At 46.9% G+C, this 119425-nt stretch overlaps 5 protein-coding genes and 1 pseudogene across 7 annotated transcripts; 4 read left to right on the top strand and 2 right to left on the bottom strand.

Annotated features, from left to right (window-relative positions):
- The first annotated feature begins 37415 nt into the window (after positions 1–37415).
- On the top strand, positions 37416–40262 carry LOC123050306 (G-type lectin S-receptor-like serine/threonine-protein kinase SD2-5). Its single transcript, XM_044473119.1, has 3 exons — positions 37416–37732; positions 38453–38514; positions 38618–40262. The coding sequence occupies exons 2-3, from the start codon at positions 38481–38483 to the stop codon at positions 39964–39966; spliced, it is 1383 nt and encodes a 460-aa protein (XP_044329054.1). The 5' UTR covers positions 37416–37732; positions 38453–38480; the 3' UTR covers positions 39967–40262.
- Positions 40263–54157: 13895 nt separating this feature from the next.
- On the top strand, positions 54158–55685 carry LOC123050305 (UDP-glycosyltransferase 87A2-like; annotated as a pseudogene).
- A 53-nt stretch (positions 55686–55738) lies between these two features.
- Positions 55739–57112, bottom strand: LOC123054867 (G-type lectin S-receptor-like serine/threonine-protein kinase At1g34300). The gene is made up of 3 exons (XM_044478736.1): positions 57073–57112; positions 56570–56982; positions 55739–56494 (listed from the first exon to the last, which is right to left on the bottom strand). Exons 1-3 carry the CDS (start codon positions 57110–57112, stop codon positions 55739–55741), a joined length of 1209 nt encoding a protein of 402 aa, XP_044334671.1.
- A 2104-nt stretch (positions 57113–59216) lies between these two features.
- LOC123054866 (flavonoid 3',5'-hydroxylase 2) lies at positions 59217–61098 on the top strand. The gene is made up of 3 exons (XM_044478735.1): positions 59217–59833; positions 59938–60229; positions 60325–61098. The coding sequence occupies exons 1-3, from the start codon at positions 59217–59219 to the stop codon at positions 60949–60951; spliced, it is 1536 nt and encodes a 511-aa protein (XP_044334670.1). The 3' UTR covers positions 60952–61098.
- Positions 61099–69044: 7946 nt separating this feature from the next.
- On the top strand, positions 69045–75107 carry LOC123054865 (protein KAKU4). Of its 3 annotated transcripts, none has more exons than XM_044478732.1 (11): positions 69045–69410; positions 70331–70430; positions 71388–71736; positions 71862–72029; positions 72467–72671; positions 72793–72869; positions 73036–73117; positions 73259–73319; positions 73416–73507; positions 74192–74351; positions 74450–75107. In XM_044478732.1, the coding sequence occupies exons 1-11, from the start codon at positions 69134–69136 to the stop codon at positions 74745–74747; spliced, it is 1869 nt and encodes a 622-aa protein (XP_044334667.1). In that variant the 5' UTR covers positions 69045–69133; the 3' UTR covers positions 74748–75107. The 3 variants fall into 3 exon arrangements, with proteins under 3 accessions (XP_044334667.1, XP_044334666.1, XP_044334668.1); XM_044478733.1 differs by having other exon boundaries at positions 69046–69410; positions 74243–74351; XM_044478731.1 differs by having other exon boundaries at positions 73259–73507; positions 74243–74351.
- A 636-nt stretch (positions 75108–75743) lies between these two features.
- LOC123054868 (ethylene-responsive transcription factor ERF003) lies at positions 75744–76702 on the bottom strand. Its single transcript, XM_044478737.1, has 2 exons — positions 76561–76702; positions 75744–76417 (listed from the first exon to the last, which is right to left on the bottom strand). Exons 1-2 carry the CDS (start codon positions 76638–76640, stop codon positions 76027–76029), a joined length of 471 nt encoding a protein of 156 aa, XP_044334672.1. The 5' UTR covers positions 76641–76702; the 3' UTR covers positions 75744–76026.
- Between the last annotated feature and the right edge of the window lie 42723 nt (positions 76703–119425).

Raw genomic sequence — 119425 nt, 5'->3', positions numbered from 1 at the left:
GGCTTCTCTCAAGAGCATAAGTATTTACGGTGGGTGAACAAATTACTGTTGAGCAATTGACAGAATTGAGCATAGTTATGAGAATATCTAGGTATGATCATGTATATAGGCATCACGTCCGAGACAAGTAGACCGACTCCTGCCTGCATCTACTACTATTACTCCACACATCGACCGCTATCCAGCATGCATCTAGAGTATTAAGTTCATAAAACAGAGTAACGCTTTAAGCAAGATGACATGATGTAGAGGGATAAACTCATGCAATATGATATAAACCCCATCTTGTTATCCTCGATGGCAACAATACAATACGTGCCTTGCTGCCCCTACTGTCACTGGGAAAGGACACCGCAAGATTGAACCCAAAGCTAAGCACTTCTCCCATTGCAAGAAAGATCAATCTAGTAGGCCAAACCAAACTGATAATTCGAAGAGACTTGCAAAGATAACCAATCATACATAAAAGAATTCAGAAGATTCAAATATTGTTCATAGATAAACTTGATCATAAACCCACAATTCATCAGTCTCAACAAACACACCGCAAAAGAAGATTACATTGAATAGATCTCCACGAGAGAGGGGGAGAACATTGTATTGAGATCCAAAAAGAGAGAAGAAGCCATCTAGCTAATAACTATGGACCCGAAGGTCTGAGGTAAACTACTCACACATCATCGGAGAGGCTATGGTGTTGATGTAGAAGCGCTCCGTGATCGATGCCCCCTCCAGCGGAGCTCCGGAACAGGCCCCAAGATGGGATCTCACGGGTACAGAAGGTTGTCGCGGTGGAATTAGGTTTTTGGCTACGTATTTGGTAGTTTGGGGGTACGTAGGTATATATAGGAGGAAGGAGTACATCGGTGGAGCAACAGGGGGCCCACGAGGGTGGAGGGCGAGCCTAGGGGGTAGGCGCGCCCCCTACCTCGTGGCCTCCTGTTTGATGTCTTGATGTAGGGTCCAAGTCCTCTAGATCACGTTTGTTCTGAAAATCACGTTCCCAAAGGTTTCATTCCGTTTGGACTTCGTTTGATATTCTTTTTCTACGAAACTCTGAAATAGGCAAAAAACAGCAATTCTGGGCTGGGCCTCCGGTTAATAGGTTAGTCCCAAAAATAATATAAAAGTGTATAATAAAGCCCAATAATGTCCAAAACAGAAGATAATATAGCATGGAGCAATCAAAAATTATAGATACGTTGGAGACGTATCAGTATGCCTCTATTTGACTAGCTCGTTACTCAAAGATGGTTATGTTTCCTAGCCATAGACAAAGAGTTGTCATTTGATTAACGGGATCACATCATTAGGAGAATGATGTGATTGACTTGACCCATTCCGTTAGCTTAGCACTTGATCGTTTAGTATGTTGCTATTGCTTTCTTCATGACTTATACATGTTCCTATGACTATGAGATTATGCAACTCCCGTTTACCGAGGAACAATTTGTGTGCTACCAAACGTCACAACGTAACTGGGTGATTATAAAGGTGCTCTACAGGTGTCTCCGAAGGTACTTGTTGGGTTGGCGTATTTCGAGATTAGGATTTGTCACTCCGATTGTCGGAGAGGTATCTCTGGGCCCACTTGGTAATGCACATCACTTAAGCCTTGCAAGCATTGCAACTAATGAGTTAGTTGCGGGATGATGTATTATGGAACGAGTAAAGAGACTTGCCGGTAACGAGATTGAACTAGGTATTGAGATACCGACGATCGAATCTCGGGCAAATAACATACCGATGACAAAGGGAACAACGTATGTTGTTATGCGGTTTGACCGATAAAGATCTTCGTAGAATATGTGGGAGCCAATATGAGCATCCAGGTTCCTCTATTGGTTATTGACCGGAGATGTGTCTCGGTCATGTCTACATAGTTCTCGAACCCGTAGGGTCCGCACGCTTAAAGTTCGATGACGGTTATATTATGAGTTTATGTGTTTTGATGTACCGAAGATAGTTCGGAGTCCCGGATGTGATCACGGACATGACGAGGAGTCTTGAAATGGTCGAGACATGAAGATTGATATATTGGACGACTATATTCGGACACCGGAATGGTTCCGGGGGTTATCGGATATATACCGGAGTACCGGGGGGTTACCGGAACCCCCCGGAGGTTATTGGGCCTCATGGGCCCAAGTGGTGGAAGAGGAGAGGCTGCCAAGGGGCAGCCGCCCCCCCCCCAAGTCCGAATTGGACAAGGAGGGGGGCGGCGCCCCCCCTTTCCTTTCCCCCTCTCTCTCCTTCCCTCTCCTCTCCTACTCCAACATGGAAGGGGGGAGTCCTACTCCCGGTGGGAGTAGGACTCCTCATGGGGCGCGCCAAGGGTGGCGGGCCCCCTCCCCCTCCTTCACTCCTTTATATACGAGGAGGGAGGCACCCCTAGAGACACAACAATTGATCCCTTGGATCTCTTAGCCGTGTGCGGTGCCCCCCTCCACCATAATCCACCTCGGTCATATCGTGCTTAGGCGAAGCCCTGCGTCGGTAGAACATCATCATCGTCACCACGCCGTCGTGCTGACGGAACTCTCCCTCAAAGCTCGGCTGGATCAGAGTTCGAGGGACGTCATCGAGTTGAACGTGTGCTGAACTCGGAGGTGCCATGCGTTGGGTACTTGATCGGTCGGATCGTGAAGACGTACGACTACATCAACCGCGTTGTGCTAATGCTTCCGCTTTCGGTCTATGAGTTTACGTGGACACACTCTCCCCTCTCGTTGCTATGCATCACCATGATCTTGCGTGTGCGTAGGAATTTTTTTGAAATTACTACGTTCCCCAACACATAGATCGTCACAAGGTTGTAGACATGGTGTTCTAAGAATAGGTGGCTAAGAATATGAAGTTTCCAAGACTGGTGGTTTACCGCTTTGTTTCTCCCCCGAAGAGAAGTTCCTGCACCAGTTGCCCTCTTTTAGTAGCCTTCTTGTTTCCGCTTGTCGTAGATCGGCTATTTGCTTGGTTGTGGTGGCGTTGTGCTAGTTTTTTAAGTTTGGTTTCGTGTGGCTCTTTCATGTTGAGCTGGTTGGGTCTGGTTTTGTTGGAATGTTGGTGTAGTTATGGCGGCGTTGAAGCCTGCTTTTATGCATCTATCGATGTAGAGGCCGGGGTGGTTTCAACCTCTTTTTTTAAGAAAAAAAACGTACGTAGCTCCTCTTTTGGATGTTTTTTAAACGGAGGCAAAAGATTTGCCTCATCCATTAGTTAAGCGGATAATAGAGTTGATTACATATGAACCCTTACACCCATGTACGACATGGTAATTACTCGCAGGTGATAATTGACCCTATTTTTTTGCACCGATGGTGACCCAAAGATTTGCCTCACAAATGATGGCGGCGAGCAATATTGGTGGAGGAGCACTCTTGCTGCGGAACTCCCTTGCATTCCTCTCATTCAAAATGGTCCATGTGACTAGCATAGTTAGTGATGTCATGGCCTTTCTATTGGATGCGCCGGCGCCGATTCTACTAGCCTACCACCCGTTGACGGTGTCCTCCAAGTGCCATGTGGTGCTTTCCATGTGGCCGAGTCGAAATTTCTGGATGACCAACTTCCAAAGCCTTATGGTGTAGCGGCATTTGTAGAAAAGGTGAGGCCCACTTTCCTGCACTCCCTTACAAAGTGAGCAAAGGCCACAATTTGTCCCCCCCCCCCATGTTTCTCAAGCCTATCCGCAGTCCAAATTCTATCTTGGATAGCCAACCAAGCTAAGAACTTGACTTTAAGGAAGAGCCCAATTCTTCTAAACCATTTGATCCATGGGGGAAAACACTAGACCAAGGAATTGTGCCTTGTAGGAGGAGGCCGCGGAGTAGAGGCAGCTATTGTGTGCTTCCAAATGATGGTGTCCTCCGTGAGGTCGTCAAGCTGGACCTCATGAAGGAGCGCCCACAAAGTGAAGAATTGGCGGTGGGAGCGTGAATCTTGAGGATCCATGCGTTGTTATTGAGAGCTTCACGCACCTTCCAATTTTTTTCTCGAGGAGGCCTCAAAGATGAGAGGAGCAATCACCCTTGGCTTGCGCCCAAGAAGCCACGGAGAGCCCCCAAAAGTGGTTCTAGTACCATTCCCTATAGTGATGGTTGTAGAAGTATAGAAAAAGTTGAGGTCTTCTGTTGGGGATCGTAGCAGAATTTAAAAAAATTTCTACGCATCACCAAGATCCATCTATGGAGTATACTAGCAACGAGGGGAAAGGAGTGCATCTACATACCCTTGTAGATCGCGAGCGGAAGCGTTCCAATGAACGGGGTTGATGGAGTCGTACTCGTCGTGATCCAAATCACCGATGACCGAGTGCCGAACGGACGGCACCTCCGCATTCAACACACGTACGGAGCAGCGACGTCTCCTCCTTCTTGATCCAGCAAGGGGGAAGGAGAGGTTGATGGAGATCCAGTAGCACGACGGCGTGGTGGTGGAAGTAGCGGGGATCCCGGCAGGGCTTCGCCAAGCGCAAGCGGGAGGGAGAGGTGTTGCAGGGGGGAGAGGGAGGCGCCAGAGGCTGTGGTGCTGCTGCCCTCCCTCCCCCCACTATATATAGGCCCCCTGGAGGGGGGGCGCCGGCCCTGGAACCCATTTACAAGGGGGGCGGCGGCCAGGGGGGGAAACTTCCCCCCAAGTCAAGTGGGGCGCCCCCCACCCCCAGGGTTTCCAACCCTAGGCGCAGGGGGAGGCCCATGGGGGCGCCCTAGCCCACTAAGGGCTGGTTCCCTTCCCACTTCAGCCCATGGGGCCCTCCGGGATAGGTGGCCCCACCCGGTGGACCCCCGGGACCCTTCCGGTGGTCCCGGTACAATACCGATAACCCCCGAAACTTTTCCGGTGGCCGAAACTGGACTTCCTATATATAATTCTTCACCTCCGGACCATTCCGGAACTCCTCGTGACGTCCGGGATCTCATACAGGACTCCGAACAACTTTCGGGTTTCCGCATACTAATATCTCTACAACCCTAGCGTCACTGAACCTTATGTGTGTAGACCCTACGGGTTCGGGAGACATGCAGACATGACCGAGACGCCTCTCCGGTCAATAACCAACAGCGGGATCTGGATACCCATGTTGGCTCCCACATGTTCCACGATGATCTCATCGGATGAACCACGATGTCGAGGATTCAATCAATCCCGTATACAATTCCCTTTGCCAATCGGTACGTTACTTGCCCGAGATTCGATCGTCGGTATCCCAATACCTTGTTCAATCTCGTTACCGGCAAGTCACTTTACTCGTACCGTAATGCATGATCCCATGGCTAACTCCTTAGTCACATTGAGCTCATTATGATGATGCATTACCGAGTGGGCCCAGAGATACCTCTCCGTCATACGGAGTGACAAATCCCAGTCTCGATCCGTGCCAACTCAACAGACACTTTCGGAGATACCCGTAGTGTACCTTTATAGTCACCCAGTTACGTTGTGACGTTTGGCACACCCAAAGCACTCCTACGGCATCCGGGAGTTGCACGATCTCATGGTCTAAGGAAATGATACTTGACATTGGAAAAGCTCTAGCAAACGAACTACACGATCTTTTGTGCTATGCTTAGGATTGGGTCTTGTCCATCACATCATTCTCCTAATGATGTGATCCCGTTATCAATGACATCCAATGTCCATAGTCAGTAAACCATGACTATCTGTTGATCAACGAGCTAGTCAACTAGAGGCTCACTAGGGACACGTTGTGGTCTATCTATTCACACATGTATTACGATTTCCGGATAACACAATTATAGCATGAACAGTAGACAATTATCATGAACAAGGAAATATAATAATAACCATTTATTATTGCCTCTAGGGCATATTTCCAATAGCCTCCCACTTGCACTAGAGTCAATAATCTAGTTACATTGTGATGAATCGAACACCCATAGAGTTCTGGTGTTGATCATGTTTTGCTCTAGGGAGAGGTTTAGTCAACGGATCTGCTACATTCAGGTCCGTATGTACTTTACAAATATCTATGTCTCCATTTTGAACACTTTCACGAATGGAGTTGAGGCGACGCTTGATATGCCTGGTCTTCCTGTGAAACCTAGGCTCCTTGGCAAGGGCAATTGCTCCAGTGTTGTCACAGAAGAGAGTCATCGGGCCCGACGCATTGGGAATCACCCCTAGGTCGGTAATGAACTCCTTCATCCAGATTGCTTCTTGCGCTGCCTCCGAGGCTGCCATGTACTCTGCTTCACATGTAGATCCCGCCACGACGCTTTGCTTGCAACTGCACCAGCTTACTGCCCCTCCATTCAAAATATACACGTATCCGGTTTGTGACTTCGAGTCATCCAGATCTGTGTCGAAGCTAGCATCGACGTAACCCTTTACGACGAGCTCTTCGTCACCTCCATAAACGAGAAACATATCCTTAGTCCTCTTCAGGTACTTCAGGATATTCTTGACCGCTGTCCAGTGTTCCATGCCGGGATTACTTTGGTACCTTCCTACCAAACTTACGGCAAGGTTTACATCAGGTCTGGTACACAGCATGGCATACATAATAGACCCTATGGCCGAGGCATAGGGGATGACACTCATCTTTTCTCTATCTTCTGCCGTGGTCGGGCATTGAGCCGTGCTCAATTGCACACCTTGCAATACAGGCAAGAACCCCTTCTTGGACTGATCCATATTGAACTTCTTCAATATCTTGTCAAGGTACGTACTCTGTGAAAGACCAATGAGGCGTCTTGATCTATCTCTATAGATCTTGATGCCTAATATATAAGCAGCTTCTCCAAGGTCCTTCATTGAAAAACACTTATTCAAATAGGCCTTTATACTTTCCAAGAATTCTATATCATTTCCCATCAATAGTATGTCATCCACATATAATAAGAGAAATGCTACATAGCTCCCACTCACTTTCTTGTAAACACAGGCTTCTCCATAAGTCTGTGTAAACCCAAACGCTTTGATCATCTCATCAAAACGAATGTTCCAACTCCGAGATGCCTGCACCAGCCCATAGATGGAGCGCTGGAGCTTGCATACCTTGTTAGCATTCTTAGGATCGACAAAACCTTCCGGCTGCATCATATAAAATTCTTCCTTAAGAAAGCCGTTAAGGAATGCCGTTTTGACGTCCATCTGCCATATCTCATAATCATAGTATGCGGCAATTGCTAACATGATTCGGACAGACTTCAGCTTCGCTACAGGTGAGAAAGTCTCATCGTAGTCAACCCCTTGAACTTGTCGATAACCCTTAGCGACAAGTCGAGCCTTATAGATGGTCACATTACCATCCGCGTCTGTCTTCTTCTTAAAGATCCATTTATTTTCTATGGCTCGCCGATCATCGGGCAAGTCAGTCAAAGTCCATACTTCGTTTTCATACATGGATCCTATCTCGGATTTCATGGCTTCTAGCCATTTGTCGAAATCCGGGCCCGCCATCGCTTCTTCATAGTTCGAAGGTTCACCGTTGTCTAACAACATGATTTCCAGGACAGGGTTGCCGTACCACTCTGGTGCGGAACGTGTCCTTGTGGACCTACGAAGTTCAGCAGTAACTTGATCCGAAGCTCCATGATCATCATCATTAACTTCCTCCCCAGTCGGTGTAGGCACCACAGGAACATCTTCCCGCGCTGCGCTACTTTCCGGTTCGGAAGGGGTGACTATCACCTCATCAAGTTCCACTTTCCTCCCACTCAATTCTTTCGAGAGAAACTCTTTCTCTAGAAAGGACCCGTTCTTGGCAACAAAGATCTTGCCTTCGGATCTGAGGTAGAAGGTATACCCAATGGTTTCCTTAGGGTATCCTATGAAGACGCATTTTTCCGACTTGGGTTCGAGCTTTTCAGGTTGAAGTTTCTTGACATAAGCATCGCATCCCCAAACTTTTAGAAACGACAGCTTAGGTTTCTTCCCAAACCATAATTCATATGGTGTCGTCTCAACGGATTTCGACGGAGCCCTATTTAAAGTGAATGCGGCAGTCTCTAAAGCATAGCCCCAAAATGAGAGCGGTAGATCGGTAAGAGACATCATAGATCGCACCATATCCAATAGAGTGCGATTACGACGTTCGGACACACCGTTTCGCTGAGGTGTTCCAGGCGGCGTGAGTTGTGAAACGATTCCACATTTCCTTAAGTGCGTACCAAATTCGTGACTTAAATATTCTCCACCACGATCTGATCGTAAGAACTTTATTTTCCCGTCACGTTGATTCTCAACCTCACTCTGAAATTCCTTGAACTTTTCAAAGGTTTCAGACTTGTGTTTCATTAGGTAGACATACCCATATCTACTTAAGTCATCAGTGAGAGTGAGAACATAACGATATCCTCCGCGAGCCTCAACACTCATTGGACCGCACACATCGGTATGTATGATTTCCAATAAGTTGGTTGCTCGCTCCATTGTTCCGGAGAACGGAGTCTTGGTCATCTTACCCATGAGGCATGGTTCGCATGTATCAAATGATTCATAATCAAGAGACTCCAAAAGTCCATCTGCATGGAGCTTCTTCATGCATTTGACACCAATGTGACCAAGGCGGCAGTGCCACAAGTATGTGGGACTATCGTTATCAACTTTACATCTTTTGGTATTCACACTACGAATATGTGCAACATCACGTTCGAGATTCATTAAGAATAAACCATTGACCAGCGGGGCATGACAATAAAACATATCTCTCATATAAATAGAACAACCATTATTCTCGGATTTAAATGAGTAGCCATCTCGAATTAAACGAGATCCAGATACAATGTTCATGCTCAAAGCTGGCACTAAATAACAATTATTGAGGTTTAAAACTAATCCCGTAGGTAAATGTAGAGGCAGCGTGCCGACGGCGATCACATCGACCTTGGAACCATTCCCGACGCGCATCGTCACCTCGTCCTTTGCCAGTCTCTGGTTATTCCGCAGTTCCTGTTTTGAGTTACAAATATGAGCAACCGCACCGGTATCAAATACCCAGGAGCTACTACGAGTACTGGTAAGGTACACATCAATTACATGTATATCACATATACCTTTGGTGCTGCCGGCCTTCTTGTCCGCTAAGTATTTGGGGCAGTTCCGCTTCCAGTGACCACTTCCCTTGCAATAAAAGCACTCAGTCTCAGGCTTGGGTCCATTCTTTGACTTCTTCCTGGCAACTGGCTTACCAGGCGCGGCAACTCCCTTGCCGTCCTTCTTGAAGTTCTTCTTACCCTTGCCTTTCTTGAACTTAGTGGTTTTATTCACCATCAACACTTGATGTTCCTTTTTGATCTCCACCTCCGCTGATTTCAGCATTGAATATACCTCAGGAATGGTCTTTTCCATCCCCTGCATATTGAAGTTCATCACAAAGCTCTTGTAGCTTGGTGGAAGCGACTGAAGGATTCTGTCAATGACCGCGTCATCCGGGAGATTAACTCCCAGCTGAGACAAGCGGTTGTGTAACCCAGACATTCTGAGTATGTGCTCACTGACAGAACTATTTTCCTCCATTTTACAGCTGAAGAACTTGTCGGAGACTTCATATCTCTCGACCCGGGCATGAGCTTGGAAAACTATTTTCAGCTCTTCGAACATCTCATATGCTCCATGTTTCTCAAAACGCTTTTGGAGCCCCGGTTCTAAGCTGTAAAGCATGCCGCACTGAACGAGGGAGTAATCATCGGCACGTGATTGCCAAGCGTTCATAACGTCTTGGTTCTCTGGGATGGGTGCTTCACCTAGCGTTGCTTTAGGACATAATCTTTCTTGGCAGCTATGAGGATGATCTTCAGGTTCTGGACCCAGTCCGTATAGTTGCTGCCATCATCTTTCAGCTTGGTTTTCTCTAGGAACGCGTTGAAGTTGAGGACAACGTGGGCCATTTGATCTACAAGACATATTGTAAAGATTTTTAGACTAAGTTCATGATAATTAAGTTCATCTAATCAAATTATTCAATGAACTCCCACTCAGATAGACATCCCTCCAGTCATCTAAGTGAAACATGATTCGAGTTAACTAGCCCGTGTCCGATCATCACGTGAGACGGACTAGTCAAGATCGGTGAACATCTCCATGTTGATCGTATCTTCTATACGACTCATGCTCGACCTTTCGGTCCTCCGTGTTCCGAGGCCATGTCTGTACATGCTAGGCTCGTCAAGTCAACCTAAGTGTATTGCGTGTGTTCCGAGGCCATGTCTGTACATGCTAGGCTCGTCAACACCCGTTGTATGCGAACGTTAGAATCTATCACACCCGATCATCACGTGGTGCTTCGAAACAACGAACCTTCGCAATGGTGCACAGTTAGGGGGAACACTTTCTTGAAATTATTATAAGGGATCATCTTACTTACTACCGTCGTTCTAAGCAAATAAGATGCAAAACATGATAAACATCACATGCAATCAAATAGTGACATGATATGGCCAATATCATTTTGCTCCTTTGATCTCCATCTTCGGGGCGCCATGATCATCTTTGTCACCGGCATGACACCATGATCTCCATCATCGTGTCTTCATGAAGTTGTCACGCCAACTATTACTTCTACTTCTATGGCTAACGCGTTTAGCAATAAAGTAAAGTAATTTACATGGCGTTATTCAATGACACGCAGGTCATACAAAAAATAAAGACAACTCCTATGGCTCCTGCCGGTTGTCATACTCATCGACATGCAAGTCGTGATTCCTATTACAAGAATGATCAATCTCATACATCACATATATCATTCATCACATCTTCTGCCATATCACATCACAAGGCACATGCTGCAAAAACAAGTTAGACGTCCTCTAATTGTTGTTGCCAAGTTTTTACGTGGCTTCCTATAGGTTTCTAGCAAGACACGTTTCTTACCTACGTAAAACCACAACGTGATATGCCAATTTCTATTTCCCTTCATAAGGGACCCTTTTCATCGAATCCGTTCCGACTAAAGTGGGAGAGGACAGACACCCGCTAGCCACCTTATGCATTGCCATTTATCATAGGTGCAAAACTTTAACGTGCAAGGATAAAGGAGTTTTCATGAAAGTTATGCACGATACAAAAGAGATGACAGCAAACTAATATGAGATGAGGCCTTGGCCCGTACCAACCATGAGAGAAAAGCTTATTCAATGTAGTCCCATAAGAGATGATAAAGCCACTCACTGGAATCACACAATAGTAAATATTTTTGTGCCATTCAAATGTATGGTTGAAATCACTCTTGTTTACCAGTGCTGAGATTATATCGAAAGATTATCAAGAACTTCCAGCAGAGTTAAAGCACTGGCTGGGATACAGTTCATTGTATTGTCTTGTGTAGTTCCACTAAAATGTATGATTGGCACAACATGATCCCTGTTTGCACAAGTAGGAACAAGGTGAAACCTTCATTAGCTTAGTGAGAAAGGATAGGAAGACATTAGCATATTACTCAAACAGTAGCATCAAATTCATGATGGACAATACGCAAAACATTGCCTCATTGAACCAATGGCAATAAATTGACATGCAAAACAATAGCACTATTATGTCATGACACTAATAATATTCCCTCCCTGCTCCACCACATGATTCACCTCCATAGACAAACATACACACGTACATGATTCAGCATAGGGTCCTACTAAAGATTTGTTTAACTCCAACAGGAAAATTAGGCAGTAATAAATTAGTGGTACTTAAGTACTCCTAATTAATTAAGTGAGACAGCAGAAGTGGAAGGGCTCCCTGGAGGATCGTCTCACATGTAAGGTAGTCGTTGCCGGAGCCCTTGAATGGCCTCGACTGAGGCCTCTGGCTTCAGCAAGATCGCCTTGGCACTGTTTATTCTTCTTCTTCTTCCTCTTCATGCTCTGTTTCTCTTTCTCCTCACCAGTTGGTGAAACCAAGTACATGATTGGCCTTCTAATTCAGAATTGGTTTTGTCAGTGAGGGAGTACAAGTGTACTAGTAAAAAACAGCATTATTTTCTCATGGCAGTCGGAAAATAGAGATGAACACATGCATTAAATATCATTCTTACCTAAAGGAAGGTTATGGCGCCAATATGGATGATGAGGATTGGAACACAGATCTCCCTTTGTGCAGTTCCACCAAAATGAACCAACTGTTCCATTCTGACATTCCAGTTAAACAGCACAAAAGTCACTTCTTTTAAGAAGAGTTTTGTGCAGTGCACCAAAAGGTCACAACAGCAACCAGGTGAATTGGATATCCCTGTTTGCACAAAAAGGCACAGAGGAAACAGTCAGAGTCTCAAACAATTACAGGCAAAAACATTTGGCTAAACTTGTCATGGCTTATAACAGTGGCATGGCTTCATTTTTACCAGGGACATTAGATTAAGAACAGCTAAGGCTGCGTTCGGTTCACAGGTTTGGTGCAGGATTTTCGTAGGAACACAATTCCTACGGTATTCTTTCCCTTCCAACCGTTCGGAACACGGGAAAGGTGAATAGTGTTTCATAGGAAAGCTGGTCTGGTAGTACTGATTCCATAGGATTAGAAACATCCACGCGCTGCTCATTTTTTGGGCGGAAGCCCGAGGCAGGCGCTCGCTGCCATGCGTTAGACAGGTTGCTGTGCTGTGTTGCCGGAATAAAAAATCAACCTATGTGTGGTACGTGAGGTGAGGACAAGAGTAGTCACTGTGCAGCTGAATAAACAAATAGCATCTCATACTGCCAAGCATGCTACTCTAAAAAAACAAATCTGTACATTTCGTAGTCCATCCGAACACATTCTCTTGAGAGTTTCCTCCGGTTCGCTGTTCCATAGTTTTATACCTACATTCCTTTCCTATTCCTCTATTTTCATCAAGACCTATGTTTTCTGCCCCTTTATTCCGAACGGAGCCTAAATATTTGGTATAAGGGCATGGGACAGTGGGTGCACCAGCAGTCCAGCACCATGTACGTAAACAGGGGCATAAAGTGGTGATTCATAGTTTGTTGCCCCGAGAAACAAACATCCAAGAAACATATCTGGGTTGGTCCCATTTTTGTTCACTCTAGCCACCTACTCCTATGTGTGGATAGCAAATCTAGTCCTGGTCATACCACTGTGTACAGCGTTACCCCTATATTTCCCTTTTCGACCAAGAGACCGGTTGGATGACCAGTCTGTACTACTTTCACTCCCTTTCCTTCCTGTTTGTACCAAGTCCGATGTACATACTAAATTCCCCCACCCCCACTTTATTTCTTGTTTGAACCAAGTACTCCCTCCGTCCGGAATTACTTGTCATCAAAATGGATGTGTCTAGAACTAAAATACATCTAGATACATCCATTTCAATGACAAGTATTTTCGGACGGAGGGAGTACAAGATTCGACTCCATGAAGTAGCTTTACCTCTAACAATAGAAGAAAAAAATATGTGACGTTGGACCATCCGATCGAGAGGGGCTGAGAGGTAGAAAATGATGCACATGCAGCGACGTAGTGAGCTGGGGAAGTAGAGCTAAGGCGGTTTCGAACGAAGATATACCTGAAGGTCGTCGGGATGTGGATAGGTGGGCGGCGGGAGGCCGGATCCGCCCACAGGCAACGACGAAGGGATCGGAGGACCTCCCGCGCCGGCGCTCGGCCAGAGATAACGGTGCGGCCGGCAGTGGGTCTCCTCCCTCGCTGTCGACGACGGCCTAAACGCTGCCCCTCCTCCCCTTCACCGGCGGAGGGGGATACGTCCGGATCTGTAACCAGCGGTGAGGATAGAAAGCCAGTGTTTTTTGAAGGGAGAAAGACAGTGTTACTACCCCTATCTTGTTTAGATCTGGAGAGGATGAGAGTGTGTGAATAGAGCAACCCTAGCAAGCAAGCGCGGAGGCTCCGGCCTATATATACGTAGTGGGGTAGTTTTCCTTTTTCACTCCATCAAAACAATCGTTTAAAATTGTGTACTACTACATGCCAGGTCGCGGTTTTTTTAGTTGTTGATTGTTTTTTGAGATAGCTACCCGCTTGTTCCAAGTGGTGTTACGGTGTGCCAGGTCGCACTTTGTATCGTTCAAGTCTGGTACTACAAGTCCCTCCATTAAATGAACAACCAACCCCTCGTAAAAATTGTGAACAAGCCCACGGCTAAAATTAGCGGAAACGTGGGTTGCCCCAACATGCATTATTATTTATATTTTCTACTCCCTCCGTTCCTAAATATAAGTCTTTTTTATAAGCCACACCTAAGACAAGAATTTTTTTATTAGCAGTGAACCCCACATGTCATAGACACAAAAATTGTGGCAAGATTCCCTTAGGCAAGCCAAAGTGTGTCTAACAATTTGAGCAACTCAGGTTAGGCAAGTGTGGCAAGTGTGGGAAAAATAATGTGGCAACATAAGACAAACATAGTCACAATCCAAACAGCCCCGTAATTTTTTGTGACATGCATGAAAATTTGGTTAGTTAAATTTATAGTCAAAATTTGGCAAGGTGCATCAAATCAACACATGCAAGTATCAAAAGGAAAGTCACGGCATGCATGCATGCGTTGTACTCCCTCCGTTTCCAAATATAAGTCTTTTTAGAGATTGCAACAAGTGACTACATACGAAGCAGAATATGTCTACTCCTACATACGAAGTAGCCCATTTTAAATGTGTAAAAAGACTTATATCGAGTGCAGTGCTTTGATGTGTCGCGTCAACTCGTACAAGACCGAGAAATTTGATTACTACAACGCCCTCTCCCTCGCGGACTGAGCTCCGGTGCCTTAACTGCACCTGCCTTTGGCTGCATGACAGGAGGGCCAACCACCTGTTGGGCCCACCTGTCATAGACGCAAAGGCAGGAGCAGTAAGTAGAAGCTTTCGCTACACGCTATCCCTCCCGCACGAGGTGGACGGACATGCAGCAGTGGATTCGATACTGTAGAAGTAGGAGTAACATCATTGTTCGTCTTCTCGAAGAGGCGAAGAGCCAAGCGCAACCCGAACGTGGCAGTTGCGAACGCTCGCGTGGTGCGGTTCCTTGGAGTACTAGCCAGGCTCTTGCATGAGACAAAATTGCTATTGTTTAACAATTAAACTCCATTATCCATTGGTTGATACTCATTCTGCATAGGTCCACGCGCTTAGCACCGTTTCCTCCTGGGGTCACCAATGTTTATTTGCTAATTAATAGCATTGCATGCAATGAACTAGCCATTGCAAGTCATTAAAAGCATGCACACCTCTCATCTCTTATTGGTTGATATGTCAAGAAACAAGAAACAAGGTAGAAGTTAATGCACCGCGCCTAAGTGTTTTGGGACTATTTGGTTTTCGTAAGATGACTTACACACCTAGACGGAGGGAGTAGTATAGCCCTGTAAACCGGAAAGGAGTATTTGCCTTTCTAGAGATTTCAACAAGTGACTAGACTACACCGTGTGCAGTACTCCCTCCCTTCCGGTTTATAGGGCTCAAATCTCAAATCTCATGAACCAAGGCATTTTGCGATTGGAGGAATGTATCTCGTACTTTACAAAACTACCCTAATTAAACTCATGCATTAATTACGTAGTTCTCTCGTTTTCCTCTCCGCCTTGGTCGCGGTGCACAATATTGAGCACTCCTATATGACTAGCCGCTCTATCTACATGCGGGACATTTCAAAGCATCCGGGCCCGCGTGCCATCCACCAAATCACAGCGAGGTGCTACAGTCGAGACTCACCTGTCACCCCGGTGTGGCCGTCATGACCCGTCATATCACAAAACCCACACCTTTACCAGCAGTGGTAAGGTGGCCTCCAAGTTGGACTGGACGAAGCAACCATCATTTCACTGGAACGCTCGTTCAAGCCCTTTCTTCCCTTTCTTGAAGAAAACCTCACTCCAGGCTACTCACTTCTGCCATTTTTCTTCTGTACCGACGAAGGAAAGGTGGGCGAATCAGTTATGCTGCTATATTTTCATTCCAAGAATCTTCTTTTTGCGAAGCACCGACCGATTCTCACATCCTATTCTTTTCCCGTTTTCATTGCGATTGTGGTTTCCTTTCGATTGCTTTTTGTTTGTCAGTTCATTGATGGATCCTGGAGCACTAGGCAAAGAGTTGCCGGCGGACAACCCACTGGAGACAGCGATCTCCAGGAAGCGAGCACCGACCAACGAGTTGACCATGTTGGCGGGCCAACCCATGGAGACGAAGAACTCCAAGAAACAAGCACTGGCCAAAGAGTTGAGGACGTTGGCGGACGAACTCCTCAAAGAAAGTTGGAAGAACAGCAAGGGCCCCACCGTGCCTACCCCAGGAACTCTGATTGCCACCTATGTGAGGCTCAAGACCGAGTTTGAGGAGATAGTCGCCGTTGAGAAGCAGTATTCCCCTGGCAAGGTGATGGCCCCCATCGAGGACGAGGAGATGGCCCCCGGAGGGATGAGATCCCCCGGTGAGCTGCACAAGGTAAAAAATAATGGCTTATTACCATAGTTGTGGTTTTTGATTATTTGCAATGTGCTTGCTAATATGTTAGGGTTGTGCAGGTGCCGGTGGACGTCCTTGATGATTCCGATGTCGTGGCCCGTCCTGTTGGCATCGCCCCGGAGATCGATTCCGATGCCGCTGTCCATCCTGTGGACATCGCCCCAGAGATCGATTCCGATGTCGCGGTCAGTCCTGTGGACATCGCCCCAGAAATCGATTCCCATGCCGCTGTCCGTGCTGTGGTCATTGCCCGAGAGATCGATGACAAGAAATAGTTGGTCGCGCTAATCCTTCAGGGTAGTTTGCATTGCCCTGTGTTTAATTACCAGAACGATGCGTGTTATCAAACCATCTTAGGGCTAGTGCACTGTCTTGTGTGGGCGGATCTTGCTACTTTTGTTTGATAGTGAATCATGCGATGAATCATGCGAACCCTCTCCGAGTTATGGAAACAGATGTATCCTCACCAGCTTTTGATGTAATATATGGCATGCTTAGATGTAAGTTTGAACTGTTTATCATATCAGCAGGGCTTGTTTGATGATTCTTGGTGTTAGTAGGCTAGCTACTGTGCGAGCTATAGTACTTGCAAAACACTCACCGAAGAGAAACGTTGGGGCTGATGAGCTCGTGGTACGCTTATACTTATCCCTCGTCGATCGACCAATAGCCCTAGCTCCTAAAATTGTAGGCTTAGCGATCGATCAGACAATAGTCGACATACATTCAGGCCTCATTTGGTTCATAGGGTAGGAAAATCGTAGCAAAAGTACAGAGAACGTGCAACACAAAATCATAGCAGTGCAGAGACGTACTCCCTCCGTTCCAAAATAGATGACCTAGGCGGGCTAGTTTGGCCTAGTGGGTTTCAGTGATATGACGTGGTACAGTGCCGTCCAGTCTTCGCGTGTGGTAGCAGTATTGCGGGTACAGTAAGTTTTCTTGAAGAAGCGGAATTCAACGAAGTCATGATGGTTCCTTCGTCCGAACAACTTACAGTGGGAAAGGTTGGGCCTGCGATACGACCGGGGTAGACCAGGATAATTTTGTGCATGGCAGGTGGACCAGGATGGTCGACGTCCCACATGTCGGCGAATGAAAGTATTCTTTCCGATATAGAGGACGAGCAACGAGTATTCATTGTTTATTTTTGATGAAAGCTATTGTCTCCACTGTTACGACGGAGGAGTGTGAAACACGGCAGCCCAGTGAACTTGGCATGTGCACCACTCCCTCCTTCCTCATGTAATGCCCAGGTTACAGCTTTTTCTCACTTTCTCTCTATCTATTTCCTCTCAAATGTTTTTTACCTTTCTTTTTTTAAGACACAATTGTTTTTATGCCTTTTTTAGAATTATTTTTTTATACCTAGGAGCACGTGTAGAGACGGGCTCTTGCAGAGCCCACTCCTTGACTTTGTCAATGCCTCTCTCTCCTCCACATAAGGAGTACTACTTGCTATGCATGCATGCGGCGGGCAGCTGGCGTCTTGAGGGGCCAGGGCGGTGAGAGCGGGCTCCGGAAGCGGTCCGGACTCCAGCATGGCCCACCTCACATTATCACCATATATTTCTTGGAGTCCGTGCGCGGCGGGCGGGCGATCTCTTCTCCCTCCCCCGTTTCTCTCTTCTCAGCCGACGCCCGCCGAGCGATTAGATTTCGGCTATCGACGGTTTATTCAATTACGGTCCCACATGTCAGTGAAATTGCAAGACAACGCGTGTCCCCTCTGGTGAGCGGCGTGCGAGCCGGACTGTCGGGGTTGCGACGCGTACGAGTCGTAAGTGTGCCGCCTTTTCCTTTAGAACTTGCGAAGCGTAACATTTTCGCGCGATCGATCGATAGAAATCCAGAACAAAATGACGAGGGCGGTGCTTTCCCGCTCGTTAGGCGGGCTAGTTCGAGTGATATGACGTGCTACAGTGCCGTCCACTTGCTCCATTTTTATGTAAGCAAGAGTTTACACTCTTACGCGGGAGGAGTGCGAAACACCGCGGATCTGATTTTGATCGAGGGATAACTGTTCCCTGCCAAATAATGGAGGATTGTTAGCGATTATAGCATGATAGTTAGGGCATCTCCAGCGCTGGCCCACAAATTTACACCGGCATCTGTCCGAGGACACTGATGGATGCCATCCGATGCTGCCCGCATACCTTTCGACAACTATATGAACTAACCGGACGAAATTCGTGCAAACAAAGCAAATTTCAAATTAACCGGATGAAATTCATTACATTTCGAAAACTTTTCCTACAAACTGGACGAAATTCATTACATATTTCGCACAAACCGTACTAAAACCTACTGTAAACCTAATCTAAACGATCGCCGGCGCCCGACCACCATGTCCGGCCATGAACCCGAGAAAGCCGGCCATTGCCTTTGCCTCCTCCTCATCCGCCTCGATAACCTCCTCCTCCAGAGCGGCGGCGACCTACCGTGTACTACTCTTCCTCGCTGCCGGCTGCGCCCGCGCACGCGCGCCGGCTTCGTGGTCGTGGCGGCGGAGGGCGGCCGGGGGGGTGCCGGCGATCTCCTTCGTTTGCTCCTGCGACAGTACGTCGAAGAGAGCTTTGGAGCGCGCCCGGAGCGGAGCCGCCGATGTCCCTCGTCTGCTCCTGCGACAGTACGTCCAAGAGAGCTTCGGAGCGCCAGGAGGCCATGGTTGAAGTGGTGCCGACAGAAGGAAGGGACCGGAGGAGAATAAGTGTGGGTCTTTGGCTATGGCTGGGAGCTGGGGCTCAAGTTAATATAGCGGGCGAATGGCAATGAGCCGCGGCAGACGGATGGACAACTGGCGCCGGAGTAGGTTCGTCGGGCGTGAATGCGGACGCTGCTTCAGTGACTTAACTGCAGATGCGTTTGGGTTACTGACATGTGGGCCCAACGGGCATCTGGCCCGCATGTCAGTGACACACCAATTGCACCTGCAGTTAAGTCCGGTGAATGCGGCATTGACATTCTGGAGAGACGGTGACCGTTTCAGGCGGGAAGCGCGCGCTAGCGATGGAAGGGGTTTCGGTGTGCAGTGGCACTAAGATCGGTCGCTCACGATAGTACATACTCCGTACCATACTACCATAGTACCCTCTCTAGCTTAGGCTGTTTTATAGATTGTCGTTGTGATGGACGATATACATGAGCAAGGCGGTCCGAGTATGACCGTTGGTGTTGAGCCAGGTGAATACATGCTCGGCGTTCGCGTAGGCCTCCATCAAACGTCTAAACAGTAATGTCAGGCACCGCCGGGGCGCGCAGGTGATGGGCTCGCCGTTTGCGTTGCGCCATGAGCAGGACTTTGATTTAGAGGGCGACGTGCATGCATTAGCATGCTTTGACAGCGTGAGCGTGAGTGTCTGACGCGAAGTATTTCATTTTCATTTGGCTGACGAGGGTGCGTTGCAGCGACGAGTCCGTGGTTTGATTCCCCACATACGCATAATTTTGGTTTTTACAGTATTTCTTTCTCCATTGACAGGTAGGCCCGCGTAGATAGATAAAGAACACGAGCTGATGAGGCGCATGCGGACTGTTTGACTGGTCAACCAGACAAATACGGAGCTATACGCTGAGCCAGTGACCGTATAATCACCATATCTCGTATACAATGATCAAAGTGAGCTATCAAGACAAGTTCGATGACCGCCAATGCATTTTACTCGGTAATAAATGACCAGGATTGAAGGGGAATCCAAATTTGCTTCGTCTTCTGTCCTTGAGCTCTTGACAAACCAATGCACTATACGGTTGTCCGGCCACTCCACCCCAGAGCTCTCACCAAGCGTCGTTCATGCCACCGCGCCGCACACTAACCGGTAAGGCAGCGATGGCATCCCGCCGCGCCGAGTTCCTCGCCGCCCACGACCGCACACAAAATGGTAGGGAAGCGATGGCATCCCGCCGTGCCGAGTTCATCGCCGCTCGCGACCTCACAACTATGTGGGAGGAATTTGAAGATGCCAAGGCCGAATGGGCGGTAGAGCAAGAGGCGGCCAAAGCCGCACAGAGGGAGCGGAAAAGTCAGAAAGCACTCAAGAAAAGAGAGGCCCGCCGCCGCAAGAAAGAAAAGGACGCACGCGCTGCTGCGGAGAGGTCGGCGGAGATCCAAGCACGGTGGGGTGTCGCCGACAAAGCCGGGAAGGAGAACGACGGCGTCTGGCCAGCATGTGAGAAGTAGTAGTACTAGTAGTTAGTGTGTGTGTCTGTGTCTGAGTACGAGCATGTACCAATACTACTAGTTACTACTGTAGTTTTTAGAGCAAATTACCAGTACATTAGCCTAGACTAAATGGAAAAATTCCTATCCTAAGCATCAAATGGCATCTCTTTCTCTATAGGAATTGAGATGCATGTCATCTCACTTCCTATGATTTTCATATTCCTATCCTATGAACGAAAGGAGGCCTCTGTTGGAGTAACTACTGTAGCTAGCAGTACTGCTGGTACAGTAGTTTTCTTCAAGAAGCGGAATTCAACGAAGTCATGATGGTTCCTTCGTCCGAGCAACTTCAAAGTGGGAAGTGGGCCTGTGATTTGACGGCTCATTAGTCATTGTTACTGCGGCGCGACGACCTGGGTGACTCTCCCTTGGAGTTCTGCGTGCATGGCAAGTGGACCAGGATGGTCGACGTCCCACATGTTGGCGAACGGAAGTATTCTTTCCGATATCGAGGAGCAAGGAAACCGCGTGGTATAGTATCACTGCTGATTGGTTCGCAAAAAAATAGTATCACTGCCGATTTATAATTATTTTTTATTTCTGATGAATGCTAGCGTTTCAACTCTTACGACGAAGGGTGCCAAACACGGCACGTGCTGGATGTCCCACACGTCAGCGAAAGGAGTGGGACATGAACAGCGTGGTAGAGCCCAGCGTAAAAAAACAGCGTGGTAGAGCGTCTCCACTTCTTCCACTTCTGGGTCGGAGACCACACGTAGTAGTACTTAGTGGTATGAACGATACAAAGTGCGACCTGGAGAGAAAGACACGTCTAGTTGGAAGGTCTCGGGGCATACACGTAAACAAATATAAAAGTTAATATGTGCCTCCAACTAATATAGTAGTAGTAGAGTACTTAGGCACGTACTCCATAACATCACCGTGCATTGCACGTACAACATTTAGTGGTAGTACGTAGTAAGAGACAAATGCCGCCCAAGAGTTCCCTTCTCGACCTACTTTTGGGTGTTTGGTAGAGTGTATGGAGGGTGCATGAGTCCACACTAGTTTAGCACAAATACACTAGAAGCATGCATGAAGAGAGCATGCATGAAGAGGGGTGTTGAGTTGAGCATGCATGAAGAGGGAACAACTATGCTGAGACGAGAACGCAACCAAACACACCCTATATGCCACGCATGTTCATACCATTTGTGCCTTTCTACTTCACTTACTGCGCTACATTACTCAGGTTCGTACGTCCACTCCTGGGTACATGTCCGTCTCGTAGTTCCAGTCCCACGTGTTCTTCATATAGATGGAACGATCCTTGCATAACACGTGCACCTTGATGCTAGATGTCTCGCGTGTTGGCAAAAGGATGAACAAAGCTCACGTAAAAAAATAGAGTGGAGGAACATAGATTCCGGACGACCGAGAAGGAGCAAGGAACCTCGTGGTGGAGCGTCTGCACTCATAATATTTAATATTATTCAGCGATATAAAATTAACCAATCATCTCCACAGTGGACTGGAAGAGTACGAAACACGGCAGCCCAGTGTAGTTACATCATACTAGTACATGGCTAACAAACGCTATCACCATATTTCTTGGCTTCCGTGCGACACCTATCTCTAGTAATCCAGCAGCCTGTATCACTTCTCCCTCCTCGTCTCTATCAAAGTGCGGTGGGCTGGCGTTTCTGCCGTCTATTGAGGTCGGTTAACTATCACATGTTAGCGACATGCCAAGAGCATTCTAAAAAAATTCTTTTCACGTTCCGTTTTCAAAAAGAAAAAAATCCTTTCACGTACGAATTTGCCTGTATGCTTTGAGCAACTTGCATGTCCTATACTGCTCCGGTTTGATACTCTAACTTAGCTAGTTTAAACCCTCATGTTAGCACCTCTTGGGTGGGATAGTTTTTTTCTGGTGGGTTCGGTGAACCTTGCTCCAATTTAAACCCTCATGCTTGGATACTTTTGGGCTATTTGAGCCCCAACTAGCTCAAACTAACTCTAACCCATGGATCCAAACAGGGCCTATGGCCAGTCTCGACGCGGAGCAGTCGCGTGCACCGGGAAGCGGCGCTCTCTCGGCCGTCGCGCCACTTCAAAGCCGGCGCCAGTGAGAGGTCGCCTCCGCTCTGGCCGGGCATTAATGCGGCACTGACGCTCCAGGACGACGCTGACCATTTCACGCGGGAAGCGCGCGCTGGCAAGGGAGTATAGGTTTTGAACCGTTTCAGGTGTAGTACTGGTAGTTTGCAAAACTACTCAATTATTGCACTCAGTTTCCTAAGAAATTGTGGTAAAAAACGTTACTCCACAGCCCGCTTCCCTTCTCCTTCCTCTTCCACCGCCCGCGCACGTCCGCGGGAAGCGACCGGTCAACCCTTATATAGGAGTGCTAGCACAAAAAGATGCATGCATGACCACTAAAATTTCCATATTAAAGCGCCGCTCCGGCGGGAGTATGGCGTATGTTGTTACCTTCGGCCGGCCCATGGCTACCGGGCGACGGCGACCAGAGAAGAGGCGGCGGGAGGGGAATGAATGCAGCTACTGTTTGGGTTCGCCTTCCGGCTTAAATAAATGCGCAGCATCACGTGTACCCGCGGGTGCACAAATTGTAACATACGTGTCTGCTTAAGTGGGCGTCACGTAACTGGTGTGTGTGTGAGAGAGATTCTGAGAGACAGAGTGCGTGTGTGCGACTCTACTCTTCGGACATGTACTCAACCTTTTGCATCGGGATATAAGTATAATGGTATTTACTTTAGCTAGTGATTTACGTGGCCATGTTAACGTGGTTGTGTCAAAAAAATGTCACTTCCTGCTCGTGATTTGCGTTATATAATTACAAGCAAGATTCTCGTGCATTGCACGGAACATCAATATGCATTTTTTTACAGAACACCTGTTGTGATTGACCCATGCAGGAGTAATCCCATGTGTAAAAACTAATGATATCTCGAGAATTTTATCGGAAAACTGGTATCTCGAGAATGTCATCGAAAAAATGAAAGATGAGAGATAAGGCGAGGAGGAGTGGAGCGTGGTGGTGACTGGTGGTCGGAATGGGCGGAGGCATGGGGATGGACGGCGCCGGCAGGCGGCAGCGGCCACCATGCATGCTAGATTGTTCCAGAGACTTATTCCTTTTTTAATTGCTGAGCAATGAGGTTGCGGGAGATAATGATGTGGAGAGAGGTGCGGGTATCTTTTGTAAAATTATCATAGTTTGCTTTCTATCCTCAGATATAGATCATACGGTCTGTATTACAAGATGGCAGGCACACCATCACCGCCAACTCGTTTTTTATAAGGGTACAGATGATAAGTTTGCTGACTACTAAAGTAAAGTGGAATTTGTCCATGTTATGCAAGTAAATAAAGGTGATTGTTTATCATACGGGTAAGGTTGGATGAAGGGTGGTAGGAACAAATGCTCCGCCTAGAGCATGTGTGTGTGAGATGGAGTCTTAGTGTGTGTGTGGGGTGTGTGTGTGTGAGAGAGAGAGAGAGAGAGAGAGAGATGGAGTCTTAGTTTGTGTGTGTGTGTGAGAGAGAGAGAGAGATGGAGTCTTAGTGTGTGTGTGGGGGGGTGTGCGTGCGTGTGTGTGTGTGTGTTGTGTGTGTGTGTGAGAGAGAGAGATGGAGTCTTAGTGTGTGTGGGGGGGTGGTGCGTGCGTGTGTGTGTGTGTGCGTGTGTGTGTGTGTCGCGGGGTCCTCTGTGGCGGATGTAATTTAAGTGTGCATGGCTTCATCATAGAGAGGTGATGTGTATGGCAGAGGCCACCAACGATGGGGTGCGAGAGAGAAAATGCCCGTAGAGAGGGAAGAGAAGGTGTGTGCGCGTGAGAGGAGTCGACATCGAGAGAACGTGTTTGTTCGAGAGACACCGAGGAAGACTACTATATATCGATGGTGCATGTAGGCGGGAATTAAACAAAGGGATGGTCTTATTGGTTTCGGGGATATAGGGGAAGAGTGAGAGGCGGGGGGGGGGTAGCTAGAAGGAGATTGTTAAGTGTGAGTGTGTGTTTTACCCATCCAGGCGGAAGTTATGTGCACAAAAGAGGAGAACGATTCGATGTGGCGTTAGGATTGAGGGTAATTAACTACGTATGGAGACATAGAGACCTTGAACGTGCATGTGTGAGAGGTATACATGTATACGTGGGATGTGTGTGTGTGCGCGCGCGCATGATCGAGATAAAAGAAAGAAGACATAAGTCATAAGATCAACGACATGGGAGAGACGGATCGGTATGACAATATGCATGCATGTGAGAATGCAGGGAAGAAGGCCCGACAATTGAGCATGTGTTTTTGTCTTTAAGAGATAGTGGCGTGGGCTGGAGCATGCATCTATGGCGAGCAGAGGGAGTGAGGCGCAACGATTGTGCAAAAGAGACCAACCTATAAATGCATATGTATGGAGAGACATATATAGTGTGGGTGATAGGAAGCAAGACTCCGTGCGAGAAAGAAATGTTGACGGAGAAACTACAGATAGATACAGAGATGGAGATGCTAGCTAGAGGGACATCCGCTAGTTTGGGTGTTGGAGATGACCGTCGGGTGGTTCAAAGGGTGAAGTTATATATGTGTGTGAGAGGGCACTTGACTGCATGTAGAGAGAAACATATGTAGTGTGCGTGATAGGAATCAAGAGTGAGGGCGAGAAAGAAGGTTGATGGAGAAACAGATAAATAGAAAGATAAAGATGCTAGCTAGTGTGCGTTAGAGATAGGAGTCGAGTGGATCAGAAGGCTGGGTTATGTGTGTGGGTGTGAGAGAGATAGAGAGAGGGTGCATGTGAGTCACATACAAACAGATATCAGAGAGAAATGAGATCCAGAGAGACGGAGTTTTGTGTCTGCGAGAGAGAAAGATATTTCACAACGAGAGTGATAGCTAGAGAGACATACGAGGGAACGCAAGATATCTCTAGGGAGAGAGGGTGTGTGTGAGCGACATACAAGAGAACAATGGAGAAATATGAGACCCTGGGAGACAGAGTTTGTGTTTGTGTGTGAGAAAGAGACATTGAAGAGGAAGAGTCGTAGGTTCTCATATCTAAGGAGCGAAAGACATCTCTGTATGAGGGGTGTGCGAGTGGCACACATGGGAATAGTAGAGAGAAATGAGACCCCGGGAGACAAAGTTTTGTGTTTGTGTGAGAGAAAGAGATTCCACATGGAGAATCATAGTTAGAGACACATAGCAGGGAGCGAGATATACTTAGAGAGAGATAGAGTGATGAAGGTCGAGGGAGAGAGTACCGTCAGTGTGTTACGAAGATAAAAGATCATTGTCGACATACAGGTAGCACGAGAGATACCTGAGAGACGATGAACGCGTATAGGTCCAGAGAGATAGTCCTATATAAGCATGAGTGATAGCTATATGAGACGAATATCTGGATTAAAGGGGATTCAAATATTTAAACTGGAGATCACGACATCGATAATATCATAACGCAAATTGGTGTATCAAACATGCATATTCATTTGAATTTGGGCACACGTGTAATGTTATATAGTTTATCAATATTGGTGATCCATAGATTCTTCAATTACAAACAATGCATGGTTTATATGCAATTAATGTCTAAACGGGATTACACTATATGTTGCGTGTGTGAAACACATTATACATGTTTGAGAAGTAAAAAAACCCGCATGAAACACACATTAATTGGAGACAGTTAGCGAGGAATGCATACATTGGATTTCAACATAAAGTGGTTTCAAATATTTGAAAATCCAAATTGATGGATACAACCTTATGAATCTGAGATCATGCCATTTGTAAACCATATTTATGTATAAATGGTGTTGTGCTTTTGAAAGTATATATAAAAAATGATGTATATAGAATGTAATTCCAATTGAAAATGGATCCCGCCCGAAAAAAATAGAATACAAACGGGATTCGAATTGAGTTGGCACGGTAAACGTGCACTCTGCAAAATTTGAACGAAGCGGGGAAAGTCGCAGTAACCGCCCGAAACCAAAATCTGCGAGATGGAAATCACTACTGCCTATCCCTGCCACGCAAAGCCTATCTGCTGGATTTCTATAGGTTTCGATAGGGGTAGGTTTGTAATTTCACCCAAACGTGACGTAACCGCCTCTCACCCGGATTCATACACGGTGGGCGCCAAAACACAGTGTGTCCTCGGCCGAAATCGACTCCCTCCCCGATTCATATTCATACACGGTGGGCGCCAAAAACAAACTCTCGTCGGCAAATATTCGGTGTATGCGAGATTACCGTCCTATCCCCAACCGACTAATGTTGCTGTGATGTAGTAGAAATTTGAAACGGGGGCTAAGTTTGTAAATTTCCTCGCATTTGAGACAAGCGCGCCCTGAATACATGGTTCCCCCTTCCTCTCTACCTCCCTTTTCCCCATTCGTACTCCGTGGGCGCCAAAACACCCTCTCCACCCCACCCTCCTCCGTCCGCCGCCGTCCGCCACCCCATCCACCGCCGTCCTCCTCCACCATGCCGGAGCTGATACCCCGACGCCGCCGTCCATTACAAGAGATCGACCTCTCTCATCCACGGCTTCGGACCGGGATCCTTGCATCCCGTCCTCTCGCTTCATCCCCGCCGTCGTCCACCTTGCCGGCGCCGCTCCTACGACCGTCTCGTCCACCGCGCCCCGCCGCCACCGTCTACCCTCCTAGATCTGCTTCCACGCCGCCGACAGCCATCGCTACCGCAGCACCGTCAAATTCTCAGCAGATGCGTACACGGCGCCGCACCAGAGGCGGTACTCTTTCGTATCTGCTCAACTTATTTATCGCAGCAAGAAAATAGATCGCCACTGCTTTACTCTGATTTCTTGTCTTGGTTGCGAAGTTGCCTTTGTCCGGTTTGCACCTTCAGATCCGCCATGGCACGCTCAACACTATACTCCCAATGCTTATGGTTTTCCCCTTTTATATTCCACCCTAGTTAAATCACAGTAGACTAAATTTCAAAATTGGGTCAGTCGATTTTTCAGAGCTCGCCGGAGTTCGCCGGTGCGAACGAAGGGGCTCGGGTGGTTGTGGGCCCTCGCCGAACGAAGAAAACTCGACGCGGTGGGGGTTGGGGCGAGGGTGGGGGTGGGGATGGCGGAGGAACACAGGCGGCGGGGGCCGGTGGTCCGGCCGGCAGCCCGTGCGGTGTTCTGCATGGGAAGAATCAGAGACGAGGAAGAAGATGGGTTAGGAGACGTAGGATCTTCATCCAACCGCCTGAAATGGTCGAGAGACAGCTGGGAGTTGCATTCTTAATGCCCTCTGGTTCATCATGTGTGGGCACTGCGCAACCAACATTTTATTATCCAAAATCTGCTTGCTCTTCTTTACCATGTTCCTCTTTCGTTCTTCTTTAATATGTACTCTCTCCGTTCCTAAATACAAGTCTTTGTATAGATTCCACCATGGACTACATATGGAGCGAAATGAGTGAATCTACACTCTAAAATGTACTCCCTCCGTTCGGAATTACTTGTCGCATAAATGGATGTATCTAGACGTATTTTAGTTCTAGATACATCCATTTCCGAGACAAGTAATTCCGAACGGAGGGAGTATCTGGATACATCTGCATGTGATCCATAGTGGAAATCTCTACCAAGACTTATATTTTGGAACGGAGGGAGTATGATAGTGGTACAGTATGTTCCTTGTACGGAAGATGAGCAGGGAGTTTTGTAGTGTAGAGGTCTATACGGTCGGTTGTGATGGACACTTTGAGCCTCTTTGATTCGTAGGATCTTGTAAACATAGGAATAGGATTTGTAGTCACCTGCCCACTTGAATCCTATAGGAATATCAAGGAAATGCGGGGAGCTGTGTTGCCTTTGAGAGTAACACTGATATTAACAGTACCGCACCTTCACATGAAGAGAGCTGGTATTCGAAGCCTTTCTAGCCGTACCGGCAATACTAGCACATATATTGCAGCAAGTTCCACTTTGCTGATTTTACTCTGATGCTTACGGTTTTCCCCGTTATATCTACACTATGATCTGTGTAGCTGCTTTGTGTCGCACTAGCAGCAGTCCACTCTTGAAGCTAAACACTGCAATGACTTACAAAATTGGCACCAAGGCATGGAGTGCCATTCTGGATGCAATGAAACTCATACGCTCCCCACCTGTTGATTCTTGTTCAGAATATGATCCTAATGACTTGTTCAAAATTGCCACATATAGAGAGACAGCATGGAATTGCATTTCTTTGGGCGCTGTGATTCATCATGAGTGGGCAACCAACATTGTATGCAATGAAGCGGAACCTCAAGAATATGCTTCCTCTTCTGTTCTTTAATATGTTCCTCTTTGTTTATTCTGTATTTAGTACGTACAGTATGTTCCTTGTCAGGAAGGGGCGCAGGGACATCTGCAGTCAACAGCTGATAGAGCTGGCCTGTACGTGATCGATAGGCTTTCAATTACTAGCGGCAATACAACACCGTATTTTCAAGCCAGTTCCACTTTCCCGATTTATATATCGTGGTTATGGTGTACCCCTGTTATGTACACTATGATCTGCCTAGTTGTTGTGTGCTCTTGTTATCATGGTTTGGCAATAAACTCTCTATATAGTATATTATGAACCTATCATCTGCCAGCTATCCTTACTTCTGGAGCCTATTTTTTGTGTACTTGTGCCAGATTATATAAATGCACGCACCATATTACAGCACACATGAGCTCTCTCATCAGAATCCAGTGATAGCACACAAGTGTTTACAGGGGCGCCCCTATATTAGAATATCATCTGCATTACAAAGATAATCTCACAACTATTTATGTTTTCATGGTTCTCAGATATTATACGCAATTACAGTGAATATCAGAATCCGCGCATCAGAAGAATATTGTGGAACACTGCAATGACTTACAAAATTAGCACCAAGGCATTGAGTGCCATTCTGGAAGCAATGAAACTCATACGCTCCCCACCTGTTGATTCTTGTTCAGAATATCATCCTAATGACTATTCTAACCTCGAGGAGTCAAAGGCAGATGGCCTGTCCTGTTCACCCATCAAGGTGCCTGTTCTAATTTGGCAAGGTTTTATTGATTGCGCGTATCTTGCATATGTTGTCTTGCATTTCTTCTACTTTGTTGCACCGCCATCTGCTTAGTTTACTCATCATATAACTCGAGATGCCATGCCCATCCATTATCAATACATATTCCATCTGTCATCATACCATGTTTTTCCACTCAAATGTTGTTCTTGTGCATCAGACATCAAAAAGGAAGAGGGTGATTGCCGAACCTGAAGGAGCACCAGCAAAGTCCTTGAAAAACGTGGTGGTGCCGGAGAAATCAGACAGCGCCCCACTTATATTGGCTGTACAACCAGTGACACTAAACGTAGGACCGACTCCAGCAGACTGTACCCATACTTCACTGGCCACACCACTAGCCCCACCACACAGGACCTGCACTCCAGCAAAAGGTATACCGATTTCATTTGCCATAGCACCAGCTGTACCACAGAAAAATCCCACTCCAGCAAAAAGTACAGCAAGTCCACCGGCCGAAGACCTATCCCAACTGCAGAGACGGCCAATTCCTGCAGATTGGAACCCCATTCCATTTATTCCCAGTTTAAAAGACAATGCTTTCAATGTTGTTAGGGACTACGTGCATATATTCCCATCATGGGAAGATTATAGTGAAGACAAACACCATTTTCACATCTTCCTGTCCAACTTACGTGTAAGTGCTATTATTCATGGTTATTATTTTCCTGTTTTCTGCTGATCGAACACATCAATGATTTACATTACATTGTTGTAACTAGGCGAGGGTCAATCTGGATAGTCATGACGAGCAAAGCTTGCTTGTGCTTTTCAAGGAAGCATTGCAGCAGTATCGGTGTTACCTGAGGAAATCACACTTTGATGGCAAGTCTATAAACGAATTTCCGGTGAAGTCTCCTGTGCTAAATTTAGAAGACATTGAATGGAAAAACCTTGTTATGCACTGGTCTCGTTCCCAGGATGAGGTACTGTCTATGAAATCAAATGACAATTTGAACTTCTACTTTTCCGCATGTGCCTTACGGATCTTTTTTGCAGGAAATCTGCTCGAAGAAGAATTCCGGTTTGAAAAGAACGACAGGATATCGCAAATATGCTGCCCGCTGCTTTGCTCTTGTTAGTACCTGTTGTCCTGTATCACTGTACTTGCATACATACCTTGTTCATTATGTGACAGCAGTATGCATGATAGCTTGCTTATCAATTGTTCGCTCCAAATTATCTGATCTGTATGAATGGTTACATTAGTGTAGAATATATCCAATGCCAATGATTTTTTTAGCTCTGCATTGTTCTTGTAAGTACATGCTGTCCTTTATCAGTGTACTTATATTGACAGGTAGTTGTTCATGTACCATCACTCTGCAGCTTATTTTCCTTTGCCCTCCATTTTCTACACATCAGATCTATATTTACTCTTACCATAAGGTTGGTACTGAAGAAGTTTAGCTGTGCATTGCTCTTGGCTGTGCCTTTTGCCTGTATCGCTGCACATACATTTATAGCTACTTGGTTATGTAGCATCACTCTTCATCTTATCTTAAATATTCTCCATTTTTTCGTATATTATCACATCTATATTTACTCTTAACAAAATGTAGAATAAAGGCAATGCTTATGAAGAAGATTCTGTGGTAAACTTCTTGAATTGCCCCCCCCATCAGCATGGACAAGGGCTTTATAGAGCCTGTCTTCACCAGTAATGTAAGTTTGTCCTTCTCAAGCCTTCAAACTTTGTTGTGTATATTTGGTTAGGCATGACTGCAACAGCTGTTTATTTTTGGTGTTTGCATCAAATTGCATGTTTAAAGTTTATTATGTAGTTCATAAACAAAAGTTTGTCCTTCTCAATTTAAGTTTTCAGTTGTACAACCAAGTTCCTTCTTCATACCATGTAAATTAAACTATACAGAGCAAGTGATCTTCTTTTGCACTGCATGTATGCTTCTGTTCTTCATCCGTAATCCAGTGGTGTGGTGAACCTACCCACTACAACACAATGTCATATTCTGCAATGTCTTAACTATGAACAATGTCATATCATTCTACTATTATTTAAACCGTCTCTTTATTTGCCAATCTGAAATGGGATAAATTGACAGCACACTAACCATTGATACTTATGAGTTCTTGATCTGTAATCCAGTGGTGTCGTGAAGCTGCCAACTCCTTCACAATGTCATTTCCTGCCATGTCTTGACCTGAACAATACCATATTGTGTTAATGCAATTTTAAACTGTGTCACTTTATTCGTCAGTAAGAAATGTGATGAATTGTCAGCACTGATACTTTTATGTGCAAAACCTGTCATCTGTCTGCTTGTTTATCTTTCAGAGTGAGGAAGATATAAGTGTTGAACAAGCGCAGTCTCATCATCTTGCTCAGGTGCTTGCGCTGCAGCTCGCCAGCAGGGCTAACCTTTCTTGAACTCTATTGAAGTGCTGTCGGTTTTGTATATTATTTTGTCGGCGTGTTTATTTGCACTGGTGGCGATCTTTGATGCCCAGTGTATGTAATCTGCTGTCTGCTTGTGCTTTATTATCATAGTGGCGAACTTTGATGCCCAGTGGATGTAATATGCCGTAATTTCTTTATTGTATAGTCTAGGTTTTTTCTTATTCACGATGCTGCAGTTATTTTACTGTATATATATCCTGTCTTCGCAGTAAACCGGCCAAACCGTAAAATTACGGTACATAATCGGGCCGTCATGCAATCACGATGTATGATCCGCATCATGGGCCTCGTCAAACTGGCCCACTAGTAGATTCGGGCCTTTAATAGGCCGAGTAACCCCCGGCCCTCTTTTCGCAAGAAAACTCAATGGGCTTTTAGGAGGCTGAGAAGTAGGTTGGGCCTGAAACGTGCCGAACAGCTCACGGGCCGGCAGCAGCCCGAAATGGACCCCGGCCCATGATTGTGCGAATCAAATCACGGGCTTTTAACAGGCCAAAATTGTCTCGGTCCTTGTTTGGCCCAATCAGATATCGGCTGCGAGCAGGCCGGATGCAAACCGGGCCGTAGTTAGGCCCAACTATATGACGGGCTTTTAACAGGCCGAAATTAATATAGGGCCGAAATGTTAAACGGGCCCTTAACAGGCCGAAACTAATATCAGGCCGAATTACTAAATGGGCCTTTAGCAAGTGGGCCCAAAAGCATAGCGTCCAGTTAACGGGCCCAATCTGATATGGGCCATAATTGAGGCCAAAGCCTCTTAAAGGGCCGGACCTGATCTGGGCCGTGATTTGGCCCAGAACGTGGGAGGCTTTTAACGGGCCGGATCTCATATGGGCCATTATTAGGCCCGGAACGTGGCAGGCCATTAATGGACCGGATCAAATATGGGCCGGCATTTGGCCCAAAACATGGCAGCCAGTTAATGGGCCGGCCTACTAGGGTCCTCAAAATCTTGTGGGCCTACAGCTAGGCCGGCCCATTAGTGTCGGCGAAATCTCGTGGGCCTTTAGCTGGGCCGGCCCATTATGATCCGCAAGAATTTTGTGGGCCTTTACCTGGGCCGGCCCATTATGGCACACAAAAATCTTGTGGGCCTTTACCTGGGCCGGCCCATTATGGCCCGCGAAATCTTGTGGGCCTTTAGCTGGGCCAGCCCATTATGGTCCGCAAAATCTCGTGGGCCTTTAGCTGGGCCGGCCCATTATGGTCCGCAAAATCTTGTGGGCCTTTAGTTGGGCCGGCCCATTTAAACTTGATGGGCCGTGCCACGTGTCGACGTATCATAGGCGCCTTCTGTCCAATGAGTGGATGACATCTGTCCCAACGATGAGCCGACACGTGTTTCCTCCAGCCAATGATGATTTTACACGTGGAAAATCCCCATTGGTCGCGGCTGTTAACGGGTTATCGGATCCAAAACCCAACCCGATAGCTTAACGGCGTTCCGTTACGGTGGATGCCACGTGTCGGTCACCCTTGACGAAAGCACTTCTGTGACGCGCGATTTATCGTCATGGAAGTGGACACTTCCGTGATGATAATTTTGGTAATGTCATGGAACACTTCTACGACAGCACAGGTATGACTATCTTGATTCTGTCATAAATTTGTCATGGATGTACATGCATGACAAAAAACGCGACCTACTGTGACAAACACGTATCATCACGGAAGTGTATTTTTTTTGTAGTGCCACACATGGCAACCAGCTTCTTTCAGCATTAGAACTTGCAGCACATAGCAATGGCAGATACAATCCAGCATACATGGCAACTACTGTTGCCAACACATGGCAACCAGTATACTCTAGCATCAAAACTTTGTATTCTAGGCTTGAGCTCAATATGCAAATGTGAACAATCATGAATGTTGCACACACTCTTATAGCAATTGGCAAATCCCGAAGACAATATACGTCTCTTTTGCACATGACCACTTGGTAGCATTTTTTTTTGTTTTTTCCACCATCACCGTTACAAATCTACTTTTCTTCACATGCTATTTCCCACAAAAGCAAATGCAGTACTGTTTTCTGTTTTCACTTTTTTTTACCTTGTTGTGCCGCATGTGCCGATCTTGTGTGGTCTGTCATTCCAATTTGATGTGCTCTATCTGCAATAGCGCTTTCTTGCAACTGTGAAGCTTGCCATGAGATGTTTGCCGATGTGGTTCCACCGTAACAACCTGCGATCATGGTAGCAGTTGGTCATTGCATGGCAATTGTAGTTTGTTCAACATGGCACATGTAGTGGTCCAACCATGCCACACAGATTTGTTCACACTTGTCATCCACGGTTGTTTAGACATTGCAGTCACATTTGATTATACATGGCAACTGCAGTTGTCCAGGCATGGCAACTGCAGTTGTCCAGGCATCGCAACTGCAGTTTGTCCAGCCATGGCAACCGAAGCTGTCCAGGCATGGCAACTGCAGTTGTCATATATGTTCCTTTCTCCTAACTCACTTTCCACAACTTCACTTTCATGCGCTCACCTGTGTACGACGTTGATGGCAGGTACATGGTTGCTGCCTGATGCCACGTGCTGCATGAAGGTCCTACATTTTTTCTGATATAACTCGTGAATCTTTTGCCATCCTTGCAAGTTTAATTTCATGTCCACAACAATAAGTTCCTTTTTCGTATGCGTTACCTTGATTTGCCACATTAGCTAGCTGAAGTTGGTTGCCCGTACATTTGTCAGCGTTAGCGCCCTGTGACGAAACTTGCCATGCTGCCCCCCTGATTGTGGTTTGGTCATAAGAACCTGCTAAAAATAGATTGTAGGACATAAGTAGAATGACATCTTCATCGTCACGAACATGGCAACTGTTTCTTCTTTGTTTATCATGCATCGTACCGATGCCCGCGTAGTGCTCTAGTAGTGGCAGCAATGGCCCTGAAGAAATGAGTTGATTGTACTCTGCTGTATCCCAAGGTGGCGTTTCCGGCCTTTGAGAAAGCCAAGGATCAGTGTCATCTTCGTGATTCATTCTTCTGCTTTTTCTTTTCTGCCACTGTGCTTTTAGTCACTGCATGTACAAGAACGCATCAACAATCCGCAAAAGGCGTTCTTGTTGTTTGCACGTAGAAGATAACACGGCAATCTCATAACATTTCTTGCGTAGGCAACCAACACCTCATGGCAAGTAGGACATGCACATCCATTTTTCTTTTCTGAATTCTGGATGCCATCTATCATTTTGAAGCGATGGCAACAGAAAATAAAATAGGATGGCAAGCAATAATATAACATGGTGGCAACTACGGACAACGATAGATGGCAACTGACGTTAGATACAAGTGGCAATTATTTTTCCTCCCTCCCCATGCCAAATTCCTCCTTTCTCTCCCTATTTTATAGTGATTACTACGCTACCAACTACTCGCATCAAGCCAACCCAGAAGCTTGGCACAAGTCTAGCATAGTATATGGCAGATCTGGCGTATGTTGGTGGGCAAATGCAAAGACACACAAATTCGTGGGGTGTTTTCCCTGATAGCGTGGATCCAGTCGCCATCTTCGTGGGCAAATTTTGCAAATTCAGATTTCTGGACAAAAGAAGGTCGAGAAACAGAAGAAGATCGGGGATCCACCTGTTTTAGCTCGTCGTCTTGGGAGGGCAGGGGTGGGGTGGGAGGGGGTAGGGGGGTGGGTGGGTGGTTAGCTGTGGGAAAGGCGCTAGGGATCTGCTCTGGTTGCCATGGCAACCAGAGAAGGAAGGCGACGGAGGTAGGGGATCGAGAGGTGCGAGACAATGGCGGCAGGGCGGACTGGGGTTCGGAAAAAGCACGGGACGGCTGGCGTGCTGGGTCGTGCGGGCAGCGCGGTCGTTTGGCCCGGACGTGTGGGCGGTTTTGCCACACACGGACGTGCGGGCTGTGGCTGCGCGTGCCCGGACGCGGTCGTGCGGGCGGGTTCTTCTCCATGCCACACGAGGCGTGCGGCACAACCACCCGATACACCACACGTGTGGCAGTTATCGGTGTTCAATATAAAATATTTATGGAAAAGAATTTTGTGAGTCTTGGACGTAGCTGTGGAATCGCCTGGCTGAGGAATGAAGGATGATTGATCAAGAAACTGTTTATGCTGAAGACCAATCCAGTACCTTTCTCAATCCTGATCTATGCTCAGTTTCGGCTACTTGCCTTATACGTATATGTCTGGTGAGTTTTCTTCTCAGCATGTGTCACGTGGTACAAACGACAAGTAATACTAGTACTAATGGTTGGGGCGCTAATACTAGTACTAATGGTTGGGGCGCTACCCTGTGACGCCTTTTAAGACGAAGTTGTGCGCACATTTTCATTTAAAGAAAACACATAGAGTCCTCGTTTCTGTCTAAAAAAACAGTTTTGCTAGAACTCATCTACATGAGATATAATTTGGTCTCATTCATCTTTTATAGCCATTGGATGTGATGCTATAAGATGCGTGCGTGCTGATGTGGGCTGTATCTGTTCTTGTTTTTAAAGTGAATGAGACCAAATTATATCTCATCTAGATGAGTTCTAGGTACTCCCCTAAAAAAAAACTTCAGAAAAAAAACTCCACCCTCATGTAAAAAGAAAAAAAAAATCACCAACACAGCCTACCAGTGAGTGCCACTTTGCATAACCCTCCATTTAAAAAGTACCAGAGGTCCTCACCTCCATTTAAAAAGATTTCTCACCGCGGCCAACCAACTTGCGCCATGTGGCATAGCTGGTTGGCCGTCCTCCACGCGTAGCTTAATGGGTTTAAGGTGCCACAGACAAATAGACGGCTGGCCGGATGAACTCTGTATCTTTCCCTACTTCTCCCCAAGTTGTATCAAGTTCTGAACTCTGTGTGTTCCTGAGTAATATCTCTGGGTTCCTATCAGGAACTCATCCTGCCATTCCCATCAGTCCATTACACGCAAACGATGAATGAAGTTCTTCCGTCTTCTGGCGTTGACTAACTTGTAGGTGAAAGGATTTTGTATCTGAATCCACTCTCTTTCTGCGTGTGTGTGAGAGAGAGAACCCCGTCAGCCTCTGTTCATAGGTCAACGTGCACGAGGAGACGAGAGGAAAAATCTACGCCTCTAGTGTCCCTCCCTGAGGACTTTGTCAAACTGTATAATTCACCACACTGGGCCAGGGCCATGCCAACATAGCAGAGCACAAGTCGCCAGCACGACCGGAGACGGAAGCGGAAGCTACACAGGACGCGCGGGCCGGGCGTCGCCGTCACAACGTGCAAGATGAGATGATGATTCAGACGAGAGATGCCACAAAGCCGCAAACACCTGCAGGCAACTGAGCGACCTCCGCTCGCCTGGTCCAACGCCTCTGGTTAGCTAGCTAGCTACTCTACTTAGCTGGAGCAGTCAAGCACGGCTGCACGCGCTTACTCATCTCCTTCCTTCCTCCCACCTGCATCTGATCTGCACACACATTGACACCTACCCCGACTCACCCGGCCGGTCGGACGCACCCCACATAACAGACCACTCTCCTCTCTGATCGTCTTATTATATATCAGAGCCATGCTTCGCTGCGCTCAGTGAGATTCGTCCGTGCTAATTAAGCGCGCGGGCGGGCGGGGTGCACTTTACCCTCATTTTTAGAAGCGGAAGCAGCAGCAGCAGCAGCGCTGGGTGCACTAAGAAGATCGAGCGGAAAGAAGACGCTGACGCAAGTAAGTTGCTCTGTCTTCATGCCACTATCTTGCCACTGCAACTGCTGTCCTACGGTCAGTTTCTGTTACCCAATCGAGTTGATCTATGGCTCTCTGAATGTGCAACCGCTGAGTTTCTGAAGCTTGATCGTCTGATCCGGTCAGTTGTCCTAGCAACCGCTATCGTTTTCTGAATTTGCAACCGCGGATCATCCATCCTTGGTATCTAGAATAGATTCCTTTCTGTTTGAGCAGTTTATGGAATGGGTGCTGGGTGGTGGGTGCTAGTAACTTTGATCGATTCAGGAGATGCTGTGCAACGAAATTATTGGATCTCTCTCCCGGTCTCCCGTTTTATTTCTGGGCATAATAAGTAAGTGAAATAAAAAGAGTAGCTACAGTCCACCTGTCCTCGCTAAGGCTAAACTAGGGCAAGTAAAACCTGCTCTAGTCAAATGATGGAATCGTCAAACCGACTATGCAAGCGGAGAGCAATGGTTGGTTGGTTGCATATGCCCTGCTGCCTTCTTTCTTAATCGTCTGACATATGCCATGACGCAGATACCGTTTACAAGTCCAAGCACGCTCCACAACAATCAGTTTCGTCAACTTTACCTGTCGAATCAATCAGTCTCTTGCCAGCATTATCACTATCTTCACGCTGAGCCATTTAACTAGGAGTAATGGAGAGTAGAATGATTATTACGCTTGTCTGACTAATATCATAAACTCGTAATGCAGGAAGCAAGAAGGCGTTGAGAGCTTGGGCATGTCAGGCATGTCGGCGGCTGTCACTGCAACTGGTAAGATACATACACCTGCACCTGACAGAATGAGTAGACTTTAACTGTATGGTCCTTGATCAGTTTTTCATCAGCTAACTCGTTCTTGTCTCGGTTCATCCAGTATCGGCGGTATGTGCGACCGTGGCGGTGTTCATAACGATGGCTGTGATCAGGCGATGCCGTCATGTGAGGAAGAAAATGCACAAGAAGATCGTGACAAAGATCATGGAGGAGATCAGCAGAAGGAACCGGGACCGGCGAGCAGCCCCGGACGACGGCGGCGCCGTGGACGACGTGGTCATCGAGATCGGCCCGGTGGAGAAGTTCCTACACGAGATACTCAACGAGAAGCCGATGCGGTTCAGCTCCGAGCAGCTGGTGTCGTGCACCGGGAACTACTCCACCGAGCTCGGCTCGGGCGGCTTCGGGGTGGTCTACAAAGGGGAGCTCCCCAACGGGCTGCCCGTGGCGGTGAAGGTGCTCAAGGTGTCCATGAACAAGAAGGTGCAGGAAGGGTTCATGGCGGAGATCGGCACCATCGGCCGGACCTACCACGTGCACCTCGTGAGGCTCTACGGCTTCTGCTTCGACCCGGACACCAAGGCGCTGGTCTATGAGTACGTGGAGAACGGCTCCTTGGAGAAGTACCTCTACCGAGACGGGGAAGGCGATGGTGACGGCGGGGAGGAGAGGAGGGAGAAGCTTGAGTGGCGGACGCTGCACAGCATCGCCGTCGGCACGGCGAAGGGGATCAGGTACCTGCACGAGGAGTGCCAGCACAGGATCGTGCACTACGACATCAAGCCGCCCAACATCCTCCTCACCGCCGACTTCACGCCCAAGGTGGCCGACTTCGGGCTGGCCCGGCTGGGCGAGCGCGAGAACACGCACATGTCGTCGCTCACGGGCGGCGGGCGCGGGACGCCGGGGTACGCCGCGCCGGAGTTGTGGATGGCGCTGCCGACGACGGAGAAGTGCGACGTGTACAGCTTCGGGATGGTCTTGTTCGAGATCCTGGGGCGACGCCGGAACTACGACGCCCGGCTGGAAGACGAGAGCCGAGAGTGGTTCCCCAAGTGGGTGTGGGACAAGTACGAGCAAGGGGACATGGAGTGCATCGTGTCCGCGGCCGCCGGCATCGAGGAGGCTGACCGGGAGAAGGCGGAGACCATGTGTAAGGTGGCCCTGTGGTGCGTCCAGTTCCAGCCGTCGGCGCGGCCGACGATGAGCAGCGTGGTGCGGATGCTGGAGGGGGAGATGGCCATCGTGCCGCCGGTGAACCCGTTCCACTACGTGTCGAGCGGCGGCAGCTCCAGCGGTTGGGCGTTGTCGAGCGGCACCGGCACGTACACGAGCAGCAGCCGGGACACGGGGAGGGACAGCGAGGTCTCGGCAGCAAGCGCTCCTGCTCCTAAGCCGAGCGATGCAATGGTGAAGGATGCCAAGTCCATTGATCCAGTGACGGCATAGGGTGAAGCTCCACACGGAGTCTTGCTCTGTTTCCAGTTTACACAAGTAGGAAATGTTTTTTCTCGCAAAAAAAGTAAGAAATGTTTTGTAAATTAGCATTATTGACTTATGATTTTTGGGGAATGTTTTTTTAAGAAAAGAAAGGCTTCCCCTTCCTATTTCCATTAGACTGCTCACAATGGGGAGTAACACAGAGTAGTAACTTGCCGATGTTACTAGTCTATGTTACTACCTCCATAATGGGTAGTAAGATATGAGTGGTATCATGAAAGAGTTCATTTATTAGGCTATAGACTCATTATGCCTTGAAATGTGTGATGTTACAGTAACTACCTAAGTTATCACAGACCCCTCTCTCCTCATTAATTAGCTGCCACATAAGCAATTTTGTATTGAAATGTGTGATGTTACTAGTTAAGTACTCCCATTGTGACTAGTCTTAAGGGAAACCAATAATACGAGCTACAAGCAGAACAATAGCAAAATAAGCAGGAACATAACCAAACAAAGGCACTCGAGGCCACTTAGACCACTATTACTACTACTCTCTCCGTCCCAACATAAGTGTCTTGAGCTTAGACACTTATTTTGGGACGTAGAAAGTACTAGAGAAGAAGCACTCCGTCTCCAACAGCTAGCATCAAGGAGGCGTTCTAGATATTCATCCTCCCAGCCTTGGCACGTTGTACCACTACCCTTGCGAAGCTTTATACACATCACTTGCTACATGTTCTAGTAGCCTTGTTCCCAAATCCAACACCTTTTTGTTTTGTTCCTTTGTCTGCAAAATAGACCAAGCCATTATTCAATAGTTCACCAGTTGAATCAATGTCATTGGATCATTTTAAATTTTGTTATAAAAAGAATCTCATTTCTACATTTCCAAATAGTTTAAAACATAGCAGCCACCCCAATCAGAACTAATTTTCTGTCCACCTTTCTAAAGGTTTTAATCCAGCTCCCTAAGCAATCTTCAATAGAAGAGGGGGTAGATCTTAAACCAAAGGTAAATGTAGGCAAGCTCCAGATCAGTGAAGCGGCAAAACAGGTGAAAAGTAAATGATTGCTAGTTTCATATTTACCACACATCACACATTCTTTGGGACCTTTCCAGCTCCTTTTCTAAAGTGAATCTTTAGATAGTATACTTGTTCTATTAACCAACCACAAAAACACTTTGATTTTGGCAAGTACTTTCACCTTTCAAAGGATTGTTTGTGGGAAATTACAGTCCTCAGCGATCATTTTCCTATATAAGGATTTTACTGAAAATTTTCTATATCCAGTTAAAACCCACTCCACCTTATCTTTACCACTCCATTTCAATTTCTTCACATCTGATTTTTAGACTATTCCAAACCTCCAGGGTTCCCCCCTACAAAGTTCTTCTAAATCTGAAACCTGGCTACCCTTTCTGGATAGCCTCAGCTATTGTAATGTCATCATCAAAACACAGATCATATATCCTAGGATAATCATCTTTCAATGTCTTATCATCCACCCAAACATCTTCCCATAAAATAGTGTTTTTCCATCACCCAGGTTTTTCTTAGCATAATTTATAAAATATATCCTTCACTTTCAACAGACTGGACCAAAATTGGGAATCTCCGATCTTTTTTTAACTCAAGAAATGCAGCCATGAGGTACATATTTCCCTTATAAGACAGATTGCCAAAGCCCTTCTTCAGTTTTCAGTTTCCAATACCATTTAACTAACAGAGCTTTGTTCATGATATCTAGATTAAAAATCCCGAAACCATTTAACTAAGAGAGCTTCGAATTAACTAAATGGTATTTCTTATTGTCTTCATCCTCTTGCCAAACAAGTCTAGACCTAAAAAATCTGCTTTTTTCATTATGCCCACTCGCATGGGATAGAAAGACATCATAAAAAGAGGTATGTTGGTTAAGCAAGATTGCAGCAAAGTTATCCTCCCTGCAATGGAACCCAAAAGTCTTCCCTACCGTCAGCTACATCTTTTTTCAATTTTCTTCACCATCCCTTTCCGGTGCTTATTTCTGATATTAATGTCAGAAACATGCACCAAATATTTTATGGGCAACTCTCCCATTTTACATGTGAAAATTTCCTGATATACCTCCTTTTTCTCAATAGCTCTCCCAAAAAGGAGCTCACTTTTATGAAAATTAATTTTCAGCCCTGACATTTGTTCAAAAGCACAAAGAATGAGTTTTAGGTTTTTTACACTCTCAACATCTTGCAACAAAAAAATGGTATCATTGCACTAGTGCAGAACCGGCCTTTATCACTGGTTCGTAAGGGCCTTTAGTGCCGGTTCTGCAACCGGCAGTATGGAGTGGAGACTAAAGGCCCCCCCCTTTAGTACCGGTTTGGCACGAACCGGCGCTAACGTGCCACCACGTGGCACGAGCCAGGCCCGGGTGCGTGTAGGACATTAGTACCGGTTGGTAACACCAACCGGTACTAAATGTTTGGGTGTGTTTTGGTTTTAATTTTTATTTTTCCTTTAGTTTTGTGTTTTCAATTTAATTTAGTGATTGTTTTACATTATAATGAGTTGTTAAATCATTAGGTGAAAGTACCGCAGATTAGTTTCGACTAGATGCATGTGGATCCTAGCTAAGTGATCAAGTATATGCCATATCCATATTACTTGATCACTTAGTGATCTAAGTAATATGGATATGGCATATACTTGATCACTTAGTGATCTAAGTAATATGGATATGGCATATACTTGATCACTTAGCTAGGATCCATCCAGTTGAAACTAATATGCGGTTTCTTTCATAAATGATATAATAACTCATCATCATCATCATCATCATCATCATCATCATATTATAAGCGTTCATAACACCACAAAAGCAAATCACTCTTTGAGATTAAGTTCAGGACGAAGAACACGGACACGCATGAGAGGACAACAAGTACTAAGAGCGTGATAACTAGCTAAATCACTCCTGCTGCTCTCTCTCAGGTAAAATAGCATAGAACATTTATAGCTCTCCTGATTCATCATATTGGAGCATGCAGATGAACCTGTCTCCTAATCGTGGGCTGCGCTTCTGATTGCTGCCCCCTAGTACTTCTCTGCGATCGTTAACAATTTTGCTCCAATCTTTCACTATTAAGCATTCATCGCTTTCAGAAATCCTGAATGCACTCATGTGCACTGTAGGATATCTTGGCCGTAAGCTAAAAATTGACATGCGACCTTTAGTCTCGATCCACTGAGGCACAACTGTCATCCGGAGTCCCTGTTGAGGAACATCGTATAGTAATTAATATACTTAGCAATGAAAGTTTAGCTTGAAAAATAATGTATGCAAAAGATGCACTGAGGACTAATAGTAAAAATATTACCATCTTTCCTAAATACATGTGACCGTAGTTCAATACGATCACTATTGGTCGCACGTTTTGAGTACTAAGATTTTTAAATTCAGGAAAATGATTTCTCTTAACAGCATCAAGATCCTCAAGCCATGAAACATAATGACTTATCTCCTCGCAGTTTAGTTCAGCTCCGGGACAGCAGTAGGTCCTGTCTACCAAGCCGGACATGTTTGCTTGAATGGAAATAAGCTGTCAATAGAAATTAGTTGTCAACTATTTTTGAATAAACAATATCAAAGACATAAATATGGTTGAGAAACTCACATAATGGTAGAACTGGAGGCGTCTGCACATCGACCCAGATGTCTCTATTACCTTCAATATCATCTTCCGGACGAATATCAAAGGTGATAACCATATCAGGCTCAAATGCATAAGCCTTCCATAGTGCTTGCCAAGTTTTGCATTCAAAATAGGTGTACGTGTCTGCATTGTATAATTTGACGTTGAAAGTATAACCAGCATGCTCGGTCTTCAGGTAAACTCTCTTTACCTCCATAGTTTCCATAGCACTGAAACCTATCTTATTCAAGACAAAAATTCTTGCATGGCAAGGGATGCGCTAGTAGAATAGTGAAAATTTAAAATTATAAGTTGAAGCAAATGAAGCATATATAAGTCATGCTTAATTACGAAAAAAGACTTGTCGTTGTGATTTACTGTATCCACTTCGAAGGTCTCATCCAGCTTGATGCTGAAGCGCCTATCATCAACAAGGAAATTTCTGTCGCACAGGCCGCGCTGGTCTTCACAGAATTCGCACTTAATGAAATCTTTTTCGTCGTCAGACGACATTTCCTATGTTCATATAGGTGAAACATTAAACACTTACTAGTTCTATTAATTCAACTAATTCAACTAAGCATTTAATAAAAATAAACGTGTTCTATTAATTTTCTTACTAAAATAAAGTAGCTAGTTCCATATAGTAATATTTTAATTAGATCATCAAATCTCAGATATCTAAATTTTCTTACTAAAAATAAACTAGTTCTACTAATTCAACTAGTTCAACTAAGCATTTACTAAAAATAAACTACTTATATTAATTCAACTAGTTTAAATAATCTCATATACCTAAATTTTCTTACTAAAAATAAACTTGTTCTATTAATTTTCATACTAAAAATAAACTAGGTATATTAATTCAACTAGTTCAAATCTCATATATATACCTAATTAATATCTAGCTAATTCATCTAAAATTGACATTAATATTTAACATCTTTTCCATATAATTCATCTAACATTAACATTCTAACATTCTTATCTACGTAATTTATCTAACCTTAATCTAAACAACAGAAAACAGAAAATAAGTAAAAACAATATGTGTGTGTGTGTCGTCTGTGTGTGTGTATGTGTGTGTGTGTACGAGCGGGGGGCGGCGGCGGCGAGAGACGGAGATGCGACGGGGACGGCGCGACGATGAGCGGCAGGCCAAGGGCGACGGCGCAATCGAGACGGCGACGTGGTACGGGGCGGCGGCGACGGGCGGCGGGGGCGACGGCGGGCGGTGAGGGCGACGGCGGTGACGGCGACGACGGGCGGTGAGGGCGACGGCGGTGACGGCGACGACGGGCAGCGGGGGCGACGGCGGGGGCGGCGAGGGCGGCGGCGATGTCGCGCGAAGTAGTTGGAGAAGAAGTGGTGGTCGATGAAACTGAATATTTCGTAAGTGCCATATATATAGGAGGGGCCTTTAGTACCGGTTGGAGCCACCAACCGGTACTAAGGGCCAATTTTCGCCAGGCCAAGGGGCGGGAAACTGCCCCTTTAGTACCGGTTCGTGGCTCCAACCAGTACTAAAGGCCCCCCTTTAGTACCGGTTGGAGCCACGACCCGGTACTAAAGGTGTGCGCTGGCGCAGGAGCGGTGCGGGACAGTTTAGTCCCACCTCGCTAGCCGAGGGGCGCCCGCACCAGTTTAAAACCCCCGGCGCGGCTGCTGTCTCGAACTCCTCTCTATAACAGGCTTCTGGGCCTAACTTTGGCGCGCTGCCCGTTGAGCCTGTCGGCCCTTCTGGGCCTGTATTTGCAAACGCTAGGGTTGGCAGGTCCAGCGGGCAACGCCCCAACAATTTTTTATATAATTTTCTTCTATTTATTTCCGAGTAATTTTTTTGCTGTATTTATTTCTTTGTGAATTAAAAAAAATTATATAGTTTTTTTTCTTTTCTGCATTATTTATTTTCTGCTATTCATTTTGTAGTGATTTTCAATTTCACCGTCATTTAGCTCTCTAAACAAATCGGTAAATGACTGAAAAACAGCAAATGATGTCAGAACGTGTTGGAAATTGATGACGTCGCTTTGAATAATGCATACTGAACGCAAAAATAGGCTGGAGTTCAAATAAGTTTAAAAAACATTGAAGTGCCCGTGTAACAGATGAGTTCTCGTCCGAAACCCTGATACTCCGAAAGAGATTGTCCAGTTTGTACACGAGGTGCGTCCAGTTTTCGCCGTGACCCTCTCTACTCTTTTGCACATGTTATGCGGGCGAAATGATGATGCCATGCCAAGTTCCAACATTTTCAGAGTTCATTTTGTAGTGATTTTCAATTTCACCGTCATTTAGCTCCCTAAACAAATCGGTAAATGACTGAAAAACAGCAAATGATGTCAGAACGTGTTGGAAATTGATGACGTCGCTTTGAATGATGCATACTAAACGCAAAAATAGGCTGGAGTTCAAACAAGTTTAAAAAACATTGAAGTGCCCGTGTAACAGATGAGTTCTCGTCCGAAACCCTGATACTCCGAAAGAGATTGTCCAGTTTGTACACGAGGTGCGTCCAGTTTTCGCCGTGACCCTCTCTACTCTTTTGCACATGCTATGCGGGCGAAATGATGATACCATGCCAAGTTCCAACATTTTCAGAGTTCATTTTGTAGTGATTTTCAATTTCACCGTCATTTAGCTCCCTAAACAATTCGGTAAATGACTGAAAAACTGCAAATGATGTCAGAACGTGTTGGAAATTGATGACGTCGCTTTAAATGATGCATATTGAACGCAAAAATAGGCTGGAGTTCAAATAAGTTTAAAAACATTGAAGTGCCCGTGTAACAGATGAGTTCTCGTCCGAAACCCTGATACTCCGAAAGAGATTGTCCAGTTTGTACACGAGGTGCGTCCAGTTTTCGCCGTGACCCTCTCTACTCTTTTGCACATGCTATGCGGGCGAAATGATGATACCATGCCAAGTTACAACATTTTCAGAGTTCATTTTGTAGTGATTTTCAATTTCACCGTCATTTAGCTCCCTAAACAATTCGGTAAATGACTGAAAAACTGCAAATGATGTCAGAACGTGTTGGAAATTGATGACGTCACTTTAAATGATGCATACTGAACGCAAAAATAGGCTGGAGTTCAAATAAGTTTAAAAAACATTGAAGTGCCCGTGTAACAGATGAGTTCTCGTCTGAAACCCTGATACTCCGAAAGAGATTGTCCAGTTTGTACACGAGGTGCGTCCAGTTTTCGCCGTGACCCTCTCTATTATTTTGCGCATGCTAGGCGGGCGAAATGATGATACCATGCCAAGTTCCACCATTTTCGGAGTTCATTTTGTAGTGATTTTCAATTTCACCGTCATTTAGCTCTCTAAACAAATCGGTAAATGACTGAAAAACAGCAAATGATGTCAGAACGTGTTGGAAATTGATGACGTCCCTTTGAATGATGCATACTGAACGCAAAAATAGGCTGGAGTTCAAATAAGTTTAAAAAACATTGAAGTGCCCGTGGAACAGATGAGTTCTCGTCCGAAACCCTGATACTCCGAAAGAGATTGTCCAGTTTGTACACGAGGTGCGTCCAGTTTTCGCCGTGACCCTCTCTACTCTTTTGCACATGTTATGCGGGCGAAATGATGATACCATGCCAAGTTCCAACATTTTCAGAGTTCATTTTGTAGTGATTTTCAATTTCACCGTCATTTAGCTCCCTAAACAATTCGGTAAATGACTGAAAAACTGCAAATGATGTCAGAACGTGTTGGAAATAGATGACGTCGCTTTGAATGATGCATACTGAACGCAAAAATAGGCTGGAGTTCAAATAAGTTTAAAAAACATTGAAGTGCCCGTGTAACAGATGAGTTCTCGTCCGAAACCCTGATACTCCGAAAGAGATTGTCCAGTTTGTACACGAGGTGCGTCCAGTTTTCGCCGTGACCCTCTCTACTCTTTTGCACATGCTATGCGGGCGAAATGATGATACCATGCCAAGTTCCAACATTTTCAGAGTTCATTTTGTAGTGATTTTCAATTTCACCGTCATTTAGCTCCCTAAACAATTCGGTAAATGACTGAAAAACTGCAAATGATGTCAGAACGTGTTGGAAATTGATGACGTCGCTTTAAATGATGCATATTGAACGCAAAAATAGGCTGGAGTTCAAATAAGTTTAAAAAACATTGAAGTGCCCGTGTAACAGATGAGTTCTCGTCTGAAACCCTGATACTCCGAAAAAGATTGTCCAGTTTGTACACGAGGTGCGTCCAGTTTTCGCCGTGACCCTCTCTATTATTTTGCACATGCTAGGCGGGCGAAATGATGATACCCTGCCAAGTTCCACCATTTTCGGAGCTCATTTTGTAGTGATTTTCAATTTCACCGTCATTTAGCTCTCTAAACAAATCGGTAAATGACTGAAAAACAACAAATGATGTCAGAACGTGTTGGAAATTGATGACGTCGCTTTGAATGATGCATACTGAACGCAAAAATAGGCTGGAGTTCAAATAAGTTTAAAAAACATTGAAGTGCCCGTGTAACAGATGAGTTCTCGTCCGAAACCCTGATACTCCGAAAGAGATTGTCCAGTTTGTACACGAGGTGCGTCCAGTTTTCACCGTGACCCTCTCTACTCTTTTGCACATGCTATGCGGGCGAAATGATGATACCATGCCAAGTTCCACCATTTTCAGAGTTCATTTTGTAGTGATTTTCAATTTCACCGTCATTTAGCTCTTTAAACAAATCGGTAAATGACTGAAAAACAGCAAATGATGTCAGAACGTGTTGGAAATTGATGACGTCGCTTTGAATGATGCATACTGAACGCAAAAATAGGCTGGAGTTCAAATAAGTTTAAAAAACATTGAAGTGCCCGTGTAACAGATGAGTTCTCGTCCGAAACCCTGATACTCCGAAAGAGATTGTCCAGTTTGTACACGAGGTGCGTCCAGTTTTCGCCGTGACCCTCTCTACTCTTTTGCACATGCTATGCGGGCGAAATGATGATACCATGCCAAGTTCCAACATTTTCAGAGTTCATTTTGTAGTGATTTTCAATTTCACCGTCATTTAGCTCCCTAAACAAATCGGTAAATGACTGAAAAACTGCAAATGATGTCAGAACGTGTTGGAAATTGATGACGTCGCTTTGAATGATGCATACTGAACGCAAAAATAGGCTGGAGTTCAAATAAGTTTAAAAAACATTGAAGTGCCCGTGTAACAGATGAGTTCTCGTCCGAAACCCTGATACTCCGAAAGAGATTGTCCAGTTTGTACACGAGGTGCGTCCAGTTTTCGCCGTGACCCTCTCTACTCTTTTGCACATGCTATGCGGGCGAAATGATGATACCATGCCAAGTTCCAACATTTTCAGAGTTCATTTTGTAGTGATTTTCAATTTCACCGTCATTTAGCTCCCTAAACAAATCGGTAAATGACTGAAAAACAGCAAATGATGTCAGAACGTGTTGGAAATTGATGACGTCGCTTTGAATGATGCATACTGAACGCAAAAATAGGCTGGAGTTCAAATAAGTTTAAAAAACATTGAAGTGCCCGTGTAACAGATGAGTTCTCGTCCGAAACCCTGATACTCCGAAAGAGATTGTCCAGTTTGTACACGAGGTGCGTCCAGTTTTCGCCGTGACCCTCTCTACTCTTTTGCACATGCTATGCGGGCGAAATGATGATACCATGCCAAGTTCCAACATTTTCAGAGTTCATTTTGTAGTGATTTTCAATTTCACCGTCATTTAGCTCTCTAAACAAATCGGTAAATGACTAAAAACAGCAAATGATGTCAGAACGTGTTGGAAATTGATGACGTCGCTTTGAATGATGCATACTGAACGCAAAAATAGGCTGGAGTTCAAATAAGTTTAAAAAACATTGAAGTGCCCGTGTAACAGATGAGTTCTCGTCCGAAACCCTGATACTCCGAAAGAGATTGTCCAGTTTGTACACGAGGTGCGTCCAGTTTTCGCCGTGACCCTCTCTACTCTTTTGCACATGCTATGCGGGCGAAATGATGATACCATGCCAAGTTCCAACATTTTCAGAGTTCATTTTGTAGTGATTTTCAATTTCACCGTCATTTAGCTCTCTAAACAAATCGGTAAATGACTGAAAAACAGCAAATGATGTCAGAACGTGTTGGAAATTGATGACGTCGCTTTGAATGATGCATACTGAATGCAAAAATAGGCTGGAGTTCAAATAAGTTTAAAAAACATTGAAGTGCCCGTGTAACAGATGAGTTCTCGTCCGAAACCCTGATACTCCGAAAGAGATTGTCCAGTTTGTACACGAGGTGCGTCCAGTTTTCACCGTGACCCTCTCTACTCTTTTGCACATGCTATGCGGGCGAAATGATGATACCATGCCAAGTTCCAACATTTTCAGAGTTCATTTTGTAGTGATTTTCAATTTCACCGTCATTTAGCTCCCTAAACAAATCGGTAAATGACTGAAAAACAGCAAATGATGTCAGAATGTGTTGGAAATTGATGACGTCTCTTTGAATGATGCATACTGAACGCAAAAATAGGCTAGAGTTCAAATAAGTTTAAAAAACATTGAAGTGCCCGTGTAACAGATGAGTTCTCGTCCGAAACCCTGATACTCCGAAAGAGATTGTCCAGTTTGTACACGAGGTGCGTCCAGTTTTCGCCGTGACCCTCTCTACTCTTTTGCACATGCTATGCGGGCGAAATGATGATACCATGCCAAGTTCCAACATTTTCAGAGTTCATTTTGTAGTGATTTTCAATTTCACCGTCATTTAGCTCTCTAAACAAATCAGTAAATGACTGAAAAACAGCAAATGATGTGAGAACGTGTTGGAAATTGATGACGTCGCTTTGAATGATGCATACTGAATGCAAAAATAGGCTGGAGTTCAAATGACTGAAAACAGCAAATGATGTCAAAACGTGTTGGAAATTGATGACGTCGTTTTGAATGGTGTGTAAGGAACGCAAAAAAGTCTGGAGTTGTAATAAGTTTAAAAAAATGAAGTGCCCATGTAACAGATGAGTTCTCTTCAGAAACCCTGATACTTCGAAAGAGATTGTCCAGTTTGTACACGAAGTGCGTCCAGTTTTTGCCGTAACACAAGAAGTCCGGAGTTGTAATAAGTTATTAAAGATAAAAAAGAGGCACAATGCTCGTTAATTAGCTTCAAGCCTTTCGGAATAGTGCAAACTGCACTGCACATAGCTCCGTGCAGTCTACACTATTCCTCAAGGCTTAAAGCTAAGCAACGTGCAGATTAGCATTGCGCCTCTCCTTCATCGTCTCTGCACTCAGGGCTTATAAACCGCTCCTAGTGCCTCTCTCTTCGCGAGGTGGGACTAAAAAACAGCTTACTAAGAAACTATAGTACCGGTTCATGGCACGAACCGGTACTAAAGGTGCCCGTGGGGCCGCAACCTGACCACAGCCTGACGCAGCATCATTAGTACCGGTTCGTGACACGAACTGGTACAAAAGGTTGCTCATGAACCGGTACTAATGATCTCCGCCCGCCTAGCCGTTGGAACCGGCACTAATGGACACATTAGTGCCGGCTCAAAATCAAACCGGCACTAATGTGCTTCACATTTGACCCTTTTTCTACTAGTGTTGGTATATTGCAGCATATTAATCCCCTTAGTAACATTGTACCCCAGCACTCCTTCAACTATGTCATTCTCTCTAACATTGTTCATAATAACAGCAAGAGCGTCAGGTACCAAATCAAATAATAAGGGGGACATAGCATCTCCTTGTCTAAGCCCTTTAAAGGTTTTAAAGTAAGGATCAATCTTATCATTTACTTTGACCCCTACTTGTCCACCTCTCATGGTCATCATCACCCAGTCACACCATTTGTCAGGGAATTCCTTGAGTTTTAACATTTTAATTACAAAAGCCCACTTAATTTATAATAAGCCTTCTCAAAGTCTACTTTAAAAATCAGAGCACTTTGTTTCTTTAACATGAATAGAATTTAAGGCTTCATGTAAAATCACCACTACCTCCATGATATATCTCCCCTTCACAAAAGCTGATTGGGTGAGAGAAATCACTGGAGACACACACCTGCTTAATTTGTTCATAAGCACCTTAGTTATAATTTTACCACTAAAAGTCCACAAACAAATGGGCCTGAATTTCTGTATTTGTTTAGCATCAGCGGTTTTAGGAACCAGAGTAATAATCCCATAGTTTAATCTAGAAATATGCAAGGTTTCTTCGGCAAATCATCAATCAAAGACTTCAGGTCCCATTTGACCAAATCCCATAAATCTTGATAAAAATCGGCAGGGAAACCATCTGGGCCTAGTCTCTTGTTTCTTTTCATTCCAAACACCACTTCCTTAATTTCTTGCTGGGAAAATGGCTGAATAAGTTTTTCAACATCCTCTTTAGTAATTTTAGTAACATTCTACTTAGTCAAAGAAATACTGGTCACATCAGGAGGACCAAAGAGATGTTTATAAAAATCAGTAATGTAGCTCATTAAATGCTCCTCTTCCTCTATAATCCCTTCTTCTTGTTCTAAAGAGGTAATCCTGTTTTTTCTTCTTCTTCCATCAGTTTAGCCTGATAGTATCTAGTGTTTCCAGCCCCATCAATAATTTCTTTATCTTTATATCTCTGGAGCCATTTAAATTCTTCTTGTTTCAGGAGCATATTCAATTGTTCACTAAGCTCTTTTACTCTTGTCTATCACAAGCAGTGAGCCCTTGTCTTTCTGCCATCTTATCAATCCCATCAAGTTTTCCAATAATCTCAATCTTGATTTTCCTATACCAAGCATCTACATTTTTGTTCCACCCTTTAGTCTTCTTCCTCAAAATCCTAAACCTAAGTTGCCATCTCTCCAAATTCTCCCCTCTGCATGGTGCATTCTCTCTAGCATTGAAGCGGCGCACCCGCCGAGAGCGTCACTCATTGCACGCGCCTCCGCGTCGCATTGAAATGCCATCTGTCCGCCCGCCTACCTCAATTAAACCTGCGCGTCTGCTGCGGAACCAACTCCGACATCCCGAGTGCCACACGTCTATCTGCATGTTGGCCAACATTAAAACACCCCGCGTCTTGGCGCTTGGCATTTGCCCTCTATTTAAATGTGGACAGGCGCCGTGCAACAACCGCACCACACCTCCGCTCTCCATCTTCCCTTTGCAGCACACACGCCATGGCCTCAAGCTCCTAAGCCCTATGGACGGCCTCTCCAGCAAGCAGAAGAAGGAATTCTGCGACATTGCAGCCATCTGGGTGGACCGGGAGCCAGCCGAGTAGAGGCTGGCTTGTCGACAAGCTCTACTTAGCCAACACCACCACCATTGCCGGTCCAGGGTGCCATCAGCATGGGACGTCCTCACCCATCTAGGTTGTCCTACGCCACCGCGCGCCAAATCTACCACAAGCGATGACGACATCGTGTCCGACATGCGAAGAAAGAAGCCATGTTCGCGGATATTGGCGTGACGATGAAGGAATTTGACTGGGGCACCGATAACGATGTTGCCAACTTTGCGTCGGCCGCGCCCCGCCACCCAACAACGAAGCTGATACGTCCGCAACCGTGCCGATAGAGAGGAAACGTAGACCATGGGAGGCCACTGCCGCCACCATCTTGCCGGGTTACACAACCTTTGACTTGCGCGCTTTGCGGGGGCGTAGGCTAGCTCGACCGTCTTCCCCCGCCCAAAAAACCAGCCGCAGATCCGGTCTTCGCAGGCGGAGGCTATTCTTCCCTCTTGCTGAAGCATTTAGCTCGGAGGCTCACAGTGGTGCGGTGAGCTTGCTGCTGACATGGGGAAGACATGTCGTGGAAAACGGGCCCCGCCGCGGCCGGCGATAGACTAGATTAGAATAGTCTAGCCTATTCCAATATAGTTTAGTTGAAATACGTTCGAAATGTAAATACCCTCGTCCGGTCTAAATGAAAATCATCCAGTTTACATGAATTTCATCTAGTTTGTTGAAATCCTCTTTGAAATGTATGCGGACAGAGTTGGATGGCCGGCTCTTGCATCAGTGTCTGCGGACTGATCCTCACCGGTCGGTCGGATATGGTGTCAGGTTTGGGTCAGCGTTGGAGATGCCTTTAGCCTGATGGAACGGCCCCTTCTCCATATTCGGGTGGTTGCGCATGGTGGGTTAAATTGAATATATTTGTGACGCCAAAGATATTGAATTAAAAAATCGCTTGGATAATTTCAGGCGGAAAAATTCAACATTTCCAGATTTTTTGGAAACTGGCCCTTCCCAAAAAAAAAAAACCGGTATCGCGAAAAATACTACCTTGACAGCTGCTGGTAGAGGCGGAGGGATCAATGTGAGGTCGGCCATGCATGAAAACGCGATTCTCCCGTTTACGACGTGCTATTTGGAGATAACTACGTGCAAACAGTTTGTCGGTTGGTACGCGTCAAATACACTATAGCTCATGCAAAAAAAAAAAAATACACTATAGCCCGACAGTAGAAGGTTACTGTTTAGCGAAGCCTACTTACTCGTGACCTCTCCAGCTTCGGTGTGCGTACGTTGCTGATAACGATCATGGCCGATGCCGCTCGCGCCGTTCACCCGCCATGCCACGTCGTGGCACTGCCGTACCCCGGCCGTGGCCACGTCAACGCGATGCTGAGCCTGTGCCGCCTGCTGGCCGCACGCGGCGTCGCCACCACGGTCATCCTCACCGAGGAGTGGGTTGGCTTGGTTGGCGCAGCAGAGCCACCCCTGCCGGAGCTCGTCAACTTGACCGCCATCCCCAACGTCATCCCCTCGGAGCACGGCCGCGCCGCCGATTTACCTGGCTTCGCGGACGCCGTTAACACCAGGATGGAGGCCCCCGTGGAGCGGCTTCTCGAGGAGATGCTGCCAACACCGGATATGGCGGTAGTCGTGGTCGTGGCCGACTTCTTGTTGCGGTGGGCGGTGCCCATGGCGTTGAGAAGGGGCGTGAAGGCCTGCACGTTCTGCCCCTTCTCCGCCACCAACTTCGCGGCCCTGTACCACTTCGAGCGCCTCATGGCGGGCAGCAGCTTGGCCGTCGACGGTGAGAGCGCCAACTCACAACCTTTCCCCTATTATTACTAGTGAAGTGATGATCAATTTCGTGTTGCTCAATTATACTGCAGATCCGATGTGGGATCAGCCTATCCCTGGTCATACTTGCTTAACAATGCGTGAGTTTCAGCCGATCTTGTGTGGCGAGGCAAGTCGAGGGCGATTCATGGCGGGAGTTCGTAGTGCCCGGGCAGGTCAGTGCGTGCTCTTCTCCTCATTTTACGAGCTCGAAGCCGGCGTCATGGACTCGCTCGTCTCAGAGGAGCCTTCGTCGCCCCGTATGTACTCAATTGGCCCCTGCATCCCTTACACGACACTTGAAGAAGCACCGCGAGGCGAGCACTCCTACTGGGCTTGGCTGGACACGCAGCCTGCAGGCTCCGTGCTGTACGTGTCGCTGGGCAGCTTCCACTCGCTGCCACCCTCCCAGCTCGCCGAGCTCGACATGGGGCTCGTCACGAGCCGCGTCAAGTTCCTGTGGGCTCTCCACGACCAAGCGCAGTCGCAGGTGCGGCCGCTGCTGGGCGGCAACGGCGACGGGGTGCTCGTGTCGTGGTGCGACCAGCTCAAGGTGCCGTGCCATCCTTCCGTTGGGGGTTTCCTGACACACTGCGGCATGAACTCCGTGCTGGAGGCGGTGTTTGCCGGTGTTCCGATGCTTACTCTTCCCATATATAGGTATGGACCAGCCTACCATCAGCCGCCTGATCGTCGACGTGTGGAAGATTGGGTACAGCCTTAAAGAGAAGATGCAACCTGACGGCATCATCACGAGGGAGGCGATTGCCCGGGCCGTGGAGACGCTGATGAGCTCCTCTGATCTGCCAGAGAGCAACGGGGTGAGGAGCAGAGCGCTTCTGTGGAGGGACGCTTCTCGTAGAGCCATCCAAGACGGTGGATCTTCGTCCACTGACCTGAACTCTTTCTTAAGCTGTATATGATTTAACCAAGACTTTTTTTCATCCATCCCTCTCTGAATCCAGAACTCTTGCCTCTGATCGTACTCGAGTCTTTTTTTTCGTCCTATGTATATTTTTCAATACAATTGTTGTTCACATAAACGTAATGAAGCTACCTGCCGGTGAAAGCTGAAGAACCGTGGGATTCTGTGGTGGTGTCATCGGACAGCGTTGCGCCGACGCTGTATGCCGCGAGGTGCGCGAACGGGTTGCCCGGCGAGGCGATCTGCTCCTCCCCCTCCAGCATCCGCACCACGTTGCCCATGGATGGCCTGTCCTCCGGCCGGTACTGCACGCACCACAGAGCCACCTTGCACATCCTCGCCGCCTTCTCCGTGGCGTCCAGCTCCCCCGCGGCCATCGCGCGCGCCAGCACGGCGTCCATCTCGCCGGCCTCGAACCGGTGCCACACCCACCGCGGGTACCACTCCTGGCTCTCAGCGCGGCTGTGCAGCCCGAGCTCCAGGTTCCGCCGCCGCCCCAGCATCTCGAACAGCAGCATCCCGTAGCTGTACACGTCGCACTTGTGCGTCACCGGCAGCGGCATCCACAGCTCCGGCGCTGCGTACCCGGGCGTGCCCCGCGCGCCCGTGATGGTCAGGTGGGTGTCCTCCCTGTCGCACAGCTTGGCGAGCCCGAAGTCGGACACCTTGGGCGCCATGTCGGCCCCGAGCAGCACGTTCTCCGGCTTGATGTCGTAGTGGATGATCCGGTGCTGGCACTCCTCGTGCAGGTACCGCACCGCCTTGGCCGTCCCGACGGCGATGTCGTGGAGCTTCTCGAACCCGATGGCACGGGCCTCCGGCACCGGCGACCCGAACAGGTGCCGGTCCAGCGAGCCGTTCTCCATGTACTCATACACGAGCGCCTTCACGGCCGCGTCGAAGCAGAAGCCGTAGAGGCGGACGAGGTTGATGTGGTAGGTCCTCCCGATGGTGCCCACCTCCGCCATGAACTGCTCCTCCGCGCGCCTCCCGAGCGTGCTGTTGAGCACCTTCACGGCCACGGGCGTGCCGTTGGGGAACCGGGCCCTGTACACCACGCCGAAGCCGCCGGAGCCGACCTTGTGAGCGAACCCCTGGGTGAAGCCCCGCAGCTGCTGCGAGCTGAACCGAACGGGCCGCTCGTTCTGGACGCCCTCGATGAAGAAGCTCATGTTGCCCATCTCAACGTGGCCCTCGTCGACGACCCTCGGCGTGTGCCCTCCGTCACGGTAGGCGATGGATGGGTGCCGGCGATCACCCCTGCCATCCTGCTGCATCTGCAAATACCTTTCCATGCTGTACTTGGCTCTGGCGCATTGGTATATCGCAACTATAGCCACCACTGTTATTATGCCAGCCGTGATCACTGCAACTGCAAAATGTTAACCAAAACTTTCAGGGTTCGGCAGCGATTTGGGAATCAAAAGTTCGAGCACATATACATGCATATGATCATACTTACTGATTGCTAAGGCTAGAGTGGCACCACTGCTGAGCGCCATGTTTGATCACTCGGCCAGGGTAGAGTAATTAACTTCAATGCAAGACAGGAAAGAATGATGGTTGGAGCTGATCAAATTCCAAACTGCTCTCCCCTTACATATACCGTTCCTGTTCCATTGGGCATTTTTATTGGTCTCCCATTGTCAACCGCATGGATGATCTGACACGTACGTCTTGAAAGTGTGGAGCCAGTACCCAATAGTAGGTCCTGCGGGGATTAAACAACCGTCTATGCCCATTTCGTTCTACATGGTTTGGTCAAAGAATTTGGATCAATTTAGGTGGTGAGAACGACGATTACTAACCCGTTGGCTACCTCTTGTATGATAAGGGCGAGTATATTAGTTTTAATTTTTTAGCGAGGGTGTCAGCTAACACCTCCCCCGTATTCCTCTTCTCCGGTTCTCCCGACTCGAAAACACACAGCTTTTTGGTATCCGCTATCCATTACTACTATTTCTATTCCATAATGTAGTGTGTCCGTGCTTTTCGAGATCTAAATTTGATCATTAGTTTAACCAACGAGATCAACTACAGCGGGATCAAAAATTATACCACTGAATTCATATCGAAAATACGAATTCAGTGGTATAATTTATGGTCAAACTTAGATCTTAGGAAGCACGGGCCGGCGCACTACATTGTTGAGTGGAGGGAGTTTAACTTGGGAAGAAAATTCTAACTCAACTTTAGCTTGATAGAGGGATGAAATTTTGGTGGGACGAGAAGTTCAGATGAAGGTTATCTGGTTCTATAATGGAAGGACATAAAGGAGAGGGGATCGATCCATCGATGACTTGTCGGTGATAGATGACTGCTGTTACGTGCTGGTCAAACAAGGCGTGTTTTTATATATCTGTTATTTTAGATAAAAGGCACTATTATATATGCGTTGTTTATTCCAGAATTGTGAGCTGTAGCGTTGCGAGCTACTAGTAGTTGGAATTTGGAATTGGCCAAGTCAACTAGCTAGTAGAGGTAGCTAGTGCATCTCATCCAGACATATATTATATTCAAGAAGTTCGCATGCCCTCTAGAATTGGAAGGTCCTATGAAGTATTTTGCGAGGGTATGCAGTTCAGCAAGAGCAGCTTTTGCCTCGGCCTCCTCAACAGTTCGGCTGGGGGGCAGTTTTCTGCTAATTGACACGACCACATGTCCACTACTGTCCCTGGCGACTGCACCTGTAGCAGAGACGCCAGATCCAGCCTGGAAGGCTGCATCTGTATTCAGCTTCACAGCATCTCGTTCTGGACCCGACCACTTCGAGCATTGCTTCGTGGAACAGAAGGGGTTACTCCCTGCGTTTGTACTGAACCCATCCCTTGGTATCGCCGCCATTTGTAGATCTTCGGTATACTTCCTCAGAAAAATCACAGAACTCGTGATTGATTCCCTGCCATTGTGTCTTAGAGTGTTCTCCCTCAAGTGCCAACATCTCCATAACAGCAGCAAAAGTTTCGCTCGCATATTCTCCGGTTCCGTGTCCAAGAGCACCTGCAGCCAATCACTCCAGGTGTTCCTAAAGGATTTCTCTGCAGGTAAGGGCCACTCTTTTCTCATGTTTTTATTTTGACTGGTCACTGTCTGGGCCGCCAGCCGGGTCTATGAAGGGGATTTCAGGTGCCTAGTTGTAGATGCTCTTAGGCTCTGGTTGGAAATGAGGGTAAACTTTGTGTGCTTAATAGTATATTTTTTTAGTTCAAACTTAGAACTAAATACCCGTGGTCATGTAAATTTTACCGGGTTCCATACAGGCCCTTAGTGGAGTATCATGTCTTATCTACAGGATGATTATTATAGAGGAACCACAGAATGATTATATACGTATCAAAATATCGGTTGGTAGAACTGCAAGTCAAAGAGAAACGATAGGGACTATCTGTAGATGAATATACAAGATGATTATATATGTGCATAGATCCATTGATTGAAGTGAAAGTCAGAAGATTGAAGTGAACAACATAACCAACTCTTTACTCGGGGTGACCTGGCCTGTACGGCCCTCTCCGGCCTATATAATGTGACGGGAGCAGAACCCTCTCCACAACACGCAGTGCTCCTCCTACGTAGCATTGAGACTTGCACCACCCGTAGTACGCCATGCAGCTCGCGGCGGTGTGCACGGATCCCTGGGTGCTCTCCGGCACCGCCCTCGTCGTCCTCGTCCACCTCGTGCTCCGGCACTTCCGCTCCGGCGGCCGCCGCCTCCCGCCGGGCCCGCGCGGCTTCCCGATACTCGGCGCGCTGCCGCTCGTCGGCCCGACCCCGCACACCGGGCTGGCGGCGCTGGCACGCAAGCACGGCCCGGTCATGTACCTCAAGATGGGCACCTGCGGCGTCGTGGTGGCGTCGTCCCCCGCGGCGGCGCGGCAGTTCCTCAAGGTGCAGGACGCGCGCTTCGCCGACCGGCCCGCCGTCGCCAGCGCCGTGGACATCACGTACGGGTTCCAGACCATCGCGTTCGGCATGCAGGGGCCCAGGTGGAAGCAGATGCGCAAGCTGTCGACCGTGCACCTGCTCGGCGCGCAGGCCATGTCCGAGTGGGCGTCCGTGCGCCGGGACGAGGCCGGCCGCCTGCTGCGCGACGTGGCTGGGGCCTCCGCCGCCGGGGAGCTGGTCTCCGTGCCGGACGTGCTGGTGCGCGCGTTCGCCAACATCATCGGGCAGATCACCCTGAGCAAGAGGCTGTTCGACACCCAGGGCGACGAGGCCAACAGGTACTCTCAGAATGCAATGCATGGTTAATTGGTTACTCACACGATCGACACGGATGTTGGAACTTGGAACTTGATGATTAGCTTAAAATGTTTTGCGCGCGCAGATACAAGGAGATGATCACGTTGGTGCAGAGCGGGTCGGGGCTATTCAACATCAGCGACTTCGTGCCGGCCCTGTCACGCTTTGACCTGCAGGGTGTTCAGGCGAAGCTGCGGAAGATCCACCTCCGCTTCGACGACATGATCACCAGCCTCCTGGACGAGCACTCGGCGACGGCCAAGCAGCGGCAGGGTCGGCCGGACTTCATCGACAAGCTCAAGGCCAGCATGGCCGACAACAAGGACAGCAACGACGCCGACACGATCTCCGAAGTCAACGTCAAGGGATTCGTATTTGTAAGCGGCAACTTCTTGATCTTCTCCGTTCCGTTCATTTGTCCAGGATTACTTTGCTGTACAAGCGAATAAACTATGGATCGAATCGCCTGCAGGACATGTTCACCGCCGGCACGGACACGGCGTCGATCATCGCGGAGTGGGCGATGGCGGAGATGATCAAGAACCCGTCCATCACGGCGCGCGCGCAGGAGGAGATGGACCGCGTCGTCGGCCGCGGCCGCCGCCTCGAGGAGTCCGACGTCGCCAGCCTCCCCTACCTGCAGGCCGTATGCAAGGAGGCCATGCGCCTCCACCCCTCGACCCCGCTAAGCATCCCGCACTTCTCCGCCGAGGAGTGCGAGGTGGACGGCTACCACATCCCCAGGAACACGCAGCTGCTCGTCAACATCTGGGCCATCGGCCGGGACGAGGCGACATGGGAGGACCCGCTCGAGTTCCGGCCGGAGCGGTTCCTGTCCGGGCCGACGGCCAACGTGGACGCGCTGGGGAACCACTTCGAGCTCATCCCCTTCGGCGCCGGGCGGAGGATCTGCGTCGGGAAGCTGGCCGGCATGGTGTTCGTGCAGTACTTCCTGGGCATGCTGGTGCACGCGTTCGAGTGGCGGCTGCCGGAAGGCGAGAAGCTGGACATGGAAGAGCAGTTCGGGCTCACGATGCCCAAGGCCGTGCCGCTGCGGGCTATTGTCACCCCACGGCTGGCGCCGGCCGCGTACGCGTGACGGGCGCGTCCCGTGTGCACGTCTGTGCGGAGATGCGGGTCCTCAATGGATCGATTGTTACTGTTTGGTCGCATACTTCAGCATGTAATAACTACTGTAAATTGTGGTTCTTTTCCAAAGTAATAATAAACGTGGTGGGTGCTAGCATCTCTAATACTAGTAGCAAACAAAAAACACGCGAACAACCTTTGGTTGGATATTTAGAGGGACTGGATTTATTTCAGGATTTCTGTCGATGCGCATTCAGTGGGAGGAGACGTTTTTTTCTTCGGTTTTTGTTAAAAAAAACAACATTGAAGGCAAGCTATATTGACGGATTATCGAAAGTGGTCGGCATATGCTTGGCACAAGTTTACCGTCTCAACCCGAGTAGTGCAAATGCTGATGATAAGTTGATTGTTTGGTTGCATTGATAAATTATTTCTTCGCCTCTTATATGCATTGGTGGCTAACTTATTTCTCGCTTGTGGTATGTAGCTGAACATTGCTCAGGAACTTTTGAAGGTCCTAGCAAAAGGCAAGGGGAGAGTTTCTTCAAAGAATGGCAAGACATTCAATTTGCACCATTGTTGGCCGGAGATTGGAAATGATGAGAAGCGGAAGAGCTGCGAATAATATGAAATTCTAAGTGGCGCCATTGTTGGTTGGAGATTGGAAATGATGAGAAGCGGAAGAGCTGCGAATAATATGAAATTCTAAATGGTGTCATTGTTGGTCGGAGATTGGAAATGAAGAGAAGCGGAAGGCTCGGACAACCATTGACTCCATGGCACCATGAGAAGCAAATTCGGCCACCACCGACACGGGCTGGTTTCCCCTCTCTCGTACCAGGGCCACATCAACCCCATGTTCCAGCCCGCCGGCCTCCTTCACGTGCGCGGCTTCGCCGTCACCTTCTTCCGTGCACGCTTGAACGTGCCCTACCCATCCCGCCCACCCGCCCTACCATTTCGTCCCCGTCCCTATCGGCTTGCCTGCGGGGAGCCCAGGCACGGCGACGGCCACCCTGAAGTAAATTCTCACGGTCAGCATTGTTGAATATCATAATTATTAGGAAAGCTAGAATAGTGTAAGATATTATTCTACCTTGCCTTATACTCCAAGATCATCATGTACTCCTATATATATGCCCACGAGGCTCAAGCAATACAACGTACTATCACACCAATTCCTCTCTCCCTTCTAACATGGTATCAGTTTCCAGGTTCTAAACCCTAGCCGTCGCCGCTTCCACACCCGCGCGCCGCCCCCGGGGTGGTCGGCCTTCATGACCGCCGCGGGGGCCGCGCCGCCCGTACCTAGGGTTCGTCTGCCGGTCGTGTTGACCGGCTGCCCTAAAGAGTCTTTTTCCCGAGCCCTTGCTCCAGGTTTTTTCGCTCTCTCGCCGGTCGTTTTGATCGGCGTTTTTCTTTTTGGTTTTCCGATCTCCACTTGATCGGTTTGTGTCGCCCGCCGCTGCCGTCGACCCCCGTGCGCCTCTACTCTGACATCGGCGCGACCGGCCGGCCTCTTCACCGACCCGGCGCCCTCACGCGACAGGCGGCCCCTAACGGCCGCCGTCCGCGCATCTGTCGGCCCCTCACGGTCGTCGTCCGCGCGTCGGCCCGCTCGTCGATCTACGCCGGCCATCACCGCCCTGTCCCCATGTTCAGCGCGCCCCTCCGCCGATCGAGCAACAGGCCGCCGCTGCGTCGCCCCGTCGGGCTGCAGTGCCGCCGCCCCGTGGTTCTCCCCGTGGCTGCACCGATCTGCGCCGCCGCTGCGTCGCCCCTTCGGGCCGTAGTGCCGCGGCACGTGATCACCGCCGCCGCCCTGAGGCCGTTCCCGTGGTTGCACCACATCGCGCGCTGCCGCTGCGTCGCCCTTCGGGCCGTAGTGCCGCGGCCCGCGGTCAACCGCCGCACCGAGGCCGTCTACTCCAGGGCGTTCCCGAGGCTGCACCGACCCTCGCGCTGCCGCTGCGTCGCCCCGTCGGGCCGTAGCGAGCGTGGCACGCGATCCCTGCAACCGCCCTAAGGTCATCCTCGCCGTCGCCCCGACCAGCCCGCCGCCGTTGCGTCGCCCCTTCAGGCCGTAACGCTGCGGCCCGCGGTCCACCGCCGTCCACGCGCATTGACTTCCACGTGATATGCGCTGCGCCGCCTCCCTTGGCGCGGGAACGTCACCGTCCGCGCCGGTCTTCGTCACGCTGTCGGGTTCATTATCGCCTACTTCGAGCACCGCCACCGCGCTCCTTCTCTAGCCGCCGCCGCCGCCGCCGCTGCTCTTCTTCCGCGGCTCCACGGTGACTACCTCGACACCGGCGACCCCCGACTTGACACCGACCACGGCGTTCTTTGCACGGCTACCTCGACTACGGCTACACCACCTACGCTCTCGGCTACCTCGACAAACGGCACAAAGGGCTACCGCCTTGCTTGAGCAACCTCGTCGGTTTCCACTCCAGCCACGACTTTCGCGATGCGTCGACCGTTACGACTGTGGGGGGGTGTCCGTCGGCTTACCTTCGGATTCTTCTCCAGTCTCACCGTCTGCGTCGCTATCGTTGTGACTGCGGGGGGATGTTGAGTATCGTGATTATTAGGAAAGCTAGGATAGCGTAAGATATTATTCTACCTTGCCTTGTACTCCAAGATCATCATGTACTCCTATATATATGCCCACGAGGCTCAAGCAATACAACGAACTATCATACCAATCCCTCTCTCCCTTCTAACAAGCATCTCCTGTGAGGCGTCATTCCAGGAGCGCCTGGCCGCCCTGCTAGAGGCTCCCGGCGCTAGGGATGAGGCCGCATGCCTGGTCCCCGACGCGCACCCGCTGACCCTTGTGGGCGTGCCAATGCTAGTGCTGCGCACGGCAGCGCCGCCTGGTTCCGCAACTTCATGGCCAACCCGATGCTCTGTTACAAGGGCTACCTCTCTCGGGTCAAGGTTCGTACATTTTCTAGCTCCAGTCTCTAAGGCCCTCTTTGATTCATAGGATTTTCAAAACGCAGGAATAGGAAAAATAAAGAATTGGAGTAGCATGCCCACTTGAATCCCATAGGATTAGCACAAAGTGTTTGATACCACAGGAAAAACAAAGGAAGTGAAAAAGAGGTTGGAGTGGATGCTAGATTTCCAATGAAATCTAATACACATGATTCCATAGGAAAAATTCCTATAGGATTCAATCCTATGAATCAAACGACCAATGTAGGAAAAAATCCTAAGGATTCTAACCCTTCGAAAATCCTATGAAATTCCTTTGAATCAAAAGAGCCCTAAAGTGGAAGCGCACGGAGACGCGCAGTGGCCTCTACTGGTTTCGCCGCCGGCGTGTGTTCCTGGTAACAGGGAGATCCAACCTCTGTTGTACTCCCTCCGTTTCAAAATAGATGACCCAACTTTGTACTAACTTTGTATCAAAGTTAAGTTAGTACAAAGTTGGGTCATCTATTTTGAAACGGAGGGAGTACGTATGTGTGGTAGTTTCGTTCTGCACTTAAGATACATCAAAATACCCGGTTCTGTGCTATTTTTCACTAATTTCCTGCTGATGGAACACAATGCTGTCGTGCCGGTGCTAATCAGTTGTGGAGTTGTTTTTCATCAGTTCTACACTAGATGCTGGCATTAGGTGATTTGATAGGTCGTTCCGTTCATTATTGTCATCAAGCCACCCACAAGTCATCTAGATCCCTTCAATACTTCACTTAGTGGATATATGTACCATGCATTTTGAAGTCATATTATCTGTCATGACATTCAAATAATGTTGTTTTCGGACTACACTATTGTTGGGATGAATCGACATGTATGATTGATACTAGGATTGGCATATATATTGTTTTGTAGTAATTTTCATGTTTCATAAAGTAAAATTACCATGGTCCATGAAAGCTACAATTCCCATGACCGGTGAAGATTAAATTTTCCATGAATGTAAAGTAAATTTGTCATGTCAATAAAAGTAAATTTGCCATGGTCCATAAAGTACATTTACCATGACAAAAAGGTAAATTTGCCATCAGCGATGAATGCAAATTTGCTATGCATGTCATACTCCCTCCTTCCCATAATATAAAAGCGTTTTGTGAAGGTAAATTGTGCCATGGCAATAAAGGTAAATTTGCCATGGCAAAATAGAGAAAGTAAATTTTTGCCATGGCAATAAAGTAAAATTTACCGTCCAACAAAGTAATTTTGCCATGTTCTTAAAATGTAAAATGTTATGAAGATCGTTGCCATGGCAAATGTATATTAAAATTGCCATGTTCTTTTAAAATATAAATTTGCCATGGGTTGTAGAATAAATTTGCCATGCAAGTAAGAAAAATTAGGCATGTTCAATGTCCACACATTAAGGTTTAATTGCCATGTTTTTAGACTTTCTTTCATCTACGTTTGCAATGTGAGAAGAAAACACATTTACGCTACCAAATTCGGAAGAATATTATTTTGAGTGTGGCGCAAGGGAAATGGAGGATTTTTTCTATCAAATTTAAGTACCATTTAAGTAATTTTTCCATGGTACGAAAAAGAGAAATTTTCCATGTTATTTAAAGTAAGTTTGTCATGGTCCATATATTAAGTTTGCCATGGGAACCCTTTTTATAATTTTCATACAATTTGCCATGCCAAAAACTATAGCAGTTTTGCAAATTTGTCATGTCAATGTACTATGTTGTTTCTGAATTTGCCATCATTTAGAAATTTTTTTTCTTCTAAATTTTGACATGACATGTTTTTTCCCTAGATTTGCCATGAATTTAGAGATCGTTTAATTTCATACACCATGGCAAATTTATTATCGGAGATGGCAAATTAATTCCTATAGCCATCCCAACTTCATTTTTCCTGGACGTGGCAAATTATTGCAGACCCATGGCAAGATTCTTTTTAGAACCATCGCAATTTGTTTTTTTTCTAGGCCATGGAAAATTGTATTTCTTTTGCTAGACCATGGAAATTATTTTTCAATGACATGGCAAATTTATTTTCATGGCCTTGGGAAATTTAGTTTAAGAATCATGGCAAAAAAAAAATCCTAGACTCAGAGTCATGGCAATTTATTTCTTCGCAACATCTTTTGCTTATGTTTCAAAATTGCCATGTGATCATTAGATACAATTTTCAAATTTTGCCATGGAAAATTCATTTTATAATTTTTACCATGGTATGCTCAGATATAAATTTGGCAAGTTTTCCTTGTGATCATTAGATATATTTTCCATGTCTTGGAGAACATGTTTTGCTTAATAATAAAATGCTCTAGTAATTGTTTGGAGGCCTTTATAATTAATTAAATATCAACGGGTCTAAAAGGCCAAGAGGTGGAAGGCAACTTGGACCACAAGGGCCTAAGAGGGGAGGCCCCCCCTTTTCCTCTAGGGAGGCCGAATTGGGGTGGGGGAAGGACTCCCCTTTCCTCCCTTGGCCGATGCAAGGTGGCACCCCCTCCTCTCCCCTCTAACCTATATATACTATAGGCTTTTGCACCTTTTCTCTACACAAGTTTTTGGAGCCTCCTCTAGTCCTATACTAGTTCTAGTTGGTCCTAGTTGATCAATTAGAATTTGATCTAGATCCTCTAATCCTCGTAATTAGAAGTTGAGTGTGGTCCTAATCTTCTCCCTCTAATTCTCCGGCGACCATTAGCTCTGGATGGCGAAGCGCCGCCGGATCGTGAAGACCGTACGCTTGGCACTCGTAAGAGACCGTGCTTTCGGTCGTCCATTCGAGGGACTGTTCATGGGCGGTTCGCGGGATCATTCATCTATGGTTCGAGGGACTCCAAGTACGATCTACACCGACTCGTCTTCTTCTGCTGCAACTCAGAGTCGGTAACGATCAAATCCAAACCGTCAATGCATTTTCATATTGTTCCTAGATGATCGTAGGGCGATTTTTTTTGTTTTCTACTATGTTTCCCAACAGGAAGCAGTTGATGGAGAGTGAATGCAAGAGGAAGCCGTAGGAATTGTTGTGGAAATGGGCATCGTACCGTCCCGAGGTCTCCCATGGAGGCGGGTTGGCGTAGGACACTATTCTGTGGACTGATCCCTTGCACCATACTCCTCACATGAAACACATGCCATCTCCATCACTCTCCAAAGGTAGATCGATCGATGCACGGGGCATGCTAGGGTACGCAGCACTAGAGCTGTGGTTGCCGCTCCCTGTGACACACAAGTGTGACGTGTACATCTTTGTTATGCTCGTGTTTGAGATACTTTGGAGGTTGCCTAGTCCTAGTAAGAGCACACGACAACGTCAGAGAGCGGAGACAATGATCAGAGTAGTACCCAAAGAGGATGTGGTAGAGGCTCAACAAAGGCCGATTCAGCGACGTAATGGCGGTGTCCGGGATGGGCAAGGACAGGGAAAAGGCGAAGATGATGTGCAAGATGACACTGTGGTGCGTGAAGTACTGTTCTGAGCTGAGGTCGACCATGACCAAGATAGTGAGGATGCTCGAGGACAAGGAGGAAACCGTGGCTCGTGAACCCGTACTCGTAGATGGCGAGCCTCAAAGGTGATGTTCGGTTTAAGGGCGGTGAGGGATTGACTGGGGATAGCTCTCACCACGTGGTTGGGGATAACCTAGTTTGAGCAGCGACGACAATAGAACCAGCTGCAATCAGATGATGCGACACCAGCCCGTAACTCCGAGTCCGGAAGTGTAGCATTACTCTCCGTGAATCATTTTAATTTGCTTGCATTTGAATAACAGAATATTTCCGGATCACTGATGGCACTCTTCAGTTTCCTTGTGCATGTTTGGGTGCTCAACTGCTCATTCAAGCTTCAGTTTGAGTTTGTGACAAAACTACATTTCTTTTTCGAGAATCGTGACTAGGGGTGGAATTCGAGCCGAGTCGAGCCAGCTCGACTCGACTCGCTAAAGCTCGTTCCATTAACGAGCTAGCTTGACTTGACTCATTACTATAACGAGCTCTAATCCAAGATTGGCTCAACTCGTATAACTCGCGAGCTGGCTTGTTTAGCTTGTTAAGCTCGTTAAAGATATGAACATCAGACCTTACAAATACGATAAAAATATTAACTTAAAATTTAGCATGTGCATATGTGGTCATGTACGTGTGAGTCTCCTGGGTGGCTCGGCCTTGAGCGGCTGGGCCTTGTGCTGGGACGCAGCCTGTATTTTACTACCCCAAAAAAACACTGATTTTTTTACCAAGCCTAACGAGTTACACGAGTACTCGTGAGATCAGCTCGTTTAACTTGGTTTGTAAACGATCTTAAATTAAATCTCAGCTTGGCTCGTTATTTTTTGAGTTCGAGTCGATTCGAGCCGAGTCACGAGCTACTCGTTTAGTTCGCGAGCTTCGAGCTTTTTTTTCAGCCCTAATCGTGACAAAAGCTACATGTGTCTCGAGCAATACAAGTCGGCCCAAACGAGCTACACACAGCCTAGCCCAGCAAAGAAATACCTTGCCGCTCTTATTTGTTTTCGAAAAATCGCAAGACGTAACATATAATAACCAGGGAAACGTGATTCGCTGCATACGGCGGCGGCGTGCAGGACAGGCCCGAATGAGACATTTTCCCAGCCGCCACACTCCACCCTTCACCTTTCCCCTTCCCCCCAAGAAAAACATTCGTCCACCCGCCCAGGTACCCAACCCAAGATTCCACCACCCACAGGCCGAAGCCTATCCATCCGCTGCAGTACCCGGCCCCACCTCTCATTCATTTACCCAAACCTACGCACCGTCGCTGTTCATATACTCCTCCTACATCGGAATCTGGATGGAGGTTACCAGTTAACATTACTCATCCGTGCACACACCCTCGCGAGGAGCCAACACCACACCCGTCACAGCCAGCTGGGCCCGATGGAGCGACTGCGCGGCGGGCCCTCCTCCTCATGCGAGGGGTACGACCGCAAATCCACTGTGGATTGCGATTAGCAGCAGTTAATGCGCGCTGCACTTTGCGCAGGCCAACAACCAGTAGCCGATAAAGTTTGTCCCATTTACCTCCGCACGCCGCAACCAGTCCCTGCAAGTGGGCCAGCCGCACGGGGCGGGCCCGCGCGTCATGGGGGCGGCGCGGCCCGTTTAAAGCGGTGGCCGTAGCAGTTTCGCCGACGTCGCTTCCAAAAATCGCCTCCTCACGTTTCCGGTTCGGATTCCCCTCGCGTCACACGCTCCCCCTCTCCCTCGCCCGCTCCCATGGCGTCCCTCTTCAGGGCTCGCCGGCGGCGATCGCCGGAGGACGAGGGAGACGACGGCGACGGATCCGGATCCGGGCGGGGCAAGCGCCGCCGCCTCTCGCCGGAGGAGGGCGCGCTGGTGCCGGCGGAGGCGGGGAGGAGCCCCGGGTGGCTCTCCACCATCGTGACCGGGGCCAAGCGGGTCATATCCTCCGTGCTCTTCTCCTCGTCCGAGGAGCAGGCCTCCGGGGACGAGGAGGAGGAGGAGGAGGAGGACGGCTCCGAACAGGACTCCGGTGAGTTGCTTCCCCTTCCCCATTTCCCCCATTGTCTCCGCTTGTCGCCCTCTCCGTGTAGTGAGCTCCGGCTCTAGTGCGCTCGGTCGTTCACTTAGACCTGTCAGTAGTGGCCGTGGTAACCTATAATGGGCAAGTTGGTGCTGCGCGAGGGCTTCAGTCCGCGGGTCGCGACCTAGGGTTTCGGTTTTGACTTCTCAAATTAGAGTGCTAGTTTTTGAATTTGGCTGCTCCGCGGCCACTGTTGGCAGTAATGGTGGACGCACAAGTGCCGAGCGCCCGATAGATTGCGGTAGAGTAAGGATTTTGTCTCGCTAGGTGGAATTGGGGATAAAACGATGACGAATTCGAAAACCTTAAATTTCCCACCGTTTGTTGTGGAATTTGAAAATTGAGACGGTTAATTATTGTTCTGAACATACCTCAGTCAAGAGCTTTGGTTAGACTTGCTTTATTTTGAGTGGGAAGCTACTTTGGAGGTACTATTTGGAATGAATATGGAAGTTGCTTGATTTTTTTAGTGGGAAGCTTACTTTGGAGGTATTTGGAATGAATATGGGAGTTCAACTAGTTAGTTCTGGCGGGGTTAGGGAACTGCTCAATCCCGGGTTCAGAAATGATCAAATGATGGAAAATCTGTCACTTATTCAATTCATAAACATTATTAGGTGGAAGATTAAGATATATTGCTTCCTTGTAAGCTTGATCCATTTTAGAAATACTAGAATGCTGCTCCATCACATAGTAGTTTGTTTCACATGTAAAACTTTGACCTCAGTTGCATCGGGTCATCTCTTCTTTCCTGGACTGTTTGATGTGTCCTCACACTGCTATCTACTTCTAGTGCATCTCACAACTTCATATTCAGTTGGATTATTCTTAGATATGTTATAAATGTGTTAATTCAAGTACTTGTGCAGATGGAAATGAAGATACCCGCAATACTCATGGAACGATAGTTCCTTACAGCGAGTCAAAGCTTGCCATTGAGGAAATGGTTATGAAGGAAACATTTTCAAGGTAACTGGAGTATATTATTCTTTTACTAGCAATGTGCCCGTGCGTTGCAACGGATCCAAAGTAGAATAATACTTGTTCACAAACTTGAAAGAAAACACTCTAGTTTTGATATACATATATCACAAAAAATATATTATGTTTCACTCAAAATATATTCCTCGGGCTGTTTTGATGAGGTGAGGGAGGGATGTGGTTGGTTTCAAGATACTAAGGGGTTTTCTGCAAATTGGAGCAGAGAAGTGGGCTATTGTTGCAAAAAGGCCACAACTTACCTCTCAGTTGTTAGATGCAGATCTAATGGTCAGAAATGACGGATGACAGATACACCATCATCACCAACTGAGTCTTTTATAGGAGTAGAGATGTGCGTGCTAATATGTATAGTTAGTTGACTTTTTTTTTGGACAGCCACTATGTAGAATTCAGTGGTACAGAATTTAGTTTGTGTTTCTTCAATCAAAACTGGTGTTTGTCTTGTAAACCTCTATAATGATATACTTATTAGTAGTAAAAGAATCTAGTTTTTTGTTTCATCAATCAGGACTGATGTGGGTCTTGTGAGCTTCTATAATGAACTTTAACAAGATACTTCTTAATTTGAATCTAGTTTATGTTTTGTCAATCGAAACTGATGTCGACAAGAGCTTTCTATAATGAACTGCAGCGACATATTTATTTTTAATTTGAATCAGAGGAAAGACAAAGTGATAGTAATATCTCAACTGGAGATTATAGCTCTGATTGGCTCTCTTTAGCAGTGCACAGCTAAGAAAAGAGTGCAGTTTGAAGCACTATGGATCTAATCCTGACTTAAGTAATTGTTATGCATACTATTTGTTTCTGAGACATTTTGATTGTTTATATTTGGTAGATACATAAAGTTTAGGCCTTGATTTCTTGAATAAGCTCTATCGTATCTACTACTTTCCCTCTGAATTATTGCTGTTCATTTTTCAGGGATGAATGTGATAAGATGGTAAAGCTATTACAGTCACGTGTTGCAGATTCAGCATTTCCTGAAGCCTATGAGCATGGGACACCAAAAGAAACCCCAAGCAGGAATGGTCATGATTTTACTGGAGCTTGGCGTTCCTTGAATCGCAATAGAAATGGCCCTGGGTCAGGTCCATTTTTTAGTACCGGACCTGGTAACTTTTCTCCTGGCCCTCCTCTCCAAGCATCACCTGAGCTATGTAGTGCAGCAGTTATGGAAGCAAAGAAATGGTTGGAAGAGAAAAGGCAGGGATTCGGCTCAAAGCCTGAAGATCATGGACCATGCACATTGAACACTGATGTGCTTAATGCTGTGAGTGCTGATGTATTTTCTTTTCTAATGGTTATAGCCTTGAACTCTTAGGTGATTGCATAACTGAATGTTTATCTTGGTTGCTTCTGTTGTTGTTTACATTAATGGCTTGGCATCTCATGCAGGACCTCAAATCCGACAAGGGTTCTCCTGTCGATTTAGCAAGATCATACATGCAGTCATTGCCACCATGGCAGTCCCCTTTATTAGGCAGTCGGAGATTTAAATCACCACCATCCGGTGGAGTACATATTAATGATGAAGAAGGATCCAAATACTTCTCATCATCAAAGGTAATTCAAAATATGGGAACAACAGTTTTCTGCCAGGTCACGATGGAATTGCCAGAATTTGTGATTATGCTCAGCCTAGTTTTTGAGGGATAATTTGGATTAGTAGGAACTCTGTAACATCTGCTACATTATTTTTGCTGATCAGTATTCTAGTCTTGAATGAGATACATATGAACTCTGTAATTGCTGCTTAACTGTTTGTGCATGAACTTGTTTCTTTGAACACATTGTTGCATTTGCTATTGACTGTAGACGTTCATTAAATTTCGGAATATAACATTGTGACCGTATTTGATATAAACATGTTGATATGGCATGAAAATTGTGCAGTCACATGTTGGCATGTTGCATGCTTTATTTCTATTATTTCACCAGAACTTATTATATACTGTCAACTATTCTTGCATTTTCACTTGTAAGTATTTTTCTTTCTTAAGGTCGACACCAAGGAAAACTTCATTTCCAGTTCCAACTTCTGGGAAAACTTCGATTTGCGAAGAGATCACATTAGATTTTCTGAAACTGCGGAAGCTTCTAAGTCGAGGCACCATGGTACTACTTCCAGATTGTTTGATAATGGTGTCTCTATACTCTCACCGGGTACTCGTGATGAAGTTGGACAGCCTGTACAGGGTTATCAAGGTGAGATTTCTTCTTTACACACCTGAGCTTTTTATGACGCCGAATCACTCATGGTGCATACTCCGATTATCAAGAACATGTCTTTTGGCTGTAAACGACTAATTTGTTTCATGTAATTTAGGTTCTGATAAAGTTGCTGCAGCAGCACCAGCCAATGAGTGCTCCTTACCTATTTCACCAACTAAAGATGGAAACCATGTGAGTCGTGAATTTTCCTGTATCAATGGCAGTAATTTAGATACACCAGAGAAGTGTTGAATCTTTATTTGATTGTATAAGCATGGCCCCGCAAACATTATCTACAGTCCCTTTTGCAAACTATATATAATTCCTCTTATTTATCAGTTCATTTCTCTTATTTTAGGGTGCTGTTGATTCTGTGGACCCTGCACCGAAGGACAGTGGCAATCTTGTCCAAGAATGCCATGCTGCATCTGTTCATCCTGGTAGACCCTTTGCCATTTTTTTATCTTTGATGAAATTCTGCTCAGTTTGCTATAACAAGTTTGAATTAATGTAATTGTTGAACTACATGAATAATTGAGTATCCTGGTTTAATGTATTCTTGAATGGTTTTTGTGGTGCAGATGAGGTACCACAGGGGAATGCAGATGAGGTACCACATGGGAAGCCTGTGCCTCTCACAAGGTCGGTTTTTGTATTAAAGAAGGGTGCACTTTTTAACACAGATTTGCTGCATTTGCTACATACTGCTCTGTCGTTAACAATATTGAACTGTCTCAGTGCTACGGAAGAGGCTGCTGACCAGAGTGGAGATAAATCTGTGCCCGCAGAACCAGAAATTCACGAAGAATTGCATATGAACTCAACTTCAGGTTTGTAGAGATATCCTTGCTGGAATAAATCTAAACTTATTTTGTGCGCATATGCATTTTTTTCATTGTTCAATCAAATTGATTTTGTTTGGACCTGACTTGCTTTAGAGTGATAACATCTTCTGGCCTGGCTGTCAACCCTCTTTTAGTCATCTTGTATGCAAAAATGTTTTTGTGTAACAAAACAGCCATGGTGAGCTATTTATTACCAAAGGAAGTCATCAAGAGTCAGACCCGAAAGGTTACAAATACGAAGACTTATGTAGTAGACAAACATGTGACTTTTTATTTCAAGCATTGGCATTTGCTTGTCAGGCACAGTGAAGTCGGTTAGTGTAACCAACCAGCAGTAGCCGATTCCTGTGACCTAAATTACAGTGAAGTTAGGCGATGTTGTCCATGGTTAACAATTTTTCCCAAGCTACTGTCTCATTATTCATGGCTTGAGTTGTCCTTTCGGGCCATATTCGGTAAACTTATTTTCAGCATGATGGATTTTGTTAAGCATCCCCTCAACAGATCAACATGTCCGGCAGGGCTTATTTTTGTTAGAATGTTAGTTGAATAGTCTTGTCTGAAATGGCTGGAGTAGAGCTAAAGCAGAAACCTTTTCCATACAGTATCGTCCCTTGCCTAACTTGATTTCTTTGTTTGTGATTTATGTCTATTGTTGTAAATTGATAGCTACTACTATTCACGCTTATGATGGCTTTGCTGATTATGGGACTGTTCCAGAATCAAGAGCAAAGGTTGCAGCCCCCCAGATCCGGATGAGTTTGCGTTCCCTAAAGAAAAAGGTCCACACGAGTTTAAATGGGCCTACCAAGAAAACCTCTGCCAACGGGTAATGTGATATGTGCAAACCATTTTATATCCCGTCATACTATTTGTAGAGTAATTTGCATTTAGATGTGTGGCATTAATTGTCTCTTTGTACTGCAGTCTTCTGGATCGATCAGACGGCAACTCAGGGATAGAATCCTCGGGCAATGATAATCCCAGCTGCACTAACTCGAGCAGTGCTGTGCCTCCCAACAATAAAGAGTTCATCAACTCTGCAGCTGATGCTTCAGCTGATAACTCCGTCGATAACGGCGCGAGAACGGTTTCAGAGAAACCGGCAGATGGTAAGTCTGTCGAAAACGACGCTGGGAAGGATTCAGTTGAACCAGTAAAGGAAGACCCTAAACCAACTTACGTCAGACGTGGCCGGAAAAGGGCTGCTCGGAGGGCATCATGAAGAGGAGTCTAGGAGCAAAGCGTTTGTTATACCAGGTCGCAGTGCACTAATATTAACGGCCCCAAGAAGAGGGGCGCTATGATATCTAGGTTTAACTAGAGCTAGTATTCATTTGATGGGATATCTCAGGTAACACATCATGTACCCACGCCCGTATCAATGTTGTATCACTGTAGGCTAGATGTGATTACTAGGTTCAGTAGCTGCTCTCATTCAGTCTCATCTAGATGTGATCTGTATTATTATTATTATTGTTATTTGGGTAGTTTGTGAAAGACGGAAGAACAACTTCTTCATCACTGCTATTTGATTGTATTGTATTGTACCATTGATTGACAGTGCATGTTATGCTTGCATTTACCACACAAGCATTGCCACTATCCATATCATATCTATCTGTCTGTCTGTTTTGGCATTCTATGATGGTCCTGTATCTATCTATCCATCTATCAACTCTAATGGCTGACGGATGCCATGTTCAAGCTGCTGTCGCATCCACGCGGCCGATTTGTTCCGTAGCGGGCGACTCGTATGGGTCAAACTCTTGGTTGTTCTTCTCCCCTGGCCCTGATTTTGCTTAGCCACGGAGAATTCCGTCCATCACGCCCTGCAATCAATCTGTCCATCTTGACTGCTCAAGATGGAATGGCGAGGACAGTTCGATCGACCATAACATGGAGATGCATCCGATTTATCGGCCATGCAAGCGTCACATCAGTCCACCGAGAAAAGATCTGCACTGCACTGCACTGCTCATACCGGAATATCTTGCGCAGTTTCCAGAGCAAAGATTATACAACGAGAGAAAAGAGAGGAGGCTCCGACGGCCAGATGCACGCTGCTACGCGACAGAGCAGGACACAGTTTTCACATCATGACCCAAATCGCGACCCCTTATCCTGAAAGATCCCCGGTCCCCTTCCCGTTGCAGACAGACGCGGCACAGCACGATCCTAGGGAAAGGGTCCCCGGCCGGTTATTGCAATGCCGACGACGACGACGACAAGGCCATTGCCCGATGCGATGATGCTCCTCCGTTTTCTCCGGCTAATGGAGTGTACATGACATGTGCCGATGATTATCCATGGCGGCTAATGGATGGATATGGGGTGTATATTAGTACTGGTTTACTGCTACATGTTATTTTCTTTTACCTAACAAAAAACAAGTCGGGAGAGACGAAGGGGATGTTCTGATGGACATGGACATGGACATGGACTGGCTGGCTAGCTAGGGGAGCGGCCGGTCTGGCTGGACGGTGGTCGGCGGGCTAGCCTAGCTAGACGACGGAGCTGGAGCAGGCGGAGGGGGCGACGATCTCCACGGAGCCGTAGTGGGTGAGCTCCCTGATCATCTCCTCGATGCACTCCTCCTCCTCGTCCACGCGCTTGACGACGTCCTCGACCCTGTTTCGGCGAGCGGCGCCGCCTCCGGTCCTCGCCGCCTTGGTCGCCTCGACGTTTTGCACCGGCGGCGCCGTCGCCATGCAGCATTTCTCCAGCTTGGCGCGCAGGGTCGCGGAGAGGCCGCCGCCGGCGGCGGCGGCAACACCGTTGGTGGAGGGGAAGTTGGTGCGCGCCGCTGGCCCGCTCATGAGCCTCGCCGCCTCGTCGTACGCCCGCGCCGCGTCCTCCGCCGTCTCGTACGTGCCCAGCCAGATCCTCGTCTTCCTGCACCCACCACCGCAGCCCAAAACGCAAACACACATCAGAACATATCGATCGTACGCAGTAACAAACACCTTGCCACTAACAGAAAACTGCACCGACAGAGGTGGAATCGCACAGGAATATAGTACAGTTTGTGGACGTACATGAGCGGGTGGCGGATCTCGGAGACCCAGGAGCCCCAGTGCCTCTGCCTCACTCCTCTGTACCTCTGCAGCTTCGGCATCCCGATCGATCGCACGGTGCACTGGCTACCCTACCAGGCCGGCCTCACACTCTCGCCTGATGGCAGATACGTCAGGTGCCGGGCCTGCACACCGGCTTATATATCTCTGCTCGGGGTCAGGGGGAAAGACGCGGGCGGCAAGAGATGGACGGACGCGCGATCTTTCTCGGGATATACGACAATCAACATGCGATATCGTGACATTGATCGGACTGGATCGATCAGTGTCTCAGTGAGGCCAAATGTAATAGTGCAGATTGATGATGGTTCATTAACGCAGCGCGCTGACCACAGCAGCCTGTGGATGGATACGCCGCATTAGTGTAGTGTACGCCATGCAGATAGATAGATGGATGGGTACAGGTACGCTACGTACGTACGTACAGCAAAGGTCAACACACAGCAGTACCACGGCGCGGTGGGGCCTACGTACGGCGCGACCTTGGTGCATGCAACGTAGGAGTAGTTAAGGTCGCATGGCAGTTTCTGTGGCCACTACCGCTGTTGGGTTTGGAACATCTGGCCGTCCGGTCGAGCTCTGGGCCTGACAGCGGAGATGTTTTTTTTTTAGTTGTACAGCAGTGATGTTTGAGTTGTCGGCGAGGGTGCAGAGGCCACCACACCCCGTAGGCCAGTTACTTGATGTGGTGTGGACTGGGAGCGGGAACGAGTCCTTTGCAAGTTTGCACGCCCGAGTACCCGACTGACAATTATGTTTCACTATCGCGTAGGGGTAACCGGGAGTTAGGTTTAGGGCCGATGGTGCGCCATGCTTGGAGCACGGACAAAGGGCCTTTGTCGGCCACGAGTCATCCATGTTTCAGCCAAAAGAGGAATTTTTTTGACGTGCGATGTTTAAGATTTGCTAAACTATCACTCAACTGAAATTTCCTACAAATCACTCAGATTTCGAGTAGAGTGATTTGTTTCTAGATTGGTGGTGCCTCTCCTCCTTTTTTTTGCGGCAACTCCCCCCCTATCTCCAAGCGCCGAAGAAAATATATACGATCGGCATCATTGATATTGTCGCATTGATCAGATTAGATCGGTGCAGCAAAATGCACGATAACACTAATTGAGGATGGATTCGCACTAGGCGCAGCGTATGATGAGACACATTGGCGAAGCCATATAGGGTGGCCAGGGTGGTCATGGACCACCCACGGATTTTGCCAGCGCAACCCATTGCTTTAGGCTAAAAAACATTAGCTAGGGCAACAAAGCTCAATGAAACCTGATCATGGACAGCCCGACCCGACTACCCAGCTAAAGAAAATAGGACGTGTCAGGCTTACCTCTCGGGCCGGGCTCATGCTTCATTTTGTAGCCTGAAATAGAATTTGGGCCGGCTTTGGGCTTCCCTTTTGATGCTTTTCAGGCCAGGCTTTTGGGTTTCCACGTGCACGTACTGAAAAACTGCGTGTCGAGCCGAGCTTTTCGACTTGTGTATGAGCCATACCTACACTTGAGAAAATAGACACATTTCGGCTTCGGGCCACGATCAGGCTTTCTCAAGCCCGTTCTAAAACTCAGCCTGGCCCAACACATGATTAGGGTTAGGCCCAAACCGGCAAGCCCACAAGGTGCCTGATCATTTCCTCGTAGAGTCATCGATTGAATCCTTACAAGCGGCGGCGTGGGCTGCAGGCAGGAGGAGGAGATCAATGGTGTGGGCAGAGGTCGGGGACGCAAGGCGCCCGGGTGCGTGTGGCACAAGCGTTAAGGTGCATAGTGGCAAGCTAAGGAAGTGATGCTTTTCAATCTTCAATCTGTTTTGTTGCAGGGTTTCAGTTTTCGATCTTCAATCTGTTTTTTTGTGGATCATGAACTAGCTAGTAGGGCAACATGTGTGTGGATGGAGAACCCTCTCTCTTTCATTCGTAGTTTTATTGTGAACGATGTATCTACTTTTGAGTTGAAATAAAGCAAGGCACGATGGCATTCCCTAAAAAAACTCCTTTTGAGGTTTTTTTCTTTTCTTTGGATGCTTATTAAACTAATTTAGTGCGTTTGTTAAAATTCAAATACATGTACTGGTTGATGAATTTAACATTTGTGTAAGTGCCCAAAAAAATGTCGATTGGACCACCCTGACCCAGATGACCACACAAGCACCACAGCCGTTGATGGATATGCTGCATTTTAGTGTAGTGTACGTCCTGCAGATATGTAGTGTACGTACAGCATGGTCAACAGCAGTACCACGGCCCAGTGGGTCCCATGGTGTGATCTTGGTGCATGCACAGAGCACAAACAGAGAGAGTCTGCCTGCCAGCTGCTGTGATCGCTACCAGATGTGGGCTGGTCAAGATCTGGGCTCTGTTTGACAGGGCCGAACGATCTAGCGGAGACGTCCGTTGGCTCTACCACACGTGTCGACGAGATGAAGAGGCCACGTGGGTGAATTACTTCATGTGGCGCGTGTAGAATATTGGCGGCCAGGGCCTTGCTGAAATGCATGGCAAAGGACCAAGGGTCCTTTGTCTGCCACAAGTCACCCATGTTTCGGCCAAACGAGGATTTTTTTTACCTCCCGTGCAATATACTTTCTCCGTTTCTAAATATAATCTCTTTTAAATATTCTATAATATACAACATACGTAACAAAATGAGTGAACCTACACTCTAAAATATGTTTATATACATTTATATGTAGTTCGTATTGAAATCTCTGAAAGCGGAGGGAGTATGCAATATATCACTCAACTGATCTCCTCTCCCCACACACTCACACACACTTAGAAATCAATCAAATTTTCTGTAGTTTGATTTGTTTCTTTAGTTGTGGTGCCTCTCTTCCCTCCTCGTTCGCGCACAATAGCAAAAAATGCGGCGAGTCAAGAAGAGCACACCGAGGAAGGTACTCCCTCCGTTTCTTTTTAGTCTGCATATAAGATTTTGGTCAAAGTCAAACTACACAAAGTTTGACCAAATTTATATAAAAAATATGAACATCCACAATATTAAAACTATATAGTATGAAAATACATTTCGTGGTGCATCTGATAATGTTGATTTCATATTGTCAATGTTTATATTTTTTAATATAAAGTTAGTCAAACTTTACAAAGCTTGACTTTGACCAAACCTTATATGCAGACTAAAAAGAAACGGAGGGAGTAGTTAGGATCGCGATGCGATCGAGCTAGCCTACAACAATATTGACGGTGTAAAATCACCGCTTGCAAATGGCCCAGATACATCACCATGATCTCTTTATAGCATCCAATGTACACTAAATTTAAGGGTGCCTCACTGCCCGACCACTACCTTTGTGTGCCACCGGTAACTCTTCCTCACTGGTTCTATCCTTGTCTCCGCCGAGTTGTTGCCACGATCTCTCTCTAGTCATTAGGGCATGTACAATGGTGTTATCTTAGGAGTGCCACGTAGGATAAATAATGAGGTGGAGGAGAGAGAACTCATAACAAAAGGTTTGTCTCCTCTCATTTAAGAGAATACAAGAGATGATCTCTTAGCACAATATGCCTCATCACGTTTTTAGGAATTGTTAGTTATTAAAGATAAGACTAAGAGATGATCCATTGTAGATATTTTTTTGTCATCTCTAAATTACATGCAAGACTTAAGATAAGACTATCTTATCAACCATTGTACATGCCCTTACTACCTCATCGTCGACAATGCCATCCACTACAAGAAATATGTCAACTTGTGACCTTCTCTCAGTGACCCCGGTTGAATTGGTCGTAAATCCACGGCCATTTCTCTTGGAAGGGCTCAAACCCTGAAATTACCTTACACCAAATGGTCATAAAGCAGACAAGACTGGTCAATGACCTTATTTCTACCTGATTGCGACCAATATAAATGGTCACGAGGTTGCGAACGTGGATGCATTGGTACTTAAGGTGTCTCTCAAGGTGGGCTTGGGCCTCGGTGGAACGAGGCCACCTTCTCTTTAAAAAAAAATCTGTGTGCCATGTAGGCCTCGGCCCATCCAGGAAGAAATGTGGATGCCCTCATATTACTCACAAAAAACATATATTCGGCCCAACAAAAATGGGAAAATAACAAGTTTTTCATGTATTTAATTTTTTCTAACCAATATCAACAATGTTTATATGTATACAAAAATATACAATGTGTAAAAACAAATATAGACATCAAAACGTAGGTATAAAAAGATGTTTTTTTGTTGGAAATATATGAAAATATGTTAATCATGTATTTGAAAAAAGTTAAACATATATAAACAATACGTACAATGTGTCTTAAAAAATGTAGACATGTGTTCAAAATATTAGACATCAAAATATTTATTAAAAATGTTAATGATGTAACTAAAAACCGTTTAATATCTATAAAAAATGTTTTTAGTGTACACAAATTTGTTCATAAAATGTGGTCTAATATTCTTGAAAAATGGAGAAGTTTTTTACAAAAAATATTTGTTAGGTTCTTCACAAAAAAACTCATTTTGGGAACTCAAAAAATGGAAAATGAATATGCGGAAATTTGTCTTTTTCACGAGAGGTGGATCAAAAACTTTTTACACCCAACCATTTGGTCAATTGTACATTAAATATGGCCTAGTATTTTACAAATTTGATTTGGTCCATTTTTTCAACAAATATATGGTAGGTTCTTCACAAAAAAAACCTCATTTTGGGCACTAAAAAAAAAGGAAAATTGACTTTTTGTCCAAAGAAATTAAAAACTCCCTTAGGAAACATTGTCCGTCATTGAAAGATGCACACTTGTGCACTATATGAGATCGTTTGAACAAAGGATGCCATGACTTTTTAATACCCGTTTCAAAATGCGGTCAAAACGGCGGGCTTGACCGTTCTTAGCTAGGGGTTGAATCTTGGAAAACTTTTGATGTTTCTATGATTAAATAAATACTTATGTACCTATAAATGATTTTCGGAAAAAATAAAGAGCAAACTATGAGGTAGCTGCAGTTCAAATTTGACCCGCTTCCTACTGAATCAGCAGAAATTTGTCTTTTTCACTAGAGGTGGATCAAGGTTTTTGACACCCAACCATTTGGTCAATTGTGCATTAAATATGGCCTAGTATTTTAGAAAATTGATTTGGTCCAATTTAGCAACAAATATATGGTAGGTCCTTCACAAAAAAAACTCATTTCGGGCACTCAAAAAATGGAAAATGAAATTGCCATGCATAGAAAATGAAAACTCCCTTAGGCAACATTGTTTGGAATTCCAAGATGCACCCTCGTGCACAATATGAGCCCAGCTTAAAGAGGTGCATGCCACTTGTGTTTGAAAATGCCAGCTCAATCCATTCATTATTTTGAGCCCATCTTCAACATTCGTATTTATGTCCAGTGTGGTACTTTGCAAAGCAAGTACCACCTAGGCTCCTCCTTTTGAGCTGAAAATTTATGAAGACGGTCTTCTTAGTAACTAATCATCCTCGGCCAAAACTCAAGCCCATTAGCCATGTACATTTCCCGTACCGCTAATCAAACACTTGGCTGCTAATTCACGTTTGAGCATCGATCGGTCTCCTTGTGAGAATCTTATGTTGTAATTTTCTTCCTATCACCTACCTGGGGAGTGACCAACCCACTAGACATGCCTAGGCCGCTCAGAACACATGGCAACGCCACGGTCACGTGGTGACCACGCGGCGGGCATGCGAGTTTACGCGCTCTAGAGTTGGGGCCCTCGGCCACCGCCCAAACCTCGACGTATCGCCACCAAGCCATGTATTTATGATTAAATAGGTACTTATGTAACTAGAAATAATTTTTGGAAAAAATAAATAGCAAACTATGAGGCAACTGCAGTTCAAATTTGACCCGCTTCCACCTAAATCGGCGGAAATTTGTCTTTTTCACGAGAGGTGGATCAAAACTTTTTATACCCAACCATTTTGTCAATTGTGCATTAAATATGTCCTAGTATTTTAGAAAATTGATTTGGTCCAATTTTGCAACAATTATTTGGGAGGTCCTTCACAAAAAAACCTCCTTTTGGGCACTCAAAAAATGGAAAATGGTTTTTTCGTCCAAAGAAAATGAAAACTTCCTTAGGAAACATTGTTTGCCATTCCAATATGCACCCTTGTGCACAATATGAGATCATTTGAACAAACTATGCCATGAATGTGGCCATAAGATTGATCATTTGGCTTGAAAGCCATTGATCTCCACACGTGATAGCTCGTTTCTGAGAACACTTTTTTAAAATAATTGCCGTATTACAAGTTTGTTATTTTTCCTGGTAACTTGGCAACATATAATGACACAATGCGAAGGTTTCCCAATTTTTTGATTTGTTTTGAATTTTTTATGCTCGTTTTAAAATGCGGTCAAAACGGCGGGAATGACCGTTTTTAGCTAGTGGTTGAATCTTGGAATTTTTTTGGTGTTTCTCTGATTAAATAGATACTTATGTACCTATAAATGATTTTTGGAAAAAATAAAGAGCAAACTACAAGGCAGCTACAGTTCAAATTTGACCCGCTTCCAGCTGAATCGGCGCAAATTTGTCTTTTTCACGAGAGGTGGATCAAAACTTTTTACACCCAAACATTTGGTCAATTGTGCATTAAATATGGCCTAGTATTTTATAAAAATGATTTGGTCCAATTTTGCAACAACTATTTGCTAGGTCATTCACAAAAAAACCTCCTTTTGGGCACTCAAAAAATGGAAAATGGTTTTTTCGTCCAAAGAAAATGAAAACTTCCTTAGGCAACATTGTGTGCCATTCCAATATGCACCCTTGTGCACAATATGAGATCATTTGAACAAACTATGCCATGAATGTGGCCATAAGATTGATCATTTGGCTTGAAAGCCGTTGATCTCTACACGTGATAGCTCGTTTCTGAGAACACTTGTTTAAAATAATTGCCGTATTACAAGTTTGTTATTTTTCCTGGGAACTTGGCCACATATAATGACACAATGCGAAGGTTTCCCAATTTTTTGATTTTTTTGAATTTTTTATGCCCGTTTCAAAATGCGGTTAAAACGGCGGGAATAACCGTTCCTAGCTAGTGGTTGAATCTTGGAATTTTTTTGGTGCTTCCCTGATTAAATAGATACTTATGTACCTAGAAATGATTTTTGGAAAAAATAAAGCGCAAACTACAAGGTAGCTACAGTTCAAATTTGACCCGCTTCCAGCTGAATCGGCGGAAATTTGTCTTTTTCACGAGAGGTGGATCAAACTTTTTACACCCAACCATTTGGTCAATTGTGCATTAAATATGGCCTAGTATTTTAGAAAAATGATTTGGTCCAATTTTGCAACAACTATTTGCTAGCTCCTTCACAAAAAAACCTCCTTTTGGGCACTCGAAAAATGGAAAATAGTTTTTTCGTCCAAAGAAATGAAAACTTCCTTAGGCAACATTGTTAGCCATTCCAAGATGCATCCTCGTAGACATATAATCACACAATGCGAAGGTTTTTCATTTTTTTTGTGAATTTCCTATGCCGATTTCAAAATGTGATCAAATTTGCCCGCATGACCCTTCTTAGTTAGGTGGTTAATAATGCAAAACTATTGATTTGTCTATGATGAAATAGCTACTTTTGTATCTAAAAATGATTTTTTTAGAAAATAAATAGCAAACTATAAGATACCTGTAGTTCAAATTTGACTCGTTTCTTGCCGAATTGGCTGTTTCTCGAAATACCTAGAAAGATCGGAAATGCAATCAAATTGATGATCATCCATGAAAGGTGGTCTAACTTAAGTTATAATTTTAGTGATGCCATTTTGCAAAATATTTTTGGTAGCTGCCTCACAAACCCCCCTTTTTTTTAACACTAAGAAGAGTAATTTTTAATAGCTCATTTTCGAACCAATCAGGACGCACACGGATCACCCCACTGTATTCGATCTGAGCCGTCCGCTTCCTACTGATCCAGCGTCTCTCCCTTCCTCCCTCGACCCCCTCCTTCCCGAGAAACCCTAGGTCAAGTGCTGCCGCCTTCCTCTCCCCGATCCAGATTCCTCCTCCGCCGCCCCTCTCCCTGATCCAGACCCCTCCCCCACCGCCCCTCTCCCCGATCTAGATCCCTCCTCCGGCCCCATCCCCGGCCATCCCCACTTCTACCACCCCTCCTGTCCCAGTCGCTGCTCAGTGAGATGGGATCCACTCTCGCAGCTGCCGCTCCACCCTCACCGTCGACGACCCACGCCGCCACCCATCCCACCGCCGCCCTCACTCTCCCCTCGCCCCCTAGTCCTCGACCAACCTCGCCGCCCGCCCAAACCCTAACAGCCGCCACTCCCCCGATTCAGATCGAATCGATGGCGACGCCGCACTCCTTCCACAACCGCCTCCCTTCCGCGCCGCCACTCCGCTCTCGATCCAGATCCCCCTTGCAGCCGCACCTCTCCCTCTCCGCCACCCACCTCTCCCCTCGTCGCCGCCTCCCTCTCCACCCACCTCTCCCCTCGCCGCCGGTCTGCCACATCCGACAACGTCGAGGCCAGTGGGCGCTGGATCTGGCACCAGCCTGGCCCCTCCATCAGCAACTCGAACAGGGGGGTGGTGGCGCCATGGCTTCCCCCAACCCCACGGTGTGGGCCTAAGCCACCCGCTGGCCTCGGCTGGGTCCCAGACAAGCAGCCGCGCGGGATGATGCTGATGTTAGAAATATGCCCTAGAGGCAATAATAAATTGGTTATTATTATATTTCCTTATTCATGATAATCGTTTATTTTCCATGCTAAAATTGTATTGATAGGAAACTCAGATACATGTGTGGATACATAGACAACACCATGTCCCTAGTAAGCCTCTAGTTGACTAGCTCGTTGATCAATAGATGGTTACGGTTTCCTGACCATGGACATTGGATGTCGTTGATAACGGGATCACATCATTAGGAGAATGATGTGATGGACAAGACCCAATCCTAAGCCTAGCACAAGATCGTGTAGTTCGTTTGCTAAGAGCTTTTCTAATGTCAAGTATCATTTCCTTAGACCATGAGATTGTGCAACTCCCGGATACCGTAGGAATGCTTTGGGTGTACCAAACGTCACAACGTAACTGGGTGGCTATAAAGGTGCACTACAGGTATCTCCGAAAGTGTCTGTTGGGTTGGCACGAATCGAGACTGGGATTTGTCACTCCGTGTAAACGGAGAGGTATCTCTGGGCCCACTCGGTAGGACATCATCATAATGTGCACAATGTGACCAAGGAGTTGATCACGGGATGATGTGTTACGGAACGAGTAAAGAGACTTGCCGGTAACGAGATTGAACAAGGTATCGGGATACCGACGATCGAATCTCGGGCAAGTAACATACCGATAGACAAAGGGAATTGTATACGGGATTGATTGAATCCCCGACATCGTGGTTCATCCGATGAGATCATCGTGGAACATGTGGGAGCCAACATGGGTATCCAGATCCCGCTGTTGGTTATTGGCCGGAGAACGTCTCGGTCATGTCTGCATGGTTCCCAAACCCGTAGGGTCTACACACTTAAGGTTCGATGACGCTAGGGTTATAGGGAATAGATATACGTGGTTACCAAATGTTTTTCGGAGTCCCGGATGAGATCCCGGACGTCAAGAGGAGTTCCGGAATGGTCTGGAGGTAAAGATTTATATATGGGAAGTCCTGTTTTGGTCACCGGAAAAGTTTCGGGTGCTATCGGTAACGTACCGGGACCACCGGGAGGGTCCCGGGGGTCCACCAGGTGGGGCCACCGGCCCCAGAGGCTTGCGTGGGCCAAGTGTGGGAAGGGACCAGCCCCTAGGTGGGCTGGTGCACCTCCCACAAGGGGCCCAAGGCGCAGGGAAGAGGGGAAGGGGGAAACCCTAGGCTCAAATGGGCCTAAGGCCCACCTAGTGGTGCGCCCCCCTCTCTCCCCCCTTGGCCGCCCCTCCAAGTCCCATCTAGGGTTGGCCGCACCCCTTTGGGGGGAACCCTAGATGGGGGCGCAGCCCCTCCCCTCCCCTATATATAGTGGGGGTTTTGGGGCTGCCAGAGACATGAGTCTCCCTCTCTCTTTGACGCAGCCCTACCCATCTCCCTCCTCGTCTCTCGCAGTGCTTGGCGAAGCCCTGCTGGAGTGCCACGCTCCTCCATCACCACCATGCCGTCGTGCTGCTGCTGGACGGAGTCTTCCCCAACCTCTCCCTCTCTCCTTGCTGGATCAAGGCGTGGGAGACGTCACCGGGCTGCACGTGTGTTGAACGCGGAGGCGCCGTGGTTCGGCGCTTAGATCGGAATCAACCGCGATCTGAATCGCTACGAGTACGACTCCTTCATCCGCGTTCTTGCAACGCTTCCGCATCGCGATCTACAATGGTATGTAGATGCACTCCCCTTCCTGTCGTTGCTAGATTACTCCATAGATTGATCTTGGTGATGCGTAGAAATTTTGAATTTATGCTACGTTCCCCAACAGTGGCATCATGAGCTAGGTCTATGCGTAGTTTCTATGCACGAGTAGAACACAAAGTAGTTGTGGGCGTCGATTTTGTCAATTTACTTGCCGTTACTAGTCTTATCTTGATTCGGCGGCATCGTGGGATGAAGCGGCCCGGACCGACCTTACACGTACACTTACGTGAGACAGGTTCCACCGACTGACATGCACTAGTTGCGTAAGGTGGCTAGCGGGTGTCTGTCTCTCCCACTTTAGTCGGATCGGATTCGATGAAAAGGGTCCTTATGAAGGGTAAATAGAAATTGGCATATCACGTTGTGGCTTTTGCGTAGGTAAGAAACGTTCTTGCTAGAATCCCATAGCAGCCACGTAAAACATGCAACAACAATTAGAGGACGTCTAACTTGTTTTTGCAGGGTATGCTATGTGATGTGATATGGCCAAAAGGATGTGATGAATGATATATGTGATGTATGAGATTGATCATGTTCTTGTAATAGGAATCACGACTTGCATGTCGATGAGTATGACAACCGGCAGGAGCCATAGGAGTTGTCTTAATTTATTGTATGACCTGCGTGTCAATGAAAACGCCATGTAATTACTTTACTTTATTGCTAACCGTTAGCCATAGTAGTAGAAGTAATAGTTGGCGAGACAACTTCATGAAGACACGATGATGGAGATCATGGTGTCATGCCGGTGACGAAGGTGATCATGCCGCGCCTCGAAGATGGAGATCAAAGGCGCAAGATGATATTGGCCATATCACGTCACTTTATGATTTGCATGTGATGTTTGTCATGTTTACATCTTATTTGCTTAGAACGACGGTAGCATAAATAAGATGATCCCTCACTAAAATTTCAAGAGACGTGTTCCCCCTAACTGTGCACCGTTGCGAAGGTTCGTTGTTTCGAAGCACCACGTGATGATCGGGTGTGATAGATTCTAACGTTCGAATACAACGGGTGTTGACGAGCCTAGCATGTACAGACATGGCCTCGGAACACATGCGAAACACTTAGGTTGACTTGACGAGCCTAGCATGTACAGACATGGCCTCGGAACACAAGAGATCGAAAGGTCGAACATGAGTCGTATAGTAGATGCGATCAACATGGAGATGTTCACCGATGATGACTAGTCCGTCTCACGTGATGATCGGACACGGCCTAGTTTGACTCGGATCATGTATCACTTAGATGACTAGAGGGATGTCTATCTGAGTGGGAGTTCATTAAATAATCAGATGAACTTAATTATCATGAACATAGTCAAAAGGTCTTTGCAAATTATGTCATAGCTTACGCTTTAGTTCTACTGTTTAAGATATGTTCCTAGAGAAAATTTAGTTGAAAGTTGATAGTAGCAATTATGCGGACTGGGTCCGTAAACTGAGGATTGTCCTCATTGCTGCACAGAAGGCTTATGTCCTTAATGCACCGCTCGGTGTGCTGAACCTCGAGCGTCGTCTGTAGATGTTACGAAACATCTGACATACACGTTTTGATGACTACGTGATAGTTCAGTGTGTGATGCTAACGGTTTAAAATTGTGGCGACAAGACGGTTTTGAAACGTCGCAGAACATATGAGATGTTCCAAAGACTGAAATTGGGATTTCAGACTAATGCCCACGTCAAGAGGTATGAGACCTCTGACAAGTTTCTTAAGCCTGCAAACTAAGGGAGAAAAGCTCAATCGTTGAGCATGTGCTCAGATTGTCTGAGTACTACAATCACTTGAATCGAGTGGGAGTTAATCTTCCAGATGAGATAGTGATGGTTCTCCATAGTCACTGCCACCAAGCTATTAGAGCTTCGTGATGAACTATAACATATCAGGGATAGACATGATGATCCTTGAGCAACTCGCGATGTTTGACACCGCGAAAGTAGAAATCAAGAAGGAGCATCAATTGTTGATGGTTAGTAAAACCACTAGTTTCTAGAAGGGCAAGGGCAAAAGGGATACTTCATGAAACAGCAAATCATTTGCTGCTCTAGTGAAGAATCCCAAGGTTGAACCCAAACCCGAGACTAAGTGCTTCTGTAATGAGGGGAACGGTCACTGAAGCAGAACTACCCTAGATACTTGGTAGATGAGAAGGCAGGCAAGGTCGACAGAAGTATATTGGATATACATTATATGAATGTGTACTTTACTAGTACTCCTAGCAGCACCAGGGTATTAGATACCGGTTCGGTTGCTAAGTGTTAGTAACTCGAAATAAAAGCTGCGGAATAAACGGAGACTAGCTAAAGGTGAGATGACGATATGTGTTGGAAGTGTTTCCAAGGTTGATGTGATCAAGCATCGCATGCTCCCTCTACCATCGAGATTGGTGTTAAACCTAAATAATTGTTATTTGGTGTTTGCGTTGAGCATAAACATGATTGGATTATGTTTATCGCAATACGGTTATTCATTTAAGGAGAATAATGGTTACTCTGTTTATTTGAATAATACCTTCAATGGTCTTGCACCTAAAATGAATCTCGATCGCAGTGATACACATGTTCGTGCCAAAAGATATAAATAGTAATGATAGTACCACATACTTGTGGCACTGCCATTTGAGTCATATTGGTATAAACGCATGAAGAAGCTCCATGTAGATGGATCTTTGGACTCACTCGTTTTTGAAAAGATTGAGACATGCGAACCATGTCTATTGGTATATATGCATGAAGAAACTCCATGCAGATGGATCGTTTGGACTCACTTGATTTTGAATCACTTGAGACATGCAAATCATACCACATGGGCAAGATGACTGAAAGGCCTCGTTTTCAGTAAGATGGAACAAGAGAGCAACTTGTTGGAAGTAATACATTTGATGTGTGCAGTCCAATGAGTGCTGAGGCACGCAGTGGATATCGATATGTTCTTACTTCACAGATGATTTGAGTAGATGCTGAGAATATTTACTTGATGAAACACAAGTCTGAATTATTGAAAGGTTCAAGTAATTTCAGAGTGAAGTTGAAGATCGTCGTGACAAGAGGATAAAATGTCTATGATATGATCATAGAGATATCTGAGTTACGAGTTTGGCACACAATTAAGACATTGTGGAAAGTGTTTCACAATTAATACCGCCTGGAACACCACAATGTGATGGTGTGTCCGAACATCATAACTGCACCCTATTGGATATGGTGCATACCATGATGTCTCTTATCGAATTACCACTATCGTTTATGGGTTAGGCATTAGAGACAACCGCATTCACTTTAAATAGGGCACCACGCAATTCCGTTGAGACGACACCGTTTAGAGAAACCTAAGTTGTCGTTTCTTAAAAGTTTGGGGCTGCGATGCTTATGTGAAAAAGTTTCAGGCTGATAAGCTCGAACCCAAAGCGGATAAATGCATCTTCATAGAATACCCAAAACAGTTGGGTATACCTCCTGTTTCAGATCTGGAAGTAAACAGGTCCTTTCTCGAGAAAAAGTTTCTCTCGAAAGAATTGAGTGGGAGGATGGTGGAGACTTGATGAGGTTATTGAACCATGACTTCAACTAGTGTGTAGCAGGGCACAGGAAGTTGTTCCTGTGGCACCTACACCAATTGAAGTGGAAGCTTATGATAGTGATCATGAAACTTCGGATCAAGTCACTACCAAACCTCGTAGGTCGATAAGGATGCGTACTACTTCAGAGTGGTACGTAATCCTGTCTTGGAAGTCATGTTGCTAGACAACAATGAACCTACGAGCTATGGAGAAGCGATGGTGGGCCCGGATTCCGACGAATGGCTCGAGGCCATGAAATCCGAGAGAGGATCCATGTATAAAAGCAAAGTATAGACTTTGGAAGAAATACTTGATGGTCGTAAGGCTGTTGGGTGCAGATGGATTTTAAAAGGAAGACAGACAATGATGGTAAGTGTCACCATTAAGAAAGCTCGGCTTGTCGTTAAGATGTTTTCCGACAAGTTCAAGGAGTTGACTACGATGAGACTTTCTCACTCGTAGCGATGCTAAGAGTCTGTTGGAATTGTATTAGCAGTTACTGCATTATTTATGAAATCTTGCAGATAGGATGTCAAAACATTGTTTCCTCGACGATTTTCTTGAGGAAAGGTTGTATGTGATACAACCAGAAGGTTTTGTCAATCCTGAAAGATGCTAACAAGTATGCAATGCTCCAGCAATCCTTCTAAGGACTGGAGTAAGCATCTCGGAGTTGGAATGTACGCTTTGATGAGATGATCAAAGATTTTGGGTTTATACAAAGTTTATGAGAAACTTGTATTTCCAAAGAAGTGAGTGGGAGCACTATAGAATTTCTGATGAGTATATGTTGTTGACATATTGTTGATCAGAGATGATGTAGAATTTCTGGAAAGCATACAGGGTTATTTGAAAAGTGTTTTTCAATGGAAAACCTGGATTAAGCTACTTGAACATTGAGCATCAAGATCTATAAGGATAGATCAAAAACGCTTAATAGTACTTTCAAATGAATACATACCGTGACAAGTTTTTGAAGGAGTTCAAAATAGATCAGCAAAGAAGGAGTTCTTGGCTGTGTTACAAGGTGTGAGTATTGAGTAAGACTCAAGACCTGACCACAGCAGAAGAGAGAGAAAGGACGAAGGTCGTCCCCTATGCTTTAGACGTAGGCTCTACAGTATGCTATGCTGTGTACCGCACATGAAGTGTGCCTTGCCATGAGTTAGTCAAGGGGTACAATAGTGATCCGGGAATGGATCACATGACAGCGGTCGAACTTATCCTTAGTATCTAGTGGACTAAGGAATTTTCTCGATTATGGAGGTGGAAAAGGAGTTCGTCGTAAAGGGTTACGTCGATGCAAACTTTGACACTAATCCGGATGACTCTGAGTAGTAAACCGGATTCGTATAGTAGAGCAGTTATTTGGAATAGCTCCAAGTAGCGCGTGGTAGCTGCATCTACAAGATGACATAGATATTCGTAAAGCACACACGGATCTGAAAGGTTCAGACCCGTTGACTAATAACCTCTCTCACAAGCGAGATATGAACAAACCCCATGGGTGTTGGATTCATTACAATCACATGGTGATGTGAACTAGATTATTGACTCTAGTAAACTCTTGGGTATTAATCACATGGCGATGTGAACTAGATTATTGACTCTAGTGCAAGTGGGAGACTGTTAGAAATATGCCCTAGAGGCAATAATAAATTGGTTATTATTATATTTCCTTGTTCATGATAATCGTTTATTATCCATGCTAAAATTGTATTGATAGGAAACTCAGATACATGTGTGGATACATAGACAACACCATGTCCCTAGTAAGCCTCTAGTTGACTAGCTCGTTGATCAATAGATGGTTACGGTTTCCTGACCATGGACATTGGATGTCGTTGATAACGGGATCACATCATTAGGAGAATGATGTGATGGACAAGACCCAATCCTAAGCCTAGCACAAGATCGTGTAGTTCGTTTGCTAAGAGCTTTTCTAATGTCAAGTATCATTTCCTTAGACCATGAGATTGTGCAACTCCCGGATACCGTAGGAATGCTTTGGGTGTACCAAACGTCACAACGTAACTGGGTGGCTATAAAGGTGCACTACAGGTATCTCCGAAAGTGTCTGTTGGGTTGGCACGAATCGAGACTGGGATTTGTCACTCCGTGTAAACGGAGAGGTATCTCTGGGCCCACTCGGTAGGACATCATCATAATGTGCACAATGTGACCAAGGAGTTGATCACGGGATGATGTGTTACGGAACGAGTAAAGAGACTTGCCGGTAACGAGATTGAACAAGGTATCGGGATACCGACGATCGAATCTCGGGCAAGTAACATACCGATAGACAAAGGGAATTGTATACGGGATTGATTGAATCCCCGACATCGTGGTTCATCCGATGAGATCATCGTGGAACATGTGGGAGCCAACATGGGTATCCAGATCCCGCTGTTGGTTATTGGCCGGAGAACGTCTCGGTCATGTCTGCATGGTTCCCGAACCCGTAGGGTCTACACACTTAAGGTTCGATGACGCTAGGGTTATAGGGAATAGATATACGTGGTTACCGAATGTTGTTCGGAGTCCCGGATGAGATCCCGGACGTCACGAGGAGTTCCGGAATGGTCCGGAGGTAAAGATTTATATATGGGAAGTCCTGTTTTGGTCACCGGAAAAGTTTCGGGTGCTATCGGTAACGTACCGGGACCACCGGGAGGGTCCCGGGGGTCCACCAGGTGGGGCCACCGGCCCCAGAGGGCTGCGTGGGCCAAGTGTGGGAAGGGACCAGCCCCTAGGTGGGCTGGTGCGCCTCCCACAAGGGGCCCAAGGCGCAGGGAAGGGGGAAGGGGGAAACCCTAGGCTCAGATGGGCCTAAGGCCCACCTAGTGGTGCGCCCCCCTCTCTCCCCCTTGGCCGCCCCTCCAAGTCCCATCTAGGGCTGGCCGCACCCCTTGGGGGGAACCCTAGATGGGGGCGCAGCCCCTCCCCCTCCCCTATATATAGTGGGGGTTTTGGGGCTGCCATAGACACGAGTCATCCTCTCTCTTTGGCGCAGCCCTACCCCTCTCCCTCCTCGTCTCTCGCAGTGCTTGGCGAAGCCCTGCTGGAGTGCCACGCTCCTCCATCACCACCATGCCGTTGTGCTGCTGCTGGACGGAGTCTTCCCCAACCTCTCCCTCTCTCCTTGCTGGATCAAGGCGTGGGAGACGTCACCGGGCTGCACGTGTGTTGAACGCGGAGGCGCCGTGGTTCGGCGCTTAGATCGGAATCAACCGCGATCTGAATCGCTACGAGTACGACTCCTTCATCCGCGTTCTTGCAACGCTTCCGCATCGCGATCTACAATGGTATGTAGATGCACTCCCCTTCCTCTCGTTGCTAGATTACTCCATAGATTGAACTTGGTGATGCGTAGAAAATTTTGAATTTTTGCTACGTTCCACAACAGCTGATGGCGCTGCGTCCGCGGCCCTCGACCATCCCGCCGGCGCTGCGGCCCGCAGAGGCGGCCGCCCGCGAGGTGCTGCTGCGACTACACCCAACGGAGGAGGTGGAGCGGCGCCGTCACAGGGTCCAGATCGAGGCGGGGTCCTTCTTCCTGCGTCTGCTTCTGCTCGGACGCCATGGGAGTGCTAGAGACGCCATAGCGCAGCTGCTCCCACGTCAAGGTAGCCACTATCTCGCCCATCTTCTCCCCATCTCTTCCATTCCCTTCGCTGACGCGTTTGGTTTCCAAGGGAGTAGCTCGTGCGCTGGGGCATATGTTTGTCGTCGCCGTGGGCATGCTCCCGCTGCTGCTGGATTTGGGGGGTGGGGAGAGACCAGAGAGGGAGAGGCCACCTTCGCCGCGCTCACGGGCCTCGTCTTCAAGGAAGGTACTTCAATAGCTGTCTCTGCTTATGGCTGAACTATCCGACCGAGAGTGGTTCGTTTTAGATTGACTATACTGAATGTGTGAGCTGATTTCATCGATAGCAGAGATCTTGGTAGTGTTCACTGGATGCATTCTGATTGATTAGTTCATAGGCTGAATGCTTGCACTGAATGACTGAAAATAGTTCAATTTTGTACAAATGCACTCCCACAGGTCTCTGCTACATCTGGTAAATTAGATTTATGAGATTTAGCACTACAATCTGTTAATGGTTGATCTCAGATATGCTCATCTTGCTCCCTGTTAGGGGGGGGACACTAGTTGCATCCATCTTTTCATACACTTGTTTTCTGCACATGTATGCAGTCTGGTTTGATGGACGACGGGACAAAAATGAGCCTCTTAGGAGTGTGGAGGAACAACAGTTGCATCCCGGTCACTTGTTCTTGCTAGCATCCCGGACGAATGATGGCTTGTTAAGCATGAAACTGGGATTTCTAATAATGTTTGCCATGAACATATATGAATTGATTGCATGCCCTCTTGGATTCTGTTTTTGGCTGCTGCATGTGTGCTGATGATTGCATGCCCTTTTCATGTTAATGTTAACTATTGCTGGAACCTTTACCTGCTAGTCAAAATTGGTGTAGCAAATTTTCATTAGCACTAGTAAACGGTGGCATCACATCTCTGATATTATGCTGCTGCTGATGTGCTGTTTATAGCTACAGTTTGACACTACTAATTAGGCTTGCTGGACATGTATGTCTTCTTGCACAGATAAAACATCATAGTGTTAGTCAAGTATTTGCATAGATATGTCTTCTTGCGCCACATCACTTGGTCCTGGATAGAAGAATATGGTGCTGGTTGCACCTTTCTCCGATAATCTGACCTGGTGTAATTTTTCCAGTAACTGAGAATTATAGAGTATGGTGTACACTTATCTTCTCAGCATTGTTGTTCTTATTTACTTGCAAGTTTTTACTATGCAAGGTTCAGTCATGCCATCTTTACTTGTACTGCATATTAATGTCATCAAAATGCTCACACCAAGTTTGTGAACTGTGGCCAGGTACCAGAGGCTGACCAACAGGGCGATGCACATGCTATGGTTTAAGTGCTCACACCAATATGTTAGAATATACTGTGTACATTCTGAACCCCTAATGTGACACAAGTATATGCACATGCTATGGTTTAAGTGTTGCTTGTGTATGGTAAATAGGTTGAGCACCCACCGCTGTTTGATGCTATTTTGTTTAGGATTCTGTTCCTCTATGCAGGTAATCTCCAAACCATGATCAAGCATACACACACGGTTGATTTGCATGGAACGATTACTACTAACTAAACAAGGAAGCAGACTTCTTCACATAAAGGAAGATATGTCTGTTTTAGTAATATAGACAAATAAAAAAAGATTGTTTGCATACAATCAGATCATTCTCACTTATTAGTTGAGTTCTAAGTATGTAGAATCTTTAGTTCTCTGGTTATATTATAGTCAGAATTATACTGTGTGCATGATTTTATCCATTGCTGGCACTATGGATAGAGCTTTGTGTTTAATCTGGAGTTGTTCCTGTTATTGTTCTATCCATTTTATTGGTGTTACATGTGTAGCCAGTAATCAGGACCTGCACTTGTGCCATGCATATTCATATTGTCTCTATTGTCTTGTATGAATATCTCATTTTAACTAGCTCGGCTAAAAAAGCTCGGTACTAGCTGGAATTTGTTTACCATTCTATAAAGAATTGTCCTTTACTCCTTTTTCTGAATGGAATGTTCATAATATATTGGCTCCAGTTTTTCTAATTCTTCTAAGCTGATTCAAGTAACAGGGCGATCATGGAAGGCATGCAGTCGTTCTGTTTGCCCAGTCCTGACTATGGCCGTCCAGTGAGTCCGGCATTTGATCTCTATCGAAGGAGCTCCATGCTGAAGAAGAAAACACTTGTAGAGCTTGTAACATTACTTGGAGAGCTTGTAAAGTACTGTAGAGCTTTGCATTTGTAGAGCTTGTAAGCATTGTATATGTTAGAGCTTGTATTACGTGTCATTTGTAGAGCTTGTAGTGAATCTGGCTATTGTTATTTGAATTATTATGTGTGTTTTCTGCTTGCCTATTTAAATACTGGTTATTTTCTTACTATCAAATTCAAATATGATGTCAAATTGAAATATGAAGAATCCGAGCCTAATAGCTGGGACCCACTTATCAGAACCTGACAAATGGGACCTGTTTGACTAATGGACCCATTTTATAAAAAAAGAGAACAAATACTGCTGGTACAAAAAGGCCATGGCCCAGAAAATAAAAAGGCCGAATTGTAGGGCTTGGCCCGTGTAGTTCACCAAAATTAGCAGCGAAAAAAATATAAATGGGCTGAATTATTGGGCTCGACCCATGTAAAACGCCGAATCGAATCGGGCTGATTCTTGTGCCACATCAGCTTGCCACGCTGGATGCCTACGTGGTCTGGGGAGGCTGCTACTGACCAAAATTTTGGTCGAAGAACCAACGACCTTTTACAGAAGGTCGTTAATTTCAGTTTACGACCGCCAGCTTTTAACCTTCTGGTTTTGTCAAAAAAAGGTCGCAAATAAAAAACAATGACCTTTCAGCGGCCAATAGTGAGGGTCACAAGTTGACATATTTCTTGTAGTGATCCTCATCTCCGCCTAGGTAGCTGGATCGCCTTAGCGCGCCGTCCTTGAACTTCGCCAACCACCTTTCAACCTCACCTGGGGTCTGGCACCGCTGCGTGCAACCCCCCACTGCCAAGTATACGTTGCCCTATCATCAACACCGTTGGTTCGCCCGCCTGCATCAAACCATCCCTCAAGGTCCAGGAGACAGCGGTTCTTGTCTGGCGTTATTGCCTCCTTGCCCCAACCATGACATGACCCTCATCCGTGCCGTAAAAATAAAAAAGAAAATAAGAAAGAGAAACAAAATTAACCAAAATTCAACTACAAAAAAGTATCACCATACGTGCTAAAGTCTATTAACCAAAATAAACAATGAATTAGATACCAAAAGCACCCACTAGAAAACCTATTTACCAAGATATAAAAATATACAAATCTGAAAACTGCCAGATGCAGAAATAGAAGAAGTGGAGAGCCAAAAATCCAATTAAAGCCGGAAAAAAATTCAATGAGAAATAACTATTGTAAAAAAAGCAAGTTGTGTTTATTCTAAGAAAATCATTCCAATGAGAAGTACCTTTGTGATTATAACCTTTATTTTTCTAAGAAAACATCTTGACGACGGCGTGACATATGTGGTAAGCAATTCAAACAATTCAAAAAGAAAATATCTGGACTTTAGGTAACACAATTCGGAATTAACATGACAGGGACGTCTTTTAGTTTTTTTTTTGCAGCACCTCCGATCGACAAGTCGGCCCGGTAAGCCATATCTTTAACTCGCGCTGAATCTAGGAACCTGGATATCTCTGATCCTGTCTGCAGTAAACGACACAGTGCATCTCGCTCATGTGCTGCTCACAGCACATCGTTATCGACGTCCAATCGATCGATAGATCGGACGGTCGCGATCCGCGGACAGTACGCCTTTGTCCAGGTGTAGTGGCCGTTTGATCCGAGACACTTCTCACCCCGGGAGAAGCCCCGCCTTTGCCGGAGCTCGATCGGCAGCGGCAGCCGAACGTGTCGCGGCTCCGGCGCAACGGGCGGGCGTGGCTCGCCGTGGGGTATTCGGCGGCCAGGGGAACGTGGGGTCGCCGTCACGTTCGCCGCCACGGCCGGGCGCGTGAACGTCGATCTCGGCCACTGCATGACAACTGACAATGCGTTCCCTGGCTTGTTTTTACCCGATTGGCGGAGATTTTTTGTGTGCTGGATCGGGAGTCCGGGCCGGACAAAGAGTCGAGTCAGTTTGGCGTCTCCCGGCGTGCACAGATGCATTGCTCTGCTCTGGTTCCGACTGGTCGATGTTTGCTACGCTCCATCAAAGGCACGGGACTGCGTGCCGTCTCAAGTTTCTGGGTTGGAAACCATGGGCGGAGATCACCGGCTGGCTTCATATGTGCCATCGTCCAACACATGCTTACACGCATCAGTCTTGCTGAGTCTAAGTCGGCCGAGACTTTGTTACGTCTCGGTCGATGCTAATATTCCTTTGATATTGAATGAAGATTTGTATAACTTTTTTTTAATACTGTATCACTTGAGAGCAACTCCAATGAAGCGACCCAAACGAAGAGCGATTTCGTCCGTTTTTTGTCCGTTTGGGTCGGCCGCCCGCCCAACGCGCCGACCCATATGTGCCGGCGTGGCCGCCCTATTTTTACATTGAAACGAATTTGCATTTACACATATAGTCAAATAACATAGTTTGAATCGAATAAAATAGCATAGTTTTACAAGCCGAATAAAAATAAAAATGTCACATAGTTTCGCAAATGGATAAAAGAAGATACATCTATTGGTTGCCAACATGAGCCCACATATGCTCAACCAAATCATTTTACAGTTGCACGTGAGTTTCCCAATCACGCATGTCATGATGAATTGGGTGAACTGTTCAAACGTTGCCGCTCCTTCATGCTCAGGCACAACATTCCCACCCTGAAACTGAAAGCCTTGATTGGACAGACGTTCCGGGCGCTCGTTTTCTACGATCATATTGTTCATGATCACACAAGCAGTCATCACCTCCCACAGTTTCTGCGTGCTCCAGGAATTAGCAGGATACCGAACGATGCCCCATCGAGATTGCAAAACACCAAAGGCACGCTCGACATCCTTCCTAGCACTCTCTTGCTCTTGGGCAAATCTTTTCCTCATCTCTCCGACAGGGTTGGGTATTGTCTTAACAGTAGTGGTCCACTGAGGATAGATACCGTCACCCAGGCAGTATCCTTTGTCGTAGATGTGGCCCTTGACAGTAAAATTCACCGGTGGGCTGTTGCCTTCGGCAAGCCTAGCAAACACCAGCGAGCGCTGAAGCACGTTGATATCATTGTGTGATCCGGCCATGCCAAAGAAAGAGTGCCAGATCCAGAGATCTTGAGACGCCACGGCCTCTAGTATTATAGTGCAAGCCCTGACATGTCCCTTATACTGCCCTTGCCAAGCAGAAGGGCAGTTCTTCCACTCCTAGTGCATGCAGTCTATGCTGCCAAGCATCCCTGGGAAGCCCCTGCTGGCATTCATCGCCAACAAACGAGTTGTATCTTCAGCAGTCGGCTCTCGCAAATACTCAGGGCCAAACACAGCAATAACAACCTTGCAGAACTTATACAGGGACTCTAAGCATGTATACTCGCTCATACGGACGTAATCGTCAACGAGATCACCGGGCACTCCGTATGTGTCGGAGTAAATGACCACGGGTAGCCTAACCGTCTCCCCCTGGCTCTTCAAAAAATATCGGGCCGATTGAGCCCTCAAGCGTCCAAGACACATGGCCGCCTTCCTCTAGCCGGCTGGCCCACCGGCCGGCTTCCGGAAGGCGAAAAGGCTCTGACGGTTCTCGCGAAGGGGGCCAACTCCAAGCAGCCGGCCATGAGAAGGCCGGCTCCTAGCAGGCGGCCCCGCGTATCCCCTAGGAGTCTGCACCGACCTAACGGTGATGAGACAGGGCGTGGCTACAGTGAAGCCTGCCACCCCCGAATCCCGAAGCACGCATGGCCACAGTGCGCCGTACAGGGCGGCCATTCCCCGTCCGGCGCGGCACTGTTGCCATGTTGACCATGACGCCACCCACGACTGGCTGTCAGTACGGCCCGCAGGAAGCGGGCCCCTTCAGCCAGACAGACACCTGAAGGCGGCCGAGCCTCCCACATCCGAACCTGGAGGTAGCCGGCCCCCAACAGTCGGCTTACCCTTGCCCACGAAGTACATGCCCATTAAGAAGACAAGACGGGGTAAGACTACAGTGAAAGCACGCCAGGCGGCGGCACTGTAGCCATGCTTATCTCGACAAAGCCCTCGTCATCAAGGGCGAGGCTACAGTAACCAGCCGCCGACAAGACCCCCAGGCGGTGGGGCCGGCCTGTCGGCCGAGGAGCCGGCAGCCGGCGGGACCCACCAGTCGGCGGGCCCCAGTAGCCGGCGGAGAAGCCGGCGGTTACAGACACTGACGGCCTGAAACCACATCCAGCCGGATTACCATTGTATCCCTGGGGGGTAGGCTTATATAAACTGTTGAGGAACGTAGTAATTTCAAAAAATTTCCTACGCACACGCAAAATCATGGTGATGCATAGCAACGAGAGGGGAGAGTGTTGTCCACGTACCCTCGTAGACCGAAAGCGGAAGCGTTAGCACAACGCGGTTGATGTAGTCGTACGTCTTCACGATCCGACCGATCAAGTACCAAACGCACGGCACCTCCGAGTTCAGCACACGTTCAGCCCGATGACGTCCCTCGAACTCCGATCCAGCCGAGTGTTGAGGGAGAGTTTCGTCAGCACGACGGCGTGGTGACGATGATGATGTTCTACTGACGCAGGGCTTCGCCTAAGCACCGCTACTGTATTATCGAGGTGGACTATGCTGGAGGGGGGCACCGCACACGGCTAAAAGATCAAACGATCAATTGTTGTGTCTATGGGGTGCCCCCTTGCCCCCGTATATAAAGGAGCAAGGGGGGAGGCGGCCGGCCTAGGAGGAGGGCGCGCCAAGGGGGGAGTCCTACTCCCACCGGGAGTAGGACTCCTCCTTCCCTTGTTGGAGTAGGAGAGAAGGAAAGAGGGGGAGAGGAAGAAGGAAAAGGGGGCTGCACCCCTTGTCCAATTCGGACCAGAGGGGGGCCGCACGCCTCCTTCCTTTTGGCCTCTCTCCTCTATTCCCGTATGGCCCAATAAGGCCCAATACTTCTCCCCGGCGAATTCTCATAACTCTCCGATACTCCGATAAATACCCGAATCACTCGGAACCTTTCCGAAGTCCGAATATAGTCGTCCAATATATCGATCTTTACGTCTCGGCCATTTCGAGACTCCTCGTCATGTCCCCGATCTCATCCGGGACTCCGAACTCCTTCGGTACATCAAAACACATAAACTCATAATATAACTGTCATCGTAACTTTAAGCGTGCGGACCCTACGGGTTCGAGAACTATGTAGACATGACCGAGACACGTCTCCGGTGAATAACCAATAGCGGGACCTGGATGCCCATATTGGCTCCCACATATTCTACGAAGATCTTTATCGGTCAGACCGCATAACAACATACGTTGTTCCTTTTGTCATCGGTATATTACTTGCCCGACATTCGATCGTCGGTATCTCAATACCTAGTTCAATCTCGTTACCGACAAGTCTCTTTACTCGTTATGTAATACATCATCCCGCAACTAACTCATTAGTTGCAAAGCTTGCAAGGCTTAAGTGATGTGCATTACCGAGTGGACCCAGAGATACCTCTCCGACAATCGGAGTGACAAATCCTAATCTCGAAATACGCCAACCCAACAAGTACCTTCGGAGACACCTGTAGAGCACCTTCATAATCACCCAGTTACGTTGTGATGTTCGGTAGCACACAAAGTGTTCCTCCGGTAAACGGGAGTTGCATAATCTCATAGTCATAGGAACATGTATAAGTCATGAAGAAAGCAATAGCAACATACTAAACGATCGAGTGCTAAGCTACCGGGATGGGTCAAGTCAATCACATCATTCTCCTAATGATGTGACCCCGTTAATCAAATGACAACCCATGTCTATGGTTAGGAAACTTAACCATCTTTGATTAACGAGCTAGTCAAGTAGAGGCATACTAGTGACACTATGTTTGTCTATGTATTCACACATGTATTATGTTTCCGGTTAATACAATTCTAGCATGAATAATAAATATTTATCATGATATAAGGAAATAAATAATAACTTTATTATTGCCTCTAGGGCATATTTCCTTCAGTCTCCCACTTGCACTAGAGTCAATAATCTAGTTCACATCGCCATGTGATTTAACATTAATAGTTCACATCTTTATGTGGTTATCACCCATAGTTCACATCGGCATGTGACCAACACCCAAAGGGTTTACTAGAGTCAGTAATCTAGTTCACATCGCTATGTGATTAATACCCAAAGAGTACTAAGGTGTGATCATGTTTTGCTTGTGAGATAATTTTAGTCAACGGGTCTGTCACATTCAGATCCGTAAGTATTTTGCAAATTTCTATGTCTACAATGCTCTGCACGGAGCTACTCTAGCTAATAACTCCCACTTTTAATATGTATCTATATCGAGACTTAGAGTCATCCAGATCGGTGTCAAAGCTTGCATCGACGTAACTCTTTACGACGAACCTCTTGTCACCTCCATAATCGAGAAACATATCCTTATTCCACTAAGGATAATTTTGACCAATGTCCAGTGATCTACTCCTAGATCACTATTGTACTCCCTTGCCAAACCAGGGCAGAGTATACAATAGGTCTGGTCCATAGCATGGCATACTTTTATAGAACCTATGACTGAGGCATAGGGAATGACTTTCATTCTCTTTCTATTTTCTGTCGTGGTCGGGATTTGAGTCTTACTCAATTTCACACCTTTGCAACACAGGCAAGAACTCTTTCTTTGACTTGTTCCATTTTGAACTACTTCAAAATCTTGTCAAGGTATGTACTCATTGAAAAACTTATCAAGCGTCTTGATCTATCTCTATAGATCTTGATGCTCAATATGTAAGTAGCTTCACCGAGGTCTTTCTTTGGAAAACTCCTTTCAAACACTCCTTTATGCTTTGCAGAATAATTCTACATTATTTCCGATCAACAATATGTCATTCACATATACTTATCAGAAATGCTGTAGTGCTCCCACTCACTTTCTTGTAAATACAGGCTTCACCGCAAGTCTGTATAAAACTATATGCTTTGATCAACTTATCAAAGCGTATATTCCATCTCCAAGATGCTTGCACCAGTCCATAAATGGATCGCTGGAGCTTGCACAGTTTGTTAGCTCCCTTTGGATCGACAAAACCTTCTGGTTGCATCATATACAACTCTTCTTTAATAAATCCATTAAGGAATGCAATTTTGTTTATCCATTTGCCAGATTTCCTAAAATGCGGCAATTGCTAACATGATTCGGACAGACTTAAGCATAGATACGAGTGAGAAACTCTCATCATAGTCAACACCTTGAACTTGTCGAAAACCTTTTGCGATAATTCTAGCTTTGTAGATAGTAACACTACTATCAGTGTCCATCTTCCTCTTGAAGATCCATTTATTCTCGATGGCTTGCTGATCATCGAGCAAGTCAACCAAAGTCCATACTTTGTTCTCATACATGGATCCCATCTCAGATTTCATGGCCTCAAGCCATTTTGCGGAATCTGGGCTCACCATCGCTTCTTCATAGTTTGTAGGTTCGTCATGGTCTAGTAACATAACCTCCAGAACAGGATTACCGTACCACTCTGGTGCGGATCTTTCTCTGGCTGACCTGCGAGGTTCAGTAACAACTTGATCTGAAATTTCATGATCATCATCATTAACTTCCTCACTAATTGGTGTAGACGTCACAGGTACCGGTTTCTGTGATGAACTACTTTCAATAAGGGAGAAGGTACAATTACCTTATCAAGTTTTACTTTCCTCCCACTCACTTCTTTCGAGAGAAACTCCTTCTCTAGAAAGGATCCATTCTTAGCAACAAAGATCTTGCCTTCGGATCTGTGATAGAAGGTGTACCCAACATTTTGGGTATCCTATGAAGACGCACTTCTCCGATTTGGGTTTGAGCTTATCAGAATGAAACCTTTTTCACATAAGCATTGCAACCCCAAACTTTAAGAAATGACAGCTTAGGTTTCTTACTAAACCACAGTTCATATGGTGTCGTCTCAACGGATTTAGATGGTGCCCTTTTTAACGTGAATGCAGCTGTCTCTAGAGCATAACCCCAAAACGATAGCGGTAAATCAATAAGAGACATCGTAGATCGCACCATATCTAGTAAAGTACGATTACGACGTTCGGACAAACCATTACGCTGTGGTGTTCCGGGTGGCGTGAGTTGCGAAACTATTCCGCATTGTTTCAAATGAAGACCAAACTCGTAACTCAAATATTCTCCTCCACGATCAGATCGTAGAAACTTTATTTTCTTGTTACGATCATTTTCAACTTCACTCTGAAATTCTTTGAACTTTTCAAATGTTTCAGACTTATGTTTCATTAAGTAGATATACCCATATCTGCTCAAATCATCTGTGAAGGTCAGAAAATAATGATACCCGCCGTGAGCCTCAACACTCATCGGACTGCATACATCAGTATGTATTATTTCCAACAAGTCTGTTGCTCGCTCATTGTTTCGAAGAACGGAGTCTTAGTCATCTTGCCCATGAGGCATGGTTTGCAAGCATCAAATGATTCATAATCAAGTGATTCAAAAAGCCCATCAGCATGGAGTTTCTTCATGCGCTTTACACCAATATGACCTAAACGGCAGTGCCACAAATAAGTTGCACTATCATTGTTAACTTTGCATCTTTTGGCTTCAATATTATGAATATGTGTATCACTACGATCGAGATCCAACAAACCATTTTCGTTGGTGTGTATGACCATAAAAGGTTTTATTCATGTAAACAGAACAACAATTTTTCTCTAACTTAAATGAATAACCGTAGTGCAATAAACATGATCAAATCATATTCATGCTCAACGCAAACACCAAATAACACTTATTTAGGTTCAACACTTATCCCGAAAATATAGGGAGTGTGCGATGATGATCATATCAATCTTGGAACCACTTCCAACACACATCGTCACTTCACCCTTAACTAGTCTCTGTTCATTCTGCAACTCCCGATTCGAGTTACTAATCTTAGCAACTGAACTAGTATCAAATACCCAGGGGTTACTATAAACACTAGTAAGGTACACATCAATAACCTGCATATCATATATACCCTTGTTCACTTTGCCATCCTTCTTATCCGCCAAATACTTGGGGTAGTTCCGCTTCCAGCGACCAGTCCCTTGCAGTAAAAGCACTTAGTCTCAGGCTTAGGTCTAGACTTGGGCTTCTTCACTTGAGCAGCAACTTGCTTGCCGTTCTTCTTGAAGTTCCCCTTCCCTTTGCCCTTTTCTTGAAACTAGTGGTCTTGTCAACCATCAACACTTGATGTTTTTCTTGATTTCTACCTTCGTCGATTTCAGCATCACGAAGAGCTTGGGAATCGTTTCCGTTATCCCTTGCATATTATAGTTCATCACGAAGTTCTACTAACTTGGTGATGGTGACTTAGAGAATTCTGTCAATCACTATTTTATCTGGAAGATTAACTCCCACTTGATTCAAGCGATTGTAGTACTCAGATAATCTGAGCACATGCTCACTTCTTGAGCTATTCTCCTCCATCTTTTAGCTATAGAACTTGTTGGAGACTTCATATCTCTCAACTCGGGTATTTGCTTAAAATATTAACTTCAACTCCTGGAACATCTCATATGGTCCATGACGTTCAAAACGTCTTTGAAGTCCCGATTCTAAGCCGTTAAGCATGGTGCACTAAACTATCAAGTAGTCATCATATTGAGCTAGCCAAACGTTCATAACGTCTGCATATGCTCCTGCAATAGGTCCGTCACCTAGCGGTGCATCAAGGACATAATTCTTCTGCGCAGCAATGAGGACAATCCTCAGATCACGGATCCAATCTGCATCATTGCTACTAACATCTTTCAACACAGTTTTCTCTAGGAACATATCAAAAATTAACATATGAAAGCAACAACGCGAGCTATTGATCTACAACATAATTTGCAAAATACTACCAGGACTAAGTTCATGATAAATTTAAGTTCAGTTAATCATATTACTTAAGAACTCCCACTTAGATAGACATCCCTCTAATCCTCTAAGTGATCACGTGATCCAAATCAACTAAACCATGTCCGATCATCACGTGAGATGGAGTAGTTTCAATGGTGAACATCACTATGTTGATCATATCTACTATATGATTCACGCTCGACCTTTCGGTCTCAGTGTTCCGAGGCCATATCTGTTATATGCTAGGCCCGTCAAGTTTAACCTGAGTATTCCACGTGTGCAACTGTTTTGCACCCGTTGTATTTGAACGTAGAGCCTATCACACCCGATCATCACGTGGTGTCTCAGCACAAAGAACTTTCGCAATGGTGCATACTCAGGGAGAACACTTATACCTTGATAATTTAGTAAGAGATCATCTTATAAAGCTACCGTCAATCAAAGCAAGATAAGATGCATAAAAGATAAACATCACATGCAATCAATCTAAATGTGACATGATATGGCCATCATCATCGTGTGCCTTTGATCTCCATCTCCAAAGCATCGTCATGATCTCCATCGTCACCGGCATGACACTATGATCTCCATCATCTTGATCTATATCAATGTGTCATCACACGGTCGTCTCGCCAACTATTACTCTTGCAATTATTGCTATCGCATAGCGATAAAGTAAAGCAATTATTTGGCGCTTGCATCTTATGCAATAAAGAGACAACCATAAGGCTTCTGCCAGTTGCCGATAACTTCAACAAAACATGTCATCTCATACAACAACTTATATCTCATCACGTCTTGACCATATCACATCACAACATGCCCTGCAAAAACAAGTTAGACGTCCTCTACTTTGTTGTTGCAAGTTTTACGTGGCTGCTACGGGCTTAGCAAGAACCGTTCTTACCTACGCATCAAAACCACAACGATAGTTTGTCAAGTTGGTGCTGTTTTAACCTTCGCAAGGACCGGCGTAGCCACACTCGGTTCAACTAAAGTTGGAGAAACTGACACCCACCAGCCACCTGTGTGCAAAGCACGTCGGTAGAACCAGTCTCGCGTAAGCGTACGTGTAATGTCGGTCCGGGCCGCTTCATCCAACAATACCGCCGAACCAAAGTATGACATGCTGGTAAGCAGTATGACTTATATCGCCCACAACTCACTTGTGTTCTACTCGTGCATATGACATCTACGCATAAAACCAGGCTCGGATGCCACTGTTGAGGAATGTAGTAATTTCAAAAAAAATTCTACGCACACGCAGGATCATGGTGATGCATAGCAACGAGAGGGGAGAGTGTTGTCCACGTACCCTCATAGACCGAAAGCGGAAGCGTTAGCACAACGCGGTTGATGTAGTCCTACGTCTTCACGATCCGACCGATCAAGTACCGAACGCACGGCACCTCCGAGTTCAGCACACGTTCAGCCCGATGACGTCCCTCGAACTCCGATCCAGCCGAGTGTTGAGGGAGAGTTTCGTCAACACGACGGCGTGGTGACGATGATTATGTTCTACTGACGCAGGGCTTCGCCTAAGCACCGCTACAATATTAACGAGGTGGACTATGGTGGAGGGGGGCACCGCACACGGCTAAAAGATCAAACGATCAATTGTTGTGTCTATGGGGTGCCCCCCTGCCCCCGTATATAAAGGAGCAAGGGGGGGAGGCGGCTGGCCTAGGAGGAGGGCGCGCCAAGGGGGGAGTCGTACTCCCACCGGGAGTAGGACTCCTCCTTCCCTTGTTGGAGTAGGAGAGAAGGAAAGAGGGGGAGAGGAAGAAGGAAAAGGGGGCTGCACCCCTTGCCAATTCGGACCAGAGGGGGGCCGCGCGCCTCCTTCCTTTTGGGCTCTCTCCTCTATTCCCGTATGGCCCAATAAGGCCCAATACTTCTCCCCGGCGAATTCCCGTAACTCTCCGGTACTCCGATAAATACCCGAATCACTTGGAACCTTTCCGAAGTCCGAATATAGTCGTCCAATATATCGATCTTTACGTCTCGGCCATTTCGAGACTCCTCGTCATGTCCCCGATCTCATCCGGGACTCTGAACTCCTTCAGTACATCAAAACACATAAACTCATAATATAACTGTCATCGTAACTTTAAGCGTGCGGACCTTACAGGTTCGAGAACTATGTAGACATGACCGAGACACGTCTCCGGTGAATAACCAATAGCGGGACCTGGATGCCCATATTGGCTCCCACATATTCTACGAAGATCTTTATCGGTCAGACCGCATAACAACATACGTTGTTCCTTTTGTCATCGGTATGTTACTTGCCCGAGATTCGATCGTCAGTATCTCAATACCTAGTTCAATCTCGTTACCGACAAGTCTCTTTACTCGTTATGTAATACATCATCCCGCAACTAACTCATTAGTTGCAATGCTTGCAAGGCTTAAGTGATGTGCATTACCGAGTGGGCCCAGAGATACCTCTCCGACAATCGGAGTGACAAATCCTAATCTCGAAATACGCCAACCCAACAAGTACCTTCGGAGACACCTATAGAGCACCTTTATAATCATCCAGTTACGTTGTGACGTTTGGTAGCACACAAAGTGTTCCTCCGGTAAACGGGAGTTGCATAATCTCATAGTCATAGGAACATGTATAAGTCATGAAGAAAGCAATAGCAACATACTAAACGATCGAGTGCTAAGCTAGCGGGATGGGTCAAGTCAATCACATCATTCTCCTAATGATGTGACCCCGTTAATCAAATGACAACCCATGTCTATGGTTAGGAAACTTAACCATCTTTGATTAACGAGCTAGTCAAGTAGAGGCATACTAGTGACACTATGTTTGTCTATGTATTCACACATGTATTATGTTTCCGGTTAATACAATTCTAGCTTGAATAATAAACATTTACATGATATAAGGAAATAAATAATAACTTTATTATTGCCTCTAGGGCATATTTCCTTCATAAACCCCCAGGGCACCCATGCAAAGGGTTGATCTCTTAGAGTTTCCCACACCACATAGAGAGAAGACGAGAGCTAGCCGTGCCCTTCTTCTTCCTCTCGCCAAACAGCTCAAGGAGCCTCTTGTAGCCACTTGTGTTGATCTAGTGATCATGCGGAGACCCCGCAGAGCAGGACTAGGGGTGTTATCTTCACGGAGAGCCCCGAACCTGGGTAAGATTCGCCGGCGTGCATGTCTTCGCCTTATCCCGTTTCCAGGCACCGGCGATGTCTTGCTGGCTCCCACAATGATATGCCACCAGTTGGCATATGTCGCACCTACCACCCGACATTTGGCGCCCACCGTGGGGCTAGGTGCACCGTCGTCCGGAGACCTGTTCTGGACGGGAACCCTTTTCCTCCCTAGCGAGCGTAGCCAGCCCGGCACGCCCGATGGCGCTTGCCCCGACGCGCTGCATGGCGTCGACAACGCCTGCGCGGCGAGCTGCCTCGTCGATCTCCTCGGCGAGGCTCGCATCTCCGATGAGCCTGCGTCCGATGCAGGCACAGACTGCCCCGAGAGCCACCTCGTCAGCCTCCTCGACCAACTTCACGTCTCCAGCGAGCCTGCTGTGGACTTGGAGTCGGTCGGCTCCACCGACCCGATGCTTGTCGACTCCGACACGGCATCACTTGACGCCTTCCCCACCAACGTGGTGATCATCCACGACCCTCTTCCCCGAGCCGACAGTGGCGGCAGCACCGTCACTAAGGTGCTGGTCATCAGCCACGGCGCCGCCTCTGGCGAACGCGCCCACGACGCCCTGCAAGTAGCGCTACATGACCTGTCCGCCCCCATCCCGGCCGACGCCGACGCCGAAACGCTGGAAGCACGCCGCCTCGCCCTCATCGCGGAGGGCCAGAAGATAGCATCCATGAGGCGCCTCACTGAGGCTCACCAGCGCGAAGTCGACCGCGCCGCCTTCGGCACGCCGCCTCCTGGCGGACCCAGCCGGGTCGGCGCCGTCAAGAAGCGCGGCACGGCCATCGCCAGCATGCTGGGAGCAGACCGCCCAGTCTACGCCACACCACTCGAGAACCTACGTGCCGCCCAGGCGGCCGTAGACGAGCTGAATGGGCTGGAGGCCGATGAGCTCCCCTACATGACCAGACGCATCCAGCAGCTGATCGATGCGGCCGCAGAGCGGCACGAAGCCAGCGCCCGCAGTCGAACTCGCCTCACCATCGAGCGCGACGCAGAAGGCCGCCCCCGAGCTGTGGAATGACGAGGCAATCCGCTTCCACCTCCGCCTCGTGGGGAGAGATGTCCCACCCCGTCGCCTGTTGCACATCTGACTCTCAGTGGCCGACTCGGCCGCCGTGAAGGAGTCGGCGAGACTGACGCCCGCCACCGGATCGACCGCCTAGCGCGATCCCTGGCGCTAGAAGAAGAAGATGATGTCGGCCCACCTTGGTTCGGTCCCCGCATCCGCGATGAGCCCTTCCCCAAAGGGTTCTCGCTCCGGCCCAAGAGACACGCCAAAATACAACGGCTCGGTGAAGCCGGAAGACTGGTTGATCGATTACTCCACTGGAGTCCGCATAGCAAACGGCAACAGGCGCGTTGCCGTGAAGTACGCCTCCCTCATGCTCCAAGGTACGACACGCACCTGGCTGAACAGCCTCAAGCCCTACAGCATCAACAGCTGGCTAGACTTCACGGAAGTCTTCAACCGCAACTTCACCAGGACATATAAGCGGCCTCCCAAGCCCCGCCAGCTCTCCTTGTGCGTCCAAGGGCCCAGCGAATCGACTCGCGACTACCTCACGCGTTGGGCTGAGCTCTGCAACTCCTGCGAAGGGGTGCACGAGGTTCAGGCCATAGAGTACTTTACTGCCGGGTGCCGAGAGGGCACCCTCCTCAAGCACCGACTCCTCTGCGATGAGCCGACTACACTCGATGAACTGCTGATCATAGCAGACAAGTACGCCACTGCCGACTCTTCGATGAAGACCGAGCTCCGGGTGGACGCCTCTGGAAAGGTGCTTCCTCCGGATCCCAAGACGCCGGCTGGCGACTCCAATCGACGCTCGTACCAGAACGACAACAAGCGCAAGGCCCCCCTGCCGCCTTCCACCAGTCGGCAGGTGGCCACAGTCGAAGACCAACAACCTGAAGGGCAACCCCAGCCCAAAAGACCGAAGGGCGGCAGGCCGGCTTGGCAGCCGGCTTTCTCCTACGAGAAAACCCTTGATGCCCCCTGCAAGTTTCACAGCGGCGCGAAGCCGTCCAACCACACAACTCGGAAGTGCCATTGGCTCACACGAATCTCCAAGGGCGAAGGGCTGGTGCCGCCTCCGCCTGCTGGTCAGCCGCCTCCAGCTCCTCAACAGCCGGCTGCTCGCCCAGTAGTCGGAACCATTCAAGACGAGTTCCCTGACGAGCACGCCGCCTTCGTCGTCTTTACAAGCCAAGCTGAAGACAGGCGCAGCCGGCGCCGACAACACCAAGAAGTCAATGCAGTCGCCTCCAACAACCCAGAGTTCATGCATTGGTCTGAGAAACCCATCAGCTGGAGTCGGGCCGATCACCCAGAGGTGATGCCATCTCCGGGCTCTTATGCATTGGTACTGGATGCCACCCTCGCGACAGAAAGGCGGGCTGCCCGTTTCTCTCGAGTTCTGATCGATGGTGGGAGCAGCATCAACATCCTATACCGTGACACCATGGAGAAGCTGAACATCAAGACAAAGCAACTTATGCCTAGTCGGACTGTGTTCCATGGCATCGTACCCGGCCTGTCCTGCTCACCAATCGGCAAGATCAAGATAGATGTTCTCTTTGGAGACAAGGATCACTTCCGCCGAGAGGCAGTCTGGTTTGAAGTAGTGGATCTAGAGAGCCCTTACCAGCATTGCTTGGCCGACCCGCCCTGCCAAGTTTATGGCTGTGCCCCACTACGCCTACCTCAACATGAAGATGCCGAGTTCAAAGGGAATCATCACCATAGCCGGAGATTACAAGAAATCCTCTGAGTGTGCTGCAGCCAGCAGCCGGTGGCCGAGTCCCTCGTGATTGCTGAAGAGAAGAAGATGCTGGACTGAGTTGTGGCCATGGCCGGCAAGCAGCCGGCCCTATCCCCTGACCCCAAAGAATCTGATGCTCAAGGCTCCTTCCAGCCGGCCAAAGAAACAAAGAAGATACCTCTGGACCCGGAGAACCCGGAGAGGTTTGCCGTCAATGGAGCAAACCTGGACAGCAAATAGGAAGGCGAGCTCGTCGATTTCCTACGTGAGAATCGGGACATCTTTGCATGGTCCCCAAAGGACATGCCGGGTGTTCCGAAGGATTTCGCCGAGCAAGCTACACGTCCGAGCAGATGCAAAACCAGTCAAGCAACCTCTCCGCCGAATGTCGGAGGAAAAGAGAAGAATTGTTGGAGAAGAGATAGCCTGGCTCCTGGCAGCCGGCTTCATTATGGAGGTGTTCTTTCCAGAATGGCTTGCCAACCCCGTCCTTGTATTGAAGAAAAACAACAAGTGGCGCATATGTATAGATTATACCATCCTCAACAAAGCCTGCCCCAAAGATCCATTTGCCTTGCCTCGAATTGATCAAGTGATAGACTCACAAGCCGGATGCGAGCTGCTGAGTTTCTTGGATGCTTACTCAGGGTTACCATCAGATCAAGTTGGATCCAGCCGACCGCCTGAAGACCGCCTTCATCACACCATTCGGAGCTTTCTGCTACCTGACTATGACATTCGGCTTAAGAAATGCTGGTGCCACTTTTCAGCGTTGCATGCAGAAATGCCTCCTCAAGCAGCTCGGCAGAAATGCCCACGTCTATGTAGACGATATTGTGGTGAAGACGGAGAAGCGTGGCACCCTGCTGGAAGATCTCAAAGAAACATTTGACAACTTGCACCGATTTCAGATCAAGCTCAACCCTGAGAAATGCGTGTTCGGAGTACCAGCCGGCCAGCTTCTAGGCTTCCTGGTCTCTGAACGCGGCATCGAGTGCAACCCAGTGAAGATCAAGGCCATAGAGAGAATGGAGATTCCCACCAAGCTGCGAGACGTCCAAAAGTTCACCGAGTGCCTGGCCTCCTTGAACCGCTTCATCAGCCGGCTAGGAGAGAAGGCTCTCCCCCTGTACCGACTCATGAAGAAGTCTACTCACTTTGAGTGGAACGACCAAGCTTTTCACGAGCTGAAGAAGATGCTGACCACGCCGCCTGTCTTGGCGGCGCCGACTGAGAAAGAGCCCATGCTCCTTTACATTGCCGCGACTAGCCGAGTGGTCAGCACAGTTATTGTGGTTCAGCGCCCAGAAGAAGGCCGAGTTCAGTTAGTACAGAGGCCGGTGTATTATTTGAGCGAAGTACTGTCAACATCAAAGCATAATTACCCGCACTACCAGAAGATGTGCTATGGTGTGTATTTCGCCGCCAAGAAGCTCAAGCCCTACTTTCAAGAGCACCCCATCACGGTCGTATGCACTGCCCCGCTTGCCGATATCATAGGCAGCCGGGATGCATCCGGCCGGGTGGCCAAGTGGGCCATTGCGCTGGCTCCTTACACGATCTTCTACCAGCCTCACACCGCCATAAAGTCCCAAGCATTGGACGACTTCCTCGTCGACTGGGCCGAGACCCAGTACCTACCGCCGGCTCCCGACTCCACCCATTGGCGGATGCACTTCGACGGTGTTGGGGAACGTAGCAGAAATTTAAAATTTTCTACGTATCACCAAGATCAATCTATGGAGTCATCTAGCAATGAGAGAGAGGGGAGTGCATCTACATACCCTTGTAGATCGCGCGCGGAAGCGTTCAAGAGAACGGGGTTGATGGAGTCGTACTCGTCGTGATCCAAATCACCGATGATCCTAGCGCCGAACGGAAGGCACCTCCGCCTTCAACACACGTACGGAGCGGGGACGTCTCCTCCTTCTTGATCCAGCAAGGGGGGAGGAGAAGTTGATGGAGATCCAGCAGCACGACGGCGTGGTGGTGGAAGTAGCGGGATCCCGGCAGGGCTTCGCCAAGCGCAAGCGGGGAGGAAGAGGTGTCACGGGAGGGAGGGAGGCGCCAGGGCTTGGGGTGCTGCTCCCATGCGCCTCCCCACTATATATAGGGGTGGAGGGGACTGGTTTCTTGCCCTCCAAGTCCATTGGGGCGTTGGCAAAGGTGGGGGAAAGAAATCCCATCATTTCCCTTCCCCACCGATTGTTATCCCCCTTTTTTATGGATCTTGATCTTATCCCTTCGGGATATGATCTTATTCCTTCTAAGGTGGGATCTTGGTGCGCCTTGACCAGGGGTGTGGGGCCTTGCCCCCACTACCCACGTTCTTTGGGTCTCCCCATGCAGGTGGGCCCCACTTCGGAACCTTCTAGAACCTTCCCGGTACAATACCAAAAAATCCCGAACATTTTCCGGTGGCCTTAGGACTTCCCATATATAAATCTTTACCTCCGGACCATTCCGGAACTCCTCGTGATGTCCGGGATCTCATCCGGGACTCCGAACGACTTTCGAATTTCCGCATACTAATATCTCTACAACCCTAGCGTCACCGAACCTTAAGTGTGTAGACCCTACGGGTTCGGGAGACATGCAGACATGACCGAGACGACTCTCCGGTCAATAACCAACAGCGGGATCTGGATACCCATGTTGGCTCCCACATGTTCCACGATGATCTCATCGGATGAACCACGATGTTGAGGATTCAATCAATCCCGTATACAATTCCCTTTGTCAATCGGTACGTTACTTGCCCGAGATTCGATCGTCGGTATCCCAATACCTTGTTCAATCTCGTTACCGGCAAGTCACTTTACTCGTACCATAATGCATGATCCCGTGACCAAACACTTGGTCACATTGAGCTCATTATGATGATGCATTACCGAGTGGGCCCAGAGATACCTCTCCGTCATACGGAGTGACAAATCCCAGTCTCGATTCGTGCCAACCCAACAGACACTTTCGGAGATACCTGTAGTGCACCTTTATAGCCACCCAGTTACGTTGTGACGTTTGGTACACCCAAAGCATTCCTACGGTATCTGGGAGTTGCACAATCTCATGGTCTAAGGAAATGATACTTGACATTAGAAAAGCTCTAGCAAACGAACTACACGATCTTGTGCTATGCTTAGGATTGGGTCTTGTCCATCACATCATTCTCCTAATGATGTGATCCCGTTATCAATGACATCCAATGTCCATGGTCAGGAAACCATAACCATCTATTGACCAACGAGCTACTCAACTAGAGGCTTACTAGGGACATGTTGTGGTCTATGTATTCACACATGTATTACGGTTTCCAGTTAATACAATTATAGCATGAACAACAGACAATTATCATGAACAAGGAAATACAATAATAACCATTTTATTATTGCCTCTAGGGCATATTTCCAACAGACGGATCCAAGATGCGCACCGGCTTGGGAGCCGGCATCGTCCTCACCTCTCCCAAGGGTGACAAGCTCAGATACACATTGCAAATTCATTTTGCCGCCTCCAACAACATGGCCGAGTACGAGGCGCTCATACATGGGCTCCGGCTAGCCAAGGAGCTCGGCATCCGCCGGATCCTGTGCTATGGCGACTTGGACTTGGTGGTCCAACAATCATCCGGCGACTGGGACGCCAAGGACGCAAACATGGCGACTCGGACTTGGTGGTCCATCACATTGTGGTGTTCCAGGCGGTATTAATTGTGAAACACTTTCCACAATGTCTTAATTGTGTGCCAAACTCGTAACTCAGATATCTCTATGATCATATCATAGACATTTTATCCGCTTGTCACGACGATCTTCAACTTCACTCTGAAATTACTTGAACCTTTCAATAATTCAGACTTGTGTTTCATCAAGTAAATATTCTCAGCATCTACTCAAATCATCTGTGAAGTAAGAACATATCGATATCCACTGCGTGCCTCAGCACTCATTGGACTGCACACATCAAATGTATTACTTCCAACAAGTTGCTCTCTTGTTCCATCTTACTGAAAACGAGGCCTTTCAGTCATCTTGCCCATGTGGTATGATTTGCATGTCTCAAGTGATTCAAAATGAAGTGAGTCCAAATGATCCATCTGTATGGACTTGCTTCATGCATATATACTAATAGACATGGTTCGCATGTCTCAATCTTTTCAAAAACGAGTGAGTCCAAAGATCCATCAACATGGAGCTTCTTCATGCGTTTTATACCAATATGACTCAAGTGGCAGTGCCACAAGTATGTGGTACTATCATTACTATCTTATATCTTTTGGCATGAACATGTGTATCACTACGATCGAGATTCAATAAACCATTCATTTTAGGTGCAAGACCATTGAAGGTATTATTCAAATAGACAGAGTAACCATTATTCTCCTTTAATGAATAACCGTATTGCGATAAACATAATCCAATCATGTCTATGCTCAACGCAAACACCAAATAATTATTATTCAGGTTTAACCCCAATCTCGATGGTAGAGGGAGCATGCGATGCTTGATCACATCAACCTTGGAAACACTTCCAACACATATCGTCATCTCACCTTTAGCTAGTCTCCGTTTATTCCGCAGCTTTTATTTCGAGTTACTAACACTTAGCAACCGAACCGGTATCTAATACCCTGGTGCTACTAGGAGTACTAGTAAAGTACACATTAATATAATGTATATCCAATATACTTCTGTCGACCTTGCCAGCGTTCTCATCTACGAAGTATCTAGGGTAGTTCTGCTTCAGTGACCGTTCCCCTCATTTCAGAAGCACTTAGTCTCGGGTTTGGGTTCAACCTTGGGTTTCTTCACTAGAGCAGCAACTGATTTCCCGTTTCATGAAGTATCCCTTCTTGCCCTTGCCCTTCTAGAAACTAGTGGTTTTACTAACCATCAACAATTGATGCTCCTTCTTGATTTCTACTTTCGCGGTGTCAAACATCGCGAGTTGCTCAAGGATCATCATGTCTATCCCTGATATGTTATAGTTCATCACGAAGCTCTAATAGCTTGGTGGCAGTGACTATGGAGAACCATCACTATCTCATCTAGAAGATTAACTCCCACTCGATTCAAGTGATTGTAGTACTCAGACAATCTGAGCACATGCTCAACGATTGAGCTTTTCTCCCTTAGTTTGCAGGCTTAAGAAACTTGTCAGAGGTCTCATACCTCTTGATGTGGGCATTAGTCTGAAATCCCAATTTCAGTCTTTGGAACATCACATATGTTCTGCGACGTTTCAAAACCGTCTTTGGTGCCACAATTTTAAACCGTTAGCATCCCACACTGAACTATCACGTAGTCATCAAAACGTGTATGTCAGATGTTTCGTAACATCTACAGACGACGCTCGAGGTTCAGCACACCGAGCGGTGCATTAAGGACATAAGCCTTCTGTGCAGCAATGAGGACAATCCTCAGTTTACGGACCCAGTCCGCATAATTGCTACTATCAACTTTCAACTAAATTTTCTCTAGGAGCATATCTTAGTAGAACTAAAGCGTAAGCTACGACATTATTTGCAAATACCTTTTGACTATGTTCATGATAATTAAGTTCATCTGATTATTTAATGAACTCCCACTTAGATAGACATCCCTCTAGTCATCTAAGTGATACATGATCCGAATCGACTAGGCCGTGTCCGATCATCACGTGAGACGGACTAGTCATCATCGGTGAACATCTCCATGTTGATCGTATCTACTATACGACTCATGTTCGACCTTTCGGTCTCTTGTGTTCCAAGGCCATGTCTGTACATGCTAGGCTCGTCAAGTCAACCTAAGTGTTTTGCTTGTGTTCCGAGGCCATGTCTGTACATGCTAGGCTCGTCAACACCCGTTGTATGCGAACGTTAGAATCTATCACACCCGATCATCACGTGGTGCTTCGAAACAACGAACCTTCGCAACGGTGCACAGTTAGGGGGAACACATCTCTTGAAATTTTAGTGAGGGATCATCTTATTTATGCTACCGTCGTTCTAAGCAAATAAGATGCAAACATTACAAACATCACATGCAAATCATAAAGTGACATGATATGGCCAATATCATCTTGCGCCTTTTGATCTCCATCTTCGAGGCGCGGCATGATCACCTTCGTCACCGGCATGACACCATGATCTCCATCATCGTGTCTTCATGAAGTTGTCTCGCCAACTATTACTTCTACTACTATGGCTAACGGTTAGCAATAAAGTAAAGTAATTACATGGCGTTTTTCATTGACACGCAAGTCATACAATAAATGAAGACAACTCCTATGGCTCCTGCCGATTGTCATACTCATCGACATGCAAGTCGTGATTCCTATTACAAGAACATGATCAATCTCATACATCACATATATCATTCATCACATCCTTTTGGCCATATCACATCACATAGCATACCCTGCAAAAACAAGTTAGACGTCCTCTAATTGTTGTTGCATGTTTTACGTGGCTGCTATGGGTTTCTAGCAAGAACGTTTCTTACCTACGCAAAAGCCACAACGGTGATATGCCAATTGCTATTTACCCTTCATAAGGACCCTTTTCATCGAATCCGATCCGACTAAAGTGGGAGAGACAGACACCCGCTAGCCACCTTATGCATCAAGTGCATGTCAGTCGGTGGAACCTGTCTCACGTAAGAGTACGTGTAAAGTCGGTCCGGGCCGCTTCATCCCACAATGCCGCCGAATCAAGATAAGACTAGTAACGGTAAGCAAATTGAACAAATCATCGCCCACAACTACTTTGTGTTCTACTTGTGCATAGAATCTACGCATAGACCTGGCTCATGATGCCACTGTTGGGGAACGTAGCAGAAATTTAAAATTTTCTACGTATCACCAAGATCAATCTATGGAGTCATCTAGCAACGAGAGAGAGGGGAGTGCATCTACATACCCTTGTAGATCGCGCGCGGAAGCGTTCAAGAGAACGGGGTTGATGGAGTCCTACTCGTCGTGATCCAAATCACCGATGATCCTAGCGCCGAACGGACGGCACCTCCGCGTTCAACACACGTACGGAGCGGGGACGTCTCCTCCTTCTTGATCCAGCAAGGGGGGAGGAGAAGTTGATGGAGATCCAGCAGCACGACGGCGTGGTGGTGGAAGTAGCGGGATCCCGGCAGGGCTTCGCCAAGCGCAAGCGGGGAGGAAGAGGTGTCACGGGAGGGAGGCGCCAGGGCTTGGGGTGCTGCTCCCATGCGCCTCCCCACTATATATAGGGGTGGAGGGGTCTGGTTTCTTGCCCTCCAAGTCCATTGGGGCATTGGCAAAGGTGGGGGAAAGAAATCCCATCATTTCCCTTCCCCACCG

Source organism: Triticum aestivum, chromosome 2D (genome assembly GCF_018294505.1).
Source record: "Triticum aestivum cultivar Chinese Spring chromosome 2D, IWGSC CS RefSeq v2.1, whole genome shotgun sequence".
Taxonomy (NCBI): Eukaryota; Viridiplantae; Streptophyta; class Magnoliopsida; order Poales; family Poaceae; genus Triticum; species Triticum aestivum.
Note: the sequence above shows the minus strand (reverse complement) of the source record. Positions and strands in the feature narration are given on the sequence as shown.

Bases quoted from the DNA above. Each gene is read 5' to 3' on its own strand.
- LOC123054866 (XM_044478735.1), top strand. From the start codon at position 59,217: ATGCAGCTCGCGGCGGTGTGCACGGATCCCTGGGTGCTCTCCGGCACC. The intron at 59,834-59,937 runs GTACTCTCAGAA...TTGCGCGCGCAG, and splicing joins CAGGGCGACGAGGCCAACAG to ATACAAGGAGATGATCACGT. The intron at 60,230-60,324 runs GTAAGCGGCAAC...AATCGCCTGCAG, and splicing joins ACGTCAAGGGATTCGTATTT to GACATGTTCACCGCCGGCAC.
- LOC123054867 (XM_044478736.1), bottom strand. From the start codon at position 57,112: ATGGCGCTCAGCAGTGGTGCCACTCTAGCCTTAGCAATCA. The intron at 56,983-57,072 runs GTAAGTATGATC...AACATTTTGCAG, and splicing joins CACTCTAGCCTTAGCAATCA to TTGCAGTGATCACGGCTGGC. The intron at 56,495-56,569 runs GTGGGCACCATC...GCGGCCGTGAAG, and splicing joins AGGAGCAGTTCATGGCGGAG to GCGCTCGTGTATGAGTACAT.
- LOC123050306 (XM_044473119.1), top strand. From the start codon at position 38,481: ATGTCAGGCATGTCGGCGGCTGTCACTGCAACTG. The intron at 38,515-38,617 runs GTAAGATACATA...CGGTTCATCCAG, and splicing joins GGCGGCTGTCACTGCAACTG to TATCGGCGGTATGTGCGACC.
- LOC123054868 (XM_044478737.1), bottom strand. From the start codon at position 76,640: ATGCCGAAGCTGCAGAGGTACAGAGGAGTGAGGCAGAGGCACTGGGGC. The intron at 76,418-76,560 runs GTACGTCCACAA...TGGTGGGTGCAG, and splicing joins GAGATCCGCCACCCGCTCAT to GAAGACGAGGATCTGGCTGG.
- LOC123054865 (XM_044478731.1), top strand. From the start codon at position 69,134: ATGGCGTCCCTCTTCAGGGCTCGCCGGCGGCGATCGCCGGAGGACGAG. The intron at 70,431-71,387 runs GTAACTGGAGTA...TTCATTTTTCAG, and splicing joins ATGAAGGAAACATTTTCAAG to GGATGAATGTGATAAGATGG. The intron at 73,508-74,242 runs GTTTGTAGAGAT...GGACTGTTCCAG, and splicing joins GCATATGAACTCAACTTCAG to AATCAAGAGCAAAGGTTGCA.